The sequence below is a fragment of the Carassius carassius genome, chromosome 38 (genome assembly GCF_963082965.1).
Source record: "Carassius carassius chromosome 38, fCarCar2.1, whole genome shotgun sequence".
Lineage (NCBI taxonomy): Eukaryota > Metazoa > Chordata > Actinopteri > Cypriniformes > Cyprinidae > Carassius > Carassius carassius.
This window is the reverse complement of record NC_081792.1, coordinates 25,842,921-25,965,116: the sequence shown is the minus strand read 5'-3', so window position 1 is coordinate 25,965,116 and position 122,196 is coordinate 25,842,921. Positions and strand designations below refer to the sequence as shown.

Below are 122,196 nucleotides of genomic sequence, written 5' to 3'. Positions count from 1 at the left end.
ATTTTAGTGTGTTGCCCATTTGTTGAGATGCAAATGTTAAGGTTTAAGGTTTTTATATGTTAGCTTTATTAAATATCAGTAATTATGAAATGTAAATAATATTTATTAATAATTTGTTATCCATATTAAAACCACTAATTGTTATGCTGTTTTGCAAGATGATAGTCATTGGCCTCTTACCTAGTATTAATTATAAGTCTGACCTAACTGCTTTGATAAACTAACTTTGCTATTTGAATTTTGGAATGTGTAACCAAAGAAAAAAAATACACATTTCAAAGGCCCACAGCAAACATCCCACATCCATCTCAGTTAAAGATTACCCAGAAACCTGTTCACCTGCTTCAGGTTATCAACTGTTAAAACCTCAACATCACAAATGTGTTCAATGTTTTCCTCTTGTGTTTGGAAATAGATTTGAGGCTACATTCAATCGTCACATTTTATATTGTAAGAAGTCGCCAAGATAAGCAAAGCACAAACACAAAAAACAGTCGTGAACAGACTGAATGAGTGATGAGAGCACTTTAACTAGTACGAAATAGTCACTCTCAGAATAAATCCTCTCAATAGGCTCCCTAATGATGCATGAAATCGATGTCATTTCTTTTGACAGATCTTTTTCAGATTACTCTGATTTTCATTGCCGTCCTTAGGCAAATGGGATTGTAATGCTGTGCATGGAAAATGAAATGCCCCCAGATCAATAGTAAGCCATTCACTTCCAAAACCTGCAGCTGCTCTTCGAAAGCTGGTTTACTTTGCATGAAAGGAGCTTATTTGAAACTGAAAGGTTTTGGAGCCCACAGCAGTGCCATAATAAGAGCAGGGGTGTCAGGGGTCAAAGGGCCGTAGGCAGAAGATACAGACCATGTTTCTGGAAGGTAATTTCTCTATTGATGGGTTTGGGATCTTGGCTTTTGTTTAGTCCATATGGTCGAACTCAGGTAGAGACAAACACCAGCACTCATGCACATTCATGTGCAACATCTTATCACACTCCTCCCTTGACCGAGATAGGGTCTCAGAGGAAATATCCCAACCCATCTTAAGGATGTCTAGGTCTCAGACTCTGTTGTGATCTCTTCTGAAACTCTAGATCCATGTGAAACTTTTTTAAATTCAGAAGCAATTCAATCTCATTGCTGTCTATTTGAAACTATTTTAAATTAAATTCTTCTCTGGAAATGTAATATGCTGAGAGGGCAGCATGTCAGTTGTGTTTCTTGTTATTACATGTATTCATTCAGTTGATAACATAGTTGATAATCTCAGATTCAGATGTTTTAGCTTTCAGAGGTGCTGTAAGATATACATGTGTACTTGTCCTGTGGCTTCATGAGCATTGTAGAGGTTATGGGATTCAATTCCCAGGGATCACATATGGTAAAAAAAATGTATAGCCTGAATGCACTGTAAGTCGCTTTGGATAAAAGTTTTAAATGCATACATGTGCATTCCACTGCAATGTCTCATTGATTTTTCTAGTCTAGAAGGACTGAAATTCCTTCAGTTCTTCACACAGTCCCTTATCTTGCCAACATTTACAACAGCCTATAAAAGACACTAAATTCATGTTTGTTTTCCACCACTGAACACACTCTCTTGGAGTAGCTTTACTTCTGTAGGAAAAATGGATCTCAGAAATCAGAATCAGAATCAGAAAGAGCTTTATTGCCAAGTATGCTTGCGCATACAAGGAATTTGTTTTAGTGACATAAGCTTCCAGTAAACAGAGACAACAACACACAGACAAAAAAAAAAAAAAATTTTTACAGGAGATTTACAAATTGGCAAATAAATAAGTGTATAAACAATTGTGCTATAAATGATAATGGAATAGGATTGAGTGAGATGCAGGAATGTTCTAGGATGGAGGGGTAACAAATAAATATAAGGATATTGCACATTTTTGCATAAGTTTAAGTGGGAAACATTTAACTGTTCATGAGGTAGATTGCCTGGGGGAAGAAACTATTCTTGTGCCTTGCTGTTCTTGTATTTGCGGCTCTGAGGCGCCGGCCAGATGGCAAAAGTTCAAAGATGGGGTGACTTGGATGTGAGGGATCCAGAGTGATTTTCTGAGTCCTTTTCCTCACTCTGGATGTGTACAGTTCTTGGAGGGTGGGCAGGGGAGCACCAATAATCCTTTCAGCAGTCCGAACAGTTCTCTGTAGTCTTCTGATATCTGATTTTGTAGCTGAACCAAACCAGACAGTAATTGAAGTACACAGGACTGACTCAATGACGGCTGAGTAGAACTGTTTCAGCAGCTCCTGTGGCAGGTTAAACTTCCTCAGCTGGCGAAGGAAGTACAACCTTTGTTGGGCTTTTTTCACAATGGAGCCAATGTGATTGTCCCACTTCAGGTCCTGAGAGATGGTGGTTCCCAGGAATCTGAATGACTCCACTGCAGTCACAGTGCTGTTCATGATGGTGAGTGGGGAAAGTGCAGGGGGGTTTCTCCTAAAGTCCACAGTCATCTCCACTGTTTTGAGCGTGTTCAGCTCCAGGTTGTTAAGACTGCACCAGACAGCCAGCTGCTCAACCTCCTGTCTGTAAGCAGACTCGTCACCGTCCTGGATGAGGCCGATGACTGTAGTGTCGTCTGCAAACTTCAGGAGCTTGACAGAGGGGTCTTTAGAGGTGCAGTCGTTGGTGTACAGGGAGAAGAGCAGAGGGGAGAGAACACATCCCTGAGGGGCACCAGTGTTGGTGGAGCAGCTGTTTGACATGAATTTCCCCAGTCTCACTAACTGTTGCCTATCTGTCAGAAAGCTGGTGATCCACTGACAGATAGAGCTAGGAACAGAGAGCTGGGTCAGTTTGGTCTGGAGGGTTGTTGGGATGATGGTGTTGAAAGCCGAACTAAAGTCCACAAACAGGATCCTCACATAAGTCCCTGTTTTGTCCAGATGTTGCAGGATGAAGTGCAATGCCATGTTGATTGCATCATCCACGGACCTGTTTGCTCGGTACGCAAACTGCAGGGGGTCTAGTAAGGGTCCAGTGATGTCCTTCAGATAAGCCAGAACCAGTTTTTCAAACGACTTCATGACGACAGACGTTAGAGCCACAGGTCTGTAGTCGTTAAGTCCTGTTATCTTGGGTTTCTTTGGAATGGGGATTATGGTTGAGCGTTTGAAGCAGGAAGGCACTTCACACAACTCCAGAGATCTGTTGAAGATCTGTGAAAAGATGGGGGCCAGCTGGTCAGCACAGGTTTTCAGACAGGCTGGTGTAACGCCATCTGGGCCTGGTGCTTTTCTTCTTTTGTTTTTCTTGAAGACCTGGCGCACATCATCTTCACAGATTTGAATTGCAGGAGGTATGGAGAGGGGGATTGCAGGAGGTGTTAATGGTTGTGCAGGGAGATGGTCAGAGTGGGTGTTGGGGGTTTCAAATCTACTATAAAACTCATTCAGGTCGTTAGCAAGTCGTTGATTAGCCTCAGTGCAAGGGGATGGTGTCTTGTAGTTTGTGATGGCTCTCAGTCCTCTCCAAACTGAAGTAGAGTCGTTGGAAGTAAACTGGTCTTCCAACTTTTTAGCGTAGGTCTTTTTAGCCGCTCTAATCTCTTTGTTCAGTGTGTTCCTGGCCTGATTGTACAAGACCCTGTCCCCATTTCTGTAGGCATCCTCTTTGGCCTGACGAAGGTGTCTGAGTTTTACTGTAAACCATGGCTTATCATTGTTGAATGTTAAATAAGTCCTGGTAGGAATGCATATATCCTCACAGAAACTAATATAGGATGTTACGGTCTCTGTGAGTTCGTCCAGATTGGTGGTAGCAGCTTCAAAAACGCTCCAGTCTGTGATGTCAAAACAAGATTGTAAATCCTGCTCTGTTTCGCTGGTCCATCTCTTCACAGTCTTAACTACAGGTTTAGCAGATTTAAGTTTCTGCTTGTAGGTCGGTATAAGATGAACCAGACAGTGATCAGAACGTCCCAAAGCTGCTCGTGGAACAGAGTGATATGCATCCTTTATTGTGGTGTAACAGTGATCCAGTATATTACTGTCTCTGGTGGGACAGGTAACATGCTGTCTGTATTTTGGCAGTTCATGGGAGAGATTGGCTTTATTAAAGTCCCCAAGAATGATTAAAACAGAGTCCGGGTGTTGTTGTTCTGTGTCTGTGATCTGATCAGCGAGTTTCTGTAAAGCCAGACTTACTTGCGCTTGAGGAGGGATGTAAACACTAACCAGAATGAACGAGTGAAACTCCCGCGGCGAATAGAACGGCTTGCAGTTGATAAACTGCGTTTCTAGATCAGGACAGCACATCTTCTTTAATACAGTTACATCTGTACACCACCGTTCATTGATGTAAAAGCATGTCCCGCCGCCGCGCGATTTCCCCGTTGATTCTGCGTCGCGATCCGCTCTAAACAGCTGAAAGCCCGGCAGATGGAGTGCGCTGTCCGGTATGGCGTCATTCAGCCAGGTTTCCGTGAAACACAGAGCAGCAGAGTGAGAGAAATCCTTATTTGTCCGAGAGAGCAGAAGGAGTTCGTCCGTTTTGTTGGGTAGAGAGCGGAGATTTGCGAGATGGATGCTAGGCAACGGCGTTCGAAATCCGCGCTTCCTGAGTCTGACGAGCGCTCCCGCTCGCTTTCCCCGTCTGCGCGTCTTGAAGCGCTTGATCAGCGCCGCTGCTCCTCCGATAACAATGTTCAGTAAAACGTCTGTATAATAGGAATCTGGAAAAATATCATGTGGTGTGTTCTGCCGAATGTTCAGCAGTTCATCCCTGGTGAAACTGATCGTGTTTGTTAAACAAAAAACAGGAAAAACGAACAAAAACAGTACAAACACTGGAGAGCCAAGCACTGAAGCAGCCATGTGCGGCGCCATCTTGGATCATATAGATCTCAGTTCCAGAACTTCACTGGAATTTTTTTTTTTTTGAGATTATGGTGTGCTAGTTGTATACATATGATGTCAAAGCCTGTAAATATTGCCTGCCAAGAACATGTAAGGTTCATATTTCACCCTAAATTCAAAAAGAAAAATCTTAGCATAAAGGCTTATTATGACATTATTTCCGTGACAGTTTGATGTTTCTGTCCTAATCCTTTTTGTGATATACACCAATTTACATTTATAAATTTAGTAGGTACTTTTAACAACAGGAACCTGTAATGATAATTGTTATAATTAGTATAATCAATTATCTCTCTTATACAGGAACAAAATATTTAGGATAAATATATAATGACACACTCACACACACATATTAAATTAAGTAAGTACATATAAATAATAAATAAATATTTATTTTACTTAATTTAATTTAATTACGTATATACAGTATATATATATATATATATATATATATATATATATATATATATATATATATATATACTGTATATGTATGTATAAAACAAATTTATATATATATACATTTATAAACAATGTTTAAAGTAATCATTACAATTAATTATCTCTTATACAGAAACAATATATTTATAATAAATATATAATGATAAACTCACATCAATGAAATTAAGTAAATAAATATAAATAATAAATATATATCTAACTTAATTTTAATTTATTTATTTGTGTGTAATTATATTTCATTTGTTAATTTAGTTATGAAACTTATGAAACTTCAGCTTTTGAAATGTAACCCTGCAGGTTCTTTCCCTATGTGTTGTTGTGCTATTATATAACTCAATCCATGCATTTACATTGTGTCTTTTTACTCTGAATGGAGGCTGAAAACTTTAAAGCAAACAATCTTTTGAAGTGCTTTTCTTTCTTTCATAATTCATGCGTATGTGTTTCCACCACCTGTTCATTGAGCCTCTCCTTTTTTCCTTCCAAATGAACCAGCTTCTCTTTAACACCCTTAAACGCAATTGTCTACCTTTAGCTTTGCAGACAACAGATGCCACACGCAAAAAATAGCTGTGGCAGGAACAGTAAATTCTCCAGCCTTTAAATCAGGTATTGTTCCCGCTGTAAAGACCTGCAGGAGACTGAGGGCGCAGCAGCTCTGGCGGATTCACAAGAGACCTGGAGGACTGTCTGTGGCCTGACACTCAGCAGAGCTGGTTAAATTCATCAGGGCTCGTCTGTGAAGAGAGGGAGGATGAGACACTAAAGAAAGACATAAAACTCTGACTTGCAGTGCAGATGGCAGCCGGATCTTCACATCCACCATCCACAGACTAAATGGGGCTTTAATGATGTCACTTCTGCCACATCTTAGGGGACCGGCAGAGCTTTAGTGAATTAATCTGGGAAAAGTGAATAATAGACATTTACATTTACTGCATGCTTTCAAAGGGAAAAAAAACCTCCATTTAAGGTATTAATAAAATTCATGCATTCCATGGGAATTAAACTCCTGACCTTGGTGTTTCTAGTACCATTTTCTGCTGTTTCAGTAGAAATGATCCACATGATTGTAACAATGTTAAAATGAAACTTTCTTTGTAGCTGAAAATATCCTAAAACCTTGAATTCATTTATTTTGTATTCAAATAAATGCAACAAACAACAATGTGGTGTCATTTATTATAAGTTATTATGTTAATGTTTTGAATTAGCTTATACTATTATAAATTAAATATAAATATAAATTATAAACATAATACTATTCATTATGTAAATTGTTCATGCATGAAATATTACATGCATATATACATATCGTCTGTTTTCTATCAAAGATTTTTTTTTTTTTTTGTGAAACTAAAGTGCATCTGTTAAGAAAGGGGCTTTTGAAATGTCAGTTTTATGGCCATCTTGTGGGGTGAAAGAGTGGGGTCATGAATATGTTTAGAAACCCATCTGTCTCCTTTTTGTTAAATTACCCAGCATTTGTATTTATTGTGCAGAGAATAATTCACAGAATAGATTTTTTGTGTTTATCTTTGTTTGTTAATGTAGAAAGAATACATGTAAATGTAAAGTGCACGTGCATGAAAAAGAGAGGCCAGGACAAACGCAACTGCACAAGAAGTGTCAACATGAACTTTGAAAGGGGAATTTGTCTTGGGTGTGGAACTCTTCAGGTCTCCCAGAAAGAATAACTCTTTATAGTTGGGTTTCTTTTAAAGTGAACAGATAATTCATTGTCTGTTCAGTCGGAGTGGACATAACTCTTTGGCATTGTATGAACTGCTTTAGTAGTGCTTCTGCAGAAACAAGTTCAGAGTTTCAAGGATACATTGTTAGGAGACCAACTCCCCTCAGAAAAATCACACAACATTCCAGTCCTCAAGAACAATTGAGAATCCCTGACTAAAGAGGAAACAGTTGACACAGACATGTATCTGCAAGTGTGAAAGCATGACAGTGTGTAATGGCCCACTCATTGCTCTGTGAAACAGAAAACCTATTATATGCCTGAGAGGGATTGTTTCCTGTTTGGCACAGTAAATTAATAGTCAAGTAGAAGATTTTTCAGACTAACACAGAACTATATATATATAGTATACACAGCACTCTATTAATAATTTAATATGCCAGTGTGACATAAGGCAGTGGTTCCCAAACTTTTCCATTCCACGACCCACCTAGACAAGTGTAATCTATTTCATGACCCACCACAATATTTGAGGAAAAAAAAAGGTTGATATTACTTTAAGCCTAATCTTACTTAAAAGTTTGATGACAGAAATGAAGTATTTAAGAAAAAAAACCTTTTTATTTTAGAGTAGGCCTACACCTGAAAAAAATCACTATTAATATTTAAGTTTTAATTTTTGTTTACAGACTTTAGAATATGTAGTGTCCATAAAAACGTTAAACAGGCTCACTCCAGTGAACTGTAATCTGCGCTGCTGTGTTTTGTTGCAGAAAATGCATTCACGATCCTTCCGTGTGTGTCGGTGAGAACGGAGCACAATCCAACACTTTTTTTAGAAAAAGCATAAGAAGCAAAGCAGAACTATCTAAAACTGTTTGGAGATTAAAATAATTGTGAAATAGGTAAAAAATAATAATAAACATGTGTCTCGTTTTAAATAAACAAAAAAAAAAAAAAACTGGATGACATTAAGTTCAGGCAGAAATTTATTTTAGCAATGGTTAAATTAATGTTCAGCAATATCTTCAAAAGATTTCTGAACTTTGGCAAATTTTTCTCTAAAAAGAGATGATACGTCAAGGAGTATTGCATTATTTTTTTGTGCATTTTGTTATGTGGAAATGTTTAAATCTTGTAGTGTTACAATTAACCCTGCGTTTGTGCACTGCTCACCCTGTACATGTGAAATGCTTTTTACAAACCGTTTCCCGAACGAAAAAAGTGCACAGAGCTCAAACGGACGATAGAAATGAATGAACATGGCCTACCTGAAACCGTTTTCGTAACATTTGTTTTCTGGTGTATGCAATCTCATGCGGAATATAGTGTATTGAAGTGAGCAAGTTTTTCTCTTTTAATAATGCGGACCGATTGAACCTTTTAATGACATTGCTCTGAGACCTTCACTGTTATTACAACTCGTGCGCGCCCGCGCTTCAAAACACGCAAAGCACGCGGACTTAATTGCAATTCGAAAATCACACTAAGGATATTGCAGTCCTTATTAATGTTGGTGGGCTATATCATTGTGACGAGTGGGTTCCCGGTTCCCGCCTCCTCCTTCCCGTGATTGAGAAGTTTTTAATGTGTTAGACTGGTGCCGAAGCCTGGGAGGAAGGAGGGACGCGGTGCCGAAGATCCCTCGGCACTGAGGTGAATCCGCAGTGCCATCGAGCAGGGCGAAGGAGGATGCTCGAGGCGGTGGGCTGGAGTGAGTTGCCGGGGAGACGGACGCTCCTCTTTTGTATCCTTCCGATCTCCTCCGTGGTTCTCGAGACTGGTGAGTCGAGCAGGTGTCGCTCAATTCCAATCACTCCACCGGCCTCGCACCGTTCCCACTCGTCACTTTCGTGCAGCCCTAGACTGAACTGTGTGTGTGTGTGTCATTGAAACGCAAATTTAGCTGCAGCCAAGTGACTTTGTGCGACCCACCTTGTTCCATTCTGTGACCCACAAGTGGGTCGCGACCCACAGTTTGAAAACCCCTGACATAAGGCATACTCTTTAAAGAAGTTAGCTAGTTGGGGACATCTAGTGGCTGAATGTTATAATAACCAAGGTTATTATAATTACCAATTCTTACCAGATTTTATTTAGTTTAACTTGTGTAAAATAACTGTAAAATATATAGACAATATATTATAAAATGACAATATTATAATAAAGAAATATATATATATATATATATATATATATATATATATATATATATATATATATATATATATATATATATATAATTAATTAATAAATAAATAAAATGACAAAAATACAAAGCAAACTAAAGTACATTTTAATTTAACTTAAATAATATATAATATAACGTATAATATTTAAAATTTAGCCCAATACAATATAATATATAACAGTATTAATAATAGTAATATATTATACTAATCATGTAAAATATTAGAACATTTTAGAAAACGGTTCTAAAATATGTAAATGGCTTGCGAATCTTGCAAGGAAAATAAAAAAGAAACAATCACGTATTATATTATATTAAAAAAAAATTTAATGTAATTTTACCAGTTTTATTTTCCCTGCAACATTCAGTAAACGTTTTTGGATTATTTTGCAGTCTATATGTTATCCATAAACTATTTACACATATTGCACATCATTATCATAAGCTATTCTTTGCATTGTGATGTTAGACCTGTGGCTTGTAGGGGTCTGTGCCACCAGAGGGCACTTTAGCTCATGTTGCCTAATAAAAATGAATGAGCAGTAAAAGACTGGTGGCCTGAGATCAGTTTTGACAACGCACTCCTCTTTTACTAAACATTCATATTGCTTACATTACAATTTTTCTATTATAGCCTATTGTTTCTTTCTAATACTAAGGCACATAAAAGTATACTATAAAAAAGACCAAATTATGAGCAAATTTTTATTGATAAAGACGGAGAGCAATGTTACTAAATTTACTATGCCGAAGGATGAACTCGTAATATTCATGAGCCAAGTGTTTACAATGGACGATGACAATGACCTAATTAATATTGATAAGCCATCCCTTAGCCAAAGAAAAGGCCAGTCAGTCTGATCTCATTAATATTCATGAGATATGCCTCCGTCATCGGATGACTTCTTGTGGGCGGTGTCCGTAGAAGGAAGAAGTGCCGTTTTTTTCTAGTCGTGATGATAGAAACCGGCATATGAACCACTCCTCTTTCTCTGCACATATTAAACCAGACGGGACCTCCACTGCACATTCAAATAAAAACCTTCAGAACCCAGGAATACTTAATATAGGTATTGAATACTACAGAAATTGTCATGTCGGGCATTAATAGGAAGCTAAATAATATGATGGAGACGGAGATCCACGTGCCGGTTGGATCACCGACGATTAGAAAATTCCAGATATTCGTGGACGAACATAACGTGACGGAGGGGGCGATGAAGCTGATTAAACAGCTCAGACCGGGCTGGGACCCGAACCTGATTCGGACGAAGGTAAATTAACGTTACGTTAGGTGTGATTGTCTGTAGCTTGAGCACGTCACTCCCGGCGTCTTTAGGGCCTTTATATAAATTTATTTTGCGTTTTTTTCACTTGGGAATATCGCCCTTAACATGATGTGAATTACGTTGAAGCCTTTTTTTGTTATGTGTTTTCACGTCATATTGCTAGTTATGATCCCATGAGTGACGTTGGAAACTAGCCTGGCTAACTTAGCCAGCTGCAAGTCATTAACATTACATCCAGTGCAATGACATTTGATCATACGCATTCTATAATAAAACAAGTATGAAGAAATAATGTAACAATGTGCGTTACGCATGAGGAGATGGTGGTTGAAATGAGCAGGGTAAAAGAGGTTTTCATTTTAAATTTTTGACGCGATGCACGTCTGTTGTATACGTCACTGGCCAGTCAGCGATGTAGCTGAAAATCAGAGAACAAAACATTTAAAGGGATCATATACTGTTTTTTTTAAAGATCATTATTTTGTGTATTTGGTGTAACAGAATATGCTGACATACTTTAATGTAAAAAAAAAACACACATTATTTTTCAAATACTGTAGATTATTGTAGGTCCTCTATGCCCCGCCTCTCTCAAACAAGTCTTTTTCTACAAAGTCCCTCCTTCCGACAAGCGCAGTCTGCTCTAATTGGCCAACAAAAGCAGGAAAATCTGACCACGCCACCAGCACTCATTATTAAAAATATATATTTTAGCAGATTAAAAGATATGTTATATTGTAAAAAAAAATTGAATTTTGCCAATACTGATAGATATGTCGGACCACACTTTCCGATACCGATTAATTAACTGATAATTTTTTAAATGGATACTGAACAAAAACTAAAATAGTGCTTTATTTAAAAATAAATAAATAAAAAATAAACGGTACTGAACCATACTACTAGTAGTAATAATAATACAATTAATAATAATAATAGCAGTAATAATAAATGTTGAAATTACCACACTCTAATAGGGCCCTATGAAATCTGAAATTGAGTTTTTTTTCCAAACTCAACAAATTTTTCCGTATTCAGTTTTTATTTTTTTCGTTTTAATTTTTCTTCACTCTTTCAAAAAGAAAGTCTAATTAATTAAAACCACAAACTTATACATTTTCACATCAATTTAATAAAAGTTGAAAAGAAAATTATGTTTATGACCCTATTAAATGTTTTATTTTTTCTCACCGTATTTTTTTAATGGAAAACTATGTGAATGGCACTCTGTGGCAGGCCATGATTTTCTGTCAGCTGCATTTAAATCCGGGTCTGAAGTTTTCCTCGCTCTGTTCAGAGTGCAGTATCACGTGTCTTAACAGTTAGCACATACTGTCAGTGATTTCAACCACTAGAGGCCGCTCTCGCACTGTATAATGAAAACAGATCCTTCTCAGCCGCTCCATCAACGGACACAACCCGGAAAACTATCGGCAGGGATTTTTACCAACAACCAATTGATCCAGCAATCAACTATCGGTGCCGATTAATCGGCAAAACCGATACATCGGTCGACCTCTATAATAAAGTACTATAATAAATTATAGTAAAGTATATAGAATTGTTGTTATTATTATTATTATTATTATAGTACCTTCAAAACGTTTGGAAACATCACAATTATTAATGATTTAGAAAATAATAATCTTCTGCTCATCAAGGCTGAATTTATTTGAATAAAGGAAAAAAAAAAGAAATATTGTGAAATATTATTACAAATACAAAAAAAGTTTTAAATTTTAGTATATTATAAAATGTAATGTTATTCCTGTGATGCAAAGCAGAATTTTTCTTCATCATTACTCCAGTTTTCAGTGTCACATGATCTTTTAGAAATCATTACAATTTATTTGACTCTCAAGAAACATTTCTGATTATTATCATTGTTGAAAACAATTTTGCTGCTTCATATTTTTTGTGGAAATGATGTTGCACTTTATTTTCCCAGATGTTTTGATATATAAAGTTAAATGAACAGCATTTATTTGCGTTTATCAAAATGTGAATGAAATTTGTTAATGCATTTATTAAATAGAAATCATTTTAAATGTCTTCACAGACTTTTTTGTCACTTTCATGCATGATGAACAAAATTATTAATTTCTGTTATACAAACGTTTGAGTGGTATTGTTGTTTCCACAAAAAAAAAGCAGCACAACTGTTTTTAACATTTATAATAATGAGAAATGTTTCTTGATCAGCAAATCAGCATATTAGAATGATTTCTGAAGGATTATGTGACACTGAAACTTGTTTTTGTAAACAACAGCAGATTTATAAACATTTCTAATGACGAATGTTGCATTCCCAAATGCAAATTAAAGTGGCTCAAACCAAGTGCAGCACTAAAGCCCAATTTATACTTCTGCGTCGAACCTACGCCGTAGGCTATGTGTAGTACAGCATAGCCTGACGTGCACCTCTCAAAAAATCTAACAGCTCATCATTCTACACAGACAGCAAGCGCTGTGAGTTTTAAATAATGATTTGATATTTATAAATAAATAGTTCAAAGTCCATTTAGGTTATTCTACATACTTAAGATGTTTTTTTTTCTTTCTATGTGTTATCTTAAGGGTTTTCCCATTGTTTTATTTTTACTATAACATTATAATACCATTCATACTTTTATATTACATTTTTATAATTTAAAGAAGAAACCAATCCGATGTATAGTTGAGATTTGAGGCTTAATACTATAGAAAAGCACTAAATTTTTTTCAATTAGAGCATTTTCAGCTTGTTTATTTTCATAAAAAAAATGCATTGCAGTTGCATCAAACAATGGTATAAACATCATTCGATGTAAATTGGGATAATTGTAATTAATAATCGCAATTACAATTTCAAGGGAATAATCGACAATTATGATTTTTGTCATAGTCGTGCAGCCCTAAATATGTCTTTACTATCACTTTTTATCAATTTAACACATCCTTGCTGAATAAAAGTATTAGTTTCTTTCAAAAAACTGATCCCAAACTTTTGAACGGTAGTGTATTGTTAAAAAATATATATATATTTTAAATAATTGCTGTTCTTTTTAAGTGTTTTTTTTAATTTTATTATTATTCATCAAAGAATCCTGAAAAAAGCATCATGGGTTATTAAAAAAAAGTTAAGCAGTACAACTAGGTCTGGGCGTTATATCTTACGATATGATCATGCGCATCTAGTCAGTAAATCTGGTTCCATGATTAGCGCTAAATCGCCAAAACCTGCTTTCAAATGAAGCGGCACTTAATAGACAGAGCTGTAGATCACTGACAAGCTACGCAATATCGCGTTCATTATCGAAGGCGATTCATCTGCGATAATGAACACGATATTGCGTAGCTTGTCAGTTATAATAAGTTGTCAAACTTATAACCAGTACTGTACTTATGTTTAACAGAAAACTGGATAGCTGAAGGTACAAGAAAGAGCATCACAGCTTGAGCTAGCTTACACATGATACCAAGCGTCATGAATTGTCAATGAAATAGGGCTAACTAGCTTACATTTTTAATATCTGATTTACTACCTAGCTACTGTATAACCACATTTCAGTTAAACTTTAATACCATAGATCAAATATAATTACTCAAGCAAGTGGGGAAGTTGTGGCCTAGTGGTTAGAGAGTTTGACTCCTAACCCTAAGGTTGTTGGTTTGAGTCTTGGTCCGGCAATACCATGACTGAGGTGCCCTTGAGCAAGGCACCGAACCCCCAACTGCTCCCCGGGCGCCGCAGCATAAATGGCTGCCCACTGCTCCGTGTGTGTGTGTGTTCCCCCCTTAGGTGACTGGGTGATTGTTTTTTTTTTGTTCTGTTTTTTTAAATCTCATCACCTAAATGTTTGCTCAGTTAGTGTGTTTCTTTTTACAGTGGTATAATTATGTTGCACAATAGCTTACACACAGCACAATAAAGTTTTAAACATATATTTATGTAATAGTCGACATTCATTCAAGAAATGATGGGGATGCTTCCTCAATAGTCCTGCTGTAAGTGTGCTGTGTGCATGTGATTGAGGAATTCTCGCAATGCTCTACCACTGAGCCACAGGAACCTGATTAAAATCATTTCCTTATTATTCAGATATTCAATTTTATTTATCCTTGACACATGTATTTTTATATGTAGACTAAGAAATGCTGTCCAATGATTGTTTGCATTACTAAAAAAAAGTTTTTAAGGCAGTAGATTTTTACAAAGCAACTGTTTTGAAGTCTCATTTGTTAATGCATTAACTAACATGAACTAACAGAGAACAACTATTGATATTATTGTTATTATTAAGTTAAAAGTGAATCTAGTATTCTTTAGCATTGCTGGTTCCATGCCATGAACCCTACCTCCACACACTAAGCACAACCAAACAGTGGCTCCAACAGGGTGATATAAACTGAACCGTGGCATATCGTTACACCCCTTATGTGACTATATATATATATATATACCGTATGTGTATATATATATATATATACCGTATATGTATGTACAGTATATATATGTATATATAGTCTGCACAATATGGTTGTCAATGAGCTTGAAAGTTAATAATATCTAAATTTGATCATTTAAAAATGTAAGGGATTTTAAAAGGTTTAGGTTATGATGGTTTGTTAAGGTTATGTTCAACTGTGCTTTCATTGTAGTGTCAACACAGTTGTGTTTGCATGTCCCAGTTCAGCCGCATTTTGACATCTCAATAAATCTCTTAAGTACGGTGAAATGAGTTTGCTTAGTAAGGTGCATTGTCATCATGTAAATGTACTGATGTGGCATTTATATAAATACATATAATACAGAAAACTGATAAAAAAAAAATAACAAGGTCTTTTTGGTCATACTTGGTGTCAATACATTTTGTTGCAGGTTGTGTTGTTGAAGTTTCTGTGTATACACACGGATATTTTACACAATGGTCAATCTGGACTATGCTGGTGCAACAGTTACACAAGTTTCTTCTTTTGTTCTTGACTCAGGTCACTTCTGAATGAGAGGTTATCCCTAACCTGGCATTCTGCTTTGAAACTAGTTGATCTGATTAGATTGACTCAACCCAAAACCACGTTTGACTCAAAAGTGATCGCCCTTTTCCATTTGCGTAATCAGATCAAACTCAAGACTACATCAGAAAGTAGTTTAACCTAATGCAGCTGATCAGACTCGGTGAGTCACACTCACTGTCTGGCCTGATGTCTCCACCCATCACCACATGGGCTACACGATTAACACAACTATAAACTTTGCATTATTGCACTGATTGTCAGCCTTATCTGTCATTTCTCTTTGAGTGTTATCAGTTATGATGTGATGGGAAGTGAAGGTTGCTTTTGTACAGTGTTATTATTTTTTGTTTGTCTTTTGGCATATGCTATAGATTTAATATGCCAGAAATTATACAACTATATTAACCCTGTAAAGCAAGAAATAGGAAATTTAAGTCAGAAAATGAACACTTCATTAAACCTTTAGGCAAATATTTTTAAGAAGTCAAAAAAGAAAAATATATATTTTTTCAAAGAGTATCATATTTGATACATTAGGCTTTTATGGCTCATACAGTTTAATACATTGACAATATGGAACTCATACTCCCACTTTCACACTTTTCATAATCACACTCTGTTTTTTAGTTTGGGTCAAAATATAGCTCTAATGCAATGCATTACAGTGATGGTTGAGAGATGAACAAATAAAAATTCCTCAAAAGACTGGTGTATCATATTTGATATTCTAATTTTAACATGATTTTGGTGTTTAAAAAAAAAGAAATCAAAATTGCAATTGTATTCACACATTTTTTTCAAGAAATTGATGACATATGATGCAAACCTTATGATTCCTTTTTAAGTTTCTAATGCTGTCCTTTCAAAAGCCCTTATTGTGAATTTGACAAAACTTCACTGAAGTCAGCCAGCTAGATAATTTAACCTTGGTGACATTCAAATCTCCAGAATACACAAAAGTGATATTAAGTTTATCTAAATTTGCATGAGACAAAAACACATAGCCCAAAACTCTTACACTGACCCAAGATAAGCTTCATTTTCATATTTTATTCTTAAGATTTTGGGGTCACTCCCATACTATTGGACAATAACGAGTTGTGTTTGCTACAGGTTTGAAGCCAGGATGAATGAACCTAAACCCGTTCGACCTCCATGTGGGTGGCACAGCACTGTTTACAGCCAGCATAGCTTTCATCAATGAAAAACAAGCATTGTGCCCAAATGTATTGTTCACAGCTGCTTTGGTGCAATTGTTTGAATGAAGCCAAAATGCTCAAAATAAAGCTCCTCTGTTGGCGCATGGCATACTGATACCATTCATCAGATCTCAGCAAGATGGACACTGGCGTTCCAGAGGTTTAGGAGATCGGCATGGTCATACGACATAGCTGAAACAGTTAGACATTATGTTGTGGTTGACCTGAGCTCAACTGTAAACACTGACAAATCAGTTTTTACTATTCAAACTATCCTGCACTTACTCATATAATTATGAAATATTTGCTGTCAGCAATTTATCTTGAACCCATTTACTGTTGAGACACATTAAAAGATATAAGTGTATAAAACAACACTTAGTCAGAACGGCACCTGCTCAGAGATTAATTCATCCTCTGTATGTTGACCAGTCATGCTGTTTGTACATTAGTCATTTCAGGAATCTCAGAAATGCATTGGTGGGTGGCAAGGCCAGTGCAGTGAATTGTGGGATACATTGCTACAAACACAAAGCATTTGAAATCTTGCCAGTTTATCATATGCTCCATTGTGATTGACATTTGAATTATTTGAAATAGGCAATTTTTTTCTTTAAAGAAATAGTTCACCCAAAAATGAAAGTTTGCTAAACATTTACTCACCCGCTGGCCGTCCAAGATGTATAGAAGATTGTTTGTTCATGGGATCAGATTTGGAGAAATGTAGCGCTGCATCTCTTGCTCACCAATGGATCCTCTGCTGTGAATGGGTACCGTCAGAATGAGAATCCAAACAGCTGATGCAAACATCACAGTAATCCACACGACTCTGTGTCACATTTATTTGCTAACAGGGTTTTTAAGAAATTAACTCATTAAGGCATTTTAATTTTAAACTCAAGCTTCTGGTTAAAATATGAGTCCATATTCCATAATAATGCTATTGTCCTCTCACATCAAAATCTACCAACTTATTGGTTAAGAACTGTTTTCACGTGTAAGCAGCACTTGATCTGTTCACATTTCTCTCCTGATTCAGAAAACTTTTCCACTGTATAAAGCAATATTATGGATTTTGAACTGATGGACTGGAGTGGTTTCCATTACTTGTGGAATATTGTGATGTTTTTATGAGCTATTTGAACTCTTATTCTGACGGCACTCATTCACTGTAGAGGATCCATTGGTGAGCAAGTGATGTAATGACAAATTTCTCCAAGTCTGTTCCATTCCAAAGAACAAACAAACTCCTCTTGGATGGCCAGAGAATTTGTAAATTTTATTTTTGGGCAAATCAACGTGCAGTTCTTGATGCATGAAATACATCACATTACAGACGTAATACTGGTTTTGAATGTCGTTTCAAGTTGACTTTAAAGTTTATGCATCCTGCAACAAAAAGTAGCCATGATTGCAATATGTATTTTATGTGTTATTGTCCCTTCAGCTTTTCACAGATGGCACAACTAACAAACTGGTGGGGTGTTATGTGGAGGACTGCCTTGATGATACGGTGCTGGTGAGGGTGTACGGCAACAAGACGGAGCTGATCGTGGACAGAGACAGCGAACTGAAGAGCTTCCAGGTTCTGCACGCCAATGGTTGTGCACCACGACTTTACTGCACTTTTCAGAATGGCATCTGCTATGAGTTCATGCAAGGACGCGCTCTGGATACTCAAGACGTCAGGGACCCCGTGTTACTCAGGTTGGTCTGTTCAGCACAAGGCACAAAATAGAAGGATCCAAATAGGTGTTCATTCTAAAAATAACACATCTGTTTGGTCTTTTGACTTCGGCATTTGGGTTAGAACACAGAGTACTTCAATCTGATTTGAGCTTAAAATACTGTGTCTATTTTGCCTTTTTGTGACTATAAAAAGGAACTGACCTTAGCTCTTTTCCAAAACCTTATGCTACTTGCAGTTTTGTAATTATACTTGTTACTTAATTATACCTGGTTTGTCCAAAAATCCCGAAATGTATTGCATTAAAATTAAATTAAAAAAAATATAAATTTTTTATAAATCAAAACTGAAAATGGTCAGGTAACACCTAGCATATTTTTTAAATGTGATTTTTAAAAAGTGATTTCTTATGCTAACCAATTATTTGAAAATACAGTAGAAACAGTCATATGAAATATTAGTACAGTTTAAAATAACTTTTAAATTTGAATGTATTTTAAAATGAATTTTCAGCATCATTACTCCAGTCTTCAGTTTCACATGATCCTTCAGAAATCATTCTAATATGCTGATTTGATGCTCAACATTTCACTATCAATATTCATTATCAATGTTTTATAAATAGTGTGTGCATATATATATATATATATATATATATATATATATATAGAGAGAGAGAGAGAGAGAGAGAGAAATCTTTTGTAACAATAAATTGTCTTCACTTATGGTCAGTTTAATGTATTCTTGCTGAGTAAAAGTATAATGAATGTACCATTAAAATGTAAACAATAGGTAATACTCTTACCTAGAATCACTCTGGGTAAGCAATAGATTTATACCAATTAATACATTTTAATTAGTTGGAGTATCCCTATTTGAAAAAATTCAATAGAAACATAATTTGTTGAAAAAGAAATAACAAGAACAAAGCTGACGTAGTAGACACCCTTTGAAAAAAATGTTTTTAAATATTGAAGGATGGTTTGTGCAAACATTCGTTATATATTCTGAGCTAACTGCAGACTTGGAGTGAAGTTAATTTACGCTTCATGAGGGTCATGTAATCTTCCAGGCACACAGTGAACCGTATCAAAATCTGCGCCGGTGACCCTGGGATAATGTCTGTTTTTCCACACAAAACAGCTTTTTCCAGGCATTGTGTTTAAGCTGAGATTGAACATTGCCATTTTGACCAACGTCTTCCTTTGTTATTATTGGCAGACTGATCGCACAAGAAATGGCCCGCATTCACGCCATCCACGCACACAACGGCTGCATCCCCAAACCCAACCTGTGGATCAAAATGCGCAAGTACTTCTCGCTGGTGGCCACTGAGTTCACAGACCAAGCCTCCAACGTCAGGTAACCCTCAGAGAGTGAATCTCTTAAGTTATCTCATGAAATGTTCTAACGCACATAGTTCACACTAGCTCAGAATCAGATTGGATGAGACCCATTAAAGCCATGATTTTGCTTAGACAGGTGTTTCACGGTGCACAGATTGCTTCCGTCCATCTAATCTCATGCACAGAGCTGTTATGTCACATAATCATCTCCACTGTCTACATTAACAAAGATGCTCACTCTTAAAAGTTGGCAGCTGTTTGCATCCTGACGTTTATCGGGAGCTAGAGATAATACAAATGCGAAGTCATTTACGTCATCAGCAGTCATTAGAGCATTAGTTTCATAAGCATAGTTTCTCTGATGGAGGTTATGTTACTGCACAAAGTCTAATAGGACGATTTCATGCAGTAGTTTGCCGTTACTTTATACAAGTCATAAACTTCTGCAGCAAAGCAGATCAGCACTGCTAGGTTTTGAGTGAGCCACTGCAGCACAAAAGAAGATTCTAGAAATAGCTCCTTAAGCCCATTACGAGGGGAGAGTGGTCACTCAGACAGGCTTTCTCTCTCATTGGCTGAACTGGACGACTTTCTGAAGTTAAACCTGATGAAGAACAGTATTTAGTTGATAACACTTCACAATAAGGTTAAAGTACATGATCTGACAATAAAAATTACTTCTAAGGCTTTTATTAATCTTAATGTTAATTTTAGGATATAATAAAACATTATTAGTGGGTAGTATGTTTCTTAATGTTATTTAACTGTCTTTCGCTAACATGAACTTATTAACTAAGATAAGCAAAGATGAATAAATGCTGTATAATCATATTAATGATGTTTGCGAAGGCAATTTCTATTACTCGTACTTGAGATTAATGATTTGAACAAACCCCTAACCCTGAGCATTGAAATTGTATGTGTAACTCATCCTGCACTGTTTGATCTATGGTCATAAATTATACATTAAACCCTGTGCCATGTTTAGGAAGGGTGTGCAAAATTATGGGAACATTAATTTCCTATAAATAACATTTTGTGCCATTATTCTTTTGTCAACCACTCTTGACTCACTGTTTGTCATGTGAATCACTGATCTGTTTCTGTGTTCTCTGAACTAGAATCCAGCAGGAAGTGCCCAGTCAGGAAGTGCTAGAACAGGAAATGATGTGGATGAAGGAACACCTGTCGCAGCTGGGCTCTCCTGTAGTGCTCTGTCACAACGACTTGCTCTGCAAGAACATCATTCACAACGCAAAGGAAGGTGGGTATTCTTAAACACTGTATGAAATCAAACTTATGCTATTTACATTATGTCCCTGGTCTTATTGTACTGTACACAAAAGTGTGTATTAGAAGCGAGTCATTTTTGGTATCAAAATCTTTCTGTCTCTGAAATTGATTTTCTGGTGTTCTGGTGTAATCAGTCATGTGGGAGGGGGGAAAAGTATTAATTATTTCATAGCCCACTTTTCATATATAATTAGGGATGAGAAGATTTTTTTTTGTTTGTTTTTAAAATAAGTATTTTTATGCTCACCAAGGCTGCATTTATTTGATCATTAAAATTGTGAAATATTATTACAATAAAAAAAAAACGGATTTCTAATATGCTTTAAAATGTAATCTCTTCAGAAATAATGCAAAGCTGAATTTTCAGCATCATTACTCCAGTCTTCAGGGTCACATGATTCTTCAGAAATCATTCTAATATGCTGATTTGCTGCTCAAAAAAAAATCTTATTATTAATGAAAACAATAATTTTGTGGAGATCCTGATACATTTGTTTCAGGATTCTTTCATGAATAGAAAGTTCAAAAGAACAGGATTTGTTTGACATGGAAATATTATGCAACATTATAAATATCTTTACTGTCGCTTTTGATCAATTTAATGTGTCCTTACTGAATAAAAGTGTTAATTTATCTAGAAAAATATATATACTGACCTCTATCTTACTGAATCTTTTGGACGATAGTGTCTATGTCATAGTACTGAAGTTAAATGCACCGTGAATGACTTTTTCTGTTGTTTTAAAATCTGCAGTGTGCAACAGAATAGCATATATATCGAGAGCTTCCAGATTTCTCAAACACTACCGCTGCTCCGTCCACGCTGCCTCCTGTGTTTTATTGTTTAGGCAAACATGAGATCCTGCATTTGGTTGAGCCAGAAGTTTACATGTTGGGAAACTCAAACAAAGAAATATTGACAACACCATAGAGCCGAAGTGCCTTTTCACCTAAGGCATTACATTTTAAGATTTAGTCTTAAAAATGCATTCAAGTCTAATATTTTGTCTTATTTAATGCAAATCAACCCCGCTTGCTGTTTTCAGGTTATGTTCGGTGTATCGATTATGAATACTCCAGTTACAACTACCAAGCATTTGACATTGGAAATCATTTTAATGAATTTGCAGGTGAGCAGCATTAAAATATAATTTACAAAAATAATCCTTTGGGATTTGTTTTGCATTAACCTCATTGTGTGTGTGTGTGTGTGTGTGTGTGTGTGTGTGTGTGTGTGTGTGTGTGTGTGTGCGTGTGCGTGTGTGTGTTTATCAGGAATGAGTGAACCTGACTATAACCTTTATCCCAGTCGAGAGATGCAGTTGGACTGGTTGCACACTTACTTGCAGGCCTACAAACTCTTTTCCAAGAAAGGTGAAGAGGTGAGCCAACTTGAACTGGAGACGCTCTATGTACAGGTCAACAAGTTTGCTCTGGTGAGTTTGCAGAGGATCAAAGAGGAGGAAGTGTTTTGATAATGCTGCATTTAGGAAGTCGATTTATGTTTGTTTATTCAGTTTTTTGGTTTTAAAAGCTTTTTGCATGTTGATTGGTGTCAGTGATACGGCTGTTTATGGATTGAGCTAGAAGGCTTTGGCCTAAAGTTCTTATTCTTTCGCTTTGGCAGGCCTCACATTTCTTCTGGGGTTTCTGGGCCCTGATCCAAGCCAAGTACTCCACCATCGAGTTTGACTTCCTCGGGTAAGCAGCGTACCCAGCTCAGCAAACCTTTCATCTCTGTTATGGGGAGGAATTATTTACAGGCATAAGGATCTTTATCAACTCTGACTGTGTTAAGAGAAATTGATATTAATGGCAGATAAAGAATGTACAGTAAGTGATATGTAAGTGACAGGAAGTGGTGACTACTAATGCAGCCAATACCAAAGCAAGATGTATACTGGAAATAAATACTGATATTGCATTATTGGACAAATTAAACCAAATGTCCATTCATGCATTTTTATTCTTTCATGTAAGTCAAAAGATAATTAGGTAATTCTTGAGCAGAAACCTTCTAACCAAAGTTAATACCTAACTATTCGCCAGACAGAATCACACGAGACCTGAAATGAAGCTGAAATCTCTTGGGTTCATGCCTAAAACAGTCCCAATACCATGTCGATTGTCTTTGCACTTTAAAAATACATAAGATCGTAATCTCTGAATGAAAGTCTCAGTTGGAGGCAAAGGTCTTATATGAAGCTCTCCCACATACTGTAAAATGAATGAGTGTGGACTGTTATTTCTTTTGCCCATAGAAACCAGTCAATGGTGCTTGTTTCAAGAGGTGAAAAGTAGATTTGAGCACAATAAGTTGCGGCCTGCTATCCTCTGTGAATTTGGCAGTCAATCTACGTAAACCGCACTCAAAATCCTCAGTGTTGTGCATCTGTAGCACAATGAAACTTTACTCAAGTTACTTTTTAGTTGTTGGGGTTTTTTTTTAATGGGGTGTGTTATGTCATTCGTAGGCTGATGATATTTTTGAAGGAATTGTGGCTCACTTTTATTAAACTGGCTCAAGGAATATATTCTGTAAACTTCCTACCTTGCCAGTTTCTAAGCAACGGGTCCTGGTTCCTCTCAGGCTGCACCTTTTAACAACAAATCACTTCCTGCGCATATGAGATCAGGAGGGGTTTTACAAAAAAAATGTATTCAATCTTTTGGGTCTTTCAGAGTCCACAATTAACCATGATTTAAGTCAAAAATGGACAACATGCAATGGAAAACATGCCTTTTAAATATTTAATATTTTATGTATTTTGGAATTCGATATAATATATAATCCAACACAGGGGCCACCAAATTATTTAAAACATTTTTTTTAAATAGCATTTATTGTGCTATTTTGAAAATTATTTGCAGTTATTTTTGTATTTAATAATACATTTATTTGTCTTATACGTACAGTATTGTGCTAAAAACAAAATAGGTAAAAAATAATACAAACATGATCTATAAATACATTAAAATACATGACAATTTTATGGTTAACAAACATAATTGGTCAAAACTATATTTCAAAATTATTTGACAATTTGATAATTGGGTGACATGTTGTATGCTTTTATTTGGTTATAAAAATATCTACTTGTAAAGGTTAAGAAATTATAATTATTGGCTATAATATAATAAAATAAAAGATTCTGTCAATGATTTTTTTACTTATTCTATCCCATTTTTAATTTTGATTTTAATTTGTGATTCTGAATACCCTTTTCCTAGGTATGCTGTGCTGCGTTTCAATCAGTACTTCAAGACAAAACCTGATGTAATGGCCCTGGAGATCCCTAAATGAGACGTCAAGATCGAGAGGACAGTGCTGGTATCTGCTGACCTCATTGTTGACCGTTTGACCATGGAATCAGAGGCCTTTTCAGTCGGGGCAGGGTATGGGGATACAGCAGGGGTGAGCACTGGGACCGCTTATGATTGGATGACAACTTGTCTGCCAAGGCTTAGTTCCACAAATTCTTGATCCCTTTTTCAAACACCAAGTTTCTCTTTGGGACTGAACTTCTAGTTCCCATGAAATGAGTGTGTTTATATGTTTTAATTCCAATTTATTAATTAATTATTATTGGGCACTTGTTTTTCATCTAAGTAGTCCTTCCGCTGCTGGAGCCGACTTTGTTTTGGGGCTTCTTGTTATGGGTTTTGGTGGTGTGAGAGCCATAGCAGACATGCAGATTTGCTGTTAAGGAGGCCTGTAGTGATGTTTAGCAAAGCTGTATTGATACTAGGGGCGTTGACTAACACAAAACACCTCAGCCTGTAGATTCATAATTATTTTGTCAAGGATGTAGCCCACTATTTTCTCTATTGCAATGTCAAATGCTCGAAGACCAAAAATGAGCTAATGCTTTCAGATTTATCTCACTGTGCAGTAAAGATGAGAAGAAATTGGGGTAATGGGTAAAAATCTGGTTTGCTAGTACAAAAGTTTTCGGTTTAGAGCCAAGCGGGGTGGCTCAGGAACTAGATAGTTACCAGGGTCAAAATCCTGCACTTTAACGCACTTGAGCAAATTAGTTAAACCCTGCAATTAGTCCCCTGTAAGTCACTTTGGATGAACTGCGTCAGGTAAAAGGCAAGTAACCAAGTAACAATTGAAGTCTGTCTGATCTCACTCTATACATTCCCAAGAAGTCAGGGCCACGAGACCCCTCAGCCACATTTCCATCTATTTAGTTTTTATGGTTGTGAGGAGTTCGTTGAATTTTCCACTCATCACAGGCTTCCCCCTCCTCCTCTCGCTCTCTGTCCTAAATGCGTTTGCATCACCTGGCAGAGCTCAAACTGAGATTTGAAAGTCATTATCTGCTCAATGATCACTAAGCTCATTCCTAATATAAATCCCCCTCCTTAAACGTCAATCTAATGGTTTTCCAAAACTGGAAAACGGTGCAATGTTTATGTAATAGTGTTGTGTAGTTTGATTCAGGTCACCATCTGTGAGGACTCAATGCAATGTCCTGGATCGAAAAGGACATTATCATTTAAGTTCAGAATATTAATTTCGGATTTAAGGATGTAATTAATACCTGGACTGTATGGTTGTATGTGGTTTTAGCAGTGTTTTTCAAAACATTTTGAATTTCATCTAGTTTCAGTGCTGTTTATCTTAAATTCTACAAGACACATGATTACACATTTCATATTTGATTTCTTTTTTTGTATATTATGCTTTCGACCCAAAAATGTAAATTACTGTTTTTTATGATCTATATGAAGTATGAGTATAGAAAATAAATAAAACATAAAGGCATTAAAAGAAAATGGGGAGAAGAAAATTATCTCATGGTAATGTCAGATTGCCTGAAAAACATATTCTATGTTCTTTTAGTTCAAAATGTAATTTCTTTATTTTCCCATCCCTTTTGTGATGAAATATGACCTGAAGATGTTTTCATGTGATTCCTCCATTTTGAGTCAGTACTGTATCTGTATAACTGGAATCACTGTGTGTCTTTTCACTTGTCCTTTTCCTGACCGTCTGGATCAGTCCTAAAACAATCAGTACAGCAGTCATTTTCAGAACATCTCAAAACTGAAGCTAGATGTTTCGATTGAGCTGTGGGGTCACTGTGAAATCTCTGACTCTGTGTTAGGATAACCAATCTCATTAAAGTGCGTATAAATAGTACGCCAAATAAAAACGTAAACTTGTGGGATCGATACGCAAAAATGGACTTAAATATGCGTGCATATGCATATGGGTAGGTTTAGGGTTGCAGGGTAGATGCGTATCCTATATACGCGAAACCTGTGTATCATATGCACGGCAACAGATTTCGTACCATATGCACGCGAAAACTGCATATTATTTGCATGCCTAAGTAATGTTTTCCATATTATTGCCACAAGTTTTCGTTTTTATTTCCCGTACTATTTATAAATATTTTAATGAGACTTGGCTCGTCAGGAGCAGGTTAATAATGAAACGCTTTGAGCCACAAGCAGCGACTGAAAGCGAGAGGCCCTTCAACAAAATCATGAATAATTTGTAGCCAATGTTTCTTTGATGAGATGGAACTGCCTGATAGCTCTGTGCTAATATACTTTGTCTGGTTTTGTCCACTTCTCACTGCTTAGATCTAAACTTGAATTGCAATTTTTAGGTGAATCTTGAGAAAACATTTCCATTTGAAATTTCACCCTACAATTAAAATTTAAAATAAGAAATAATGTTTAGCAAAATGCAGAAAATGCCAAAACACTACCATTTTTGCAATATGCTGTCTGAAAAGAAATTAAAATCAGCATGAATTAAAAATGTAACTATGTGTTATACAGTTTAATTAGTCTCCTATGTGCATTAGAGTAATGAAAATGCTAGCTTTATTAGAATTACAGTAAGATACTGTGATTGTCATAAACAAAAAAAAAAACAATGGTCCTACAATTTGCTTCATATTCACATTCATCATATTTCGTTTTTTTTTGGCCCGGATATGCTCTTGGAAGTTTCCATAAGATTCAACTTTCAATGTAAGGTTATGATTTTGTACATCTTTGTCACTTAGTGGTCCATGATGACTGAAAAATATTTAGAATGTTATAGATTAACAACTTGTTCAAATAACAGGAGTGCAATTGCAAGATGCGTGTAGATGTACATATGTTTATGTGTCCACCAGATGAAAACCACTTCTTTTTGTAAAATATTAGTTACTTATCAATTTTCTTTTATGACATGAAGGACATTTCTAATGTGAAGGGGGCAATGTTTACGAGCATCATTCCCGTTATTATTTCTATTATTTGAAATGACCTTGTAAATATCCCTTTTTAAATCTCTGCTCTTAAAAGGGATGTTTACAGGAAGCATCTGTTTTGGGATTTTTGTTTCGTTTGCCGTCATGTTGAAAACATACCAAACAAGTCGGCTTCACACTGTGCGCTTTATTTGAGATCAGTTCTTTTGTGAATGTACTGAAGAAATGTACAGATAATGTTTCGTTTATCCTTATATCTTTAATATTTCTACTTTTTTGTATATTTAACTGAACTGGGTTGTTGGGTTGGCATGAATTGAAGTGTGTGTTTGCTGGAGACCACCAGGGGGCGTTACTAAAACCCACTGATAAGGAGTCTGTAAATATTGTGAAATATTGTGAAAAATACTGTACAATGTTTTGGCTTCTATTCAAATGTGCAGAGAATAATTTAACAATTATTCACATTTTCCATTAAAATGTCAAAGTTGGATCTAATTGTGTGGAGATTTCATTTTTATTTCTTTGATATCATGGATTAATAAATCTGTAATGTGTATAAATGCCCATTTTGTGTGGATCAGCGTGGCCTCTGGGAACCTAAAGTGTCTTCTGTATCACACCCGGTCAAACACTTAAGTGTCCACATTGAACTTTTGCCTGTCTCCTGTGGACTGTGACCTGCATTTTGTCCGGGTAGGCACAGGAAGACCACTATTGAGGATATCCTTAATCAAACAAGCACAATGCAGGCACACACATGCAGAACAACATCCTCAGTGCTAATATGCTGGAGCTAGTTGTTTGCAAGTCTTGTTTCAGATATTCAGCTTGTGTGAATGAGGTAAATGACCATTTTCTCAAACAATAGATTGCCTAGCTGTGTAAAAAAACATTTTCACATATTTTACCTTTATTTTCTACACTGCTGTTTCCATTCTACTCAAAATGGTCCTGGTTCTATAAAGCCCCTCCCTCAGAAATATGCAATGAACTCTGATTGGTTAGCGGGCTCGGTGTGTTTGTGATTCGCTAACTGCCTAGTGCACATTGTCCGGAAACGTCACGCCCCCTTACCATTACGGGCAAAGACTATAGAATACCTTAAAAGGACTTTGTTAAGGGTAGTTGCGAGTTTCTGGGGTTGGGGTTGGGGTTAATCAGGGTTAGTGATGTCACAAACCCAGGAAGAAGCTTGTTGTAGTTCCTACCAACCGTTTTTTTTTTTTTTTTAGTCCTTAAAGAAAATATCTACCTTTGCATTTAACTCTGAGCATCGTAACTTTGCAGATGTTGTTTATGCTCTAACAGCAACATTACACACTAATTAAAGTTTACAAAGTTAAATCATAATCAACCACCCCTTTGAACGTCTGTTTTGACATCTGATAGAAATCGTCCTATTGACGTACTGCTCATGAGCAAATGCTATATAAAAAAAAAAGACAAATAGACAAGTTATTTGTTAGTTAGTAGACAGTTATTCATTGATTGCTCCAAAAATATAAAAATGAATCTGAGCCGCAGAAGTAAACATAACATTTTTTTATTTATGCTTCAAAAACAAACCACAAAACTTGCTTGGAGAAATGCAACATACAAGAAAAAAAAAACATGTACACCTTTAAATTATACACTTTTATAAACAAAATAAAGTCTATCTCTATATTTTACAACAGCTGGTTTTGCAACAGTTGTCCAGATTGCGAATCATATTTTTCCTCCCTCAGGTTCATTCTACAGATAAAATACAAACCGTATATTTCTGTATCCAGCTATATACATGACATAATTTCCTTTAACGTGTTAGGTTTATAACAACAGTCCACTGGTAAATATCTTCTAAAATCTCCTCATTAAAATATAGAAGTTTATCATTTTTAACAAAATGTTTACATTTCAGATCAACTGTAAATTGACTAGCAGCCCAATAATATGGACCCGGTCATAAGAACTGCTGGAATGATAACTCCGTTATTTTCGTCAGCACAAGCTCACACTAAACACACACACTAAAATAGAAAAGTAAACCAAACTGTTAAAAATGAGTGTAATTTGAGGGAAGGGCATTATTCACATCTCCTTTCACAAAATGGATAGTAGAAATGATTTGCATATGTACATCAAGTGCAAAATTCTACCCTGAAAAAAAAATTGTTCTGAATCATGAGGGTCTGAAAAAAATATATAGATGGGAAAAGTGCATTTCAAAAGATTATTTTGCACTAAATCAAAAAAACAAAAAAATGACTTCAATCTGGGGAAATATTTTAAGTGCAGTGCCCAGATTCAAACAGCAGAGGAGGCCATTAACCTGAAGAACGACTACAGTCTTCTCTGCCTTGAGCAAATCTTTACAGGGCCAGGCTGCTTAAATCTCGTAACAGAACAGCCTCTACTAGTCATTATCTGATATAATAAACTGGACAAGGAGCTCAGGAAGGTTCCTTCCTTTTTCCATGTTAACTTGCTTGCTTTTTTTTTTTTTTTTTGCTCAGCCCTTGAGCTCTGGAAAGTACCTTGGCACAGTCTTAACAGGAACTTTTGCAGGAAAACCCTGGTGACATCAAGAAGCATTATAACAAAGAGGCTTTCGCTTTTTTTATGGAAAAATGATTCAGAGCTCTCAGTGCATGGACTATTTAAAGAAATATTTCATCAAAAAAAATAAAGATTTTCATTGTTTACCCACCCTAATCTCCTTTTTTCATTTTTCAGATGAACTGTTCCTTCTTATTATTGCCAATCATTTGACATGATGTCAAATGCAGATCTTTTTTTAGATACGCCAAAAGGGAATATACTTATCTGTACCCCTTCTAGAAAAGCCGATTCTTGTGCAATTTCTAATCCACTTTGCAGGTAGCATTTACTTCAAGACATTTGATGATTTGTAAAACAATTCTGCACACCAGCTTCACAGTGCCTTCAAAACGCTCGAGATGTGCAGTCTCACAATGAATATTGCAGATTGAAAAAGTCTTGCTTTTTTCAAGCTGTGGTCAGTATGTAAGACCTATCCTGTATCCTGTTTAGGCTTACACCACTGGAAAAATCAGAAAAATGAAGATCTATGCTTCGTTTATCATGTCTGCTGCCTTCCTAACCAACTCTGTAGAACCATGTGACCGATCTGGCAGGTTTGCAAGGACAGCCTCACAAATGGACTGGAAAACACTGACCTATACCATGTATTGAACACCATCATGTTATAGGTAGAGACTGTAAAATCTCCCAGTTATTTTCTCCATCTCCCCCCTCTTTCGTGTTTTCCACCCTTTCTGTCCTCCAATCCTTTCCTCCTTCTATCTCAATCAGTGAGGACAACCAGCTCTCCCTCACTGCGTTCACCCGCATCACTCTCCTCCCCTTCGCTGTAGGGCTGTCTGGGCCGCGTGGCCTCCCGCATCTCACTCTCTTGGTCTTTCATGGGCTCCAGACCCCTGGGGAGGTAGTGCTCCAGGAGGGCAGGGTGCATGGGCAATGGGGCCAGTGACACCGGCTTGGTTGAGTACTGTCCTTCACTGGAAGGGTACGGTAGCTGCTGCTCTGATTGGCTGTGGGAATAAACATCAAACCAAACATGAGGTACTCTTCAAGACTGATGACTGCATTCTCCGACCAAATGCACCACTGGAAAAAAAAAAAGAACCAATGAGTGTCTGCAGCCATCACCTTGGAGGGTAAGTTACTCGTTGCTCCTGTCGTCGACTCTTCATCATGGCCTTGTACTCTCCGACCCGCAGTCGTCTGCCCTCTACGATACAGGTCCGCTTCGGCCGGGGTTTGTATTTGTAGTCTGGGTAACGTTCCAGGTGCTGCCGACTCAATCTGGCCTGCTCTTCATAGTACGGCTGCTTCTCCTGATTGGACATGGTCTTCCATCGGGAACCTGAAGGGACGGCAAACAGTCATGACAGTGAGGTACAGCGTTATATAACAAAAGGAAATCTACATGTAGGCACCAAAAGTACGAGGACACAATCAACACCGAAATCATGGAAGCTTGTCCTCTCGAGCAGAATCATAGATAACTAGATTATACTGGAAAATAAATATACACTATTTCAGTAAAAAAAAATGAGGTTGCACGGCTGTATATTTGATTTTAGGCACCTGTCAGTAATTAATAAAGCCACTGAACCAGTTTATTAGAAGGAAGCTTACACTTTCTTTTGGCCACAGTGCGTTAGGAGCAGTTTTTCAGGTGGTTTTTTGAGAGTTGAAATTCCACAACAAACGGGAAGTGAGAGATAAATCAGAGTAAAAGTACAAAGGAGTGCAAAAAACAAAACAATCAGTGAACTGAAGCACTCATTGACCTAATTCTCTACATGTTGCAAATATTTGACATCGTAAGAAGTTGATTTACTGATTGTATGCGTGCAACGCTGCCTTCTCTTAAAGTGTGCTGCGGGCTAGAAAGGTAGCAAACTGACAGAAATGTAGGTGTGTACTAGAAGGAGCTGCGGGCCATGTTCCGGGGGAGAAAAAGCATGAATCAGGAGGGTGTCAGTTTCACCACAATGGAATGGAATGTGAGTGTTTTGCGAAAGGAAAGAACTGAGGAAGGCAGAGGTACAGCAGGGGATGAAGTTTTGGGTGTTGTTTTCCTGTCACCCCAGGAGCCAGGTGGCTGTTTGTGCCCTGGTGTGACCCCTTTTTCATCCCCTTAAGACCTTCTGTCCTCTCCATTCCAGGGGGCAACAGCAAGTTACATGTTTGAAAATATAGACATGTTTGACAGAGTAACACCGACACTTGTGACTGTAGGATTAGCTGTGAGCATAACGAACCCACGGTTCCCATAACCCCTCAGCCCATCCCAACAATAAACAACTGATCTCAAGAGAAAGATAAAGGGATTGAAGAGATGAAATAATAATGCAACAATGAGGACAATGTTGTCAGAACAGGTGCTTCGGAATTCACAAAGAGGAAGGATTAGAGACATTATAGTCACTAGAGCATTCATATTGTTGATAGAAAGTGTGAAACATTTTTGACAGCGACATTTAAAAAAAACACTGAAGGACAAAGCTAACATTATGTGCTTAATCCTGTTAATTGTTTGGCAGAGTGAAAGACTAAGTACAACAATTACAATTTGCTAATTAAGAGTCACTTTTCAGACTTGTATCAATCATTTTTTTTCATGAAACATTAATAATTTAATATTTTATATATTGGCAACTAGTGAATAGTGTTACCTAATCTGTCTTAAAGGGTTAGTTCACCCGAGAATGAAAATTTGTGCATCTTCTACTCACCCTCAAAGCATCTTAGGTGTATGTAACTTTCGTTTTTCAAAATAATCCAGTCAAAGTTATATTACAAATTGTCTTTGCTCTTCCAAGACTTTCACTGAGGGTAAACGGGTGTTTGTACTCAAATGTTCAGAAGACGTCAAATAAAGTGCGCGCATCTGTAATAAAACGTCCCTTACACAGCTCCGGGGGGTGAATAAAGGCTTCCTGTAGCGAATCCATACATTTTTGTAAGATAAATATCCAGATGTAAAATGTAATAAACATTTTTTTTTCTCACTTCTGCTGACTGTTGGGAACCGGCAGACAAGCAGGCAGAAGATGAAAGACATATGAATAGCACACACGTGCCTCTGTGAAATGTAGGAGCAAAGGAAACAAAGTTTCCTTACTTTAGCAAAGGAAAACCAGTCTCCTCTTGGCTTATTTCGAAATAATTTTCTTTACAAATCCTCGTTTTGTGCTTCTATCCTTCTAATTCGTGACCAGCTTTTTGTTTTTATTCTCTCTCTGTGCTCATCAAAAACCATGCAGCGCTAAACGAACTAAAACATCCGCTTGCATGTCTTCCAGTTCCCCACAATCAGCAGAAGTGAGAAAAAAGGTGTTTATTACATTTGAAATCTGGATATTTATCTAACAAAAACACATGGATTCGCTAAAGGGGTCTTTATTCACTCCCCGGAGCCATGTGAGGGACGTTTTATTACAGATGTGCACACTTTATTTCACGTCTTCTGAACAGTTGACAACAAACACCCGCTTACCCCCAGTGAAAGGCTTGGAAGAGCAAAGACCATTTTTAACATAACTTTTATTGGATTATTCTGAAAGAGGAAAGTCACATACACCTATGATGCTTCGAGGGTGAGTAGAAGAAGAAGAAAAATTTCATTCTCGGGTGAACTAACACTTTAAGTTTACTAACTATCAATAAACTTTAACGAGAAGTAAAATCAAAATGTCTTGCCAAAACGAATGTGGCTCCAATCTCTTACCAAGGATCTTGCTGATACTGGAGTTGTGCATGTCAGGGAACGCCTGCAGGATACGCCTTCTTTCGTCTTTGGCCCAGACCATAAAGGCGTTCATGGGACGTTTGATGTGGCCAGAGGAGGGACTCCGGGATTCACCAAAGCTTCCCAAACCAGAGGCTGCCAACTGCCCTGTTGGGAGCAAGAAGATACAAAACAGTCAGTCTAGACACACATAACTTCCCTTTGTTTGACTACATGCCCTGCAGCCAAATGCAATTACACATGCAGGTGGCATCTGTATTTCCTGCATGCCAAAGAAGGGTTTTTATTGTATGAGAAACAGTCATAAATTCATATGCATTTGTAAGGCAATTATTTATTTGATAAGAAAAGCACACAACAAACATGACACGTGACGTGCAAAACTACAAATCTCATAATGAGCAATTCGAGGTTTGCACGAAAGACTAGTCAACTTAACTGGTAACCATACACAATTAAACTGGGATGAGGTGATCAGACAGGTTTCTTAGGGGGCGTTTACATAAGATCAAAATGGATTTCAACGGAATAAAACACAATGCAAGCTATCTTTAAAAGGTTACTCAAACTCAAAATGAAAATTTGGAACATGTCGTTCCAAACCCGTAAAAGCTTCGTACATCTTTGGTACACAATTTAAGATATTTTGGATGAAAACCGGGAGGCTTGTGACTGTCCCATTGACTGGATATTCTACAAATGGCACTACAGTGATGCAGAGAGACACAGAGGAGACGTACTGTTGAATACAGTCATTATTTTCATTTTATTCATGTACAAAAAGTATTCTTGTCGCTTCATAAAATTCAGACTGAACCACTGATGGCAGATGGAGTATTCTGACGATGTCTTTCATACTTTTCTGGACCTTGACAGTGGAATTTTAATTGGCAGTCACAACCCTCCTAGTTTTCATCCAAAATATCTTAAATTGTGTTCCGAAGATGAACAAAGCTTTTACGAGTTTGTAAGGACATGGGGGTAAAGTGATTAATAACAACATGTTTATTTCGGGGTGGAGTAACCCTTTAGGTTGACACTCAAGAAACAATGTAAAAACTAATTTAAAGACTCTCCAGTGTGAACTGACTAACACCTGAAGCACAACATGCTAATTACATGACCCATACATACCCTCAGTGTCACAGCTGAGACGGTCCTCATTCATCCGCAGAGACTGTCCATCATCCATCCGCTCTCGAGACGCCTCCTTATAATCACAACAGAGAGACAGCTTATGTAAGACATATATAAAAACATTCATTAGTAATCATTGCATCCAGCTGGCACAGCAATTGGTTTATTATGTTAGCACTGACGCTACAGAAGCTGGTCAACATTATAAAAGCATCTCAGCCACACCTATGCTTAAAAACCTAAAGAGCCCTAGAGACATTTGTGCTTGTCAAATATAATTTTGAAATTCAAATATTAATTATCTATATTCTTCTCCCTTTCAAATGCAATGGTATTGTTGTCTGTCTACCAGTTCTACAAATGTCAAGCTGTTAAAACAGGTTTAAGTGGAATGCTTCAAAACCCTGTTGACAACAAAGGCGAAATCACTGTCATATCTCCTCGCGGTTAAACTGAACTCAAAAGGAGAAACAAAGTGGTTGTCGAAAAAGGTGTCTACGGAGACTCGTGGCTGTTCTGCAATTGCCACGTACTCAGACAATTGAACACACAAGTTGCGGTGGGACTCTAATAGCAGCTGTTCTTGGCTGAAAGGGGACTGTACCCCTTGTTTAACCGATATCATGAACCTCTGTATACCAATATCCATTGCTGACCCTGACTGCCCCTCTTCTCTTGTAACATTGTGGGTGTTCTGAAAAAGGGGCACTTCAAGTGTGGGCCATTAATGGAAAGTTGCCCTGATGTATCGGCCTTGAAGCATGACCAATGGTGACAAACAGCTGGCCGCAGGTGCCGCCAAGGAACCTTGGAGAACTGGGGTGTGGAGTATGTGAGAGCGTGTTTGTGTCGACTCACCAGCCTTGCGTTGTTGTCCCTCTCTCGGCCCGTCGGGCCTTGCCCTCCACGCAACAGCTGCTGGGCATCATGAATGGCTTGTGTCACAACATCACCCTCTCCCAAGAAGCCTTAAGAGCGAAAGGGCGAGAGAGAAAGGAAACTTTAGACAAGGTCAAGAGAGAGATACATTTATCCCTCTCCGTCTTGTGACGCACAAATAAAGCATTTGGCTCAATCTCAAGTATATGATCCGATCCTGGATGAGCCCCTAGTCTTGAGTCCAAAGGCTTAAGACAAACAGTCACGTCTGAGGTGCTGACACATTCTCAGGAGCTGGTTCAAAGGAGGAACAGGTTTTCTGAACTGCCGACAACTGCCATTAATACTTGGGATAGAAGTATGTTGGCAGTGGCAGTCTCTAAGATGGGTCCTTTCTAATGGAGAGCAGAGAGGTCTTTGAAAGTGAACCTCAAGCACTTCCCTCTCGAATAATGCTATGAGTGCACAGCAAGAAAACCACAGTGGATGTCTGACTCATAAACAATTAGAGATATTCTGATACACCTGGCTGCACAACCAAGTTGCGGAACTGTAATAAAGAATTTAACAGTCACAATATAAATCTACTGAACAGTTCTGCTGTTGAGAGGCAGTTGCTAGATGAGTTGTAACAAAACAATCTTTTAACATCTAATCGGATTAAAAGGGTCATACAAGGTTTTTTTATTTTTTATTTGGTGTAACAAAATATGTTGACATGCTTCAATGTTCAAAAAACAATTTTTTTTCAAATATAGTACATTATTGTCGGTCCTCTATGTTCTGCCTCTCTCAAACGCATCGTTTTCTACGAAGTCTCTCCTTCCAAAAATACGTAGTCTACTCTAATTGGCCAACTGACCCAGTGCATTGTGATTGGCCGAACATCGCCCCTTTCCATAATCACAAATTTTATCTTTCAAAATACATGTAAAGACAGTTAATTATGTCCTTAGTTTTACCATCAGTTTAAGCCCGAAAGGGGAACAGAGTCATGAGACAGACACAGCGATGAAGCTCCTATGTGTTTGCATTACACAAGCCACGGACGGTTAAAACAGCTGACTCAACTGTTTGACACGGTCTCACTCTCTCTTGCTCTCTCTCTCAAACTAATAATAAAACATTTACAGTAGCTGATTCAGAAACGCCAGATTGTCATAGCAAAGTCAGAATGACCTCCTCTCCTAGGTTCAAGAAACGGTCGTCCATAAAATGCATTGTTGCAAGAATGCTGTTCTGTTGCAAGTAATCTTAAAAAGATTCCTAAATGAATCTACTTTCGTAAGACAAAATTAAGTGCTTTTGCTTTCGCCTAGATACACACAGCATTTCCCTGACATACCTGCTTCAACACTAACTGTAGTAAACTGAAACCACTCCTCCTTTCTTTGCGTAAACATTTTGGCGACATTACGCAAATATTTCCACATAGTGATGTAGAAATGGTGGGGTGTGTTTGAATGAGCCGTTTTAAGGGGACATGGCAGAGTCTTAACTTTGATAAAGAATATCTCTTAGGATTTGAGACTTTAGTCTTTGCAACTTTACAGATCATCTTTATGCACCAAGAGCTTGTAACACTCCAAAGAGAAAGGACAAATTTAAATCACATCATATGACTCCTATAAGGCACATAGGATGGCTTCAACCTTCCAAGTAAACATGTTGGTGACTTTATTTGTCAGTGAGGTGTAGTGTCACCTACTCAGGCTGAGGGCAGATCGATTAGGGCTATGGGGCAGGTCCCTGGCTCGGTACCCTGCTTGCAAGTGGGCCATTTCCAGTGCCTGGGGACTTGGGGTCTTGGGTTTAGCCGTGAGGTTAAGAGGTTGACTGGAATCCTGGAACACAAAGTCATTGTGAGATTCACTAACAAATCAACAAATGAATACATCTGAGATGACCTGCAAGAAGTGGTACCTGGCGAAAGACTGTACCACTGGACCTTTTGACTGGGGTGGAGTGTGGATTGGGCAGCAACGGCAAGGGATATTCCACTAAAAACAAACAAGTTCATTTAGAAGACTAAAACTTAAAACATTTAAAATAGGGTGACCAAATGTCCCCCCTTTTCCCCTTACTGTGCTGTATTTCAGCTCTATTTTTTTAGTGTCCTGACTTATTTAAAAAAAAATGTTTTGTACTGTATTTCATCTTTCCTAAAATGTCTTTATTGCTGAGTGATAAAGCTAGCAGTAGTCTTCTTAGGTCATGTGAGAACAGCCTAATAAAAGCTAGCTAATAAAGTCATAGTAGGCATACATATATATATATATATATATATACATATATATAGTGATGTCTTAAATTGTACAGTATTTTTGAATAAATGTCTAAATGTTTGTATTTCAAAAGTGAATTGGATTGGAAACAGTTATATAATTTAAATATTGATGGGGAGCAAGTCATTCTACACTGGAGTCTTATATCTGGCCGTGGAGTTTGTTTTATGCCTGTTAATGAATGCATCACAGGCAGCAGAAAAATTGTGACTATCAGCAATGAAGGCAATGCTATTCCTTTTTTGTAAGACCACATCAATCTTTTAAATACAGTAGTGGCCAAAAGAGATGGTAAAGAGGATATTTCTCAATATTTGCTTTTAATGACCCTACAATATTTAAAAAATACATAGAAAAACAAAAGGCTCATAGGAAATAAATCATACATATAATACAAGAATAAAATCAGTTATTAATATTTTGTTGGTTCTCCCTTGTTTTTGATCCAAGCACAACTACGCAATATGCTTACAAAATCCTTAATAATAAAATGTTTAAATAATGGTGAAGATGTACATTTTCCAAGGCCGGACATAACTTTTGGATACTAAATTTTTCCATATTTACAAATATGCATAAATGGTCAGTGAATTACTAGTGATCTGCTACCAAACCCAAGCCCAACGGGACCTGGTCATCTATCAGGTTTTAGGCTAGGTTAAGGTCAATCATGTCTAAATTTAAGGTAAAAACTTATAAGTGTTTATCACCAGAGAAAATCTCTTATTAAGCTGAATAAAATCTTTGAGCTCAGGTTCACTTGTGTCCTTGGTCCTCTGCTCCTGGTTTCTTTACAAAGGCGGCTCAATTGTGTCAAGCACGCTGTTAGCCGACTAGCTCATGCACTTGTTCTATTGTTCCCTGTTCTTTCCTTTTACCCTTCATCTTCTAAGTGAAATGAGTACATGCATACAGGCATCAAAGTTTTGCATTCACAAGAGTCTTTGAACTGAGTGAGGGCACAGTGCCATACATTACAGACGTCAATGCAAAGAACCCACTCTGTATTTTATGTGATCAATACACACTCAAAATCAATGGTCAACCCTGAGCCATTCTTCAGTGCTTTTGAAAGGAATTCACTCGGTCGGTTGTTTCAATTAGTCTTTCTTTCTGAAGTTCTTTCTAAGTGGACCAAAGACATGAGCAAAACCATCAAATCATGCAATAACTACGTATATTACAGAACAGACCTTCAGACGAACATGCATTAAGAAAAGTTATTTTGCAGTTAATAAATTTGTAGAATAGCAAGTATTAACTCTTTCAATTCAGCTTTGACCAGACTACTCATTAACTAAAAGTAAAAACCACAGCTGATAAGCTTGTGCTCAAAAGAGCAAGAGCAAACAAGTTTTTCAAATAACTGACAAAGGATATTATCATTTGACAGATGCTATTTGATGCATTTGGAGATAACAGATTGCTGAATCCTGTGCCCTAACAGACTCTTATTGTAAAAGCTACCAGTTGCTCAGTATGCCAATAGGTAGGTCTTTCATGCCTATATCAAAATGTGCAAACAACTCACTTCATTTGGCGATAGAAGGGGAGTTCTGTTGAGGGTTTGGTGAAGCTCACCTGGTTTGCAGGGAATGGGATGCCGAGGCAATCCCATCTGGGCATCAGAGGTGACGGGCAACGGTTGGGCATTGGGATGAAAGGCAGGGATCATAACATACGGCATGTTCACCTGCTGGGTCAAAGGTCACAGAGGACACCTTAAGTCACCTTATATTGTATTTCCACACTGTCCAAATAGTCTTAAAGGAACAGTTCACCCTAAATGTAAATTTTATTTATCACTGTCATGTTATGACCTCTTAAAACACAAAACGAGATATAAAACAGACTGTCAAAGCTGATTTAGACATTTTAGGTGAACTATTCTTTAAAGGTCTTAAGATGCTGCCCAGTCTCCAGTAGTTCATACAGTGAAATAAACTGCAAGGTTTTGAATCGTGACATTCAACCTCACCTGAATTTGTTGCTGCAGTAAGTTGATTTTATGTTGCTGCTGTATCAACTGCTGCTGCTGCTTGGCGATCTAAACAGAGAATCAACATTTAGAAATCAAACTAATTCATTCAGTTCCTCCTAAACTCCTAAATTTTGCTCAGTTTTTTTCTTGTCACTTATGTCTCCACACCTGTTCTTGCTGCTGCCTTGCCAGTTCCATCTGTTGCTGCTGTTTCTCCAGCAGCAGAGCGGCCATGTTTCTCTGCTCAGAATGAGCTCCTAGCAGCTGCTCTCGCAGACCAGAGAGCTGGTTTATCATCAACAACAACTGAAGCTCTTTCTCTGCCAGACTCTCTGGGGTTCCTGTAAACACATGTGCACACAGAAGGTGTCAGTGAAACACAAATGTGAGATGAACACAATGGAGTCACAATGGAAAAACCATTTACACACAGAAACAATACTCTATAGTTGCTCCATTTGATCATTTGCATGACAAAGTGAATCCATGTGCAAGGATAAACACGTAAAAAAAATTCACCTTTTAGGTTTACACTGCCCTGAAGACCCTTCCCAAAGAACTTTTCTTTCCAGTCCGTATTCAGAAGTTTTTCAATAGTTGGCATCACTAAAAAGAGTTTAAAAAATAATAAATTATAAAAAACAATGCAAAAGTAACTTTTAATTATTTCAAATGAACTGCTGAACAAAAGTTGTCAGAACGAGAAAATTACATTAATAAAAAAAAATTATATATATATATATATATATATATATATATATATATATATATATATATATTTATATATATTATAGCGAGAGAGCAATAGATTATTATTAATTGAATATATTTCACAATATACAAAATACTATAATGTACTTAATATAATGAAGGTCCTAAATGTAGTTAAGGAGACAGACACAGAGTGACACAATAAAGAGACAAATAGAGAAGAAAATGCATTTTTCATCTAGATAAGAGAAATACTGTACTGAAAATCCTTGAACTTAAAATCCCAGTTATACCAAAAAGAAAAATTTACGATTTAAAATTGGTGTAATGGGAGAAAACAAAAGGAAATCCTTTTGAGAAAACACTCAAGGATTCTTTAAAAGGGCTATTAAATGCATCCTACAAATTAAATCACTGAAAAGCTTCATAGAACTTGAATCAAAGGAAGAACTTAGATCATCTCGATGTAGACTGCATTAATAGCGATGGCATCCTAATTGATGAAACACAAGGGCAAACCACTTGCATGGGTTTCCATCAGAATTTAAAACCTCTTTTACTCTTAAACAACAGCCTTGAAACATTGGAACATAATGAATGCCATGAACCAAGAGCAAACATCATTTCTTCTGGTAAAGAAATCATCACACTTACCCTCACTGACATTAGACCTGTTGTCAGTTTTATCATGAGGTCTGCTGCCTCCATCTTGACTGTATGATCGTATTGGTTCTTTACTGGGAGAACTCTCCTGAAGAACACAGGGACCATGAAGTTAAATACTACAGAATTCTTATAGAGCTCATTTTATCTTATAAATAAATAAAAAAACTGGGGAAACATGCCAATGTTCCAAACATCCCCAAAACATGGGGAAAGAGCCAATGACTTTCATTTATAAAACAAGACATTACCAAGATATAGATATCTGATATCTTTTAACTCATTTTGGCCGATAGCCGATGCCGATTTATTTCCCTTTGTTTGGAAACAACACTAAGTCTCTCCTGTGCAGAGATTATAAACATATTATTTTTAATTTCGGTTAGTTTTGAGCACAAACTTACTTGTTAGAACTAAAACAATAAAAAAAAACGTATTTCATAGAGCACTTAAAACTTTGAAAATAACTATAAATAAATCAATCACTTTTTTTTTCTTTTCAGACAGATGCATTGGTAACCTTAACATTTTGTACTTGCATTCTCAAATTGAATGCGGTGATTGAATGCAAAATTTTGCTTCAAGAATGACCACACTGCTGACATGATCTTATCACTAGCACACCCTATACACTTGACAGTTAGTCGTCTTATCGGCAAGGCATATCAGCATCATTTTTTTATATCGGGCCAACGCAGATGTTTACATTTTAAGCCTTTATTGGCCGATACCGATAATGTTCCGATAATATTGTGCATACACACAAGACAAAAACACTTCATTAAATTCCGGGTCATACCAAAGGAGACTGTACATTAGGGGGTGCTGACTTCTCAGAGTCTTCTCTGTCCGACAGCTGCCGAACTGACCAATCACTGACTGGAGAGGACTGCTGGGATTCTCGGTTGATGACTCTACCTCCCGATACGTCGTCTTCAAGCTTGATACCAACACCCACCATGGTCACATTGCCCTTGGTGTGGGGATGAAGAGCAGGTGGACTGGGCTCACACATTCTATAAAACCAAGACATTTAAAAAAAAAAAAAATTTAATTAGTCCATGTTAATCAAAAGAAAGAAACAAGTTTGTCTTAATATTCTTGCACCAAAAACATAATTTGCTCTGCCTGTGAAACAAAGTTACTTTTCAGCCGATGTCATCAAGGCCTCTTATTTTTTTAACCCCTCCCATCCAACCACCTGTAATATAGAGATGCTTTAGAGCATCCCATCAATTCCTGATAGCTAAATATCAAGTCCCGTCCTACAAGTTTTCTCATTAAATATTCATTTTAATCCAAAAATACGTCATATTACAGAAATATGCATACAACATTTCAAACTGAATTAACATTTTACCAAGAAGAACTTTGAAGCCATGTCAAACTGCATTACTAACAAGGGTATTCCGGTTTTGTATGGCTACTGTCTGGGAAGAACAGAGACCACAGAAAGAAAAGAAAAAACAGCTGACTGCTTTGCATAAGGAACAGAAGGGGTTTTGTAGAGCCCAGACACAGGCTGCCCCATTCAAACTCTTTCACCAAAGCCACTTCTTCAGTCTCCAGGGTTCAGGAGAATATTTGTGCATGTTTGTGTTGTGTGTGCGTATCCCAAGTTATTCAAATCTGTCAACGCACTGTCAGAAAACAGATGCAAGACTCTAGTGTGCCCATCAAGTATCTGGCCGTCTCAAGTAGCACAGTAAACCCTTCTGCAATGAAGGACATGAGGAGGAGAGAGACGGACAGAGGGAAGGAATAAAAAAGAAGGCGATTTCAAAATTAGCTGAGGTCTATAAACAGCTCTCCTCTTTCGCTGTGCATGACAAAGGGAACACAAGACAACCCAAAGAAAACAAAAAAGAGGGAAAATGCATCTCTCCCTTTTTGTTCCACTCTCTAGCTCCCTGTATATATATATATATATATATATATATATATATATATATATATATATATATATATATTATATTATATATTGCCCATTGTTACAGAACAAGGGAAGTTTAAACAATGGCATGACACGGACAAAAGCAATAGGCTGCAGGAAACACAGCAGGGTAACAATACAAACGGAATGTGCCGATGGTCCGTGGCAGAGAACAAAAAATGCAGAACACTCACTGGGCCGATTCCAGTTCCTCCTGTACTTTTTCATTCACTCAGAAAACACAAAAGCATTTACATTAAGGCACAAGAGAAAGGTTGAACACTTAGCACTTTTTGAAGTAGTGATATGCCCAATGTACCATGCAGGAAAGTGGTTTGGGTAAAAGGGCGTAGTTTTCTGTTCATGTATTTGCCTGAACTAGAAGCAAACAAAAACATTTTCTGTAAAATACAGGAATTGCATTTGTATGTGAGACGGTGCCACAAACTAAAGCAGTCAATTTAGGTCGCTCTTTCGCTACGAATCAGTCAGTGTGAAGTGCAAACTTGATACGGTCTTCCCAAATCAGATTTAGATACCAAGGACAAGACCCCCTTCCTTTCCCTGGGAACTGAGTGGACTCAAGAAAGATCCTTGTCAAATAACCTGCCACCATTGGTGCATTATAAATAAACACTTGCGAGAAGTCTGCGCTATTAAGTTCCTATTGTGAGGGAGCTAAAATTATTCCTGTTCCCCCAGTTGAGGAGCACTGATCCACAAACCAGGTGCAGGAAGTGTGAATTTGTCAGCTCCTTCTAAGTGCACTTGTAGTTCTAGAGATATTCCAGCTATTTGCTTGGAGGGATTTGACTGTCAAAAAATGGCACAGCCTCAAGCTCTAAACGGACTCGTGAAGATTAATGCTAAAGCGAAGCTTCTCCACGCTCATCGCGCACAAGTGTTACAATGTTACATTGTAAAAAGCAACAGCTGGATGGGTAAATCCTAAACCAGCAAAGCCGAGAATTCACGCAAAATGATATGATATGCATACTGCACATTTTGCATGTAGCAGAACTTTCTGAAGCACAGTGGTCTTTTTATAAATTCTAAATGTAACTACATCCAAATCTCTAATCTGAACTACGGAACAAATTAAAGAAGGTAACAATTTTTTATAATTGTGACTTTTTTCTCATTATTGCAACTTTATGTCTTAAAAAAAAGACTTTTTACAATAAGAATTTATCTTACTGTAAACAAGATTTTTAACTCAAAAACAGGCTTCCACAATACTTCATTATATTTTAAAAAGGAAAACACACACACAAAAGGACGGTACTGACAGCATTGTTCTTGATCCTCTTTAATCTTGGCTCCAAGCAAAATGTGAATGAGTCATACTCTTGGTGATTGTGATAAGAAATATAATGGCAAGCTCTTATGTCAGCACATGCAAAACAAGCCAGAAGAATCAACAGTATGATTCATGTTAACTGACAGTCGGTCTTAATAGAGAAGTTGCCTCTAGTTCGTTCTTACCTGTTGTTAGGATGTGGAGTCATAAGACGTATTTCCAAAGAGCTCTGACAGACTTTTGTAGTCTAAGATAACATCAGCCTCCAGGTTCTTTGCTTTTATACTAAAACACTTGAAATGAAATACTTCCCACAGTCAGGGGTGCGCAAGACAAAAGCTTAAGTTGCCTTACAAGTCGCAACATGTCGTGGCCCCACATTCTGGCCGTGCTCCTCTGATGCAGATACAAGTTTTTTTGTCGTAGTTTCGATCTCTCCCTTTCCTAGATGATCCTGAAGTGGTTCATTTCCACCTTGTGACAAGTTGGTCTTATAAAAATTGTCAAAAAGCACAAACAAAACTATCAGGAGTGCCAAAAACAAGCCTGTGCACGCAAAGACATTATTTTACCAATATTTAAGCAATCATTTAAAGAACAGAAGACTTAGTGACACAACACCAGTTTGAACTTGAAGCCCAAAAGCTCTTTTTTGCTTTTTAACCTCCTAAATCATTGCACTTGGCAATTAGAGGCACATAACGATTAGACACAATCTAACTTTAAAAAAACACCTGTTGAAAACCAACTGCAGCAGAGCGCATTGGATGATGGTAGGTTTCATTTAAGACATGAACTCTTTTGGGTCTTCAGTTAAAAGCAGAAGTGCTTGTAAGCTTTGAGCCTATCAGCATGTGATGCAAAGTCCAATCAGCTGTTGGAACCCAACAACAGGAGCTTCCAAACCCGCCTGACAGTAACTACTCTTAACAAAAGATACAAAGCCTTAACCTACACAGTCTACCAACCTCAAGATCATCTGGCCAGTTTTCATTGTCTTCTGGTTGTCTCTTGGAAATGGTTCCATTTGCCAGTATGGAAGTCTGGAGGAGCAACTCATCTTGTTATATGGAAGATGGTGGACACCCCCTTAGTAAAACTGTCCAGTGTCCTCCCAGGAACGGAGAAGATAGCTGATGCTCTCGATGCCGGATGCGCAAAACTGTGGTCACAAAAGTATGCCCTATAGCAAAGGCAAACAGTAGCATTTGCATGACGTTTGCCTCAGTTATAGCTATCCATGGAGTACTTTACACAGATAGGGATTTGATAACATTGTAAAAGTGAAACAGGAGAATGATATCCAGGAATAAACATGGCACAAAACCCGATAAATATATAAAGAACATTTTGTTCGTTTTGATTTGACTGCTGAGGACATTTACATTTGCTGTACAAAAAAAGGATACATATCCCTAATATAAGTATATCTGATAAGACTAAAATAGTATGTAAATTGATCAAACAGTGCTTACATTTTGATAGACACAAGAATAAAAACATTAGGTAACAGGCAAAATGTCTTCTGGAAGAACAATGATATTAATTCATTGTTTCTGATGAGAAAATAAAAAACATTCCAGACCAGTAATCATAGGGTGTGTGTTATGCAATATTTTTAATAACTGTTCATCCCAAAGCTTTACAAACTCTAAAAGAAACGCCTTAAAACGATTCACGTAGTAATTATAGTAAAAACAATCATTTGGCATTTACGTCATAGGAAATATTACAATGTAGCTTTTAAGATGACAGTTAAATCACAAACACAAAATGTTGAATATGCCAAGAAAACATTAAAACATCCATGAAAAAGTAGCACGCAAATCTTCAGTCTCTAAAAAAACTAAAACAACGATGGTAGATTTTCAGCTCACCAGTTGTAAACCTTGTGCCAAGCTAGTAGTCAAAACACCTTTTCCACAAACAAGCAAATTTATTTTTATTAAGTACTGATAGCTGACTTTTGTGTAATAACAGCTCTTTCTTGATGGTCTTTCCTCTTCCGTGCAGGGGACAGTCCCTGATAATCCCCGCCTTAACTCACCAGTCTCAATGTTTTGAATGCAGAAAAGGAAAAAAAACAATGCAAATCAACAGGGTTTACACATGAAGAAACCACAAGGACACATGGATTCACAACCAAACTGTGTTATTGGTTTATGTCATGATGAATCGAATATTGTTTCCGGGTACTGTTTCAATGGGAATACTATCTCAACTGCCATTTATGAGCAGCACTATATATTTATAGCACACCTAAGCTTAACTCATGGTTTATGATACAGTCTGGGCTCATGCTTTCCTGAACACCAATATTTTAAAAAGTTCAGAAAAAAAAAGAAAGATTAAGGATCATGGTTTACGGTAGCAATACAGCTCACCTGGGTGTATATTAGGACCATTTGCTGTTTGCTTTTGGGATCTGATTGTTTGCATTTGGTCCCGGATATGGTGACGTCTGTAATTTTGTGACTTGTATATACTTGTTTGATTTGAATAGAGTTTCCAACTTTCTTTAAATCTTCCTGGAAATTAGGAGTAAAAAAACTGACTGGTTCAATTCCGGTGATTCCTCAACTAAAGACACTTAATATGTACTATATAGTTTTTTTTATATTAAATACAAATTCCAAGTTTTTTCAAGATAATATTCACAATTTTTATATCTTTGATTTTATATATATATATATATATATATATATATATATATATATATATATATATATATATACAGTACAGACCAAAAGTTTGGACACACCTTCTCATTCAAAGAGTTTTCTTTATTTTCATGACTATGAAAATTGTAGATTCATACTCAGTGTTTAATTTGTAAATTGCGAGGTCCCGGAACAAAGCGGGGTAACGGATCCGGCATGTGATTACAGGAGGGAGAGGTAACGAAACATTCGCGCAATCACATTGCTGGACCAGTTTAAGTTATTTTAAGAGCGCGCATCAGTTGCATTTAGGGTCTGTAAGGTCATGAAAATGCCATGCGATTTTAAAACAACAATTTCCAGGCCTAAAAACATTTTGAAAAAGTTGTGGAATTTTATTTTTTAAATCTCTGTGTAATAGTTATAATCAGGTCCTACATTTCTGTGGTTTTAATAATTCACGCAGCTTTCAAGTTTATAAAGAGGTAAATTCCTGCATTTATTCAACATAGCTTGTAGGTTTGAATAATAAAATAAATCCACACAAACAAGATTCAATCAGTCATTCGAAACCATAAACTCTCTCGGACAGGGCCGTGCAGGGACCTTTGTAGGGGCAGGTGCTCGAAGTATAAAAGGGGCACATGGAACAAGATTTTAAATAGTGCTGTTCAAAATATCAATACAGAAATATATTGTGAGGCATTCCTTGCTGATTCACTGATATCGATATGGATGATTATGTATTGATATGGCAGCAAATGCTGTGATGCAGTTTTGAAAAAGAAACGGATTAGAAAAGACAATTTTAAGTTTAAAAGTAAAAAAATATATTTTCTTTCCACCTAATAATAACTCTGGGATTAGAAACTGAAATGTCTTAAATTGTCCCAACCTGATGGCTTTTTCTTCTCTGTTCTCCAGAATAATTAAGAACAGCTGTTATAGTAAAAACTATAGAAAACACTTGTGCCTCTACATTTTCCTCTTTCTCACCAGCCTCTGTCTCCTGGCTTGCTGTTCCCTGCTCTCTTTCTGTCACTTGTGCCTCTACATTTCCCTCTTTTTCTTCCTCTATCTCCATCTCCTCATTTGATCTATTACTTTCCACTCTCTGTCCATCTAGGAACAAGGCTCAATTTACTATTTCAGCATTAATCTATTATTTTAACCATCACTACTACTCTTGCACCTAATTAATAAGTCCACCTTAAATATTGATACAAAACATTATACATATATAAAAAACGTATACACTGGAATATAGTGATTAATATTATTATTACTGTTGTAGTTGTTGTTGTCTAAAATTGAACACCTTTGCAATGTAAACAAATGACATTTGTTATTCCTATCCTTCACACTGCACTTTGATGTCAGGTCAGGTATATTATTCATTTTATATTGACATTGATATTTCTACATTTATTTCCAGAGAGATATTATTGAGTTTACAGGCTAAAGTGGTCTTGCTGTTGTAAACACTGTTGCTATTGTATAAAAAAATATATTTGTGTCACATTTAAAATATAATTATATTTTAATTCATTTCTGAATTGTTTTTATTTTCATAATGATAATTCAGAGAATGGGAAAATCTGAATAAGCCTTACCAGTGTTGTGATAATTATTTTTAAGGCACTCTACGTGTTAAAAAAATACTGTAATATAATAATAGTTTAGTCAAATAACATAAAAAGACCAGACCCCTTGATCAGGGGCATCATGCAGTCATGATTTTTAAGGGGGCACATTTTTGGTGGGGTGGGGGGGGGGTAGCTATAAGTCATGCTACGAAAGCACTGTATAACTGATATAGGCTTATGTTTTATTTATCTATTTTTCCTATTTATTCAAAACAATTCCAAATATGCTAAATATATCAGGAAATATCTCGATTCTCAAACGTGTTTAAGTAAACGCGTTTTGCACCTTTATAGATTGTTATTTGATCAATTAATGGAAAATTTGTGTAATCTATTAACTAATAAAACCTGACTTTTTACTTAAGTGCCATATCATGCCATAAAATATTTTTAATACAACTGAATTTGCAATATTGCAAATATTGTAAGTTACTTATTTTAACACTTTCATTTTACAGAGAGTAAAGAACATTTACATTATCAAAGAACAATTTCATACAGTCTAGCCAGAGTTCAGGCACTCACCATTAAAATCACTGAAGCACTTTACATTACATTATGCATATCTGCACTTTTTGTTGTTTCTGATGAGAGAATTCGCTAAATAATTCAGCCAGCGAGCAAGTGAACAAAACACCGCGTTTCAGTGATGACTTTTCTGCACGTCTCTGATTGGCCATTGCATTCATAAGCGCAACAGAACCGTTTCTGATTGGTTATCATGAATTGTTGTACAAATGCGTCTGTCTCTGGCTCAGCGCCAGCCAGCGAACACAGATTTGAATTTAGAAGCTGATGCTGTGCACTGAAATATCTAATCACACCGCTGTGATTGTATAAAATATATTAAAAATATTACTCTGTTTGGAAGCTGCATTTAAAATCCACTTGGCTCAGAAATCTGAGGGGGCAACGTGCTCCCTCACTTTGAATGGGCATGACGCCTCTGCCCTCGATGCATGTGAAACGTTTCTCCCTCAAACAGCACGCTAACGTTACTTCTACACTACGGCTACACACAGCAATATAAACAACCTATCTGCATGTTCTCACATCACATCGTTCTTGTAAAATAATAATAAGCAAATAAACATCAAAATCACTTCGCTGAGAATGAAACCCCTCTTACCAGCTTGTTGAAAATATCCTCTGGCAATTAAAAAATGTGCGTGCGGCGTGACGAATCGTCCCGGTCGGATGAGGTCGTCGTCATCAGGTGAAAGGTCATCCTGTGGGTCATTTTATTGATGGCTAAATTACTATTTAGAAATTTTACTAATATTTAGATTGGGCCTTGTATACGCTTCAGGATTATACACAACGAAACGCAGCGACTTTGACGCATGCGCTTCCCTTCCTGTTCGTCAGGGACTGTGCGCTCCATTAGAGAGCACTGTTGGACCGCTAATGCACATCCAACCCTCTCACTGCAGTCCCCATGCTCTAACACTGACTGTCTCACAGCAAAGGCACCTCGAGCATCATTGGATCGAGCTATCACTTGAGCGCCCCCTCAGACACTCTGCACAATCCAGAGTTTGAGGGATGGCACAAGAGGCTGACTAAGACGGCCTGTTTATGACAGCTCACACAGCTGCCGTAATCATGCTAGCGGCATGGCCCGATGTTCATTTTGTTGGATTTAATTCTGCCGTGGATACGCTTCAGGATTAGACACAACGAAACGTAGTGACTTTTACACATGCGCTTTCCTTGCTTACGGACGCTGTGAGCTTTCCGTGCTCAGACGTTAATGCATGTGGGAACGCTGCAGGCTGAGGCTTGGAAACCACTACGTTTTATGGGCCGCAGGGTAGCGCTTGCCCGGCATTTTCACTATGGGTGTTACGCACAATTCATCACAGATACACCATTCAGTTCAGAAAGGCCCGCCTTTTTGCCGTGGAAATCTCCCATGGTTGTTAACCAAATCGTGGTGCTGCGGCAGGAGCATCTCTGCGGGGAATAGGGGCTATAAAAGTAGACCCCTCTCAGATGGAGTCAGAAGTCAAAATCAAGATGTTAACGGTAAAGTCTATTCCAGCGGTGTCACGATCGATCTGAAGGATGCATATTTTCATATTCAGATCATCAAGAGACACAGGAATTTACTCAGATTCGCTTTAGAGGGCAAAGCGTATCAATACTGTGTTCTTCTTTTGGCTTAGCCTTGGCTCATCGACTATTTTCGAAATGCATGGACGCAGTTCTGGCCCCGTTGCGGCTCCAGGGCCTTCGTGTATTGAATTGCCTGGATGATTGGCTGGTGTTAGCACAATCGCAGACTCAAGCATACTCCCATCGGTTTCTTGTGTTGAATCATCTAAACAGCCTGGGCTTATGCACGAATTTCTAGAAGTGTGTTTTAATTCCCTCTCAGTGGATAACCTTCTGGGAATAGACTTGGACTCTCACGCGATAACAACAAGACTATCTCTCCCGCGCGCTTGGTCTCTCGCGTCATGCGTGCGTCACTTCAAAGTGGGCCGCACAGTAACGGTAAGTTTGTGCCTCAGACTTTAAGGTCTAATGGCAGCGACATCCCCTGTAATCCGTCTGGGCTTACTTCATATGCGCCCTTTTCAGTGGTGGACGACAAGCCGGAACATTTCTGCCAGTTGTCTTCTGCATCGGACGATTTCTGTGACACGGAGGTGTGTTATATCAATAAGACAATGGATGTCAACCGAATTCCTTCTAGCTGGAGTTCGGCTGGGGATTGGTGCTTATCGAGAGACTGTCACAACGGACGCGTCTTTGACCGGTTGGGGAGCTGTTCGTCAAGGGCGCCCAGCTCACGGAGTATGGACGGCGACACAACGCAGTTGGCATATAAACAGGTTGGAATTACTGGCGGTTTTTCTAGCTCTCCAGTATTTCTCGAATCTGCTGATCGGCCGTCATGTACTACTCAGGTCAGACAACATAGCGGTTGTGTCGTATCTGAATCATCAAGGAGGATTACGCTCTCGCCCCCTGTGCAGACTGGTGAGAAATATTCTTCTTTGGTCTCAGAACAGATTTCTGTCGATCCGAGCGGTTCATGTCCCTGGACGTTTGAACTTTGGAGTGGATTTGCTATCCAGCTTGTATGCTTTTCCCCCGATTCGTCTAATTCCAGCGGTGTTATCCAGGATACGGCTGGACAGAGTGAAGCAGCTGCTGCTGGTGACTCCGTGGTGGCCCACAAAGCCGTGGTTTGCAGACCTGGTCAGTCTGTTAGCGGGCTCTCCATGGGAGATTCCCCTCAGACAGGACTTACTATCGCAAGCACAGGGAATGATTTGGCACCCAAGGCCAGATCTATGGAAGCTGTGGGTGTGGCCTCTGAGCGGAGTGAGTTAATATGTCCCGGTCTTTCTGTTGAAACCACAGAGACCATAATGAATTCTAGGGCAGCTTCTACGAGACGCTTATATGCTTTCAAATGGACTGTTTCAAACTGTTTACGACCTGGTGTGGAATTCATAATTGGATCCGGTTTACTGCCCAGTGGCTTCAGTACCGGAGTTCCTTCAAGACCGTTTCTCTGACGCCACCCACTCTGAAAGTTTACGTGGCAGCCATTTCAGCTTAACACGTATATATAGATGGTGCTTCAGTAGGCCGTCATCAGCTGGTCTCTCGTTTTATACAGGGTACGCAACGGCTGAGGCCTTTCCACCTTGTGCGAGTTCCTTCATGGGATTTATCCATTGTGTGGCAAGGTTTATCAGGGCATTGGTTTGAGCTCTTTGAAACTATACCGGATAAAATCCTGACTCTAAAGACAGTTCTTCTTGTGGCTTTATCCTCCCTCAAGAGAGTTGGGGATTTACAGGCTTTTTCTGTTTCGCCCTCGTGCATGGATTTTGCACCAGGCTCTGTGAAAGTATTGCTGCGACCGAGTCCTAATTATGTCCCTAAGGTCGCTTCGAACCCTTTTCACTTTCAACAAGTGGTCTTGGAGGCTTTACCCCCTGCAGAGGCGGGGTCAGGAGATCTGAGTCTTTGCCCTGTCAGAGCGCTGAAGATTGTTGATATGTTGATCGAACAGCTCCATGGCGTGAGTCCGACCAGCTTTGTCTGTTAGGACACAAATAGAAGCCATGCTGTCACAAAGCAGCGCATGTCCCATTGGCTGGTGGAGACTATATCTTTAGCCTATGGGGAGCGCGGACTCCCTTCGCCCTTAGGAGTTAGAGCTCATTCCACGAGAGCAGTGGCTTCATCACAAGCTTTCTCAGTGGTTCTTCTATATATGATGTCTGTGCTGCAGCAGGATGTTCCTCACCGAGCACTTTTGTCAAGTTTTACAGTCTGCATGTGAGGATGGCTCTTGGCTCCCGGGTTCTCTCCGCTTGAGCAGATGCTTTCCTTGGATTCCAACTATCAGGTACATCAGGCGTTATGGTATAGGGTTCCCATACGTTGACATCACCGCAGCAACAAAGTGACCTATGTAAGGGAACATCTCGGTTACATATGTAACCACGGTTCCCTGAATAGGGAACAAGATGCTGCGGCCCCGGCCGTTCCGTACCTTGATAGCATTTCTTCAGTTCGTGAAATCTGGGCGAAATAGCGCGCGGCACTCAGGTTTATGATGCGTACGCATGCGTAGGGCGGTGCCAAGCGCTATTTGGCCAATAGGATTGGTGGGATGGTATAGGGCTTCAGACATTTGACACACCGGGAGGTGTTCCCATACGGTGACGTCAACGCAGCATCTCGTTCCCTATTCAGGGAACCGTTGTTACATACCTAACCGAGATGTTAACAAGGTTTTTGGCTGGCGAATGAGGAGATCTGTGTTTTGTCTGCATCTGAGGCAAGTGCAGCGCATTATATGCTATCATCACCTTTTACAGGCTATATAACGTTTATTGTTGCTATATGGGTTGCTAACTTGGCCAATGTCTCATGATATAAACGATAAAGCGCTTATGCACAGGATATTCAAAACGTACAAAAGTATATTGGCTAGATGGCAAAAAACGTACTTCTCCAGTCTTCAAACACACAAAGACATAAGCCTTTACAGACATAGTGTTTGAGTAAAGGAAATGCTGTATTCAAACAGTTATGAAGTTTTTGTAAAAAATTTGTAAAACCCTGTGATTTAAAATAATAATAACGAATTATAATAGAGATATGAATTTTGGTTAATTTTTCACGGCACATATCTGTCTGCCATACGGAAGGAGGGGGATCGGCCAAAATGAGGTGCCGGATCCGATTTCGGAGGTGCCGATCCGGATCCGGCTTGTTCCGGCACAAATTAAGCCCTGTTCACACTGAAGGCATCAAAACTATGAATTAACACATGTGGAATTATATATGGAATTATATACATAACAAAAAAGTGTGAAACAACTGAAAATATGTCATATTCTAGGTTCTTCAAAGTAGCCACCTTTTGCTTTGATTACTGCTTTGCACACTCTTGGCATTCTCTTGATGAGCTTCAAGAGGTAGTCACCTGAAATGGTCTTCCAACAGTCTTGAAGGAGTTCCCCGAGAGATGCTAAGCACTTGTTGGCCCTTTTGCCTTCTGTCTGCGGTCCAGCTCACCCCTAAACCATCTCGATTGGGTTCAGGTCCGGTGACTGTGGAGGCCAGGTCATCTGGCGCAGCACCCCATCACTCTCCTTCTTGGTCAAATAGCCCTTGATGCCTTCAGTGTGTCTCTACAATTTTCATAGTCATGAAAATAAAGAAAACTCTTTGAATGAGAAGTTGTGTCCAAACTTTTGGTCTGTACTGTGTATATATATATAAGTAACTAATGAGTAACTAATAAAGATTCACCAAAGGTTAGACAAAAGTGAAAGTGTTCTCAAGATAAAAATCTATATACGCAGTATCACCACGCACAGTGGGCATAGTTTCCAATGAATCAAGCTGTAATTTTGTCAAATTATGCAAATTAAATTATGCAAAATAAATATGTATATTTCTGATAATACAAAAATAACTATATTTGGTAACACTATAGAATAAGGTTCCATTCGTTAGTTTACTACATTAGTTAACAAACGAAGCAAGGACAATCCATCTACAGCATTTATTAATCTTAGTTAATATAAATTTCAACATTTAACAATGTATTATTCAAATCTAAAGTTGCGCTTGTAAACATTAGTTAATGCACTGGGAATTAGCATGAACTAACAATGAACAACTGTATTTTAATTAACATTAACACAAATTAATAAATAAAGTAAATAATGTATTGTTTATTGTGTGTTTATGTTAATTAAGCATCAACTAACATTAACTAATGGAACCTTAATCTAAAGTGTTACCCTATATTTAATATATAAATATACAGAATGCTAGGTTAAGAAATTTGCCTTAACCAGAAAAACTGTTTAATATGTCAGTCCCATCACAGAATGTTTTTAGACGCAAAATATCATTTGAGATGTTGGAGATGTGGAAATATCATAAAAAGTTCATATCTTGGCATATTATGCATGCAAACAAATTAAAAGAGCTAATTTTTCAAAATATCTGAAGCAGCGTCACATATTTCCCATAAATCAGCCCCGGATACATCAAAACACACATTGTCTGTGACTTTCTCCAGTCGATTTTGTCTTTTTCCACAACAAAAGCAGCTCTAAAGATCAGAATTTTGGGCTCATGTTCTTTTGAGACCTTCTAAATAAGACATATAAATGGGAAGATGGTACGACCACGCTCTGGACACAAAAGAGGGGGAGAGGAGAAAGAAAGGAGAGTGGGTCGCCGCCGTTTTTTCCTCCTTGTGCTTTCGAGAAGAGCAGGTTAAAAAGCAGCCTCTTTCATTGTGCCTCTCTGGGCCTAAAACAGTCCGGTTATTGTGGCGCCAAGTGAAAGGCTAGTGTGGCATTTATCTGAGAGACAAGAGGAGGGGGTAATGAAAGGAGGCTGAGCACAAAACACACTTGGAATAAAGAAATATAACAAGAGAAAGGGAATAAAGGGCCCCTTTGCGGAAAAAAAGGCACACAAAAACCTTCCTCCACCCCCTTCAGGCAAAGAAAGACATAGGCGAAAGACATTAAAATGTGCTATTTTCTAAGCCTGGCACACTTTTATATTCCATCTTGATTCAGATTTTTATAGAAGCATACAGATGCAGCGATTTGTGCGGGATGCATTAGACGTTGTTTTCCAAAGCTACGGATAATAAAATCAGCTCCAGAAGACTCTGGGTCTTGCCTGCATGTCCTTGAATGACTACGGGTCTTTGAAATAAGTTAGGGGTCTTTGAGAAAAGACACTGCGTCTATGGCATTGTCATGGCAACCAGATCAGGCTGTTTTGTGCTGTGAGGAACATAACCGGTCATTCTAATTCTTCTCCAGGTCAAACTGAAGATATGTAGGGAAACAGCAGGCGCTGATGATAACAGAACAGTTTGAATGATTTAAGATCTGATCCAAAAAGGCATCTTAAAATGATCATTTTAAACCAGTGGAACACGGAAAGAGATTATTTGCATAATGTGTATGCTCCGTAAAAGTAGTCCATAGGATTTATGTCCTATATTTGAAGCTTCATACAAATGGTACAAATTTTCCTAAGTTGTAACTATAAGAGAGATTACTTGAATAGTTTTTACAAGAATATATTTTGGTCTTTTTGTTTCAAAATGTCATGTTTAATAGTGTTACTAATAACACATTTAACCTGTTGTTTTCAGAGCTTTTTAGAATCAAAGGCATGCAAAACAAATGCATTTACAGTTGATTTACAAGAATTAAAAGGAAAATTACATTTTGTCCCCAAAACATGTTACCTGTCATTTCTTTGTAATTATTTGTGAAATTAACTAGGCCTACACTAAATAGTTTTCAGTGTGTGAAAAACAGTCTTAAATCTTAGTTATATGTTACAGATCTTCTCCTTGCCTCGCTAGACTGGAAAAAATTGGTGCAGAACAATTTTTAATTAGAAATTAAAAACATTAGAAACATACTCCAGAAATCGTTAGTTTTATTTACAACTTGAATTTTTATTTTATTTTTTTTACAGTGCATCAAAATGCTGTAAAACTCTGGAGAACATGAGAGTAAATAGCAAAAGAAGCGTCATTTTTGCATGAACTACTTAAAACTAGAACAATTCCAGCTACAACAATGCAGAAACTTGCCCATTTCTTTCCTCATTTCACACATTCAGATCGCAGAGCTCCATTGTTCAACATGTGGACCCAGACAGGAAGAGAAGACGAAACCTTCACCTTTCAGGACATCCTGAGACCCTGCGCCTCCCTCCCCACCCCACCCCACCCTGCTGGCCACTTCACCAGTGCAGGACGGAGCACGTGGGCTCCTGCTGTCAAAAACAGGATACACACTCACCGCACAGCTGAGAAACAACGGTTAATAGAGAAACGAGAGTGGCATGACAGAGGAACACCAGAAGGATATGATGGAACTGTAGAAGGATTTGGGATGTTGTGAGAGAAAAACCCAAAATCTCCTCAAACTAGGAGAACATCAAGTTTACTTCTGCTTGTAAGGTGTTTTATCTATGAGCTATTCAACTAAAAAAATAGGATATCATTTCACCCAAAAATGAAACTTTCATGTTTATTTTCTAACCCTTCTGCATTGTGGACACTACAACCTGTGGTATTGAAAAGAGCTTTAGTAATTCATCAAATGACTTTGGTTTTGGAGTAAGCTTAATTACTATTCTTGTAAATCAACTTTTAAAAGCATGTGTTGCATATCTTTGATTCCACATGACTAAGAGCGAAAAGAATCATTTCTGGGACTGGGTCAAACACGAACACGAGTCTACAGTCGTGTAGAAGAATGGTGAACAAACAAGACAGAGCAAATGCAGCACGGGAAAGAGCGACTGGAAAAAGTTTCACTGCTATCAAATGTTGAGCTTGTATTTAAAAGCCACATCAGTAGGCAGTATCACACATTCTGATAACATCTCAAGAGATGCTCCTCAAACATCTTACACAACAAGAGATACACACACTTCCACTAACATACAAAAACAACCCCCATTTCTACAAAGCCTACCTACATTTTTACTCAAGCGCAAACTTTAATTATCACATTGCCTATGTCAGCAGTAAAATTAAGCTCCCAATATTTCAATCTGAGTTTGCAGCGATGCTCCGCAGTCACTCTTCCAAACACAAATACAAACTTTTAAGAAAGTCTTAAACTTTTGCATTTAAAAAAACCCAACCTGAAAAAAATGTGGTTCAACTGTAGAGAGGAGATATTTGTCACCTCTTACGTACAGTGACATAAACTGACGGCTTTCTGGCAGAGGCGCTTCCCCCAAGCTTTCACTACATTAAAATACTTTCTTTGTAATCTGTGAATGTTACATTTCTGTGATTCTTTGTAGTGATGAGTCAACTGCAAAACTGAGAAGGAACTAAAAATGTTATTTCGCTTTCTCTGAAAAAGTCAGGTGTCAAGCAGCATGGTTACAAAAAAAAAGGTCTAAGAATTTAGTAACTACCTAAGGAACTATTTTATAACTTTATGTTTTTGGTCTAATTGCATTAAAAAAAACTTGTCATCTACATGTTAATAGAATAATAATGATGATTTCAAAACTCATCTCTTGTTTCCCCTTTCGAGAGGGGACAGATAGACAGATAACACTCACAGATAACACAAGGATATTATTATCATCTCTCTTTTTAGTACAACTTTTGCACACTTAGAAAAATAAAACATGGTAGAGAATCGAGATAATAACAGAGGTTTCTGAGACCCTAAATACATATTGTTTTTTGTAATGTAGGACATCATGTGTAATAATAAAATGGATGGATTTTCAGACAATAAAAAGGATCTCTCAGAATACAAAACTACATTTTCCAAACTGTCATTATTTGAGCTCCCCAGTGCAATCTGTGGACTGTTTGTGTGAGTGTTAATTAATAAATAATCCTTGAGAAACAAATCATGAGGCTACGGTGGTCTATTAAAATATCAACCCGCAGGAACACTACGCTGTGTTCTCAGAAGTCACAGTGGGGGCCACCACAGTTCATGCAAATAACTGCGGGACTATTTCCTGGTCACATTCATTACAACTGAAAGCGGCCTTACTGTATTAAAATGACAGTTTATCCACCTGTGAGTGAACATAGCAAGACATTTGTATTTTTACACATGCCAAACAAACAAATGAAGCCCACACAAATCTGTTGACATTATTTGCACTGACGTTATTATTCAGATTAATGTAAATGATTAAATAGAATGGAATATTACATTTAGTCTGGCTTTTTTATATTTCTAGTGCAGAGACATAATAATGAATTATTTACATATGAATAAAAACACTTCTGTAAGAGATAAAATATTTTATACAGTGATATGCAAATTAAAAGTATAGCAATTCATGAAAACGTATGATTTTGGGTTACATTATTTCTGAACTACTATTTAATAATAGTATTATTAATTTTTTTTTTTACTTATTTTTTTTAATTAACCAGAATTAGCCACAGGAGTATTTTTTAAAAAACTTTATACTATATTTTCAAGATTCTAGAACCTACAAACTAGAGCCTTGGGAACATTTCTGGTGCCTGAGCAAGATTTGAATAGTGCATGTTTGTCTGCTTTCAATTCTTTCAATTTTCAGGTCATTCAGCACAATTCTTCCCTAATTTAAACAATTATACATACAGGGCATAAATCCACCCTGCAATTTGCCCCTGAAACTTTTATATGAAAACCTTTGTTTAAGCTCACACCCAAACCATCATATTCAGTCCAAATCAAAGACACGTTGAAGCTTGCATCACATAAAACTTCACCTTTTGCACATTACATGCTTTAATAAATCGAAGAACATGCTGCAGAACAAACACACATGCTAAATAAATTCAAAAGTCCAGTCACAGCATGAAGGATCAAACCTGTTTGGCAGTTACTCAACTCAAAAAAGATTTAAAGTTTTATATAATATATTATATTATATTATATTATATTATATTATATTATATTATATTATATTATATTATATTATATTATATTATATTATATTATATTATATGTTGAAATTTTCAAATAAATACATTTTATAAATGGAATTTGGTGCAAAATACTACTACCACATAAATGTGCTGCCAAAACTAAATAACGGTGCATTAAAAAAATGCATATTAAAAAAACAGAAAAATAGATAGCACTAAAAGCAATTAAAAAAAAGTAGCATGAAAACTTAAAGCAAAACAACTGAACACAAAGCGCGCAATGTTGCAAAGCAAGTCTTACCTAAAGTGTCTGAGTTCACTGTTATGACAAAAGCCAGAGAGGGATGCTCGTTTTGATGGGCGGCTGTCAGATTGTGTGCTGAAATTTCTCTGTTCTAATGTTCTAATGGGGGTCTGTCTAATTTCCGTTGTGGGTCTGAGCTCATCTCATGGTAAAGAGGGTAGGTGGAACAAAAACTGGAGGTTTTAGGCAACATGTAAATGAAGAGTTTAAGTCTCATGGCACTTTCCAGTTGCCACCTCTCACGTGCGGGATGGTTTTTACCCATTTCGGACAAGATAACTTGCGATTAGGGATTATTTATAGAAGGCTTCTGTGGTAATGACTTAAGATGGATCTATAAAAAATATATGCAATGTAGTAAAAGTTTAAGACACAGCAATAAAAAAAAGTGCATTTTTCTAACTTTTGACATATAGTAGAAACAGTGATCAACAGGAAACCATTTTCAAGAAGATAACATTCTGTCACAGGGTTTTTGTTTTTCAGTGTTCCTAAACATTATGAACAAAAATCACAGCAACAAAACTTTGCCTATAAGTAAGCTTCCATTTCATACCCTAAACAGAGATTTATAAAGTAATCTAACATGTTTTATAAGTTTTAAGATCTTTAAAAAACAAATTTACATTTCATATTTCTGACAGGGCCCCAAAACACTGAGCTCTTTGACTCCAAACACAAGCAGCTGAACTTGACGCACTCAAAGCGTGAGGATGATTTGATGGACAGCCGCAATGATCGAACGCATTTATCAGCGTGAGCTTCTCTGGCCTGCTCTGTTTGATTTCATTGATGTTGTGGCGAGCCCTGAAAAACTCACTTAACAAGCTATTGTTCTCCCGCTCTCATCAAACCCCGGCTCAATAGGACACATGAAACAATGCTGACCCGAACAGAAGAGGTAGAAGTTTGAATAAAAACCTAGCCTATGGGAAAAAACATCACAAGGTTGTCCATCCATCAAGTTCTCAGCACAAATCTTGAAACTTTTTCTGCATCGTGTAACTGATAACCTATAGATGCATTTGGCTCAATGCTGACAAGGTTAAAGTTAATGAAATTATCCAGGTAAAATATGACGGATGACCAAAAATGAAATGGCAATCCTCTCTCTAAACAACTCCAAGTCTAGTTTTTTTTTTTTAAGTACATCATTTTATATGAAGATAAAAGTAGTCTCAGCCTTGATATAGAAAGGAGTAAAGAAGCGATATTGGACACGCCAATTAATTTGATGAAACTTTAAAAAAAACTTTATTTGGACAAATAATGGAAGTAGGGCTGGGTCTCTTAAAATGAACAACTAAGTTTCCTTTTTAGAATCTTTTTTTTTTTTACTTTTTAAATGCATAAAATGCAATGCATACATCAAAATCATTGTTTCTCTGTCTGTACTTGTACTGTGAACAATGACAATAAAGTTGACAGATGAATTAAGTGCATTTAAGTGCCATTCAGTTGGGGTTTAAAATAAAGCATTTTCTGAGATGCACTTTAAACATTAAACAAATAAAACATTAATTTAATTTATCTTTTAATGGTTAAAAATTAAGCAAACTTAACTTTTTGGTAAACAAATGGTATTTACTATTAAAAATAAAACATGGAAGAAATGTTGTGTGATTAAAGCTTAAAAAAAAACGGACTTTTATTGTGACGGGTTGACGTACCGTTACAGTTCTGTGTATGTGATGTGACGCTAGTTTTACTCAAATCAAACGGTCAAATGCTCATGAAGTGACTGTCAGAGCAGTTCTGGAGATGTTGTTCATGTGTTCACGTCCTTATTTAGTGAGACCGCAGACGCTGAAATCACCGCGAGCGTCACGCGCGCTTCAGTGTCTGTAAAGGAAGACGCGCTTCTGCTCCATTCATTAACAGAGACACGCAGAACATGCAGGATTCATATTTAAATAGACTGTTCCAGCTTAATATTTAGAGATATTAGTCCATATTGTGACTTGATGTAAGTGCAATGACCTATTTTTGATTAATTCATTCAAAATTTGGCAAATTCCGTGCCACTCCGCGTTAAACTGTAAAATCTGTTTTTATAACTGGATCCCGCGATTCCCTCCGCATTTTCTGCATCGTAGAAATCATAGGGCCCTAGTTGTGGTATGCCAGCTCTATCTTGCAGTGGACACATGCCACGACGTTCTCTTTACGTTTGCCCGCGCCCTCAAATCAAAACACTGCTGACTACTTGAAGTATGAGATTTCGGATGCAGCACAGTTTGTGTCTCCTTCCGCTTCGTGGGTGACGTAAATGCGTTGTCACATTAAAAAAATAATTGCGAAAGAACCTGACCAGAGATTTAAAATAAATTAAAAGGCAAATTCTTCTGCCTCGATAATTTTTTGTAATCGAGTTACTCGAGTTACTCGAGGAATCGTTTCAGCCCTAAATGGAAGTATTATTACTTCCTTGCATTAACTGGAAAATCCCAACAGTTTTATCAATGACATTTTTTTTTAAATAGTGTAAAATTAGTGGTCATTTACTTCTCATTTCAGCTTTTTGCTTAAAACCGGATTATGATAATGACCATACTTTGATCCAGGTATCAGTCATTGGAAAACCCCTATCAGTCGACCATTAGAAACCAGAAGAGAACTCAAAAAGCTATTAAACAACAAATTGTCAGTATGTTCGCCCTCCAAAGAGCTGCAATATAAATTTCAGCCTTGATTTTTCAGATTAGAGCACCACAGAATTTGTATAAATCAGCTGGTGAGGTGATCTGAGCTCAAGACTTCGCAGAGACCGGATGTATAGACTCACTGTGATCTGGAGAGAACCACCACTGGTTTCCTAACCTCTCAAATGGAGTACAAATATACAAAGAGGTGGGTAATAATAGAGCTGAAACAAGAGAGGGATGCAAAGAAGGAAAATAAGGCACAGCATAAATATAAGATGGGTAGAAGCGAGGGGAAAAAGCAAAAGGTCAGAGACTCCCTACTGACAGGCAGCTTTGTGCGCAGTCAGCCACTGTGAAGCCAAACACTCTCTAACACTTCAACAACTTCCCCTTTAATGATCCGTCGACATGCCCGCTCACAATGGAGGTGCACAACTCAGGTGCTGGATGTTCTTGGTGGGATAAAAGCGGGATATGCTGACTGCACTGGCACGACAGGCTTATTTAACCATGCAGACACGAACCCGGACAATAAAATGTCCACTTAGCGCTCATTATCAAAGTTTAACACCTATTCAGCGATTGTGCCACAGCCGCTCTGCCCTGAGGAGCTCTGCTTTCTGGTTATTCCGGAAGGCTGATATTCTTCAACAGAGAGATCAACAGTTCACTTCACACAGAATATCTGTCAGACCCATCGACTGCCTGAATAGCAACTCTAAGCAGGTCTCAAAATAGAAAAAAAAAAAAGAAAGAAAAAAAAACTTCAGACCCAATAAAAACAGAGTTGAGTGTAATCGATTTTAATCAGATAAGTAACAACAAAGTCAAATTCTACGTCAAATTTAAAAGTCACACAACTACTGATGTACAGTGATAAACAGTTTTTATATTATAAATACATTTTATGAAATAAATATAGGCCTGTGTGTGTGCATGTAATGAATAATATAAAATACTATAATATATATATAAATAACATTTTCATTAATTTATTTTTTTTTGAAAACATATATATATTGTAAGTGCAAAATATGTGTTAATTTAATTTCTGAACTCTTGTGTAATCTTATTTGCTGTCATTGTAGAAATCAAAGCAAAGAGCCACCTGCTCTTAGGATATCGACGTCAGCCACTGAAAGGTCCATACGGGTCAACCATTACTAATGTGGGCTGCTGATTTCTTTCATTTTTCTTCTTAAGAGCCTAAAATGACAAGTTCTAATGCACCCTAAAGCATATTTGGCATGGCCATTTAAGACCCATTAATAAGTATTGAGTTAACTTTCAGAAATGAGTGCATACACACAAACCAAAAAAAGCAATATGAGTCGACAAAAACATCAATTAAAAATGCATTTAATAGTTTTTAGAAAGTTTGCCAATATAAGCTCACCTTAAACCAAAACAAACATATCTGCAAACACTTGCTTCTTTTCAGTAATAAATGTCAAAATAAGCAGGAACTTCTTTGAAATAAAACAACTAAGAACTGCTTCTTACTGTACAATGAATTACTGCAATGGCCTTGAGAGGACATGAAATCATTTTCAGCTCACATCAATAGTAACTGACTGAATACGAATTGAAAGCACGCTGTCATTTCCTATCATACCATTTCATATCGTACCGCAAACATGCAGTTCTGACACACACCACAGAACACTTTCAGGTAAGAAACTAGTTCATTTGATACAGACATATTAGTCAAAGAGAGTTTGTTTACTCTGCAGGTTCATACAACCGTGCCATTTTGGTTAAACGCTCGCGAAGGTGATTCAGTTAGATGCTATAGTGAATCAAAACCCTCATCCCATTGATCTACTTCTGTTAGTTTATGTATCTTTCACTACAGACAGAAACAAACGTGTCGAACGTGCCAAACACTCGTGCGTAAAGTTTCAAACAAAGCGCCATTTGCCCACTTACCAACTCCAACAGAACTGTGCGCTGCGCTTTGCGCTCGCCAAACTTTATTCCTTCAGTCTTTCCGTCGTCTCTGGGTCGCAGAATCGATAACGCCGCATGCAAAATGTGGTTTCCCCTCGCGTCAATGAATAATTCGTCTGTCTATCAACGGCTTACAGCACAACCTGAGACTCCGAGCGCACAGCTGATGAATGCTTCGCACTGACTCTCGTCGATCCAGCCTCCCTTCACTCCAGAGTGACTTTGTGGTGTTCAGTTTCCAACATTCTCGGTCCTGCTGCCTGTCATTCACCTCCCTCTTAAAGGGAAAGCTCTTCTTTCTGGGGTTTCCCTGGCAAAAGGAAAATGCTGGGATCCTTGAAGGAGGAAAGGGAGATGCTCTATTCATGAGAACCTGCTCTTTCAAGTTCAGATTTGATGTACTTTTATCCTTTGGTTAATGTAGCTTTAATGCACACAATATGAGAAAATATGCACATGGAGTTTTGGGAAAAGCACATAGTTGCATGCATTTTTATACTTTTTATTGAGAAAAAAAATATTGTTAAAAAAATATTTTCAGTGTAATTCTGACTCAAATCCGAAATATGGCTGTAAATGATCTGCTATATTTTCTATGGACTTTTTTTATTTATTTATTTTAAAGTCCCCTAAGTACCTGCTGTTTCAAGTTAAGCTTTAAAACTTTTTAAAATGCATAGTTTCAGAAAAGGCACATGATTGTTTTACTTTTTATTTACAAAAATCATTTCAATTGTAGTCTAATCCTGACACAAAAATATGCTGGCATATGATCTGGAATGTGTTGTATGGACTTTTACAAAACTTTAGTGCTTTATGTCAGTTTTCAAAGCCAAAAGGAACAAATTTTCATGGTTTGCAATGACATGAGAGTGAGTTAACAATGCTAAATTTATGTATACATGTTCTATGTCATCTAAAGAACTGAGAAAAACATTTATTTCATTCAATTAAGTAAGTAATTTAAAAAGTGTGAAATATGCTATGACAGAAAAATAGCAGCGTGCCATGTGCATGCTTGCCAAACCTGACACTCAATACTTAAACATTTTGAGCAAACCCTCAATTAAGACCTTTCCATCAACAGCGTCATTGTATTTAAGTTCTCTGTACGTGTGACATTTGCATGGGGGTCCGTTAGCCAATGCGAATCACCAGAGTCCTTCAAAGCGCTCCAGACCTGCGTTTTTATGTCTCTTTCTGTCTCTTTTTCCCTCAGCGCACGTACAACTAGCCATCGCCGCGCAGGGGTGAGAGCGCAAAAGCCGATGTGCCCTTTCTAATCCCCTCTGTTCCTGCCTTTGTGTAGTGGCCCAGCAGGAAGTAGGAGCTGGGCAGACAACAATTAACAAAAGAGCTGTGAAGAATACAATTAGCCATCAATAGAAAACCACAGGCCTTTGTGCCTGTTTCCATGGAGATGCTTGACTACCACTATTCCAGGATTACAGAACCTTACCCCCCCCCCCCCCCAACACACACACACACACACACACAACACTACCACTTCTGTTTTTTTTCCCCACTCTGTCTTTCTTTAACCCTCTCCATCCTTCTTTTCTTCCTTTGCCTTTTATATCCACCTCTCTCTCTTTATTTCCATGTCACTCTCTTGTCACTAAGTAACTCTGGAGGCTTTAAACGAACGCTCGCATCTTTGTTCTGCTCAGATCTTTTCAGGTCTTCTACCTTTGTGTCCCCCGCTGGGCTGAGGTGAAGGTGCCGTTTTTTTTGTGTGTTTTTTTTTCATTACTCTCTCCCATTTTCTTCATTTGTCCAAAGGATTACCCAGACTGGAGCTTTGTAAAGGGCTGAGATAGACCTGATCCGATATAACTCCTCAGTGTTCTAGCTCTACCAAAAAAAAAGGTTGATCCGAAATAAATCTTTATTATCCATCTGGGGACTGTAAGCTTCAGCATGGACCCGCACCTTTTGTCCTGGAGTCCATAGTGTTTAATAATGTTTCACGCTGTTGTTTATCACAGATAATGAAGTTTTTGTTCTAAAAAAAAAATGAAAATTCCATTTTCATAGTGGAAATGGTAACAGATATGTTCCAGTGCTCCTCTCAGTTTCACATTTCATTCTCACAATTCTTTATGAATCAGAACAATTTTGATCTAAATTGTTCAAAAACATTTTATTTATCATTTATAGTTTAATTAAACCCAGGTGTTTGTTTCAAAATGGTTTTAAGAACAGTTTACACAGTTTAAGGCCTCTAATGTTCATAAAATGATCAAGAGATAAGAACTTTAGAGTTTTCATCAAATTCCAACAAGATCATTAGAGTGCTCCGTGAATATTTGTTTCTAACAGTTGCACTACCTTTAGGTCTAATACATACTCTAAGAAAGCACCTGAACGCATATTCTTCCACGCAACTTGATTTTATTAGTTGCAACTCGAAATGTGTCCGAACAATTTGTAACTCAAGTACATGTTGCGTTCTCAGTGTTCTCAGGCACTATATAGAGGGTATATAGTATACAGTCATAGTGTAACATTAGAAGAAGACTGTACTTGAAGATGAAAGAGAATATAGCCTTTTAAGCTAATTTTTTCAAATATATGTGTAAAACTCGTTAAATGTGGTTTAATGACACAAAAATTTGAAGGTTTCTCTATCGCCCCTTTGAGGTTAATCATAGCCACTGTAATGCATAGCCAATGTTAATTGTTAATTAAACATTTCATCATATTTACATACTCGGTTTGGTATATAAACTGTATATACTGTTTGTGTATGAATATATATATATATATGTGATGTTCAAACACACACAGTAATGTTTCAGTGTTACGTTTTTTTTCTTTTTTTTTTGAGGAATTAACCTATGAATGGTTTACTTGTGAACTTGCATAGAGTATGTTTCTGGCATTAGATAACGTTCCCCGTGAGCTCCCAATGTCAGGACAGACATTTGTCCATCAAGCGATTGAAGAACCCAAACACCCTACATCTTGCATGCTTTTCTGAGAACCGTGGCATTTTCAAATGCAAATGAGTCCATAGAATGAAGACATTAATTCAGTCTTTTGGAATACAACCAAGCGTTCTTTAGACCCCTTGTGTTCATTATAACACAGCCTGTCTGTCAGGTCTGTTAGAATCACTCTGTATTCTCCACACTGCACACTATGCCAATTAGGCAATCATTGTGACTAATAAGAATAATCTCACATTGTGGTTGCAAAAATGGCTCATATTATAAAAAGAACTTTGGGAGCGGATATGCCTGTGTTCTCTCTTCCTGTTTGCTTGTGCATAGCTATGAACTACCCCCCCCGACATCACCTATTAAAGATCTTTATCAACACATGCAAATGCATCTCATTAAAAGCATTATTAATGATGATTAATTTCACGTTTTCCCATCGCAGTGAATAAATCTGATTATCTACATGCAGATATTTTGAGATACAAACGTTTTTTTGTGCTTGTTTCAATGCGTGAGAACGATAAGCTGATTAGAAGAGGCAGATTCAGGTGGTACACAGTGTTTTACCACAGTATGTCAGTGATGTTATCAGGTAAGGGAACATACAGAATTCACTTTAAATTGTAGCAATTCATTTAGATTTAATTTTGAACCACTGACATTTTATTGATTAACTAGGCCATCAAACCAATCATGCTTGTTCAATGTGGCAGTAATGTGGAATTGTGGGAGAATGACATAAACCACCATGAAATGATTTTTTCCTTTGAAACTGCTATCTGCTCTGCTTACTCTCCAACCAGAATTGCATTTTTGCCTATGTATGCACTTCACAAAAACCAATGTGTCCTAATAAAAAGCGTAAAAAAATGTTGATGGGGAAATAATACTGAGCCAGATAGTTTCTCAAACCGCATGGGAGGGAACCAGGGTGATATAGAACAGCAAACGTGACAGATATTTGCCCAAAAACACATATGCGATAAGGTCGAGCGTATTATTTCTGAGAATCATCGGAAAGCCGCAACCCGTTCCGATTTCTGTTCCGTTGATTTCAAGCAACAAATGTGTTTGTCAGTGAGAAACATTTGATGCAAAACATTCCCTTTCGACCGCAAACACTCAGTGAAATCACAAGTATCAGGTCTACACAACCTAATTGAGGTAAAAGCAATAGCAAAAAAGCAGCAGGTGGTTTGAGAACCAAAAGGTTTGAGTGGCAAGTTGGGCCTCGTTTATTTTCGGGCCAATTACAAGCTTTTTGTGCAACTTGGCTTTCATCAAATATCTCATACCTGAACAAAATGGGTTGAGAGGCACGAAACAAGTTTATCTGATGGTGCTTTCAAGCTTTCGGCATTTCAATGTGCCAGAATTCTCTCTCCAAACCGGTGGATACGGGCGAAGGGCATTAACCTTGTCAGTTTCATGCCTGCTTGTTCGGAACTCACATTGCAGAATGAAAAACTCTACAGAAAAAAGCATCACAGCTCTGCTAAAGTACTAAAACCAAATATACAGTAGTTTATAAAAAGGAGTACAGTATGTATGACAGAAAGGATATTGCAGATGTTAAAAGGGAGTTGAATACCAATTTAAAAGTCTGCATGTTCTCCTCTAGCTATAATGCAAACAAACTGCCAAGAGGCCCTTGCCAAAGTACTTTGCATACTCAATTTTATTTTGGTAGATTTAATTTTTTTTTTATCAAGTCATTTATTTTGCATACAATCATTTCTTTTCTTTTCTTTTTTATTCTTTTCAAACTCATAACCTAGCCATCGCTAGAGCCATTATTTTCTACTGTTTGAGCTATATGAACAGAGGACAGATGCTTATCTTTAAAAAAATTATCTTTTAATCTTGCATGCTTGCATACGGCATCAGCAATGTCAAACGTGCTATGGTCCTTCAAATTTGATATACTGTCCACACACAAAAGCTTCAGAAGATTTGAGATGTATAGTGTTAATTTTGTATGGACTTGTTTTATGGTACATTTTAAGTACTTTTTGTTATTTTTGTAGCTTGACAGACATTTACATTTATGCATTTGGTAGGTGTCTGATATTAGATTTAAGCATTTATTTTTTCAGTTCATGCATTGTCTGGGAATCAAGCCAATAATCTTATCATTCATTCTCTACTGTTTGAGCTACAGGGGAAAGATGTGGTCACAGTATGAACTAAAAACTCTATAAAAACTCAATCTTTTAAACTGGCATGCTTGCATCTAGCATCAGTCTTGTCATTGTCTTCAGAAATGGCTTTTCGCTTCATGCATTCCCTTGGAATCAAACCCATGACCTTGACGTTGCTAGAACCATGCTCTAGAATAAGCTGGTTCAGAATGACATGGGAATTCTTATTTTCATCCACAATGCATAGTCAAACCATTCTAGATCAAGACCATGATGCCCACCAGGCCACCAAACTGCACACACACTCGCAGTGCATGTCAAATTGGTGTTGCATTCAAGTCTGCCAAGAGATTCCAGCTCTTGCTATTTCCAATTTGCCGTGGTAAACCCAGGTGACAAGACACAAGTTATGCCCCACTCCCCCTTTTTCTCCTTTCAGATGTCTGTCTGGTCCAAAACCACCCACATTTCTACTTTAGCACTTGTGCAAAAAAAACAAAACAAACAGTAGCGAGAATAAAGGGCCGGCTCACAGCAGGGGCTGAAGGGAATATTGGCAGTGCCGCACACAAAGGCGGCCCTGAAAATAGCCCCCTAGCACAATGAAACCTGCCACTCTGTCTATGAGATAATGTCTAATTGAAAACAGTGCCGGCATTGTGTCGCTGTCACCGGCCTATTGTCCAAAGCCTACCCCTCCTCTCCCCTCTCCGCACACACTTTTTTTTCCATTGACGCGGCACGATTGTTCCCTGCCATTGTGGCACCCGCACCTCTCACTCTCTCTCTGTATTGTTATAATTTCATTACTCGTTTGTTTTTTGTTCCACATCTCCTTTTGCTCCCCTGCAGGTCTTTTGTTCGGTACATTTAGGCACTTCATATTGAATTGCCAACACATTGTGTGTGTGTGTGTGTGCGCGCAAATGTGTGTGCATGCAAAAGTCTACCTTGCAAACAAAACAAAAAAATAAACTTCCATGAAAGGTGGAAAAGTGACTAATTTTAGCAAACATGAGTGAGAAGTTTAGAGAGTGAGTGTTCACTGCAGAAACAGCAACAACAAATCTATTCCAAAATGCACTAAATTACATAAGTGTCACTTTGTAGTCTGTTTGTTTAGGGTCATTTTGAAACGGGTGCCTTTTGGGTTCCTCATTAACATATGTGCAAACAATGACTTCAACAATGAATAGCTGAAGCCAACTTTCACAAATTGTATTTTTGTGTTGCAATTTTTTTTTTAAATATTTGGACTAAAAAGGAATATACAGAAATAAAAACAAGCATTATGTCCTCATTTATAACACAAAATTATTTCTAAAAGTAATAATTATTTTTTTTAATCCAATTTCATATTAAATGTATATTTATAATTTTTTTTAATTATATATATAAATATATATGTATAATTAATTTAATGTACATTATATGTATAATAATTACATATAAATAAATTTTAATTATATAAATGTCAACTTTGTTAATAATGTTGTATAGTAAAGAAGTACTATTTTAATAGTGGATATTATTTAAAAAATAAGATAACATTTCCCCCCCCCCTAAAAACATACCTTGCATTTTCATTAAAAAAGGTTAATAATGATAAACTGTAAATTTGTCTGTTTTTTTTTCACAGCAGATAGGAGCTCTTTTCATTAAATCACCTTAAGTACTAAGAACATGTGATTGCTTTCATGTTTGTTGTGTTTTACATTTCTATATCTGTAGATCTGTAGTCTTTTGATACCCTCTAACACTGATCATTTGATGATGCTTAAACATGCAATTGTCTGAAGTCTGCTCATTATTTATTTGCACAAAGCCTGGCCTGATTTGGCCTCTTTTTCACTCACACTTACAGAGTCTGGATCTTTGCCCAACGGTGCCAAGTCCATTTCTGCCAAAGTGTGTCACAATGAAAAATGCTACATAAATGTTTCCTTGGGTGAAAATGAGAAACAAAAGCCCTTATCAGACTTGCATATTATTGTATGTGTTAACAGGAGAAAAATTGAGGTATTATGTATTACGAACAGACTGTTAAAACAAGATAAGCAACATGTTCACAGGTCACTGCCTGTGCACTCAGAATGCTTTGGTGGAGTGTCACCTTCGTGTAAACATCATTTGCAGCGTTTGTGCAGCTCTTTTTTTTTTTTTTTTTTTGCACATCTAGTGTGGAAAACATTTTTCAACCTAGTTCTGGAGGTTCTACATCAACAACCTACCTTTGATAGATAATGAACATTTTTTAAATAATAATAATATATTTTTTAACAAATATTTTGATTAAGTAATAAACTAGGTGTGATCTAATATTTTTTTAAAGACTTACTGACCTTGACCTGCAGTTTTTATTTACAGATATAAGTTTATGTCTTATATTTGTTTTAGTTTACAAAAGGCTTGCTGTTGTTTTGAACTACATTTGGAGGACAACTATTTTTAAAATATTATTATTATATATATTTTTAAATATATATTTTTAAATATATTTGCTAATTTTAAGTTTACAAAAGACTTCCTGCAGTTTGTTAATGAACTTTTCAACATATATATTTTAAATAATATTATAAGTAAAAGAAACTGCTTCACTGATTATTATGTTTAATAACAGGTTTCCAACCTTAACAAAACATAAACTTAGAAAACTATTTGTTAAGTTTACAAAAGGCTTCCTGCAGTTTCTGTTGATTACACTTTTATTTGGAGGACAGAGATTTTTCAAATATCATTATATTTTTAAATAATATTATTAATAAAAACTACTTCCCTTTTAAAATCTTTTTTTATTATTTATTTATTTTTTAGAATTGTCATTACATTTGTTTTCCTATTTGTATAAGTGTAATTTCTCATGAATCAAATTGTTCTAAGAACTAAAAAAAAAGAAGAATTTCAAAGAATAACATTTGAAAGGTTTATGTTTCTTTTTTGAGCTCTTTGAGTCTCTATGTGAAGTATTTTCATCTTCAGTTCAGAACAATGAAAACAAACCGGCCATCACTCTTTCCAGACAGAGAGGATGGCAGCCAGATAAATTGCCTAAAGTTTTTTTAAATCCCTATTTAATGTAAAAGCATCTCCTGTTTGGATACACATACACTATTCTTAAAGTGCACAAAACATCATCAGTCCAAACACGTGTGCGTGAACCAGACAATCTGGGTTATAAATACAGGTTGAGTTGATGCAGTGGACTGAACCTGTCCGGTTGGAGCCGATGTAGGAGACGGGACGGGTCGGGCCGGGGGGAGGGGGGGAACAAAAGACACGCTCACAACAATCACACCCGCAGGAACAGGAAGGCCCCTCGGGAGCTCCCGGATGGCAATCTGACCTGGGCAGTGTTTCCGACGACTAAACCCAGCAAGAGCTGAACTGTCTCCAAAGTGTTTGGTTGGTTTCCTACAGCCTGGTCATGGCAGAAACGGACGTCTCATTGGTTTTTGACTGGGGTGAGAGGAAAGGAAGGGCTGGTTCTTACTGAAGGGTGGGATTTGCGTAATTTAAGGAAACTGAGTGACGTTGCGTGCAAAAGTGTGCATGGAAGAGTATGACTGGTAAACCACAGCGCCCACATCGCCTAACGTAATGTAATGTTTAACATCCTTTATATTGCTGCTAACAAGATTCAAGATTTTTATTTGTCACATACACATTTATATAAACCATATATAACCAGCAGTGAAATGTGAGTGAATGGAGTATATTTTCTTTCTATTTTATATCAAAATGGTCCAAGATGATCTTATTTAAATTAATGTGATAAACAAAATGTCAAAAGTAATCTAAAAGTAATCAAAAAGTCATTGATTATATTACCTAAAATGTGTAATGTAATGGATTACATTCTTTACAATTGTTGTCACGTAATTTGGAATCAGTAACAGACTACACTTAGTTAGTAATCTACCCAACACTAACTGTCACATGACCCAATCAAAGCACAGTTAAGATAATCAAAACAATTGTGTTGCAGTTTTTTTAATTCAATTTGAAATTTTAAAAATTGATCAAAAATTTATTTTATTTTTTAACTGGCACTTCAAGGTTTTTTTTTTTGAGATACTATTATAATTTTATTTAATCATTATATATATATATATATATATATATATATATATATATATATATATATATATATATATATATATATATTCCATTTTCATTTTAGTTAAGGTTTTAGTCATCTTGTTGTTTATGATATTTTTATTTTTTATTAGTTTTATTTCAGTTTATCTTTAGTTATTTTAGAACCTCATGGTAAACTAAATAACAACTATAAATACAATCAGTTCAGTGTTTATTGTATATATTTTTATTCATCATTTAACGTTTACTTTATTTGAAGTAACTGACTTTTTATGGTTTTAGTTTATTTTTATAAGCCTGTTTCTGCTCACATTAGCAAATCTATCTTTCAGTGCTGTTTCATAAGCACCAAAAATATGCATAATATACATAGCTAATATTCAACAAGTTAAAAATGTAGGGTTGTAATTTATCTAGGCGACCGGGATTTGACTTTAGTGTATGTGACATCACCTTCTATAAAGCCATTAAATTAAAAGTTGTATTTTGATGTTCAAAATCAAATTTTTGCTACTTTTGAATAATGTACACCAATGCATTGTTCACAAAAAATCATGAACGTTTACTAAGAAAGTGACTTTAAGTTCTGTTCTGTAAATTCTGGACACATTAGTTTTCATCTGCATATGAAATAGAATGGATTTTGATCATGTACCTTTAAAACCCCCCCAGCAAAGATTCACACTGAATGAATACTGAAAGAAAAATTCACAAGGGGACCGACTTTATGCAACATTACTGTGGTTGAACCCACAGTGAACGACTAAAAGCGTGTGGTCGCAGTTATGAAGTGAGCTTAAACTCTCTGGAGTCAGCAACTGACTTCCTCCCGATGAGCTTCATGGCTGCATCTGGTTCTCCGGCTCTATGTGTACACATGCAATGCTCTTACTCGTGATATAGATACCGCTTCCTCCACAGGCTGACAGTGAGCCCCTATCTAGAGACTCACCAACCACTGCCTCTGACTTCAAAGTCACAGCTCTCCTGCTCTCTGGCAAAACCATCTGAGCACTGCTGACATACTGCTGTTTTCATATTTCCAGATTTTTATCAAACTTCCCCTTGAGGAAAACAACCGTTATTGAAATCTAAAGCTTTGAGCGTAAAATTAGTTGTTGGGGGATTTGAAACTAATACCACAAACTGCAACATGCAATAACGTTTAGATAAAGAACTATGCAGATGTTGTGTATTCATCTCTTGAACAATCATTGCATACTCATTAAAAAAATCACTTCAGTGCACAGATCATTTGACGCTTTATGGCTGCAACTGTGTTGTGATTGTTTTAAACTTTGCTGAATTCTATAATTTCATCACATTTATTCTAAGTCTGTTTTATTGAATTTTTTTCCGAGGTCACCATAGCCACCCAGATCCAGTCCAGATGGTGGATCGGCATCTAGAGGACCTCAACAGCCCTGAATGTCAGCCGAGATCATATCAACTAGACGAACCCCGGAGACATCTGTGAAGACGTCATCGGCCATCAGCTCAAGACCACGGGAACCAGACGAGTCCTCTGCTCAATCTGACTTGTGCTGCAGCCTGGAATTAAACCACACCATTCAGATTTCGTCTGGCCCTGACTGAGCCTGGTTTCTCCCAAGGTTTTTTTCTCAATTTCTGTCACTGATGGGCTTTTGGTTCCTTGCCACTGTCGCCTCTGGCTTGCTTAGTTAGGGACACTTGACTGAATTCCCAGACACTGTTGGAAGAGAGCTGAACTGGATGATGACATCACTAAATCATCCATGAACTGACTTTAACTGATAAACAGTCTGTTTTCTATTGTCCTCTTGCACTATCAGCACACATTTTTCCTGTTCGACACTGTGAAGCTGCTTTGACACAATCTGTATTATATTATCAATAAAGGTGACTTGACTTGTTTAGAACCATGAAGGGCATTAATTAATTATTAAAGAAAAATAATCATAAAATATCATTAAATATTTTGTTTATAAATGTGTTATGATTTATTTATTTTTGCCTCAAAAAATGATTAGAAAAGTTCAATAAGTCATTAAATCACGTGCAATATAACAGCTTGCTGTTTTGGTTAAAAGCATGTTTAAACCCATTTAATCCCATCGGTAACATTTGTGGCCAACATCTACATTTAACTTTTGCGTTTGAAAGGACAAAAAAAATGGGGTCTCTTTTAAGATTTATTTACTTTTTAAGAAAAGTTACACAGTTTAGTTTGCTTTATTGGACTATATGAGTAAAATTCACTTATTGAACAGTGGGGAAAATAATTTAAAAAAGGCAAATAAATAGGTACACCCCCCCCCCCCACTCACACCAACCCCTTTTTAAAAGCTGTCTAAAATGTCACAAGTAGTATCTTATATAGACGCATCCTGCTATTTCAGTACAAAGACAAACCAATGTATTGCCCTCTAGTGGTTAGACAGTTAGCTGCAGACTGGTGTCAAACCGGACTTTACACTGTTAAAAGCAACTATTACTTCCAAGTACTATTAAAATATTCATATTTTTAAAAAAAAAACGTAAAAAAGAACTGTCAATGAGTAGACATGCTTGATCGCACACTAACATGCATGATATTAAAGACATGTACAATGTTACAAAAAGATAAATAAATGCTGTTGTTTTAAAGCTCATATTCATTTTAAAAAAAATTGTTTTACCATGACAAGAATAAATGACATTTTTAAATATATTACATTAAAAAAGGTTAAGAAGTAATATTTAATATTACTGTTTTTATAATATTTTTGATCAAATAAATGCAGCATCTTTTGACCTTTACATTTAAGTTTTTTTTCTTTCACAAACTGATGAACATAAGCCCATTGTCACATTATTAAATTCAAACACTAACAACAGTAGCCTGAAACAGTGAAAAAAAATCCTTTATTTTTGACATTTAGAAAAAAGTTTTCACAATTATAAGCATGGGTCAAAATTCCTAATCTTGACAAATGAAAACAAAACAAAAATCTAACAGCAAACAAATAATATGCAGATGAAGAACTAACAGACGATCAGTTGGACACACTCTGCAGCAATGTGATGTTATCTCCTTTCAACATAATCCGCCCTTATTGGAGAGAAAAAAAAATATGTTTAAAGTCATATCTTATTTTACATCAAACAAAAGTTATTTCTCAGAAACGCATGACTCGCCGGTATCGCAAAGTTCACACTTACCCAGGGGCTTCCTGTTCTTGGTCTTCATGTGAACCTCCTCTGCGTCATCCAAAACCAAATTCATATACTCATCAAATCCCTTGAAACACAAACAAAGAAATCAATTATAAAAGTTTACTATTCACATGCTTGCATAAAATGGTCCACAAAAGTATCAGTAAAGATGAAAATGAGCTGTGTGGAAAGAATGAAATTGGAGACTTGCTGCGTTTACTCACAATGATGCAGCCCTCTATCCGCATGTTGACCTGTTCGTAGAGCCATACCTGGATTCGGGAACGCTGCACAGAGAGGGAAAAACTATTAATAGCCGGTCGTTTGGATGTTTGGTTTAAAGACCACACCATCAATCATATGAGGAGGATAAATAAACACTGCAGGTAAAACTCTCCTAAAAATGTATAACAATATAAATGCAGTGTGTCTGTGTATGTGTGTGTGTGTGTGTATATATATATATATATATATATATATATATATATATATATATATATATATATATATATATGTATATATATATATATATTAGGGCTGGTAATTAAACGCTTTAATTAGATTAATTCATTCTGGAGGAAAAATAACGCATACAAATTATTAACGCATTTAACGCACTTGCCCCGCCACAGACCTATGTGGATCATCTGCCATTTCATACAGTCGATTGATGACTGATATGAGGCAGAACAACAACCTACTGCATGATGGAGCCTAGAGAATATCCTTAAAATTCAAGATATGGGGCAAAATGCCCCTGTTTGAGATTGTGTCTCATATTTACATCACATAGTTAAAAAATATCACACCAGCTGTACAGTCGTGGCCAAAAGTTTTGAGAATTACATAAATATTGGAAATTGTAAAAGTTGCTGCTTAAGTTTTTAGAATAGCAATTTGCATATACTCCAGAATGTTATGAAGAGTGATCAGATGAATTGCATAGTCCTTCTTTGCCATGAAAATTAACTTAATCCCAAAAAAAACCTTTCCACTGCATTTCATTGCTGTCATTTAAGGACCTGCTGAGATCATTTCAGTAATCATCTTGTTAACTCGGGTGAGAATGTTGACGAGCACAAGGCTGGAGATCATTATGTCAGGCTGATTGGGTTAGAATGGCAGACTTGACATGTTAAAAGGAGGGTGATGCTTGAAATCATTGTTCTTCCATTGTTAACCATGGTGACCTGCAAAGAAACGCGTGCAGCCATCATCGCGTTGCATAAAAATGGCTTCACAGGCAAGGATATTGTGGCTACTAAGATTGCACCTAAATCAACAATTTATAGGATCATCAAGAACTTCAAGGAAAGAGGTTCAATTCTTGTAAAGAAGGCTTCAGGGTGTCCAAGAAAGTCCAGCAAGCGCCAGGATGGTCTCCTAAAGAGGATTCAGCTGTGGGATCGGAGTGCCACCAGTGCAGAGCTTGCTCAGGAATGGCAGCAGGCAGGTGTGAGCGCATCTGCACGCACAGTGAGGCCAAGACTTTTGGAAGATGGCCTGGTGTCAAGAAGGGCAGCAAAGAAGCCACTTCTCTCCAAAAAAAACATCAGGGACAGATTGATCTTCTGCAGAAAGCATAGTGAATGGACTGCTGAGGACTGGGGCAAAGTCATATTCTCCGATGAAGCCCCTTTCCGATTGTTTGGGGCATCTGGAAAAAGGTTTGTCCGGAGAAGAAAAGGTGAGCGCTACCATCAGTCCTGTGTCATGCCAACAGTAAAGCATCCTTACACCATTCATGTGTGGGGTTGCTTCTCATCCAAGGGAGTGGGCTCACTCACAATTCTGCCCAAAAACACAGCCATGAATAAAGAATGGTACCAAAACACCCTCCAACAGCAACTTCTTCCAACAATCCAACAACAGTTTGGTGAAGAACAATGCATTTTCCAGCACGATTGAGCACCGTGCCATAAGGCAAAAGTGAGAACTAAGTGGCTCGGGGACCAGAATGTTGAAATTTTGGGTCCATGGCCTGGAAACTCCCCAGATCTTAATCCCATTGAGAACTTGTGGTCAATCCTCAAGAGGCGGGTGGAAAAACAAAAACCCACTAATTCTGACAAACTCCAAGAAGTGATTATGAAAGAATGGGTTGCTATCAGTCAGGATTTGGCCCAGAAGTTGATAGAGACCATGCCCAGTCGAATTGCAGAGGTCCTGAAAAAGAAGGGCCAACACTGCAAATACTGACTCTTTGCATAAATGTCATGTAATTGTCGATAAAAGCCTTTAAAAAGTATGAAGTGCTTGTAATTATATTTCAGTACATCACAGAAACAACTGAAACAAAGATCTAAAAGCAGTTTAGCAGCAAACTTTTTGAAAACTAATATTTATGTAATTCTCAAAACTTTTGGCCACGACTGTAGGCTAAGTGCAATATCACACGAGTGCAAATGTGATACTCATCTTATACAACAGTTCATTAAGAAGTTAATATTGTGTTATTTTAGACAGTGTTTTCTGTTTTGCTCAATTTTGCCAACCAAAATATGGAGACAAAACAGAACTGTTAATCCCTGAGCAACCCACAGCAGCATTTCATTTCTTAATCCACGTTTTGAACGAATTGGGTGAACCATTTGGCACATTGAACCACTGGCTATAGTCGCGTTAGCTTTGATGTGGCGCTACACAGATGGATCTGTGTTTGACATCAAAGTACGGCGAGAGTGTTTTAAAAGCACAAGGAGTCATCGGCTCTGTAAGCTCCGATCGGTCTGATGGTGATGACCCGCTTCAAGTCAAAAAAGCCTAATGATTAAATGAACCATTGATAAAGAACCATTTACTTCACCCCTGATTGAATCGGCCATTTGAACGAATCAAACGAATGAATAAATGACTCGATAACTTAATCATTAAGGCATTTACCACCACCTACTGGCAGTTTTAGTTTATTATTTAGCGTATCATTTCATAAAAGAAATAATTTCATATTTCCATAGTAATAATAATAATAAAATTAAGAAAATAAATTATTAAAGTTAGTTCACCCAATCATGTACTCACATGGTCTAAGAGTATGTGTAATACATTTCATCAAACAAAATATTTCTTGCTTAACCTACTTTTTGTAATCTCTGTTTGATGCTTTGCACAACAGTGACTTTAAATTATTATTTCAGAGTAATTTCTCCAAATGTTCAATGAATTAATCACCACATCATGTAATTAATTAAATTAAAAAATTTTAATCACTTACCAGCCCTAATATATAATATATAATATATATATATATATATATATATATATATATATTCAGAGAGAGACTCTTTTTTACATTGTGATATTTTTCATGACAATTAAGCACATTTCTCCATAAAATTCTCAATTTATATTAGTATTATATTATGAGATAAAAAATTATTAAGTATTTCAACATTGTAGTATTGATGGTAGGCTGCTTTGGATTTATGCTTATTAATTTTATTACAGTAATTTTAACCACAAACCAAAAAAAAAAAAAATCTAAATGGTCTTAATATATATATATATATATATATATATATATATATATATATATATATATATATATATAATAAAACAAAAGTAACGGAAAACAAAATTGATTGGGGTAAAAACTCACATTTCATACAAAATAACTACTACATAATTTAAAAAGTATACACACACACACATATATATGTATATATATATATATATATGTTTATGTTAAATATACTTAAATGTTAATTAAAATTACGAACTTACATTCTGTAGATACCTGAAAATAAGGTTCTGAAAGTAAAATTAAGGAAACAAAGAAATATAGCAATAACATTATACTGTCATAAAAATATGACTCAATTTTAAACATGATTTTTTTCATTCATTTATAAGTAAAGTAACCAAGACCAACACAAACCTGGTACAAACATTGATCAAAGATGCTGCATTTTTTTCAAGTTTGATATAATCATATAAAAAGATCTGATTTCTAATACAATATGGAATAAGATGTCATCAATATTAGGAAACCAAAGCATCTCAATACAATGGGAGTCACGTTAAGCGACTCAGTTCTGCGCTCTGAAGGATACGATCGGCTGCACCATGACCTTCTGAACCTTCTGTCCTTGTCCTCTGTACGCCATTCTCCCAAATAATATTCTGATATTTTTAGAAAAAGGTGATCTACGTCAACTTAAAAGGCAATAGTTATTAGCGCGGTAACAAAACCCTCACGTTGTTCGCTGCTATTTCGATGGCGGCGCAATTCCGGAAACAGAATGACGCAGATAAAATGACGTGTTGTTATTTGTAACGCCGCTTGTGGCCTGGAGACACATTACAGATAAATGTTTTTATTGCCCAGAAAATGACTTTGACGTTACATCATAAACGACAGTCAAGCAAATTATTTATATATATATATATGATATATATATATATATATATATATATATATATATATATATATATATATATATATATGATCTCTGCGGTGTTACATTTTAATTTTTTAAAGTACAAATATTTCATTTAAAGTTTTTATAAATGTATCAATACTGATATTTCAAAAAAAAAAAATTAAGCTAACAATTTATTTATAATAGAATTAAATTTGACGTACGCATTTTGTGTGGTTTACAGGACGTGGTACACAGATTGTGTGACGTTAAACGCATGTTTCTGCTCGGTCAGTGAGTGTGACAATTGTTGTTTTAAAGGCGCTCAGCGGTGAGTGACTTAGCATCGGGCCAGCTGCAAACTACCCGTGATTTATATTAAATAAGACCAAATTATCATTTATCTTTAGAGGATGTTTTTAAACTGAAAGAACTGTTCAATTTAAGGTTAATGAATTATATATCAGCTGAGTTTTTGCAATGTTATCGTTAGCCTTGCAAACCTAGCCTAGCTTAGGTTACTGTCAACATGGTCTTTTATATTACTTTTGTTTAAGTGCGGGAAAAAAATCAAAGTAGAAAGTTTTAAATTAGTAATTATATATGCATATTTTGTGTTTATATATATATATATATATATATATATATATATATATATTTTTTTTTTTTTTTTTTTTTTTTTTGGTTTAGCTGTAGAACGTTTGTTTTTGTTCAAGTTCTCAGTATAATCCATTACCAGTAGTGATATATTTGTAAATACTCGATCATATTTCTCGTTTAATGGATTAATTACGTACTCATATACTGTGTAAATGCGTGCACATTTTTCAGCTGTCATTCAAAAGAAACTGCCATTGCGTTTTTCTGACGTTGTATCTATATTTTCACTCTGATAGTTTTATTGTAGCAAGTGGCCTTATTTTAAAGCCCAAATGTAACTGCTTCTATCTTAATACAAATTTGATTCATGCAACTCTTCTGTGTTCAGAACTGAACAGGTACAGGATGCTACGTCTGCGTTGCAAAGCCAAGAACGGGACCCATCTGATGCAGGGCCTTACACACCAATCTTGTGTTCAGGAGCTTAAAGATAAGATCGAGGAGCTGACAGGAATACCGTGTGATGTACAGAAGATCATGGTGGGTTATCCACCATCCAGCCTAGATCTACGCAATGGTGAAGCCCACCTAAAAGACTACCCTATAAAATCAGGTTTGACTTTGCTTTACATTGTATGTTCACTACACTTTATTTGCAATGTGTTACAGAAATAGTTAACCAAAAAATGAAAATGTACTCCTTCTTAAAGGGTTAGTTCACCCAAAAATGAAAATTGTGTCATTAATGACTCACTATCATGTCGTTCCAAACCCGTAAGACCTCCGTTCATCTTCGGAACACAGTTTATGATATTTTAGATTTAGTCCGAGAGCTTTCTGTCCCTCCATTGTAAATGTACGTATGGTATACTGTCCATGGGGCGGCAGTGGCTCAGTGATTCATGTAGGTTGTCTACAAACCGGAAGGTTGGTGGTTCAATCCCCGGCTCCACCTGACCAAGTGTCGAGGTGTCCTTGAGCAAGACACCTAACCCCAGCTGCTCCCGACGAGCTGGATGGCGCCTTGAATGGCTGACACCACAGTCGGTGTGTGAATGGGTGAATGTGAGGCAAATTGTAAAGCGCTTTGGATGGCCAATATGCAGTCCATTTACCATGTCCAGAAATAATTAAAAAAAGTAGTCCATGTGACATCAGAGGGTCAGTTAGAATTTGTTGAGGCATCGAAAATACATTTTGGTCCAAAAATAACAAAAATTACGACTTTATGCAGCATTGTCTTCTCTTCCGGGTCTGTTGTGAGTGTGTTCACGACACTGCTGATGTGTTTTCTGGTGCACCCAATAACAAAGATAACACGTCAGCAGCGCTACTGAACGCGCTCACAACAGACCCGGAAGAGAAGACAAAGCTACATTTTTGACCAACATGTATTTTCGATCCTTCAACTAATTCTAACTGACCCTCTGATGTCACATGGACTACTTTGATGATGTTTTTCTTACTTTTCTGGACATGGACAGTAGACCGTACACACAGTTTCAGTGGAGGGACAGAAAGCTCTCGGACTAAATCTAAAATATCTTAAACTGTGTTCCAAAGATGAACCGAGGTTTTACGGGTCTGGAATGACATGAGGGTCATTTTCATTTTTGGGTGAACTAACCCTTTAACAAAACCTTTAACAAGTAGATGGGTATGTTTCCTCATTGGAACAGAATGTTGAGAATGTATCATTCCATCACTTCTACTTGCAGTGAATGGGTGCTATTAGAATGAGAGTCAAAACAGCTAAAAATATATATATATATATAATAATCTAAAGTAATCCACACCAGTATTATGGATAGAAGACTCGTATGTTAGCCAGAAACAATGGCTTGAAGTTAAAACACTGAAACATCTTTTCGACAAATTTTCATTTTTGGGATGAACTATTCCTTTAATTCTGTGTTCATAAAGCCATTCATACAATTTTGTTGTTGCTGAGGTGGAATCATTGATATGTTCCAGGAGACACGCTGATTGTGGAGGAGGAGAAGAACAAACCCAAACCCCAAACGCAAACCGCTGTGTTCAAAGGGCCCAGTCTTGACCTGTCCCCGATTCTGGAGCGCCATGTCGTCCCAGCCGACAACTCTTGTCTGTTTACCAGTGTGAACTACGTTATGGAAGGAGGTGTTTACGACCCAGCCTGTGTGCCTGAAATGCGCGGGCTCATTGCACAGATTGTAGCTAGTGACCCCACCGCGTATTCCGAGGCAGTATTGGGCAAGACTAATGAGGACTATTGCACCTGGATCCGTCGTGATGACACGTGGGGAGGCGCTATTGAGGTTTCAATCCTCTCTAAGTTCTTCCAGTGTGAGATCTGCGTCGTTGACACTCAGACTGTACGAGTCGACCGCTTCGGCGAGGATGCGGGTTACACCAAACGAGTGCTACTTATTTATGATGGTATTCATTATGACCCACTCCAGAAGGTGGTGCCAAATTCAGATGTCCCCGCACAGACGGTTTTCTCCACTACCGATGATGTAATCTTGGCCCAAGCGTTGGAGCTCGCGGATGAGGCACGGAGGAAGCGTCAGTATACAGACGTCAACCGCTTCACTCTGCGCTGCATGGTGTGCCAAACTGGCCTGGTGGGGCAGAAGGAAGCAAGGGAGCATGCCAAGGAGACAGGCCACACCAACTTTGGGGAGGTGTGATGCCCTTCGCTCTGTTTTTGAACCCCCCCCCCCCCACACACACACTTTTACCACTGCCACAACACCTGACATGGTACCCGCTCTTTCACTGCAGCCTGTTCCAGCTTGGTACAGTCTTCTACCTCACATCGTCTAGCGGCTTCAGAAGACTTTCACTTGTCGAGTTCTCAGATTGTTCAGTATTCTTTTAACTTTGCTTTACTCTTGAGGTTGAAGTATTAAATGTGCTTGTGTTTTTAGCCTCTTAGCCAGAAATCCAGAAGCCGTATCTTCAAACCAAATTTTAAAGGGATTCTCCACTGACTACCTGTTTGTTATAATGATTACGATACTAGTATTAGGGTGAATTTTGTAAAACACATCCAGGTCATATTTCACTGCAAAAGCGAAGAAGATGGTAAAAATAATTGTGTGTAAAATCACACTTCAAATATAATTAATATTATATATTATAAATATTAATTTAACAAAAAAAAAACAAAGCTGAATATATAAAGAGAGAGAGGGGATGCCTATTTTTCATCATGATGACAATTAGGCAAATTTCTACCAAAATTGTAATATTAGTAATCTATTATGAAGTATTTGTACATTTCAGTATTAATGGTAGGTTGCTTAGGATGTATGCTTATTAATTTAATTATAGTAATTTTAACTGTAAAATTAGTTAATGTATTACTTTTAATAATTTAGGATGAAAATAATATTTAAAAAAAAAAACGTAATGTTCTTAAAATCCTTTCGCTCATGCTAAACATAACAAATTTTTATTTGAGTTGCACTGTTAAATGTGACCTACATGGTTTCGTGAGATTCACCCACAAATTCAACAAATAATTTAACCTTTAATATGGCATACTAATTGTTCGTAATTTTAAAAAAATTAATCAAAAATGTAAATTTTTTCACACATAAAGAGCTTCTGTGTATGTGGCCAGAGTAGTATTGAACAAACAAAAAAACGGTGGAGCACTGCTTAAAACATGCCTTTCATTAACTCTAATTTAACCATGGCATTACTGTATTTATTATATTATCTGTCTTCTTAAGGTCATACGCACAGCTTCTGAACGATCGATGGCACTACATGAAGTCTTAAGTTCACTGGCTCCATTCTACCTGTTACTTGAAATACTCACATAGATCAAGTGTCGACTCTGAATACTCTACTCAATGCGGTTTTTACGCATTTTCAGTAAGCTAGTTAACAAGAAAGTGTATTTTAAGCTGAAGTGGATGACAATGGTGCTGATTTGTAGAATCTCACTGAACTACTTTGTGAATCTAGATTTTGTTTTTCTTTGAAGGGCACTTGTGTAATCTCTGCAAATGACCACACAAGATTGTTTTATGCAAAATGTGTTTATTCTCTCTCAAGTGACCATTGTTAGGAAGAGTGATTGTAGTTTTGACATTTGAAGAGATGAAAAACTTTTTTTTGCATACAGGGCTGATATATGAGGTTTAGTGTAGCAAAGTATCATAGTATTAGAGTGTGGATTAAATTTAGAGAGAACACATCTTGCAAGGCCTCATTTATGATGATGATGATGATGAGGTACATTCTCAGTATTTTTCAGTCAGGTAATATCCACACTGTTGTTTACTTGTTTGCAGCCTTTTTATTTTGAACAAATGGTGCCATTGTAAGTCCAAAGGACTTTTTTGTTGTTATTTTGCAGTGATTTTTCTAAATGGCCGTGATCAGTGTTTTATCTACACTAAGGTAACTTTGAGTGAGAAACTGCATGGACAGCACTCTTTGCTACAAAATCACTGGTTATACTGGGTAATGATAAATAAACTTGAATTGAGATATATAAATATCCTTGTGTGACTTATTTATTATTTACTTATTTGTTATTAGTTTTTAACTAAATGTTATTAGTAGGTAAGTGTTATTAGTAGTGTTGACGAACTACTGTCAAAATTTCATGTTAGAGACTGTATTAAACTTTCCCAAGCAAATTGTTTCCAATGAAACCGGAAACCCAGTGTTGACATCATAGAGTCTTGAATGCCCTAGCAACACCCAGAACCCCTTAGCAACCAACCATTGTGGCCAACCAATCTGTTACATAGTGGTGGCAAGTTTTGTGCCGACAAGTACCACTCCATATTCTTTAGTTTTTAAATGTTAACATCTTGTGCCTTTCAACATTTAAGTAGTAGCTATTTTTATGTTAGTACTTATTTTAGAATTACCAATATATAATCTATAGATAATCCTGTATCTCATTAACTAGAGACTATTTATTATTCCTTAATGGTGTTTCTCAAATTGACTTAATGGTGAGTAATTTAATATATACTATCAGATCGGAATAAGAACTAATGAATAGTTAGTAGCGTAGAAAAAAATAAAAACACTAGTTACATTAGTTAACCTTACTAATCACGACTGGACTTCTTACTAGCACAGGTAGCACCAAACAAACGAGTTCGTTTTGTATGGAGAAATAAATAATTAAAATTGATCGCCTGTATGTGGAGTGAAAACATAATGAATCCCAGTCAGTTAAATAGGATCAAATCAGTTCCAGTTGACGGGGATTAAACTTATGTTATTTTAAGAAACCCTTCATAACGCGATTAAGCAGGATTTGCCGGTGATCCTCTCGACACTTTCTGTCATCGTGTGTTTGTCATTCCAGGCGTGTGCATAGAAGTAGTGTGTGTAGTAAATCTGTTCTTATGCATCTTTCATGTATTTTCCAGTCACTAAACGACTATTTTGATATTAACTTTCGTTTTTATTAATTTATTTATTTATTTTGCCGTACACTCACCAGTCAGTTCTCTGATTGGCTGCTGCAGGAAAGAAAGGAAAATGATTGGTGGAAGATTTCTTTATGTCCAATACTGACACCTCACTGTACCTCACAGCACCGACACTGTAGAAGCACGTGCACCTGCTGAGCTGCTTTCCCGTTTCTGCACTAAAGGTAAACTTTTATTAAAGCATGCTTCGGGTTGCCTATGATTATTTATGTCGGTTTTAATTGAAGGGTTGGCAAATAATTCTAGAATTTAAAGCAGAAAGGAAACATAGATTACTTATGCAATTGTAAATAATGTGCTGAAATGTATCAATTAAAATCAGATTTTACATGCTCTCACGTTTTTAGATTGTTCAGCAATATTTTAGTCTTACCCAGGTGTTCATTTCTAGTGTAGTCTGGCAGATAGTTTCACGGACCCTTAGTAGATAACATACAAGTGTGCTTTCTTGTGTAATACAGGTCATATGTGCATAATAATTATAACACATTTCAGTGTTATTATGATTATAGATGGGTATGACTTCTCTAGAACAGCATGAAAGACATTTCAAAGTGCATTATCGATGATGCAATTACAAAAAGGACTAAGCATTTTCTTAGTATGTTATTAAGGTTATAGATAATATAAAAAGGCCAGTGGGTTAATTATGTCTCTGGAAATGGACCTCTTTTTTACAGTCATTGTTATAGTTTACTTATTACTGTTTATATGAAAGTTCAACATTTAAAATATAATTATAATTTGAAAATAAATGTCATACTGTTCTGATGATGGTTTTATTTTCTATCCATCTGCAACTGCCTCATTCATCTCTCACCAAAGAAAACATGTTTGCTGTTACATTTGCATTATCACACAATACAATCCATCAATGAAAAAAAAGTATTATCATCATTCACGTCATATTCAAATTTACAACAGTGAGAGCCTTTTATGTGACAAATAATAAAACAAAATGAATTGATATTGTTCTTACTGATCTTTCATAAGGTGTAAGTTGAAGCTGGAATAAATGCAACCATTTTTGAAGCACAAGATACTAAAGAATTAAAGTCTGAATTGGAGGACAAAGCTTAGTTTATCTTTAAACAAATGGATGATTCGCTATCTTCCTTCATGCCGGACTTGATGTAACTAGAAAAGCTGTAACATCTAATCTCATTCACATGATCTAATCATTATAACCTACACACAAAAATATAATAAAAAAGAATAATAATAATACAAATACAAATATAATTAGTTTTGTGTTTTTTGGGTATAAGATTGTATTAAATTGATCTACAATATCTAGTATTACCACTTACAAATGGTACATAATAAGACACTTCATTAGCATTTTTTATTCTACTTTTAGGGGAAATGCAGTTTCATCAACACTATTAAAGAACTTTGAATTCATATCAAGGTGGAGGTTTGCATAATTTGCAAATGCCGATAAGTGACATGTGGCAAGATGGCACTGGCCTCGACACAATGGGCGAGATTGACAGTAATGGCAGCTGTGACAGTGTGGTCAGCTTCAACTCATGCTTTGTAAGATATCATTTTTTTATGAAGACATACTGTACATAATGTTATCAAATACATTTAAATCTACATCTTCAGTTGTTTTGATGTACTGTAAAATGTTGATAAAATATATGAAAGAGTTAATTCACCCAAAATTGAAAATTCTGTCATCATTTACATTTGTTCCAAATCTGTATTTTTATTTTCTTTGGAACATATTTTGAGAAAGTAAGGGTTGTTTTGGACACCATTGACTTTATATGAACAGAAACGTTCTTCAGATGATCTTCTTTTGTATTCTAAAGAAAATGTAGCGCCCAGTCACTTGGGCGGTACATTTTCAAAAGGTGCACCTTTGTACCTTATTTACCCCTAAAGTGTGTATATTTGTACTTTAAAGGAACATATTAGTACCTAAAGTGTACAAATAAGTATCTTAATGGTGCATATTTGTACCTTTTGAAAGGTACCACCCAGTGACAACTTTTGTACCTTTTTTTTCCTTAGCGTGTAAGTCATTCAGGTTTTGAACAAAATAAGGGTGAGAAGATGATGACAGAATTTTAATTTCTGAGTCAACTATCCCTTTAATAAACACACATTAAAGGTTAGAGTTCACAAATGGGAACAATTTATGTTTCAGAGTGATGAAAGTATGGAGTATCTCTCTGCCGAGGAGAGGGCTTGTCTCATGTACCTAGAGGAGACCATTCAGTCACTGGATACAGAGGATGACAGTGGCCTATCCAATGACGAATCTGATCAGCTGCCAGCTCGAGGAAATGTAGCTAACAAAGCAGCCCACCTCTCCTCATCAACAAGACTCAACAAGCTCCCTAGTCAAGGTGTGTTGATGCTTCTTTAGTATTTATAACTCCTAACTATTACTGATAATGCATTAAAATATTATTTTATTGTTTGTAGATGTTCCTAAAAGCCAATTTGAAAGTCCATTGTCATCTAGCAGCTTGGTGCAAAATGAAATTCTGAATTATATGGTTCCTACTCCATTTGTCCTTGCAAACCGCAGCTCACGAATCCAACTCAAACCTGAATTAACGGCATCCCAGAAAAAAACTGCAATCAAAGTGGCTTGTGAAAGTAACCAGCTCCATGAAGGAGCTCCAAAAGTTCCCTCAGAGGTCAATGTGTTAGTGATACCACCTCCATATAAAATCAATGGCAGTAAAGATACAATGGAAAAACAACAAAATAAATCTCAGCCAGAGAATGTGGCACGTAGAGGACCACTCTCGTATGAAGCACTTGTACATCTGCGAAAGAGTGCTTCAATGCGGAGAACCAATGCAACTGAAGCCAAAACCGAAGAACAGCAGGTTTCTACAAATAAAGATCACGAGGGAAGCATCTCTGCATCCCAAACTCATACCCAGAACTCACAGGCCATGACAAGTAGGAACTCCAAGCTCACTCCTCCACCTGTCGCACCTAAACCTAAAATGAAAACCCCACACAAAGTCCCAATGAACCAGGAAGAAGACTCCAACTCCAAGATCCACTCAACCATGCCTTATCCAGGGGTATTGTCTGTAGATAAATTAATGAACCCAGAGAAAGTAAGAGTAGAGGCTCTTTGCAAGCTGGGTCTCCTTAAGGATACAAAGAACTCAATCTGTCAACAACTAAAGCATTCACAGTCCCCAACAAACAAAGAGCAAAACCATACCACAAGTGAACGTCTTGCTCCATGTGTTCCTGGAGAACAAATAAACCAGCCAGTACAAAGTTGCAGCTCTCTCCACCAAAGGTGCAACCTTTCTACAGCTTCATCTCATCTGCAACATACCGATATGACTTCAACCAGGACATCTGCCACACTGGAACACACTGGGACTGTACGGTCAAGTTCTAACATCACAGTCTTGAATGCAAATTCTCAGAACTACCAATCAGGTTCTTCTCCAGTAGGAGCCAAAAACCACTTTACAGACACTCTAATGAATTCTAAGGATTCTAATGAATCGGTATCCACAAAAACGGAATTGCATGCATCATCTCATTCCAAAGGCTACAATGTGCCAGTTCCCAGCATTGGAAGAGATCGGAGAGAGGCATTACGAAAACTAGGATTGCTGAAAAACTGAAATTTGCTGACTGACAGTGCTGCTACAACCTCTTGCAGACACCAGTATTTTAACCATTTTTAAAACATGAACCAATCTCTAGCCTGCTAAGATTCTGGTATGGTGATTTTGTTGTTTGTTTTGGCATCCGAAGGAGGTTTGGACCCCACAGAAATTGTGATGCATGACGTCAGACTTAACCGATTAATAAAAGTATGCAATTTTATAATGTTAAAAGCCATTGGTAGGCTGACTCTTCTGAAACCTGTAAAAACATCCTCACCAACATTAGCTCAACCGATGGCATGAGTTTTGGTCATTTGATGGATCAATGCCCATTATTTTTCAGTTCTGTTTGGTAGCAGTAGTTGCAAAGAAATAGCACAGTTAACTTTTAGCAATTTAAAGTAATACAGTGTTGCAATTTACTTTTAGTTGATTTATCACTGAATCTAAATCATTGACTAAAACACCTGGATGCCTTTGCCTAATTTAGCACTGAAGATTAAAATGATTCTGCATGTTTACTTTTCCAGGTGAACCTAAGTATCTTTCAATACTTTTCTAACTACATACAAAGTAGATTAGCAATTAGCCTTAAATTATGCTTTGATCTTGCTATTGGAAGCCTGCTCCTAATCTGTGTTTATGAATCATGAATGTTTTCAGAAAATCACTTTCCTGATTTTTATATATATATATATATATATATATATATATATATATATATATATATATATATATATATATATATATATATATATATATATATATATATATATATATTTGAGTATGTCTGCTGTAGACTGTAGAACCTGAGGAAGCCAGGCTCCCAAAGATCAGCTATCAGTCAAACTCCTCATTTTACACGCCGGTCAGTGAGATCTGACACAGCACTTCAGTGGATTAGCACATTATCTTGGGTTGCAACCAATAGACTGGTGTTCATGTTACCTGGCCTTTCAGATTCATCTGTCATTAAAGTTCTTTATCTCAGAATTTGTCCTAGTTCATGACTTACGCTGAGAATGGTTCTTCTGTTTGTATTGACTCAGTTTACAGTTGGCCTTTCACAGTTGCTTCTCCAACCGAATCCACACCATAATTCACATGGAAAGCAGCCATAAATTACAGTAATGTTTAACCACAGAACACACACGAATAAAGCAATAATTTTAGCATGATATGTCTTACGTGGTTTCAGGTTTGCCTGGTTGCTTAGCTGCTGATCAGATAAAAGGACATTATGCTTAAACTGTATCCAAGTCCAAACACTGTGCTTTGATTAACTAACTATTTAAAACTTTACAGGAATGCTTGTAGTGACCATGTTGAAAAATATAACGGGTTCAATCCCAAAGTGATTAGAATAAAAAAACGGATGTGAAAAAATATATCAGATGATGCACTGCTTTTAAATGCATTGTTTTATATACTGTAAACTTTGAAACTATGATAATGTTTTTAATGAATCAAATGATACTCAGCTTGGCTTCAGCGTGAAAGTGTTTTTCACTGAGTGGTTTTACTTACAGCGACTGTCTGCTGGCCAAAGGTCACTAACTATTGGGTTTTTAATCAAGGTAGCTGTAATTCCAACTACACAATGGTAATTCAAATGCTTTATAAGGAAGTAAAATAATCACAATAAAATAAGAAATGTAAAACTTTTTTTAAAAGACAGAAGCAACATACATTAAAATAACACAAAAAGTATGTTTTCTATGCTGAAATCTCTCAGTTCAAAATAAAAACAGTGCAGCACATTAGCTAGCATTATTTCGGTTACATCAGTATAAGTAAAATTTCCTATGTTTTACAAAGCGCTTACATGCCACGTAAAAGAAATTTGGATTCATTTAGACATCAGACTTAGTTATGGATGTTTTTCATATTCATAAGTAAGATGTTGGGGATCTAAAAGGCTTTTCAGACACTAACCCAGGTTTAACACCTTTCTTAACCCAGGAGAGCTTTTAAAGTACTAACACCAAATTGCAATGCATTAGTGCTAGAATGTTAACCAATCATAAAATAAAGAAGGATCACATCATTAAATATTCATGCACTTGTGGTTACATGAACTTCACACTTTGTTTAGTTTCAGTAAAGCATTAAAGACTGTGAAATGGTGAAAGCAAAATTAACTGGAGTAATAAAAAAGACTTATTAAATATGCATATGCATGCACATCATGAATAAATTAACACAGGATCACTTTAATCCAGGTTTAAAGTGTTTAAAACCCTATTACTGGTATGAATCTTGTATTGTGATACTTGTTGTGTATATGTGTCATAACTCAGATTTGAATGGTGTAAATTCACTCTCTGAATACCACGAAAGTGTCAGCAAGATCTGAGGTAGAATTCCTGCGTGCTGAAAGTATTCCAGGAGCAGTGGCACCTGAAGGAGGGACTGTGGAGCAAGAGGAGAGAGAATATGCCTTTAAATCACAGTAGAAAATAATGTATAAAAATAAACTGCAGCAGAATGGACTGAACAAAGATCATAAAGATTTTCTGACGTTTCACAGCACTTCACCTGCACCACCACCTGTGGCAGTCTCCAGGTCCCTCCCTCTTCATCCCACACTTCATCCCTCCTTCTGCAGCCGATCTATGTAGTTACAGTCCCTGCGCACCAGGGGCACCATACGCTCCAAAATTCCTTGCAGGAGCTGGCCTTCCCGCTCCAGACGGTTGCCAGATAATTATCTTTCTCCATCTCAAACTCTGCCTGAAGAGCCCTAATTTTTCCAATTTGGCAGCTTTTAGTTGTTCATCATAAACAGAGGGTTGTGTATTTTGGATTGGTTTCATCTTGATAGTGAAACTAGAAATCTAATCTAATAATACACATAATACACTTTTTCATAGATAGTGTGATTACAATTTCAAGACTTATTAAATAAATGAATACACTATAAATAAATATAATGTAAATATAATACATTTTAATTCTAGATTGTATAACTTAAATCCTTTTGATTATGTAATTGCTTTACCAAGAACAGTAGAGTTGTTTCCAAAAATTTGTTATAATTTTTGAACAGAGACATGTTAGTAACAGTTGAATGTTGAGTGAATACTAAATAAAAAAGCTGCTTCTTCCTCTGGTCAGCCATAGTCTTCCTCTATCTGTGTCTCTGCTTCAGCTCCTCGTTCCTCACCTCCTCTCAACCCTCAAACTCTTGCTCCTGCTGCTGTGGCCTTTCAGCCAACAAAAAGAAGAGACAGCTTTTAAGTACATTTCCTCCATAGTTATCCTCTGTTTATCAGTGTCATCATCTCTATAGCTATAAAGGTGAATTCAAGTAAACTGGGACACATTTTGCCATTGAGATGACTGGGAAAAAATATCCCAGTTAACCGGACTAAATTATTCTCAATAAATAATTCTGCCTCTCTTTGAAGTCTATTTCAGTGTCACTGGTCCCAAAACAACCACAACAACAACAAAAAGCAATCAAAAGAAAGAAGGCATGGGTGTAGCCACCACAACCATATTGAAAACCAAACTTTCTTCACTGTGAGCTCCTTAAGACAAATTCTCCTACACAAACAGGATTAATTTAGATTTGTGAAATTAAAAAAAAAACCTCAAACTCCGAAATGATAAACATATCTGTATGGCCCATTTAAATTCAGGTTTAGGTGAAATCAAAGCATCTCCGGTGCGGTGTATTCAACATTCTTCTGTTTTTTTGTGAAGCCACATGCACAGTGATGGGCTCTTCTATATGATGGTCCACATGAGGGCCACCTGATTATGGAGAAACAGCAAGAAGATTCAGCCAGATTAAAAAGCTATGCAGCTAGACAAAGGAAACTGTAGTTTCAACATTTCCAGTGGCACCTCTCTTTACGGTCACTTTTGATTAATTTAATGTGCCACTGCTACTAAATTCTTAAAGAAAATCTCAATAACCCCAAACTTTTGAATGGAAGTATATTTATAATATTTAACTCGTCATTCATATTGATTATTTTAAGTCAATGAATAACAGAAGTTATCTTTGGGTTTTATACTATGGTACCATATCTATATAAAGTCTCATGATGGGGAAATGGGTTACCTGGATTGTCTCAAAGATGTGCTCAAAAGCTCAAGGGATGATTCCCCTTTGAGATGGAGGATCTAGAACACCTGCATAGTGAAAGACTTGTGACTTCTTGTCTGTCCATAAGCGAAAATTGTCCCATTGTAGCCCTCAGTTACACCCGGTTTACAAAATTATTGTATAATATTTGATTATAGCATTATGCAAAATTAAACACAGACAGCAAGAGAGAGAGATTAACAACTAGACAGACAGACAGATAGATACTCAGGTGCTCAAAGCTTAATATTTAGAGTCTAAAGGGCCCATCTTATGCACATCTAGTAAATAATCAATAAAAGGAAGGGCTGTAGGTAACTTCCGTGACTGATATAAACTCCATGGTGCTCGGTTACAGATAAGAGACAATAGGGATCAGATAACCATATCTATGGGCATGCACAAAGTAAAGTAGCCCATTATAGAGGCTCTAGCTGACCAATCACTCACACATATAAATCAATATTACCTCCACCAGAGGATATGCAATCTCGTTGTAGATCTGCTCAGTGGAATGGTTCATATAATAAGTCCCATCAAAGGTGAATTGTTTGGGCGGCTCCTCCATGGCTCCAGGTTTCTCAATGAAACCCTGACAATGACTGCTGTCAATCGAGACAGTCTACAAAGTGCTCCCACTACAAACAAGTTTAGCATCCTAGGATGTTAGGAAGTTGGTATTAGTGGTCTACATATCACTTCACTAGATGATTTCAGTTACAGGAAAATAACCAAAACCCATAACGACAATGACCGAGCAAACAGTCGAGCAACAGAGAAGGACAGCAGCTTGTGAGTGTTTTGTCTCGTTTCCTCATTAGACTACTGTGTGATCGTCATTGCTAGGAAAGTTTTTGGTTTAAATTGTGTGTGTCTTACCCTGATAAATACGTGCTGAAAGTGGCGCTTGGTTCTCTTACGAGAGCTCTCTCGTACTGCGTCTTAGCTAAGACGCTACGGGAAAAGTCTCTTTTCACGAAATACTGAAGCAAAAAATTATCCTTAATTTTGCATTTTTGTAAAGCGCATTTGCAGCAGTACACAGCCATAGGCGCTACGGGAAAACGCTACGGGAAAAGTCTTTTTTCACGAAATACGGAAGCAAAAAATTATCCTTAATTTTGAATTTTTGTAAAGCGCATTTGCAGCAGTACACAGCCATAGGCGAGACGGCTCGTTCGCTCATTGGCTTGTTCTGCGGCAACTGCACAGCCTATCGAGCGCGGGCTGATGCAACATCAGACCAATAAGGGCGCTTCGCGCCCTTCTTGCCACTTCCCGCCGAAACAGGTGTGGCCCAACCTATAAAAGGAGCTCGAAAAGGCTGACTCACCTGATTTTTCATCTCTTCAGCGAAGCTCACGCATCGCTGGATCACAGAGGAAGCAAGCGCCGTCTGAGAAAGCATATCAGCATGACGAGCCATTCTGAAGCTGCTGGCATCGCCGCCTTCCACTGCCGTTCCTGCTGCGCTATCCGGTGCCTATATCCTTTCAATTCTGTTATATCCAGCTGTTCTTATGTGTGTGTGTGTTCGCCGTAAAAGAGCTCGCATCTTTTTTAAGATGCCTTCCTGCAGCTCGTCAGAGCCCCACTCAGCGAGGGAGACCGGTACGTCATCTGTGTCTCCTGCCTGGGTGAAGATCATGCAGCGCTCGTGCTCGCTGACGGCGGATGCCCCCACTGCGAGCTGTTGCCATGGTGACTCTGAGGACTCGCCTGGCCTTTTTCTCTGAGCCTGCATTCTCCGCTGCGCTGAGGCGCCGTAAAAGCATCGCTTCCAGCGGATTCCGGAACCGTCTTCAGCTCAACCGAGCTCGCCGGTTCGCCCTGCTTCACCGGCCCCCCCTGCATCGCTTCCCGGTGGGCAGCGCCCGCAGTTTGCCGGCGCGTCGTCCGAGGAAGTCGATCTCAGGGCCGCGTCGGGGGAAGAGGACACGCGCTCTCTGCTAGCTTCGGGCAGTGAGGGCTGGGCGAGCTCCGAGGATCTCGCGCCTTCTGCTCAGAAGCCCAGCAGACGAGCTGACATCGAGAAGGAGCCGGGGCTAATGCTCGTGTTGGCCGCGATGAGTCTCGGCCGCGAGTGGTTTGCACCAGCGCCCCCCCTCTCGTTCCCGGCTGGATGGTATTTCCCTTTCGGATGAGCGTACTTCTCAAAGCCCGCCTCATTTCTTCCTGAGCTTCACGAAGAGGTGGCGAAGGCTTTGAACGCTCCATTTTCAGCGCGAGCTCGTTCGTCTGTTTCACTAGCATTCTCCACACTGATGATGCTAAAAACAGGAACTACCACTCACTTCCGCCGGTGGAACAGGCGATAGCGACGCACCTTTGTCCGCCCTCTGCTGGACGGCGGCAAAAGCGGTGTTGCCATCTAAAGCCTGCTGTGTGACGCTGCGTCGGCACTACTAACGATGGCTGCTTCATCGAAGCGCAGGTGTACGAGTTCCGCTGTGGCCGAGCTCTCACCCAAGCGCGCCGCTGTTTCAGTTCCAGGAATTGTGACTGTCTCAGCGTTTTCTGCAATGCGCAAGCCTGCACAGTTGCCCGCTTGCCTGCACACAAAAGCCGTTATCACAACAGATGTGCCCATCTCCACATATAAGCACAGCCCTGCACACAGGGCCTGCGCCCATAAAAGCGACTCAAGTCGATCGCGCACACTGCATAGTAAGCGTGCCCACCCCTCAGTGCCCACAATTACTATGTCACACGCGTCATGTGGTTTCTGTAAAAATAAAACCCGTGCACGCTCGTCCGGCCACGGCCAATGGTGCTATAAATGCAGTGACGATGCCCACTCCTCAGTGCCCATCTTCACATGTAAGCACAGCCCTGCACACAGGGCTCGCGCACATAAGATTGGCACAGATCGGTCGAGCGCGCCGCATAGTAAACGTGCCCACTCCCCAGTGCCCACATACACTATGTCACATACGGCGTGTGGCTTCTGTAAAAACGAGGCCCATGCACGTACGCTCTGCACAGGCAGACAGCGAGTTGAAAGTGGTAAATGTGCACATATGCAGCCCACAGTTACTCGCAGACATATCGAGTCCCACGGGACCTGCTCAGCCCTTCCCCCAGTCGGTTAAGCGCCGGGACGGGGTCGAGGAGGAGCGATCTGCCCGCTGTCATCAGCGCGCTCCCCGCCTCAAATGCGCAGCACACCCGAGTGCCACCGTTGCCCGGTCAACAGAGCGCGCTTCGCATCCAGCCCTTAGCCATTCATGCAGATGCATGGTCAGCGCTTCCAGGGGTTTCGGATTGGGTGCTAGGCATTATAAAGAGAGGCTACTCGCTACAGTTTTTTCGACGCCCTCCGCGCTTTTCAGCGCGCGTCGAAACTACGGTCAAAACAGAAGTAGCACACATACTTCGGGCCAAAATGTCAAAACTGTTGAGCAAAGGGGCTGTAGAGCCTGTGTCTCAAGCTCAAAGCGAGGGGGGGGGGGCTGTACAGCAGATACTTTCTGGTGCCCAAGAGAGACGGGGGTCTCAGGCCCATACTGGATCTAAGACAGCTGAACAAGGCATTGATGAAACGCAGTTTCAAAATGCTTACGACCAGGAAACTCCTCGCGCAGATTCGCAGAGGGGACTGGTTCATGTCAATAGATCTGAGGGAAGCGTATTTTCAAATACAGATAGCGTCAAACCACAGGCGATATTTGAGATTCGCCTTCGAGGGCCAGGCATACCAGTTTACAGTCCTCCGTGGCTCCTCGTACGTTTACGAGGTGCATGGATGCAGCGCTCGCTCCTCTCAGACTCAGAGACATGCGAGTGCTGGATTATTTGGACGACTGGCTGGTTCTGGCCCGATCACGAGCGGAGCTCGTGGACCACAGGGCCGTTTTACTCGATCACCTCGAGAAGCTCGGCCTCAGTGTCAATTGGGCGAAGAGTTCGCTGAACCCCAGTCAGATGATTCTGTTTCTGGGTATAGTTCTGAACTTGTGTTCCATGACGGCGCGGCTGTCACCACAGCGCGTGTTTGGCATTCAGCGCGCAGCGAGTTCTTTCCGCTGCGGCGCGACCGTGTCGCTCAAACACTGTCAGAAGATGCTGGGCCTCATGGCCTCAGCATCTCCGGCTCTGCAGCTGGGCCTGCTCCGCATGCGCCCCCTGCAGTTCTGGCTGAAGACGCAGGTGCCGCGCAGAGCGTGGGCGTCTGGCCGGCTGCATCTCAAGGTCAATCTGGGTCAGACAGAATCTGGGTCCAGACAGGCTGTCCAGAGGCAATGTTCCTACAGGCGAATGGTCTCTACACCCACAAACAGTCCGGCTGTTGTGGAAGAGATTTGGCAGGGCGGAGGTGGACCTCTTCGCGTCCCACGAAAACGCTCACTGCCCTGCCTTCTTTTCCAAGAACGAAAGTGCGCTGTCACGGGAATGGCCGTGCTGCCCGCTTTATGCTTTCCCTCCCGTCTCCCTCCTTCCGCAGGTGATAGAACGGGTGAGAGAAAACGAGATGTTCAATACTGCTTGTAGCACCTCTTTGGAGGAACCAACCATGGTTCCCAGATTTGATGCAGTTAGCAGATGTCGCCCCGTGGCCAGTAACGTTGAGGAGGGACCTCCTCTCGCAGGCCAGGGGCTCGATTTGGCACCTTCAACCGGAGTTGTGGTCCCTCCATGTGTGGGCGCTCAACGGTAACCCGCTGATCTCGCAGTGGGAGTGCTGAATACCATCACTCAGGCTAGAGCTCCGTCGACACGACGTCTGTATGCCTCGAAGTGGTCGGTGTTCTCCAGCTGGTGCACAGCTCGAGGATATTTACCCCTTAGTTGTGAGGTGACGGAGGTTCTCTCCTTCCTACAGGAGCTGTTGGATAAGGGCAGAGCCCCATCCACGCTCAAAGTTTATGTGGCGGCCATCGCAGCATTTTCTGAAACAGCGCTCGGTCAGTCAATAGGAAGGAATGATTTGGTCATCCGGTTCCTCAGAGGAGCTAGGAGGCTGAATCCTCCCAGACCTCCGTCAGTCCCTATGTGGGACCTCGCGGTGATTTGGAGGCCATGAAGGGTCCCCCTTTTTGAGCCTATCCAATCGGTTAGCCTTCAGCATCTGTCGTTCAAGACAGTATTCTTGTTGGCTCTCGCTTCGGTGAAGCGTGTGGGTGATTTGCACGCGCTCTCTGTGAGCCAGTCGTGCTTGGAGCCTAATGACTCAAGGGTCATACTCAAACCTAGGCACGGTTATGTGCCGAAATCCCTCAACACGCCGTTTCGGGCTCAGGTTATTGCCCTGTCAGCCCTGCCGGTGTCAGGAGAGGATAGAGACTCGAGTCTTCTTTGCCCTGTCAGGGTTTTAAGAGCTTATGTGTCTCGCTCTGCTGCCTTTCGGCAGACGGAGCAGCTGTTTGTCTCGTTCGGTGGACGTTTCAAGGGAATGGCTGTTTCGAGACAGACTCTATCCAGATGGATAGTTGACGCCATAGCGTTAGCTTAAGCTTCCAGGGGCCTTCAGTGCCCGTTGGGTGTCAGAGCACACTCCACAAAAGGCGTCACCTTGTCGTGGGCGTGGTCTACTGGGATCTCCTTGCAGGATATATGTATGGCGGCAGGTTGGGCCTCGCCATCTAAATTTATCAGGTTCTATAACCTGGAGGTTCCCGCCTTGCAAGCAAGGCTGTTGTCGGTATAGTCGAATCAGGGCCCTGAGGGGAATTCTGAGTTCATGAGCGCTATGCGCTGCCGACTGTTATATGGGCAGTATTGCGTAAGACCCGCATTGCCACATTGGTCAGGCTTTGCCTCGACTGTGTGATGTCATATTGCCGCATCTACGGATGCTGCTAGATATGGGACGGAGGGCTTTCCCCCTTTTCTGTCCTGGACTCTCTTTGAGTCCCTCAGGTGACTGTGCACTGTAAATCCTGGGCGTTGCTTCAGGTTTATTGGTGTGTGATCCCTGCGCGCACGGCGTTTTGCATTGGGTTGGCGTCTTAGCTAAAACGCAGTACGAGAGAGCTCTCGTAAGAGAACGTACTCGGTTACTAAACATAACCTCGGTTCTCTCTAGAAGAGCGAACGAGTACTGCGTTCTCTGCCGTGCGCACGATTCACTCTGGTTCGCTTCGGCGATGAAATAAATCAGGTGAGTCAGCCTTTTCGAGCTCCTTTTATAGGTTGGGCCACACCTGTTTCGGCGGGAAGTGGCAAGAAGGGCGCGAAGCTCGAGGGCGAGAGAAGGGCGCTCGATAGGCTGTGCAGTTGCCGCAGAACAAGCCAATGAGCGAACGAGCCGTCTCGCCTATGGCTGTGTACTGCTGCAAATGCGCTTTACAAAAATACAAAATTAAGGATAATTTTTTGCTTCAGTATTTCATGAAAAGAGACTTTCCCCGTAGCGTCTTAGCTAAGACGCAGTACTCGTTCGCTCTTCTAGAGAGAACCGAGGTTACGTTTAGTAACCGAGTACGTTTTGCATTTGCCTATCGCGGGACTGCCCAGTTTCGATCTGCTAAATAGTGAGGCCTGGCCAGCTGACTTCAATCACAGTTAATCAGGCAAATACAAAAGGGGTAGGTTTCAGGCAGCAATCGCGGCAGCCCTCGTGTGAAGACCGACGAGTGTAAAGAAAATCGACTCTACCTGTGCGACTCCACCGAGCACTTGAGTATTGCTTTTCTTCTCTTTCTCAACTTTTTGTATACCTGGTTTTCAAATATCTCTTACACTTGTAGTCACTATGTGCTTTCAGATCTCTACTATCACTACTAACACTCGGAGAGCACGCTATGTACGTCACAGGAAGGCCTGTATGACAAACCTACGGCCTGTCCCTCTGACCTCTACTACTACGCTCTCTATTCCAGTTCTGAGTTATTGCTACTCATTCCGGTCTCTACCTCATGGCACTGACAGAGACTTGGATCAAACCTGAAGATACTGCCACCCCTACAGCCCTCTCCACTAATTTCACTTGTTCCCACACTCCTCGTACCATTCAATTCAATTCAATTCAAGTTTATTTGTATAGCGCTTTTTACAATACAAATCGTTACAAAGCAACTTTACAGAAAATTATGTTTCTACAATATTTAGTAGTAGCTAGTAGTTTGTGCACGTTTGACAGGATTTTAGAAAAATAAAAATAATAATAATAATAATAATACAAGATGTAGTCAGCTAGATGATGAACTATCAATATTTTTAATTAATAGTAATTATATGATGCAGTCACACATGTAGCAATAATTGTTAGTTCTGTTTGTTGATTCAAGGTTAGGATCATCTGGGGTCCTCTGAGGGTCAGCATCATCTCTTCTCAGGTGTTCTGGATCCAGACTGGAGCTTGTGTAAATCCTAGTTACCACGGGATGTAACTCCCGTGGCAAAACATAGAAACAAAATAGAGACATCATTAGCATAGCTGCTGATCCAACAAAGTAAAATTAGTTTAACCCAAGCTAAAGAATAAAAATGCAGATGCAACTACACTCACAATTTAAGAGATACATTATTCGAATGCTTGGCGAAAGAGATGCGTTTTTAATCTAGATTTAAACAGAGAGAGTGTGTCTGAACCCCGAACATTATCAGGAAGGCTATTCCAGAGTTTGGGAGCCAAATGTGAAAAACCTCTACCTCCTTTAGTGGATTTTGCTATCCTAGGAACTACCAAAAGTCCAGCGTTTTGTGACCTTAGGGTGCGTGATGGGTTGTAGCGTGGTAGAAGGCTAGTTAGGTACGCAGGAGCTAAACCATTTAGGGCCTTATAGGTAAGTAATGATAATTTGTAACTGATACGGAACTTAATAGGTAGCCAGTGCAGAGACTGTAAAATTGGGGTAATATGATCATATTTTCTTGACCTGGTAAGGACTCTAGCTGCTGCATTTTGGACTACCTGTAGCTTGTTTATTGACGAAGCAGGACAACCACCTAGAAGTGCATTAGAATAGTCCAGTCTAGAGGTCATGAAAGCATGAACTAGCTTTTCTCAATCCGAAACAGATAACATGTTTCGTAGCTTGGCAATGTTTCTAAGATGGAAGAATGCGGTTTTTGTAACATTGGAAATATGATTTTCAAAAGACAAATTGCTGTCCAATATAACACCCAGATTTCTGACTGTAGAGGAAGTAACAGTACATCCGTCTAGTTGCAGATTGTAATCTACAAGATTCTGTGTGGTGTTTTTTGGTCCAATAATTAATATCTCTGTCTTATCCGAATTTAATTGGAGAAAATTATTTGTCATCCAATCTTTTACATTTTTAACACTCTGTTAGCTTAGATAATTGGGAAGTTTCATCTGGTCTTGTTGAGATATATAGCTGAGTATCATCAGCATAACAGTGGAAGCTAATTCCGTATTTTCTAATAATATTACCAAGGGGCAACATGTATATTGAAAATAGAAGGGGACCTAGGACGGATCCTTGTGGCACTCCATACTTTACTGATGACAAATGAGATGACACCCCATTTAAGTAAACAAAATGGTAGCGATCGGACAGGTAGGATCTAAACCATCTTAGAGCCTGCCCTTGAATACCTGTATAGTTTTGTAATCGATCTATGAGTATGTCATGATCTATGGTGTCGAACGCAGCACTAAGATCAAGTAAGACTAGAAATGAGATGCAGCCTTGATCTGACGCAAGAAGCAGGTCATTTGTAATTTTAACAAGTGCAGTTTCTGTGCTATGGTGGGGCCTAAAACCTGACTGAAATTCTTCATACAGATCATTTTTATGCAGGAAGGTGCTCAATTGAGCAGACACAACTTTTTCTAAAATTTTAGACATAAATGGAAGATTTGAAATAGGCCTATAATTTGCCAGTACACTAGGATCTAGTTTTGGTTTCTTAATAAGAGGCTTGATAACCGCCAGCTTGAATGGTTTTGGGACGTGACCTAAAGATAACGACGAGTTAATGATATTGAGAAGCGGTTCTTCGGCTACAGGTAACAGCTCTTTTAGTAATTTAGTGGGTACAGGATCTAATAAACATGTTGTTGGTTTAGATAGTGATAAGTTTATTTAGCTCTTCCTGTCCTATATTTGTAAAGCACTGCAGTTTATCTTTGGGTGCGATGGATGAAACTGAAGTGTTAGACGCTGTAGAATCTACATTCACTATTGTATTTCTAATGTTATCTATTTTATCAGTGAAGAAATTCATAAAGTCATTACTATTTAACGTTGGTGGAATATTTGAATCAGGTGGCGTCTGGTAATTTGTTAATTTAGCCACTGTGCTAAATAAAAACCTTGGATTGTTTTGGTTATTTTCAATGAGTTTGTGGATATGCTCTGCCCTAGCAGTTTTTAGAGCCTGTCTATACCTGGACATACTGTTTTTCCATGCAATTTTAAAAACTTCCAAGTTAGTTTTTCTCCATTTGCGTTCAAGACTACGAGTTACTTTCTTGAGAGAGTGAGTATTACTGTTATACCATGGCACAGTACGTTTTTCTCTAACCTTTTTCAATTTGATGGGGGCAACAGCTTCTAATGTATTAGAGAAAATAGTGCCCATGTTGTCAGTAATTTCGTCTAATTCATGTGTATTTTTGGGTACAAATAGCAGTTGAGATAGATCAGGCAGGTTATTTGCGAATCTGTCTTTGGTGGCTGGAACAATAGTTCTGCCCAGACGGTAACGCTGAGACATATAGTTAATATCAGTTATACGCAGCATGCACGATACAAGGAAATGGTCTGTAATATCATCACTTTGGGGTACAATATCTATAGCAGTAAGATCGATTCCATGCGATATAATTAGATCTAGTGTATGATTAAAGCGATGAGTGGGCCCGGTGACATTTTGCTTGACTCCAAAGGAGTTTATTAGGTCAGTAAACGCAAGTCCTAATGTATCATTTGCATTATCAACGTGAATATTAAAATCTCCCATAATTAGCGCCTTATCAACTGTAACTAGAAGGTCTGAGAGGAAATCTGCAAATTCTTTTAGGAATTCTGTATACGGCCCTGGTGGTCTATACACAGTAGCCAGAGCAAGAGATACATTAGATTTATTTTGCATGTCTGACAGTGTAACATTTAGCAGAAGTATTTCAAAAGAGTTAAACCTGTATCCTGTTTTCTGGGTAACATTGAGAATATCACTATATATTGTTGCAACACCTCCGCCACGACCAGTCTGACGGGGCTCATGCTTATAACTGGGAGGGGTGGAGGTACCACTGGGAGGGGTGGAGGTACGGGTCTCCTTATATCAAAAGAATGGAAATTTGATCTTCAGCCATCACCTACAGGTACTGGTTCATTTGAATCACATGCCATTACTGTAACCTACCCTGTTAAAATCCACTTTGTGGTCACTTATCATCCCCCAGGTCAATTGGGAAACTTCTTGGAGGAGTTGGATGTGCTGCTATAAAACTTTCCTGAAGATGGTACACCTCTGGTACTGCTTGGTGACTTCAACATCCACCTAGATAAACCCCAGGCTGCTGACTTCAAAACTCTGCTCGCCTCATTTGATCTCAAGCTAGTGTCTACTACGACTCACAAATCAGGCAACCAACTGGACCTCATCTACACGTGCTGTTGCTCTGTGGACAACTCTTCAGTTTCTCCACTGCACACCACAGACCACTTCCTCATTACTGCTAACCTAGCACTTACTCCTGAAGCGCCTCACACTCCAACGCAGGTCACCTTTCGACGGAACCTACGCTCACTCTCTCCATCTCGCCTATCTTCTGTGGTTTCATCCTCACTTCCTGCACTCTCTCAGTTTTCAGCTCTGGACACGAGCAGCGCTACGGACACTCTTTGCTCCACTTTAACATCTTGCTTGGACAACTTTTGCCCACTGTTGTCTAGAACAGCACGCACCGCCCCATCTGCCCCCTGGCTGTCCGAGGTTCTCCGTGAACATCGCTCTAAACTCAGGGCTGCAGAGAGGAAATGGCAGAAATCAAGAAACTCTACCGACCTCAGTGTGTATCAGTCTCTTCCTTCTCTGCAAATGTCTTCACGGCTAAAACATCCTACTACCACAACAAAATTAACAGCTGTTGTGACGCTCGGACACTCTTTAAGACTTTCTCTTCTCTTCTTAATCCGCCGCCACCACCTCCTCCATCGACTCTTACAGCGGACGACTTTGCAGTTTTCTTCACAAATAAGACAAGATCCATCAGTGACCAATTCTCCACACCGCAGACTGAGGACAACTTCACAATGACCGACGCACACTCTTTCTCCTCCTCCCCACTCTCAGAGATGGACGTCTCCAAACTTCTCCTGTCCAATCATCCTACTACTTGTCCACTTGATCCGATCCCCACTCACCTCCTTCAAGCGATCTCTTCTTCAGTCATACCTTCTCTTACTCACATTATCAACTCCTCTCTTCACTCTGGAACATTTCCCTCAGCATTCAAGCAGGCTCGGGTAAGCCCACTGCTCAAGAAACCATCTCTAAATTCAGCGCTTCTTGAAAACTACAGACCGGTATCCCTTCTTCCATTCATTGCAAAGACACTTGAGCGAGCTGTGTTCAACCAGCTTTCTATGTTCCTTGTACAGAACAACCTCCTGGACAGCAATCAATCTGGCTTCAAAAGTGGCCACTCAACAGAGACTGCTCTGCTCTCAGTTACTGAAGCCCTGCGACTAGCAAGAGCAGCTTCAAAATCCTCGGTACTCATCTTACTGGACCTGTCTGCTGCTTTTGACACTGTTAATCACCAGATTCTCCTGTTCACCCTCAGAAAGATGGGCATCTCTGGAACTGCACTCCTGTGGGTTAAGTCCTACCTCTCTGACCGATCCTTCAGTGTGTCTTGGAGGGGTGATGTTTCAAAGTCCCAGCACCTTGCTACTGGGGTTCCTCAAGGCTCAGTACTTGGACCACTTCTCTTCTCCATCTACATGATGTCATTAGGATCTGTCATTCAGAAGCATGGCTTTTCTTATCACTGCAACGCTGATGACACCCAACTCTACTTCTCATTCCAGCCAGATGACCCAATGGTAGCTGCTTGCATTTCAGCCTGTCTGAGTGACATTTCTAGCTGGATGAATGACCATCACCTTCAGCTTAACCTTACGAAGACAGAACTCCTTGTGATTTCAGCTAACCCATTGTTTCATCACAACTTCTCTATACAGCTGGGGTCATCAACCATTACTCCTTTGAGGACAGCCAGAAACCTAGGAGTTGTGATGGATCATCAGTTAAGCTTCACAGACCACATTGCGACAACGACCCGGTCCTGCAGGTTTACCTTATACAACATTAGGAAGATTAGACCCTTTCTGTCAGAGCAAGCCACCCAACTTCTTGTTCTCTCCAGACTGGACTATTGTAATGCTCTCCTGGCGGGCCTTTCTGCATGTACTGTCAAGCCTCTGCAATTGATCCAGAATGCAGCAGTGAGGGTTGTCTTCAATGAGTCAAAAAAAGCTCATGTTACTCCTCTCCTCATCAGGTTACACTGGCTACCAGTAGCCGCTCGCATCAAATTCAAGGTACTGATGCTTGCCTACAAGACGACCACTGGCACGGCACCAACATACCTAAACTCAAATTTTATGTGCCCTCCAGAAGTTTGCGCTCTGCAAGTGAACGACGCCTTGTGGTGCCATCCCAAAGAAGTTCAAAATCACTCTCACGGACCTTTTCCTGGACTGTGCCCAGCTGGTGGAATGACCTCCCAATCTTAATTCATACAGCTGAGTCTTTACTCATTTTCAAGAAACATCTAAAGACTCATCTTTTTCGCCAGCACTTTTCTTGTCTTTTTATATATATAAAAAAAAGATCTATGGCTATGCGTTCTATACTACATTAACTGAGACTTGTCATGGCACTTGTATACTGCTTTTGTTCTCTTGTTTACCTGACTGCTTCTATTGTTCTCATTTGTAAATCGCTTTGGATAAAAGCGTCTGCTAAATGATTAAATGTAAATACATAATTTAAAAAATAGGATAAAAAATACCAATTATATCAATGATTTTCAACTTTACATTCTTTTATGTACACAAAGCAATTCTCTTTCCCACTCTCTCCCATACAGACACGCACATTTATATATCTATAAATGAAACTCTCCCATATCTACATAGCTGGTTACATAGCAGTATTCCACTGGTTTCTTTCAAAGTAATGAATATTAAAGCTATACAAGAAAAGGAGACAAAATGACTGTATAATCAGTCAGTTTATGCAAAGAGGCAAAGACACTCAGTTTACATTGGTGCAAAGCTAACAATAGAAAGGTGCAGTGTGCAAGAGTTACAAAACATTAAGATAAAGCCAGCGAGAGAGAGAGAAATCATTTACTGGATGCGTTAATGTAATCACTAAAAAGACATAAGACATGGTACATGAAACAGTCTGCACCTTCGAAATAGTTGTCAAGTTTACATTTAAATCTGACATTTACATGAAAAACAGAAGTGCTCGTTTCAGAAGAACACAAATTTAAACCAAAAACAAACTACAATAACATGAGTGCTTTAAGTGAGTTAAGATTGTTCCCAGCAGGCAAAACAGAAGTGCCCCTTCAAAATATCAAAAACAAAAAAAGTGCCAGTGATTTAAGATCCTTGTTAGGAAGGTTTAGTAATGTCAGCAGCTCGATAAAATTTAAAACCAAGTAAAATATACAGTATAAAATGATTAAAAGAAAATTATATTAAAAAAAAAGTCCATACAAGACAGGACTCAAACCCAACTTTGGTTTTTGAATGTGCCTTTCTTGTTGTCCTGCAGTGAACGTGAACTCTTATTCACCATCTCTTCCCAATCGTAGCAGTGGTTGACGCGAGACCAGCTCAGAGAACATTCCAGCTCCTCACTGAACTCTGTGTAGTACTCGATCAAAGCAGCAAGGCTTTCAAAGTCAATGTTGCACTTCTGTAAAGGAAAATTAAACATTTACTGCAATTTACTTCAGACACATGGTTTAAGAGTGAAGCAAGGAAGACAAAAGACTACTGAAAAAGTTTCCATCTTTGCTCACCTCGAGCCGGAACTTCCCCTTGGAATTCTTAATCAAATGAGTTACCAGTCCTGAGGGAAAGCGGACTATAAGAGACCCACGGCTGGGCTTTTTGGGATGAGGACATAGCAGGAAGGCACCCAAGACATCATCTGCCAGAAGTGAGGAACTACAGTCGCTGTAAAGAAAATCTGAGACTCTGATTTCTGGACTACACATACCATATTAAAAGCAATGAAGAATTAATTCCTAGCTTATTTAGAAATAGATTCATTGAAGATATAGTTATTGGCTGTAATCACCCAAAATCAGGGGATTACATTGGAGCCTAAAATTTACAAATGACAGAATAAAATCTTAAATGTGTTCAGAATAGAATTAGGCAATCTGGAGAAATATGCAAGTGTCACTATTAAGAGATTCTGCTTAATTTTTTTTTATAAATAATAAAGCATTGAGACTACTGTGGTTGAAAAATGAAAATTAGCAAAAAATGTACCCACCCTCAGGCAATCCAAGACATTGAGTTTTTTCTTAAACGATCAGATTTGGAGAAATTTAGCATTACATCACCTGCTCACCAATGGATCCTCTGTAGTAAATGGGTGCCGTCAGAATCAGAGTCCAAACAGCTGATAAAAACATCACAATAACTTAGAAGTAATCCACACGACTCCAGTCCATTAACTGACATCTTGTGAAGCAAAAAGCTGCTTTTTTTGTAAGAAACAAATCTAATAACAATAATAACTTCTATAATAAAAGTACAAACATCCATCCCTTGTTGTTTTGGACATTTTTTGTGTATGAGAATGGTGCTTGATCTGGGCATTTTTCTCTATGGACTCAGACTAGATTACTTTCACTACAATAAGAATCCTCTATACTTAATATAAGAAATGTTATATGTAGACGATTATGTATAGAGGATTCTTATTGTAGCTGGAAGGAACAGTTTAAAGTCAAAAACTTGATGGATTTGTTCACACAAATATGCAGCCTTCAATTTCACAAGATATTAACTGATGGAACACGAGTCATGTGGATTACTTGTCAATTATTGTGATGTTTTTATCAGCTGTTTGGACTCATTCTGATGGCACCCATTCACTGCCAAGGATCCACTGGGGAGCAATGACGTAACTTTAAATTTATCCAGATCTATATATTGGATGGCCTAAGAGTGAGTAAATAGTCAGCAAATTATTTGTGAGTGAACTGTTCCTTTAAATATGCCAGAATAACTTTTCATTGTCTTAGTGCACCAATACTGACCTAGACACGCCAGCCCAGCACCACACTGCTTGAGCGAGAGCTTCTTCTGTCTCGGCCAAACTGGGAGACTTGAATGCTTTTGCACTGGCCTGTTCCTTTTCTGTTTCACAAAAAGAAAAGATTCTTCAGATTCCCACAGGAATCAAGTTCTCATAAGTTTCACAAATGCTATGTCCATGTTTGTTTTCTTTGGCAAAAGAAAACTTTGCAGCAATCTTAGTGTGGACTGACCACAAGTTCAGTCTTATTTTAGAAAATCATTTTTATAAAAATATTCAGGAGTAGCACACATATTACTGTCTGGAAAAAAAGATATACATGTATAAGATTAAAAAAAAAAGATCCATATTATGGAGATCCCCACCACCTTTTTGACTCCGCAACCACCAAAACCAAAGAGAAATGATCAGTATAATAAATTAACCCACTGTGTCTTAAACCAGCCACCTTAACTAGATGTTTGCATTACCTAATGAAATCTTTCAGTTTTGAAAGTGTTCTATGAACACTTATCCCACCTTGTGGTGCACTCAGTTTATCCTGCAGGTGGCGCTGTTTTGTGGGAGTAAATGTAAAAGAGCGATACGCTCCTGAGCGCAGCACTTTAGTTCGAATTGCCATTTTACGAACTAAAGTCGGAGAGGAAGTGGGGGCCTCTTCAGGACTGCTGACTTGCTCCATGCTCGGCTGCGAGAACACCTGTTGAGGGAAATCAAGATGAACACACTGCAGAACAGTCCAGCATTCGAACTGTTGGAAAAACTCAGGAATTTCGGTTAAGGATTTTTTTCTCAGGCAGTTTCAAAAGGGATTTTGAGGGTTTTTCGGCAGCTTTTTAAGTTTACATACATTGTTTTCTTTGATGAATATAAGCTTCAAGGGAACAGCATTGATTTAAAATGTAAATCTTTTGTAACATTGCAAATGTCTTTACGGTCACTTGATCACTGAATAAAAAGTATTAATTTTTTAATACTGACCCAATACTTGGTGCATGTTAGTGTGCAATCAAGCATGTATGCTCATTGACATGGTTCTTTGTTACTTGTATTGTTCAGAAACTTGCATATTTTAATAGTACTTGGAAGTAATATTTGTTGCTTTCAATAATGTTTAATAGTCCTGTTTGACACCAGTCTGCAGCTAACTGTCCAACCACTAGAGGGCAATACATTAGTTTGTATTTGTACTGTAATAGCGGAATGCATCTATATAAAATACTACTTGTGACATTTTAGACACATTTTAAAAATCATTTTTTAAAAAACATTTAAAAAAAAAAAAAAAAAGTACATTTTCATTTGCTTTTTTTTTTTGAGTTCCTTTACCCTCATTGTGTTGTATACGTGAGTTTTATTCAATTAAAATCAAACTAGTGCTTGTTTCAATGCCAATTGTATCGATTTCCTTTATATAGATTTTCATAACCTTGAAAATTTTCAAAGCAAAATATGCTAGATGTGTTGAGAACAAACCTTTGCCCCCGGCAGTAGGCCTTGTGTTGGGGCTCTGCGGAAGGACACCAAGGCACTAACACTGAGAGGGAATCCTTGATTAAGCAATGATGGGGTTTGAGTTGGTTTCTTCCCTGAACACTCGTCCTGTGCTTCCTCTGGGTGCTTCTCCAGAAAATACAGCTGGAAACAGCGGCAAAGCAGCAGGTTCAGGAACTGGGCCTGTATTTGAGAAAAAAAAAGAAATTAAATTCTTACAGTGGTTGATGAGTTATTCTCATTTTTAATTTAATCCTATCTAGTGGAGGGTATATCGTGAAACTTGGCACTAATAATATCACTAATGTGACTTGATACTAGAGCCGACATGTGCAATATTACAAACACAATATGACGCTTTATAACTGAAGTGATTAACACATCAACCACAAAACATTTGCTGGGTTTCATCATGTTAATGCTTACAGCTCGGGCATGTCTGGCCCTGAAGAGGTGGCAATAGAGCTGTGCATCAGAATTTCCAGGATTATGGGAGACAAAGGCAAACTGGGCATCAGACGGACGGGAGGTGGATAGTGAGACTCGACACATGGCGTGAGCCATGAGGAGCGTCTGAAGAGATGCATGACAGAGTTCAACCATATGACACACACAATGTCAGAATGTCAGAAATCCAAAGACGATCTTACCGTTTCATCTTCATCATAAACTTTGACTCCCTTGACAGAGAATCTCAATGAGACTGTTCGCTTGCTCTTGCAGTACTGCGGACACAGATGTTTATAAACCATATACATTTGGATTATTTTCTACATTTAATTTTTCATTTAATTAAGCTGAATAAATACAGAGCTAGATCGAGCTAACCATTGACACAACTGTGTTTTCAGAGCAGTTTAACAGATGATATTCTATTCATTTTATAACTGGAGACATTTGCAACATTAAAGGATTAGTTCACTTCCTCAATAAAAAATTCCTGATAATTTACTCACCCCTGTGTCATCCAAGATGTTCATATCTTTCTGTCTTCAGTTACAATTTGTGACTCACAAAGAAATTAAGTTTTTTAAGGAAAACTATTTGGACCTTCAGCCCATTGGCCACCATTGAAGCCCACTATATGGAGAACAATCCTGGAATGTTTTCTTTAAAAACCTTAATTACGTTGTGTCTGAAGACAGAAAGACATGCACATCATGTATGTCACAGGGTGAGTAAATAAGAAATGTTTCCATTCTCGAAGTGAACTCTTTCTTTAATACTCTTACTTTGTTTATTCCTGTGAAGCTGCTTTAAAACATCTTTACTGTATAAAGCGCTATATAAATAAATATTTTGACATTTTACAATAATAGCAAAGTCATTAAAATGATGAAATACTCATTAATATGTCCATCATTTATATTTCTCTATAAAACTAATTGCATGCACATAAGCAAATGTATTTAGACCAAAAGCCTTTCAAGAGCATTAAAAACAAATTAAGTCAAGTGTCCAAACTTTTGTATAGAAAACAAATATGAAAAAGGTCATTTAACTGCGCACCAATTAATTACCTTGAAAGACTTCAGCTGAGTGTGCAGCTGCTGAATCTGATCATCCAAACAACTGTCATCCACAGGAAATGAGCCAACATACTAGACAATTATGGAGTTTTTACACAGTAAACAGAACTGTTAGATGTTTACAAGATATAATCATGCCAATGTGTGGCATGAAAAATTAACCAAAAAAAAAAATTAACCAAAAACATTTTCACCTCGGCAGATCTTGTAACAATTCCATGCTCCTTGCTAGCAGTCTCATCCATGTCTCAATCTGAGCCTTTGCCTTATCTACTGTTTAAAAAAAAAAAAAAAAAAGGAGAAGAAAAAAAATAGGTCAGCATATTTGTCAAAATAAGATAAGCCACACTCCTCCAACATTTCAATTTAAGGTAGAACAGCGCAGTACAACTAGTGAAAGTAAGATAACAGGTTATTAAAGCAACACTCTCTTAACATTTACAACGGTAAATGCACACATTCCTCAAAGATACAGGCTGCATATCTCAAAAACCAGCTATACGGTGAAAAGACTGGCCAAAATGAAAGTGTGTTTTGAGACACAGTCAAACCGATTTCATACAAAAAAATGGAAGAAAACGTTATTTCTTCTTGAACTTTCTGAAATAACAACGCTTTAATACTTGAACAACACCGTGAGGATACAGAAAGTGGCTGAAGTAACAGTAAAACAGACATGAAACAAATCCAAACTTACAAACATTTGTCCACGCGACTGAACCTGGCGGGGCGGGCCGATTATCCTCCGGGGTTTGCAATCCTGACTCACCTTAATCCTCTAAATCCCGCCTATCCAGAGCCGGAGAAGATTCATTGGGAAAGATTTGACAAGACTCTTCGATGCCCAGTTCACTCTTTTCGGGATCTCCGACTCTTTGAAGTGAGTCAAACAGTCTGATTTCCCGAATCCCGACTCCTTGAAGTAGAAAGGAAATCAGAAATAAATCGCTGAAACTGATTCATTTAATAATACACACCAATTGATTCAGTCTTTTTTATATATATATATATATATATATATATAAAAAGAAAAAGATAATAATAATAATAACTCTAAATAATAATAAATAAATAATAGTGTAGTGCAGAATTTTGCAGAATATAGATTTGTTTGGGCGTCACCCATGTTCGCGGAGACATAAAAAAAATTACCTTTTGGGTTCGCAAACTGCCATTTATACTATAAAAATGAGAATTAAATCTTTTTGGACTGAACTGATTTAATTTGCAATTCCGCTCGATTATTAATTAAAAGAAAACAACTGAAAAAAAACTACAATATATGGTTTTTAACTAAGGTCTGAGTATCTATAGTTAAAATATTGGTTATATAAAATTGATTTGTTAAAATATATATATGTATATAGTAATTATTCTTAATACTAGTCATCATAATTAGTTCATAATATATAACCTATATATATATATTAACTGCGATCTCTGGTTCTGTAAAACCTTTGATGATTGTGAACGATAGGAAACTGTAAGCACCAAGTCAAGTCAAAGCAAGTCAGAAGATATGTTGTTTCATGCAAACATTTCAAAGTCGACTGAATTAAAGCATTCTTTAAGTGCATGTTAGAACAAGATGACGAATTTCACATTAATATAGACTGCTGTGATAATGACACAAACCTTGTGTTTCAGAGTTAAAGTCATTTAATATTTTATCATTAATCTTAACTGGGTATTAAACCAAACCACCCCCCCCCCCCCAATAAAAAGAAGAAGAAAAAAGGCCAAACAATGAAGTACAAATATAGTCACTTTATTAAGGACTACAGAAAAGTATATCAGTTACATGCATGCACACGGTAAGTTGAGCAATGCTCATAAAATTACATCTAACCCCCTGATAAACTAACACACAAGAGTATGACCGGGTTAATAGTGTGTCAAATGTGCTCGGAAAATCTTTTCAACTTATATTCTTCTTCATAGACTATACAGAACAAAAAGACAGTTGTGGATATGGATGCCAACGTTTCTTTAATGCATCTTAATAAATCCAATTTTGCATTCAGGTAGACGGTTCAACTTAAAGTTAGGCATCAATAATCGTTCTTTACTTTGACTTAGACGAAAGAGCCAAAATCAACAAAATGTTTTTTTTTAATTTTTTTATTACAACAGTAACTTCACAAAACATGACCGAAATAAAACTTACGAAAAGAGGTTTCTTGAACACTGATGAGAAAGGGGTGGCTGAAAAACTGAAATGCTTGCCTCTACAGAAAGACTGACTACGAGAACTTTAAATAATAGATTTTTTTTGTTGATACACAACTGAGAACAGCTCCTTCTCAACGTTCTCTTAATGGTGACCTGAATGAGCATCTTAACACAAACAGTAGCATTTCTACTCTATTTCTTTACCTGTAATTTAAGAATATTGAACATAAAATGCCTGTACTTAAATGGCAGAATAACTTTGAAGAGGTCCTACGTATATTCATCAGAGGGCCCAAGACAAGGAGAACATGGAAGTTTCTACAAAAATAAGAGGAGAAAATAGCCAGCACTGCAGTCTACGCAGCAACAGTTGATCTTTTCTGCCATCAGAAGGCGCCGGAATCATTTCCGAGCTCGGAGTGATTTGCGGGCGGCTGGCTTAGCTTTCACAGCAGATTCAGTTGCCTCCTTCTTAGCTGCTTTGGGCGATGGCCGTTTGGACCCCCTGCTTGTCATCTTTTTGGCTACTGGTGTTTTCGGTTTACTGGTCATGGCGGCTTTCTTGACTGGTGTGGCTTTGACAGGCTCTGGTGCCTTTCGAGACACTGCTTTGCTCGCAGCGGCTGGTTTCTTGGCCGGTGGAGGTGCTTTCTTGGCTGGTGGCAGGGCTTTCTTGGCTGGTGGCGGGGCTTTCTTGGCTGGTGGAGGGGCTTTCTTGGCTGGTGGAGGGGCTTTCTTGGCTGATGCAACTGATTTCTTTGAAGCAGGTTTTCTGCTGACTTTTTTAGCCCTTTTATTTTGACGAGCTTTCGACGCAGACGTTCGTTTTGCACGCTGAGTCCTGCGGACAAACAAAAAGCATGTTTAGCCTTGTCCAAGCCAAAAGTCTCTATGACAATATAATCTCTAGATACAGTTTGAGTATCAGATAATATCTATATTGATACTGTGATGTGATAGGCTTTACCTCTTTCTTCGGGGAGGCTCATCCTCATCGGATTCTTCCTCTTCAGATTCTTCCTCTGCCGCTTCTTCAGATTCTTCATCAGATTCAACACTTCTCTTGCGTTTGAGCTTCTGTCCTTCCTTCTGTCCTTCCTTCTGTTTAAGTTTTGCCATCATTTCTGGAAACAGAACTGCCGGACTGCAGAGAGGAGAGACAGATCATTTGTTCTTTCAAGTTTATGTAATTGCATCATCTCATAGAATGCCTTTATGACACTTCTATGACAAAATCAACTAATTTAAAAACTACCTCAAGAAACAACTATGTGCAAACAATCCAAGTTCACCCCAAACCTGTAAGAGTTTCTTTTGTGTAAAACAAAACAATGCAATAAACCTGCATTAAGGACCGCAAGTGTGAAAAGCCCAAAAGTACATTTTGTTTATGGCAATGTTATTTTATTACTGCTTATTCTATAATTCATTATATACTTTGAATCAGCTTTTATCTTCAGTTTAATTTTAAATTCAGTAATTTCTTATGTGCTAGTCATTTGTACAGGTTTTCCATATTTCTATTCAGCTTAAATGTATTTTCATTTAAGTTTTAGTTTAAGTACTTAAAACATATTTTAGTTTTATTAAAAAAAAAATTCGTCTTTTATTTCAGCTAGCTGCCAAGGCAATATTTTGTCAACTACTAATTATATTTCATTGTATTTCCTCTTATTTCAGTTACCAAAAACTACTTTTTTTTTTACACTTTTAGTTTTAGTTAGCAATAATAAGCTGGCTTAGGGGGAGCTAAACTTACCTTGGATAATATGGATAGCTTAGCTGGTATGACCCACTGAGTCCATGTCCAGAAATCTGCTCCATCCATCCCATCATTTTACACTTCTGCAAGGTTCTCTTCAGGTTTGGCACTGGCAAGAAGATGGAAAATAATTATAAAAATTATCCATAACAGCAAGTACAAACAGATATGACTTAATTCAGTCCTCAGAGACTGAAAACGCTCCCTAGCCTATGATAAGTGAGGAGCTTGTGTACCGTACCGACAAAAAAGTTATTCTGCTCCTTCTGTCTCTCCATTAGGAATTTGCGCAGTATGGTGATGCTGCAGGTTTTTGGCTCATTCATGGCTGTAATGGCGGCCACTATTGCGTCTTCCAGCAGTCCGCCACCCAAGAGCACTTTATTCCCAGCTTTCTTCAACTGTCAAAGGCAAATGTAGAGTCTGATCAAACCTGCTTTTAGGCGCTGAGCAATTCAGACTGTTAACTAACCTGAAATGTTCCAGAGGCTCCCTTTCCAGTGATCTGCTCCAAGTAGCCCTTTTCCACAGATTTCTGCAGGCAGTTCTTCAACACCTCAGGCCTTGGAGAGATATAGAGAACAACCCAATCCTTCAATCACTGTTTTCAACATTGCTAAAAATAAGAAATATTTTTGAGCAGCATATTAGAACGATTGCACAGTATTACAGTTTTTACTGTATCTCTGATCAAATAGTTGCAGCCTTGGTAAGCAGATGAGACTTCTTTCCAAAACACTCAACAATCGTACAAACCCCAAACTTCTGAATTCAGTATTTAATTCCTAATGTTAAGTAAATTCTTTTAGATTCAAACTGTAGTCTACTGTATTCTAAACACAAGTCGGTAATGACCTGCTATCCACGTTGAGTTGTGGGAAGTGTTGCTCCAGGTACTTCTTGATCAGGATGTAGGAAGCCTCCTTGGGTTCACAGAGGCGGGTGATGATCAGGGGCAGAGACTCTCCCAGCGTCTCTTTCGGCCCTGCAGACGCAGCTAGCTTCTGCAGCGACAAAATGAAAGATTCAAAAATGATGACAAAAAGTACTCAACCTCGTGTGCCTCAGCAATGTTCAACAACTTAGACAACAAACAAGTGACGTGTTGATACCTTCCCAATGGCGAAGCTTCCAGAGAAGCCTTTGCCTTTCAGCTGTGTGTAAAGATGAGACAAAGTTAGCTTTTGACTTATAAAACAAGAAATATTCAAGTATTAAGTTGCAAATGACCTGTTTGACAGTGCCCTTCTCAACCATTCGCTTCAGAGCCCTCTTGTAGAGGTTCTTGGTCTTTTTGTCCATTTCCACAGATGGATATTTCTTCATAACATATTTCATAATGGTGATCGTAGACATGCCACTCCGCTCTTTGCAACTCTGTAAGTAGATTGTAAAGATGTACATATGAGTCGGCAATTTTTGGATTCTTTGATTTGCAAAGAATTGAAAACAGAGTCCTAAAACAGAGCAATTCTTGCACTTTTATTTTCATCGTCTTAAAATCACAGTTTTTTTTTTTAATGAGCTTTAGCTTAAATGCCTTAAATAAGATCTGTGGTTAAATCAAACTAAAGAGATTTTCTCATTTTATTATTCTACAACATAAAATACTACAGTAATACCTCACTTACAATTTTTTTAACTCTGAGGTTAAACAGAGGTTGCCGGGAAGTTCAAAAGAGTTCTTTAAAGATGCTTAATGACGGTGATGTTAAAGTCGTGTGACTGTGATGTAGTTTGTTTATAGCCTACGTTTAACTTCCCACTTCTGCTGATTGTATTTAGGCTTCAAACTTAAGTTTGTGCATAAAAGTTGTGCTCATTTCTGATTATCATGTATAACAAAACATGTAATTATCATAAACATTTGTAGTCCACAGAGCCTATTTTTTTTTTTCAATAATTCAAAAGCCAATGGAATAATCCTATTTGTCTTTTTTTAAGGGAACCAGGTTGTTGCTAACTTTAACGTTGACCTACAAATATATGTCATCACTGCTGCACTCTATACATTTTAACAACTAAAACCTTTAAAACAACTGATTAGTGGACAGAAACTTATTGAAAAGTCAATCAGATCCTCTCTAAAAGGTAATTGAATAGCTCAATTCTGAACCAGACCTCAATTGCTTCTATCATGATTTCTTCAACTCTGGGCTGGGAAAGAGAGGTTGAAGCCAGTTTGTTGGCAGAAATGGTCGCCCAAGCAGGAATCTTCTTTTTCACCTTTTTCCCTTTGTCATCTTCCTTGTCACTGCAACATTTGAGCAAAAGCCAGAAATGAGCATGATTTATCAAATGCTTAAATAATAAAGTAATTTTTTTGTACAACATCCAGACCTACATTTTGGCCACAACCTCCTTGGCTTTTTTCTTCTTGCTCTTCCCTTGTTCAGTTGCAGCTTCTTCAGCTTTCTCCCCCTCATCAGGTGTCTCTCCTTCGTCTTTGGCCTGCTCCTCATCATCAGCGGTTACCTCCTCTCCTTCATCTCCTGCTTTCTTTTCCTCCTTGGTTTCAGGTTCTGTAGGTGCCGGATCTTTCTCCTTCTCCTTCTCCTTCTCAACTACAGTTGCAGTACCTTCGGCAGGAGCATCTGTAGAACCGAAAACAATGAGATGCACAGAAAAATACGTGCAAAATTCATACCACCTGTGCATTATTTTATAAACTCTCCTGAAGCCATATCATTTCAGGGAAGGATTTCAGTGCCAAGCTGCGTGTGTTCCAGTATAATTTTAGCATATAATGACAGACTTTATTTGTGGGTGAATTATTCCTTATGAAGTCCTTTTGTCTATGTGGACTGTCATTATTCCGGCTCAATATGGCTAATGTACCAGGTAAGGGGCAATACTTACCTCCGTCAGGGGCATTTGCAGGGGGTGCATCCTCTTTGGGTGGGGCTGCAGCTGATCGGCGAATGGGCATGATTCTAACCTGCCAATAAATATAGACTCCATGAATTTATACATACATATACATATATATATATATATATATACACACACACACACACACAGCCGGTCAAAACTATTTTTTATGTTTTTTTTTCTTATGCTCATCGAGGCTGCATTTATCGGATCAAACATACAAGATAAAAAATTTATATTGTAAAATATTATAATAATGTAAATAACATTTTTTATTTTAATATACATTAAAATGTAATTTATTCCTGTGATGCAAAGCAGAATTTTAAGCATCATCACTCCAGTCGTCAGTGTCACATGATCCTTCAGAAATCATTATATAATGCTGATTTATTATCAGTGCTGGACACTGTTGTGCTGCTGAATATTTGTTTTTTTAACCTGTGATACTTTTTCGGGATTCTTTGATGAATAAAAAGCTAAAAAGAAGAGCATTTATTTTAAAATAGAAATCTTTTCTAACAATATACACTACAGTTCAGTAATTTGGGGGCAGTAACATTTTTTTTGAAAGAAATTAAAACTTTTATTCAGCAAGGATGTGTTAAGTTATTAAGAAGTGATACCAAAGATTTATATTGTTAAATAATAATAAATACTATTCTTTTACCTTTTTATTAATCAAAGAATCCTGAAAAAAGTATTGCCGTTTCCAGCACAACTGTTGCCAACATTGATAATTCTAATAATTAATCAGCATATTAGAATGATTTCTTAAGGATCATGTAACACTTTCTACTGGAGTGATGGCCGATACAAATTCAGCTTTGCATAACAGAAATAAATTATATTTTAAAGGATATTAAAATAGAAACCGTTATTTTATATTGTATTGATCAAATAAATGCAGCCTTGATGAGCATATGACACTCATTTAAAAAACATTACAATTCTAACTGATACCAAACTTTTGACTGGTAACGTTAGTACATATATATAAACAAAGGATTTCATTTATTTTCGAAAATGTTGTATGCATCTAAGCTGGGACACGACGTCGCATTGTCTATTACTTTATAATGCACTGCAATGTGGATATTTATAAAATTACAGGATTTTAATGCATTGGTTTGGACACCTGAAATGAACTACCATAACCTCTAGTTAGCAAATGGAATCTCGTGCATAGAAAAACACGTCGACAAACACGCGCTGGACATAAAGGCACAGCAAATTAACACGAAAAGAGAAACATTCTAATTGTTTATATGCTCCACATATAGTCTTTATGGATATATGCCGCGAATAACGCGCATAAAGGCACACCTGCACACATTTTACTAACGCACGCGAACAGAATTGCACGTAAAACACAATATAGTCGAAAATGGCCATTTTGTCCATTTTGCCCTGTAACGTTACAGTAATGGCGCTGCGTTGGGATGAAAATGGTAAATGCACGAGGATGCAGATTCAAAAGAGTAAATAAAACCCACACGCCAGCAGAACGACTAAAAAATCTGTAAACCGAGGATGCACAATTTCAGAACGAGCTTTTTAAAGCATACCTTGATGTATTGGTTTGTCAGTTGAAAGAAACACTCCCTTCCTTTTTGGAATTCTCTGTTTACGTGCCCCTCCCCCCTCGAGTGTACGCATAGCGTCGTACGTGTTCACGCATGCGTGCGCGTACCAGGACAAACTCGGCTTTTGTGTGCTACAGAGCGAGAGATGACTTTTTGAGTTTAGGCTTAAATACTGTTACGATGTTATAAATGATATTACAGATTGACTTGTTTATATAACATTTACTCAATGCTTTTGTTTCATTTTGTGTAACGGTGTAATAGGGTATTGTTTATATAAATCAATTTTTATATGTATTTATATGTTAAAAAACAATGTTTTAAAAAGTTTTCCTGTTTTGGATTGGTTTATTTGTTACATGCGAATTAAATATTTTATATTTCAACACAAGATGGCAGTATTGCCATTTGATGCAACTGTCTCCATGTAGTGCTACTTATACACTTTTATAATATAAAATAACATATTAAAATACAGTTAAAATGATTAAAAGGTA

The 122,196-nt window shown here is 37.9% G+C and overlaps 7 protein-coding genes across 11 annotated transcripts; 3 read left to right on the top strand and 4 right to left on the bottom strand.

The window, feature by feature from the left end:
- The first annotated feature begins 10,156 nt into the window (after positions 1-10,156).
- On the top strand, positions 10,157-25,627 carry LOC132119659 (ethanolamine kinase 1-like). The gene is made up of 8 exons (XM_059529812.1): positions 10,157-10,506; positions 18,166-18,425; positions 19,627-19,767; positions 20,873-21,015; positions 22,091-22,174; positions 22,320-22,480; positions 22,672-22,745; positions 24,276-25,627. The coding sequence occupies exons 1-8, from the start codon at positions 10,327-10,329 to the stop codon at positions 24,346-24,348; spliced, it is 1,116 nt and encodes a 371-aa protein (XP_059385795.1). The 5' UTR covers positions 10,157-10,326; the 3' UTR covers positions 24,349-25,627.
- Positions 25,628-28,798: 3,171 nt separating this feature from the next.
- LOC132119657 (transcription factor SOX-13-like) lies at positions 28,799-64,822 on the bottom strand. 3 transcript variants are annotated; one of them, XM_059529809.1, is made up of 14 exons: positions 64,570-64,822; positions 42,010-42,226; positions 41,202-41,298; positions 40,356-40,442; positions 40,005-40,177; positions 39,834-39,902; positions 39,437-39,551; positions 37,494-37,570; positions 37,279-37,414; positions 35,550-35,659; positions 34,689-34,764; positions 33,534-33,701; positions 30,944-31,160; positions 28,799-30,825 (listed from the first exon to the last, which is right to left on the bottom strand). In XM_059529809.1, the coding sequence occupies exons 2-14, from the start codon at positions 42,223-42,225 to the stop codon at positions 30,579-30,581; spliced, it is 1,788 nt and encodes a 595-aa protein (XP_059385792.1). In that variant the 5' UTR covers position 42,226; positions 64,570-64,822; the 3' UTR covers positions 28,799-30,578. The 3 variants fall into 3 exon arrangements, with proteins under 3 accessions (XP_059385792.1, XP_059385794.1, XP_059385793.1); XM_059529811.1 differs by having other exon boundaries at positions 39,437-39,548; XM_059529810.1 differs by lacking the exon at positions 64,570-64,822 and adding an exon at positions 59,993-60,137.
- Positions 64,823-76,659: 11,837 nt separating this feature from the next.
- Positions 76,660-81,199, bottom strand: LOC132119656 (small nuclear ribonucleoprotein E). Its single transcript, XM_059529808.1, has 5 exons — positions 81,004-81,199; positions 80,675-80,701; positions 77,176-77,238; positions 76,958-77,036; positions 76,660-76,847 (listed from the first exon to the last, which is right to left on the bottom strand). The coding sequence occupies exons 1-5, from the start codon at positions 81,055-81,057 to the stop codon at positions 76,792-76,794; spliced, it is 279 nt and encodes a 92-aa protein (XP_059385791.1). The 5' UTR covers positions 81,058-81,199; the 3' UTR covers positions 76,660-76,791.
- Positions 81,200-81,576: 377 nt separating this feature from the next.
- LOC132119655 (ubiquitin thioesterase OTU1) lies at positions 81,577-84,957 on the top strand. 2 transcript variants are annotated; one of them, XM_059529806.1, is made up of 3 exons: positions 81,577-81,643; positions 82,301-82,525; positions 83,887-84,957. In XM_059529806.1, exons 2-3 carry the CDS (start codon positions 82,318-82,320, stop codon positions 84,582-84,584), a joined length of 906 nt encoding a protein of 301 aa, XP_059385789.1. In that variant the 5' UTR covers positions 81,577-81,643; positions 82,301-82,317; the 3' UTR covers positions 84,585-84,957. The 2 variants fall into 2 exon arrangements, with proteins under 2 accessions (XP_059385789.1, XP_059385790.1); XM_059529807.1 differs by lacking the exon at positions 81,577-81,643 and adding an exon at positions 81,736-81,759.
- Positions 84,958-85,418: 461 nt separating this feature from the next.
- Positions 85,419-91,127, top strand: LOC132119654 (specifically androgen-regulated gene protein-like). Its single transcript, XM_059529805.1, has 4 exons — positions 85,419-87,529; positions 88,726-88,904; positions 89,524-89,725; positions 89,805-91,127. The coding sequence occupies exons 2-4, from the start codon at positions 88,800-88,802 to the stop codon at positions 90,983-90,985; spliced, it is 1,488 nt and encodes a 495-aa protein (XP_059385788.1). The 5' UTR covers positions 85,419-87,529; positions 88,726-88,799; the 3' UTR covers positions 90,986-91,127.
- A 16,981-nt stretch (positions 91,128-108,108) lies between these two features.
- Positions 108,109-114,162, bottom strand: LOC132119653 (SH2 domain-containing protein 5-like). 2 transcript variants are annotated; one of them, XM_059529802.1, is made up of 10 exons: positions 114,006-114,162; positions 113,503-113,584; positions 113,300-113,380; positions 112,430-112,504; positions 112,206-112,352; positions 111,762-111,962; positions 110,805-110,985; positions 110,287-110,386; positions 109,033-109,189; positions 108,109-108,926 (listed from the first exon to the last, which is right to left on the bottom strand). In XM_059529802.1, the coding sequence occupies exons 2-10, from the start codon at positions 113,551-113,553 to the stop codon at positions 108,735-108,737; spliced, it is 1,185 nt and encodes a 394-aa protein (XP_059385785.1). In that variant the 5' UTR covers positions 113,554-113,584; positions 114,006-114,162; the 3' UTR covers positions 108,109-108,734. The 2 variants fall into 2 exon arrangements, with proteins under 2 accessions (XP_059385785.1, XP_059385787.1); XM_059529804.1 differs by having other exon boundaries at positions 113,503-113,581.
- An 898-nt stretch (positions 114,163-115,060) lies between these two features.
- Positions 115,061-121,827, bottom strand: LOC132119652 (heterochromatin protein 1-binding protein 3-like). The gene is made up of 12 exons (XM_059529801.1): positions 121,682-121,827; positions 120,102-120,180; positions 119,587-119,836; positions 119,364-119,496; positions 118,473-118,619; positions 118,355-118,396; positions 118,098-118,246; positions 117,715-117,805; positions 117,484-117,643; positions 117,240-117,351; positions 116,448-116,624; positions 115,061-116,321 (listed from the first exon to the last, which is right to left on the bottom strand). The coding sequence occupies exons 2-12, from the start codon at positions 120,169-120,171 to the stop codon at positions 115,883-115,885; spliced, it is 1,770 nt and encodes a 589-aa protein (XP_059385784.1). The 5' UTR covers positions 120,172-120,180; positions 121,682-121,827; the 3' UTR covers positions 115,061-115,882.
- Positions 121,828-122,196: the final 369 nt, after the last annotated feature.

Excerpts from the sequence above, each read along its gene's own strand:
- LOC132119656 (XM_059529808.1), bottom strand. The coding sequence starts at position 81,057 with ATGGCGTACAGAGGACAAGGACAGAAGGTTCAGAAGGTCATGGTGCAG. Across the intron at positions 80,702-81,003 it reads AGGTCATGGTGCAGCCGATC|AACCTTATTTTCAGGTATCT; the intron begins GTATCCTTCAGA and ends TTTTACTTTCAG. Across the intron at positions 77,037-77,175 it reads GGATAGAGGGCTGCATCATT|GGATTTGATGAGTATATGAA; the intron begins GTGAGTAAACGC and ends TTGTGTTTCAAG.
- LOC132119659 (XM_059529812.1), top strand. The coding sequence starts at position 10,327 with ATGTCGGGCATTAATAGGAAGCTAAATAATATGATGGAGACGGAGATC. Across the intron at positions 22,175-22,319 it reads TCATTTTAATGAATTTGCAG|GAATGAGTGAACCTGACTAT; the intron begins GTGAGCAGCATT and ends TGTGTTTATCAG. Across the intron at positions 22,481-22,671 it reads AGGTCAACAAGTTTGCTCTG|GCCTCACATTTCTTCTGGGG; the intron begins GTGAGTTTGCAG and ends TCGCTTTGGCAG.
- LOC132119654 (XM_059529805.1), top strand. The coding sequence starts at position 88,800 with ATGCCGATAAGTGACATGTGGCAAGATGGCACTGGCCTCGACACAATG. Across the intron at positions 88,905-89,523 it reads TCAGCTTCAACTCATGCTTT|AGTGATGAAAGTATGGAGTA; the intron begins GTAAGATATCAT and ends TTTATGTTTCAG. Across the intron at positions 89,726-89,804 it reads CAACAAGCTCCCTAGTCAAG|ATGTTCCTAAAAGCCAATTT; the intron begins GTGTGTTGATGC and ends TATTGTTTGTAG.
- LOC132119653 (XM_059529802.1), bottom strand. The coding sequence starts at position 113,553 with ATGGATGAGACTGCTAGCAAGGAGCATGGAATTGTTACAAGATCTGCC. Across the intron at positions 110,387-110,804 it reads TAAACTGAGTGCACCACAAG|AAAAGGAACAGGCCAGTGCA; the intron begins GTGGGATAAGTG and ends TTTGTGAAACAG. Across the intron at positions 109,190-110,286 it reads TGCTGGGCTGGCGTGTCTAG|CGACTGTAGTTCCTCACTTC; the intron begins GTCAGTATTGGT and ends TTTTCTTTACAG.
- LOC132119652 (XM_059529801.1), bottom strand. The coding sequence starts at position 120,171 with ATGCCCATTCGCCGATCAGCTGCAGCCCCACCCAAAGAGGATGCACCC. Across the intron at positions 119,837-120,101 it reads TGCAAATGCCCCTGACGGAG|ATGCTCCTGCCGAAGGTACT; the intron begins GTAAGTATTGCC and ends TCGGTTCTACAG. Across the intron at positions 116,625-117,239 it reads AGCTATCCATATTATCCAAG|TCCGGCAGTTCTGTTTCCAG; the intron begins GTAAGTTTAGCT and ends TCCTCTCTGCAG.
- LOC132119657 (XM_059529809.1), bottom strand. The coding sequence starts at position 42,225 with ATGTGTGAGCCCAGTCCACCTGCTCTTCATCCCCACACCAAGGGCAAT. Across the intron at positions 40,178-40,355 it reads GGGCAGTGTAAACCTAAAAG|GAACCCCAGAGAGTCTGGCA; the intron begins GTGAATTTTTTT and ends ATGTGTTTACAG. Across the intron at positions 30,826-30,943 it reads CGAGTAACTTACCCTCCAAG|CCAATCAGAGCAGCAGCTAC; the intron begins GTGATGGCTGCA and ends TTATTCCCACAG.
- LOC132119655 (XM_059529806.1), top strand. The coding sequence starts at position 82,318 with ATGCTACGTCTGCGTTGCAAAGCCAAGAACGGGACCCATCTGATGCAG. Across the intron at positions 82,526-83,886 it reads AGACTACCCTATAAAATCAG|GAGACACGCTGATTGTGGAG; the intron begins GTTTGACTTTGC and ends GATATGTTCCAG.